This window comes from Coregonus clupeaformis, chromosome 24 (assembly GCF_020615455.1).
Source record: "Coregonus clupeaformis isolate EN_2021a chromosome 24, ASM2061545v1, whole genome shotgun sequence".
Taxonomy (NCBI): Eukaryota; Metazoa; Chordata; class Actinopteri; order Salmoniformes; family Salmonidae; genus Coregonus; species Coregonus clupeaformis.
In genome coordinates, this window is record NC_059215.1 from 36,639,612 (window position 1) to 36,783,790 (window position 144,179).

Sequence of the window (144,179 nt, forward strand, 5' to 3'; positions counted from 1 at the left end):
CGCGCCACCGAAAAGCTAGCTATTCAGCAGTGCATGTGGGGACACTTCAGGCTGATGAGTGAGTTTCACAAATCCCCATGTGCTACTGTATAAAATGTTGGCCTGTCATTTTAAACGAACAATGACTTAAAGGGTTTATAGAGCATTCATAAAGTCTTCATAAGCACTACATACATATTTCACAAATCACATAGAAGACCTAAGCAAAGTCATATGAGTGATATAAAAGGTCATTCTGGTGATTTGCCAAATATGACAGTGGCACAAGCCTTTTGTCACCCTTTTATACAGTACCTTGCAAAAGTAAAAAAAAAAAAAAGTATTCAGCCCCCTTGGCGTTTTTCCTATTTGTTGCATTACAACCTGTAATTTAAATTGATTTTTATTTGGATTTCATGTAATGGACATACACAAAATAGTCCAAATTGGTGAAGTGGGAAAAAAATTACTTCTTTCAAAATATTCTAACAAATAAATAACGGAAAAGTGCTGCGTGCATATGTATTCACCCCCTTTGATATGAAGCCCCTAAATAAGATCTGGTGCAATCAATTACCTTCAGAAGTCACATAATTAGTTTTAAAAAGTCCACCTGTGTGCAATCTAAGTGTCACATGATCTCAGTATACATATATATATATATATATACACACATATATATATATACACACATATATATATATATACACACATATACATATATATATATATATATATATATATATATATATATATATATATATACATATACACACACACACACCTGTTCTGAAAGGCCCCAGAGTCTGCAACACCACTAAGCAAGGGGCACCACCAAGCAAGCGGCACCCTGAAGACCAAGGAGCTCTCCAAACAGGTCAGGGACAAAGTTGTGGAGAAGTACAGATCGGGGTTAGGTTATAAAAAAATATCAGAAACTTTGAACATCCCACGGACCACCATTAAATCCATTATTAAAAAACTGAAAGAATATGGCACCACAACAAACCTGCCAAGAGAGGGCCGCCCACCAAAACCCACGGACCAGGCAAGGAGGGCATTAATCAGAGGCAACAAAGAGACCAAAGATAACCCTGAAGGAGCTGCAAAGCGGAGATTGGAGTATCTGTCCATAGGACCACTTTAAGCCGTACACTCCACAGAGCTGGGCTTTAAGGAAGAGTGGCCAGAAAAAAGCCATTGCTTAAAGAAAAAAATAAGCAAACACGTTTGGTGTTCGCCAAAAGCCATGTTGGAGACTCCCCAAACATATGGAAGAAGGTACTCTGGTCAGATGAGACTAAAATTGAGCTTTTTGGCCATCAAGGAAAACGCTATGTCTGGCGCAAACCCAAAACCTCTCATCACCCCGAGAACACCATCCCCACAGTGAAGCATGGTGATGGCAGCATCATGCTGTAGGAATGTTTTTCATCGGCAGGGACTGGGAAACTGGTCAGAATTGAAGGAATGATGATGGCGCTAAATACAGGGAAATTCTTGAGGGAAACCTGTTTCCGTCTTCCAGAGATTTGAGACTGGGACGGAGGTTCACCTTCCAGCAGGACAATGACCCTAAGCATACTGCTAAAGCAACACTCGAGTGGTTTAAGGGGAAACATTTAAATGTCTTGGAATGGCCTAGTCAAAGCCCAGACCTCAATCCAATTGAGAATCTGTGGTATGACCTAAATATTGTTGTACACCAGCGGAACCCATCCAACTTGGAAGGAGCTGGAGCAGTTTTGCCTTGAAGAATGGCCAAATATCCCAGTGGCTAGATGTGCCAAGCTTATAGAGACATACCCCAAGAGACTTGCAGCTGTAATTGCTGCAAAAGGTGGCTCTACAAAGTATTGACTTTGGGTGGGTGAATAGTTATGCACGCTCAAGTTCTGTTTTTTTGTCTTATTTCTTGTTTGTTTCACAATAAAAAATGTTTTTTCCATCTTCAAAGTGGTAGGCATGTTGTGTAAATCAAATGATACAAACCCCCACCCCAAAATCAATTTTCATTCTAGGTTGTAAGGCAACAAAATAGGTAAAATGCCAAGGGGGGTGAATTATTTCGCAAGCCACTGTAACTATAGACAATTGCTTATGAATGATTTCTGAAGCATCTATATAGGCCTTATGAAAGGTGAAGGCTTCATTATGCCTTAGTCATTTTTCATTTTAAGTGGGATCAATCATTATTATACTTTTTTTTTTTTTTACTTTACCTTTATTTAACTAAGCAAGTCAGTTAAGAACAAATTCTTATTTACAATGACGGCCTACATACATGAATGAATAATAACAAAATAATGAATAATTTATACTTTTCATTTTTATTCTCGGTGAATCATAGATTACACGAGTTTGTTAGCTCCCTCCATAATTGCCTGATGAGTGAGTATCAGTCTTTAAACTCTTAAAGGCTTGCTTTGGGATTAACTGTACCCTTCACGTTGATATTTCACAATTACCAGTCTCAACTAGCTATGAATCACTGCCTGGTAGCTACCTAGCCTATCCTTTAGTTTGTTGTTATAAGGTTGGACATGTTTCAGTTTGGTTATCATGGCTGGAGTGGCGCCAAAATCCCGACTGGAATGACTGTGGGTTGGGAAGAGACAATAGGAAGGAGGTGGGTTCCAGGTTGCTCTCATGAATGTCAAGTGTCCTGTTGTGTCCCAGCATCATTTTAAAAAACTTGAGTGCCCTTGAACAATGCAGGCTATGAGTCAGTAATGTCTATAGTTTCTGACATCAAAACTAAATAGCAGATTATTCTATGAACCATTAATAGAGTGCTCAAAGGCAATTTCCTAAATATTTTCCTGATTTTGCTGGAATTTCGTACACATATTACTGTCAAGTGGGGAAGCAGCTTTTAGCTTTTACAACCCAAAACTGGAATGCTGTACCACATCATATAAAAAGGAGGGAGGCAAAAACAGTATACATTTTTTTACAAGCAAGGTTAAGATTCAACCTCTTTAGTTTGGCATGTAATTAGTCTGGCTAGCTTTTGTCTTCATTTTTAACATCTTATTCCTATGTGTTTGTATTCATTTTTATTATTCTATGCTGCTTTTATAATTTATTATGTTTCATTGTTTTTATACACATTCTTTATTATATTAAAAAAGTTGTCACTGTATGAAATGCACTTTACAAATAAAGGATATTATTCAATAGCCATACAGTGCCTTGCAAAAGTATTCATCCCCCTTGGCGTTTTCCTATTTTGTTGCATTACAACCTGTAATTTAAATTGATTTTTATTTGGATTTCATGTAATGGACATACACAAAATAGTCCAAATTGGTGAAGTGAAATGAAAAAAATAACTTGTTTCAAAAAATTCTAACAAATAAAGAACGGAAAAGTGCTGCGTGCATATGTATTCACCCCCTTTGCTATGAAGCCTCTAAATAAGATCTGGTTACCAATTACCTTCAGAAGTCACATAATTTGTTAAATAAAGTCCACCTGTGTGCAATCTAAGTGTCACATGATCTCAAAAAAAAAAAAAAATATATATATATATATATATATATACACACACACACATACATATACACACACACACACAGTGGGGAGAACAAGTATTTCATACACTGCCGATTTTGCAGATTTTCCTACTTACAAAGCATGTAGAGGTCTGTAATTTTTGTCATAGGTACACTTCAACTGTGAGAGACAGAATCTAAAACAAAAATCCAGAAAATCACATTGTATGATTTTTAAGTAATTAATTTGCATTTTATTGCATGACATAAGTATTTGATACATCAGAAAAGCAGAACTTAATATTTGGTACAAAAACCTTTGTTTGCAATTACAGAGATCATACGTTTCCTGGAGGTCTTGACCAGCTTTGCACACACCGCAGCAGGGATTTTGGCCCACTCCTCCATACAGACCTTCTCCAGATCCTTCAGGTTTCGGGGGCTGTCGCTGGGCAATACGGACTTTCAGCTCCCTCCAAAGATTTTCTATTAGGTTCAGGTCTGGAGACTGGCTAGGCCACTCCAGGACCTTGAGATGCTTCTTACGGAGCCACTCCTTAGTTGCCCTGGCTGTGTGTTTGGTCATTGTCATGCTGGAAGACCCAGCCACGACCCATCTTCAATGCTCTTACTGAGGGAAGGAGGTTGTTGGCCAAGATCTTGCGATACATGGCCCCATCCATCCTCCCCTCAATACGGTGCAGTCGTCCTTTCCCCTTTGCAGAAAAGCATCCCCAAAGAATGATGTTTCCACCTCCATGCTTCACGGTTGGGATGGTGTTCTTGGGGTTGTACTCATCCTTTTTCTTCCTCCAAACACGGCGAGTGGAGTTTAGACCAAAAGCTCTATTTTTGTCTCATCAGACCACATGACCTTCTCCCATTCCTCCTCTGGATCATCCAGATGGTCATTGGCAAACTTCAGACGGGCCTGGACATGCGCTGGCTTGAGCAGGGGGGACCTTGCGTGCGCTGCAGGATTTTAATCCATGACGGCGTAGTGTGTTACTAATGGTTTTCTTTGAGACTGTGGTCCCAGCTCTCTTCAGGTCATTGACCAGGTCCTGCCGTGTAGTTCTGGGCTGATCCCTCACCTTCCTCATGATCATTGATGCCCCACGAGGTGAGATCTTGCATGGAGCCCCAGACCGAGGGTGATTGACCGTCATCTTGAACTTCTTCCATTTTCTAATAATTGCGCCAACAGTTGTTGCCTTCTCACCAAGCTGCTTGCCTATTGTCCTGTAGCTCATCCCAGCCTTGTGCAGGTCTACAATTTTATCCCTGATGTCCTTACACAGCTCTCTGGTCTTGGCCATTGTGGAGAGGTTGGAGTCTGTTTGATTGAGTGTGTGGACAGGTGTCTTTTATACAGGTAACGAGTTCAAACAGGTGCAGTTAATACAGGTAATGAGTGGAGAACAGGAGGGCGTCTTAAAGAAAAACTAACAGGTCTGTGAGAGCCGGAATTCTTACTGGTTGGTAGGTGATCAAATACTTATGTCATGCAATAAAATGCAAATTAATTACTTAAAAATCATACAAATGTGATTTTCTGGATTTTTGTTTTAGATTCCGTCTCTCACAGTTGAAGTGTACCTATGATAAAAATGACAGACCTCTACATGCTTTGTAAGTAGGAAAACCTGCAAAATCGGCAGTGTATCAAATACTTCTCCCCACTTATATATATATATATATACACATACACACACACACACACAGACACACCTGTTCTGAAAGGAGTCGGAACAGGTGTGTGGTGCTGCTTAGTGGTGTTGCAGACCCAGAGTCTGCAACACCACTAAGCAAGGGGGCACCACCAAGCAAGCAGCACCATGAAGACCAAGGAGCTCTCCAAACAGGTCAGGGACAAAGTTGTGGAGAAGTATAGATCAGGGTTAGGTTATAAAAAAATATCAGAAATGTTGAACATCCCACAGAGCACCATTAAATCCATTATTAAAAAACTGAAAAAATATGGCACCACAACAAACCTGCCAAGAGAGGGCCGCCCACCAAAACCCACGAACCAGGCAAGGAGGGCATTAATCAGAGAGGCAACAAAGAGACCAAAGATAACCCTGAAGGAGCTGCAAAGCTCCACAGCGGAGATTGGAGTATCTGTCCATAGGACCACTTTAAGCCGTACACTCCACAGAGCTGGGCTTTAAGGAAGAGTGGCCAGAAAAAAGCCATTGCTTAAAGAAAAAAAAAAAGCAAACACGTTTGGTGTTCGCCAAAAGCCATGTGGGAGACTCCCCAAACATATGAAAGAAGGTACTCTGGTCAGATGAGACTAAAATTGAGCTTTTTTGGCCATCAAGGAAAACGCTATGTCTGGCGCAAATCCCCAACACCTCTCATCACCCCGAGAACACCATCCCCACAGTGAAGCATGGTGGTGGCAGCATCATGCTGTGGGGATGTTTTTCCATCGGCAGGGACTGGGAAACTGGTCAGAATTGAAGGAATGATGATGGCGCTAAATACAGGGAAATTCTTGAGGGAAACCTGTTTCCGTCTTCCAGAGATTTGAGACTGGGACGGAGGTTCACCTTCCAGCAGGACAATGACCCTAAGCATACTGCTAAAGCAACACTCGAGTGGTTTAAGGGGAAACATTTAAATGTCTTGGAATGGCCTAGTCAAAGCCCAGACCTCAATCCAATTGAGAATCTGTGGTATGACCTAAATATTGTTGTACACCAGCGGAACCCATCCAACTTGAAGGAGCTGGAGCAGTTTTGCCTTGAAGAATGGCCAAATATCCCAGTGGCTAGATGTGCCAAGCTTATAGAGACATACCCCAAGAGACTTGCAGCTGTAATTGCTGCAAAAGGTGGCTCTACAAAGTATTGACTTTGGGTGGGTGAATAGTTATGCACGCTCAAGTTCTGTTTTTTTGTCTTATTTCTTGTTTGTTTCACAATAAAAAATGTTTTTTCCATCTTCAAAGTGGTAGGCATGTTGTGTAAATCAAATGATACAAACCCCCACCCCAAAATCAATTTTCATTCTAGGTTGTAAGGCAACAAAATAGGTAAAATGCCAAGGGGGGTGAATTATTTCGCAAGCCACTGTAACTATAGACAATTGCTTATGAATGATTTCTGAAGCATCTATATAGGCCTTATGAAAGGTGAAGGCTTCATTATGCCTTAGTCATTTTTCATTTTAAGTGGGATCAATCATTATTATACTTTTTTTTTTTTTTTTTACTTTACCTTTATTTAACTAAGCAAGTCAGTTAAGAACAAATTCTTATTTACAATGACGGCCTACATACATGAATGAATAATAACAAAATAATGAATAATTTATACTTTTCATTTTTATTCTCGGTGAATCATAGATTACACGAGTTTGTTAGCTCCCTCCATAATTGCCTGATGAGTGAGTATCAGTCTTTAAACTCTTAAAGGCTTGCTTTGGGATTAACTGTACCCTTCACGTTGATATTTCACAATTACCAGTCTCAACTAGCTATGAATCACTGCCTGGTAGCTACCTAGCCTATCCTTTAGTTTGTTGTTATAAGGTTGGACATGTTTCAGTTTGGTTATCATGGCTGGAGTGGCGCCAAAATCCCGACTGGAATGACTGTGGGTTGGGAAGAGACAATAGGAAGGAGGTGGGTTCCAGGTTGCTCTCATGAATGTCAAGTGTCCTGTTGTGTCCCAGCATCATTTTAAAAAACTTGAGTGCCCTTGAACAATGCAGGCTATGAGTCAGTAATGTCTATAGTTTCTGACATCAAAACTAAATAGCAGATTATTCTATGAACCATTAATAGAGTGCTCAAAGGCAATTTCCTAAATATTTTCCTGATTTTGCTGGAATTTCGTACACATATTACTGTCAAGTGGGGAAGCAGCTTTTAGCTTTTACAACCCAAAACTGGAATGCTGTACCACATCATATAAAAAGGAGGGAGGCAAAAACAGTATACATTTTTTTACAAGCAAGGTTAAGATTCAACCTCTTTAGTTTGGCATGTAATTAGTCTGGCTAGCTTTTGTCTTCATTTTTAACATCTTATTCCTATGTGTTTGTATTCATTTTTATTATTCTATGCTGCTTTTATAATTTATTATGTTTCATTGTTTTTATACACATTCTTTATATTAAAAAAAGTTGTCACTGTATGAAATGCACTTTACAAATAAAGGATATTATTCAATAGCCATACAGTGCCTTGCAAAAGTATTCATCCCCCTTGGCGTTTTCCTATTTTGTTGCATTACAACCTGTAATTTAAATTGATTTTTATTTGGATTTCATGTAATGGACATACACAAAATAGTCCAAATTGGTGAAGTGAAATGAAAAAAATAACTTGTTTCAAAAAATTCTAACAAATAAAGAACGGAAAAGTGCTGCGTGCATATGTATTCACCCCCTTTGCTATGAAGCCTCTAAATAAGATCTGGTTACCAATTACCTTCAGAAGTCACATAATTTGTTAAATAAAGTCCACCTGTGTGCAATCTAAGTGTCACATGATCTCATATATATATATATATATATATATATATACACACACACATACATATACACACACACACACAGTGGGGAGAACAAGTATTTCATACACTGCCGATTTTGCAGATTTTCCTACTTACAAAGCATGTAGAGGTCTGTAATTTTTGTCATAGGTACACTTCAACTGTGAGAGACAGAATCTAAAACAAAAATCCAGAAAATCACATTGTATGATTTTTAAGTAATTAATTTGCATTTTATTGCATGACATAAGTATTTGATACATCAGAAAAGCAGAACTTAATATTTGGTACAAAAACCTTTGTTTGCAATTACAGAGATCATACGTTTCCTGGAGGTCTTGACCAGCTTTGCACACACCGCAGCAGGGATTTTGGCCCACTCCTCCATACAGACCTTCTCCAGATCCTTCAGGTTTCGGGGCTGTCGCTGGGCAATACGGACTTTCAGCTCCCTCCAAAGATTTTCTATTAGGTTCAGGTCTGGAGACTGGCTAGGCCACTCCAGGACCTTGAGATGCTTCTTACGGAGCCACTCCTTAGTTGCCCTGGCTGTGTGTTTCGGGTCATTGTCATGCTGGAAGACCCAGCCACGACCCATCTTCAATGCTCTTACTGAGGGAAGGAGGTTGTTGGCCAAGATCTTGCGATACATGGCCCCATCCATCCTCCCCTCAATACGGTGCAGTCGTCCTTTCCCCTTTGCAGAAAAGCATCCCCAAAGAATGATGTTTCCACCTCCATGCTTCACGGTTGGGATGGTGTTCTTGGGGTTGTACTCATCCTTTTTCTTCCTCCAAACACGGCGAGTGGAGTTTAGACCAAAAGCTCTATTTTTGTCTCATCAGACCACATGACCTTCTCCCATTCCTCCTCTGGATCATCCAGATGGTCATTGGCAAACTTCAGACGGGCCTGGACATGCGCTGGCTTGAGCAGGGGGACCTTGCGTGCGCTGCAGGATTTTAATCCATGACGGCGTAGTGTGTTACTAATGGTTTTCTTTGAGACTGTGGTCCCAGCTCTCTTCAGGTCATTGACCAGGTCCTGCCGTGTAGTTCTGGGCTGATCCCTCACCTTCCTCATGATCATTGATGCCCCACGAGGTGAGATCTTGCATGGAGCCCCAGACCGAGGGTGATTGACCGTCATCTTGAACGTCTTCCATTTTCTAATAATTGCGCCAACAGTTGTTGCCTTCTCACCAAGCTGCTTGCCTATTGTCCTGTAGCTCATCCCAGCCTTGTGCAGGTCTACAATTTTATCCCTGATGTCCTTACACAGCTCTCTGGTCTTGGCCATTGTGGAGAGGTTGGAGTCTGTTTGATTGAGTGTGTGGACAGGTGTCTTTTATACAGGTAACGAGTTCAAACAGGTGCAGTTAATACAGGTAATGAGTGGAGAACAGGAGGGCGTCTTAAAGAAAAACTAACAGGTCTGTAAGAGCCGGAATTCTTACTGGTTGGTAGGTGATCAAATACTTATGTCATGCAATAAAATGCAAATTAATTACTTAAAAATCATACAAATGTGATTTTCTGGATTTTTGTTTTAGATTCCGTCTCTCACAGTTGAAGTGTACCTATGATAAAAATTACAGACCTCTACATGCTTTGTAAGTAGGAAAACCTGCAAAATCGGCAGTGTATCAAATACTTCTCCCCACTTATATATATATATATATACACATACACACACACACACACAGACACACCTGTTCTGAAAGGAGTCGGAACAGGTGTGTGGTGCTCGCTTAGTGGTGTTGCAGACCCAGAGTCTGCAACACCACTAAGCAAGGGGCACCACCAAGCAAGCAGCACCATGAAGACCAAGGAGCTCTCCAAACAGGTCAGGGACAAAGTTGTGGAGAAGTATAGATCAGGGTTAGGTTATAAAAAAATATCAGAAATGTTGAACATCCCACAGAGCACCATTAAATCCATTATTAAAAAACTGAAAAAATATGGCACCACAACAAACCTGCCAAGAGAGGGCCGCCCACCAAAACCCACGAACCAGGCAAGGAGGGCATTAATCAGAGAGGCAACAAAGAGACCAAAGATAACCCTGAAGGAGCTGCAAAGCTCCACAGCGGAGATTGGAGTATCTGTCCATAGGACCACTTTAAGCCGTACACTCCACAGAGCTGGGCTTTAAGGAAGAGTGGCCAGAAAAAAGCCATTGCTTAAAGAAAAAAAAAAGCAAACACGTTTGGTGTTCGCCAAAAGCCATGTGGGAGACTCCCCAAACATATGAAAGAAGGTACTCTGGTCAGATGAGACTAAAATTGAGCTTTTTGGCCATCAAGGAAAACGCTATGTCTGGCGCAAATCCCCAACACCTCTCATCACCCCGAGAACACCATCCCCACAGTGAAGCATGGTGGTGGCAGCATCATGCTGTGGGGATGTTTTTCCATCGGCAGGGACTGGGAAACTGGTCAGAATTGAAGGAATGATGATGGCGCTAAATACAGGGGAAATTCTTGAGGGAAACCTGTTTCCGTCTTCCAGAGATTTGAGACTGGGACGGAGGTTCACCTTCCAGCAGGACAATGACCCTAAGCATACTGCTAAAGCAACACTCGAGTGGTTTAAGGGGAAACATTTAAATGTCTTGGAATGGCCTAGTCAAAGCCCAGACCTCAATCCAATTGAGAATCTGTGGTATGACCTAAATATTGTTGTACACCAGCGGAACCCATCCAACTTGAAGGAGCTGGAGCAGTTTTGCCTTGAAGAATGGCCAAATATCCCAGTGGCTAGATGTGCCAAGCTTATAGAGACATACCCCAAGAGACTTGCAGCTGTAATTGCTGCAAAAGGTGGCTCTACAAAGTATTGACTTTGGGTGGGTGAATAGTTATGCACGCTCAAGTTCTGTTTTTTTGTCTTATTTCTTGTTTGTTTCACAATAAAAAATGTTTTTTTCCATCTTCAAAGTGGTAGGCATGTTGTGTAAATCAAATGATACAAACCCCCACCCCAAAATCAATTTTCATTCTAGGTTGTAAGGCAACAAAATAGGAAAAATGCCAAGGGGGGTGAATTATTTCGCAAGCCACTGTAACTATAGACAATTGCTTATGAATGATTTCTGAAGCATCTATATAGGCCTTATGAAAGGTGAAGGCTTCATTATGCCTTAGTCATTTTTCATTTTAAGTGGGATCAATCATTATTATACATGAATGAATGGAATAATAACAAATGAATAAATAATTCATACTTTTCATTTTTATAAAATAAATTAGGAAAAATGCCATGGGGGATGAATACTTTCGCAAGCCACTGTATGTACTTCTAGGCACATCTCTATCATATTGCAGCTTTTGTGTATCCTTTTTTGGCTGATATGTGTATGGCAAGTGTTTCTCTGTAGTCTGTAGCAGCACCAATAGGTATTTCTATCCAAAAAGATTTCTGGCACATTTTCACAGAAAGGGATTTGGCTTTCCTATCAGCAATTTGCCTCAAATCAAATGAACTCTAAATTGTCGTCATTGTCCTCAACTAAAATCCAACATTTAAAAGGATCCACTTGCCAGTGTGGTAGACTAGACAGCCAGCCAGCCTGAGTACGAGACAGCCCCAGCCCCCCCCCCCATCCTTTGTCATGTTAATGCCCCACTGGCACGGTTTATGAGTACTGGTTGATGTGTGAAGAGCCTGTTGTTAATGGCCGGGCCCTGTTGTCCCACACAAAGACGGCCTTTAACATTGACCCCAGAAGCCTCCCACCAAGCCCCCCAAAAACTCTTCCTGCTCCATAAGAGAGCCGAGCTTCATCTGAAAGGATTCTTTTGTACTGGGAGGGAAAGGGTCCAAGGCGAGTTTGGGCGTGGGGGTTGGGGAGGGTATTTTCTTTGCGCCTGTTTTAAAAACTGTCAGATTTTGTCCAACTTACTTATATTCCTCCCATTACCTGAGGAACTTTGTGAATGCCTTTGAGATTGCTTCTCAACCCTAATAGATAATGTTTTATAGGTTTGGATGTCTTGACAAATGAGAATACCAGCAGTAGTTAACAAAAAAGTAAAATAATTTATTATACCTGACACATTGATAAACCTCAATATTGTCCATATGTGGAATCTATTCTGTTTAGGCTATAAGAAAACTCAATGTCTTGTTACTCACATAAATTGTTGATGGGGGATACCAAATCATTGTTGAAAACCTGCCATTTCTAAGAACAACTACTGAACAAAACAGCTGCACCAAAAAGCACATTTATATTATCCATTTATAAAAAGGCAACAGATTCCATACAAAACATTGCATTTCCAATAATTGTTATTCATAGATATGCATTGAGAAAACATTTGAGTAAGCTACAGTATTCTATACATTTACTAGCGAGTTATCGAATTACACATGGGAAATGTATCGATTGGTTGTTGATTTTTTTGGTTGTTGTAAGGAGTAATGAGGCTTAAGTCTAGTTGATGTCCAAGAAAAACAGTCTTACATCTTACATTCGCAATGCGAAACTATTGGCAATGTCAGTTTGTATAGCTATACTATTCATAGGAGACTTCATAATTGTGTGCCAAACTCGGACAGACTGACTTCCACTCAACTTACAGAAGTAAACAGAATTTGGTTGTCTTTTGAGAGTAAACATGGGAGAAGAACACACTGATTCAAGTACAAAAAGAGGTTGTGTGGCTGTCCTAAAAAATAAACTTGCCCTGTAAGTTGAGTCACATTTCACCACACTGAGCTATGAGGATGGGAAGCTTGGGCTTGTTGTTTGGGCCGGTAGGAACATTCTGTGGGAAAGAGGAGTCCAGATAACGTTCAATATAACATTCTAAAATGGTACAGTCATTTCTACACTACGACATTTGTTGGAGACCAAATTAGGGTTGTGATTCTACGACCAGCAATTGACGTAGTGTATACAATGAATTCTGACGTATATCAATCAGATGGTTGTTGCAAACAGCTTAGGACCGGCGACAGATACTTCTCATGTCTAAACAGTGTGTACTCTGATGTGTAGAAGTGGTTTGAGGTTAAACTGAGATTTATTTTTCAACCAGATGTGTATGGGGATATGGTACGATTTGGGTGTGTTTTGTTCGCTTTATAGTACCCTGGCAGTTACAGTTTTTTTTTTTTACATTCTTGAGGCACGGTAGCAACAACATAGTCACTACCACTTCCTCAAAATAGTCCGAATTAATCTATGATAAATCATGAAATCTGTAATTTTGACGTTTTTGCAGAGGTCTTAGTCACACAATTTCATATCTAGCTAAGGTGTTTGGTGCAGTATTTCTCAAGTTAAAAACATTTGCATAAAAAAGTCACTGCACTGCTGACAGTTTCGAGTCAGCTGCTGCTAGCTGCACTCAGGACTGATTTCGGAGAACATGTCTACAACTTAAAATCAGCAGCAAGCTGTCAAACTATCGTAAATAAAGCACAAGCTGCTACACGCTGTGTATCAGTGCCCAAAATCACTAGCTAACTAGCAAAGTTACATCTCAGTGTTTGTCAATGAAGCTAGCTAGTAGTAGATAGCAGGCACATTGACCAGCAGGCCACATTAGCTAAATCAGTTTATCAAGTCACTGGCGAGTGGCAACGTGTGCTTCGGTGCCGTTTAGTTTTTACAACTTTCTCACTATCTATTACCAGAGTATGCGTCTGTCTGGCAGTGTTTCATAGCAAATCATGTGAGCGAAGCTGTTTCTCTGTGCATGACAATTCTCCCTAGGTGTTACAATCCCATGTTAGTGGGCATGTTAGTGGGCATGATTGTCATCCAAACCCAACCCTAATGTAAATCGTGACGACCTTGATTACACAAACTTCACAAAACTATGTTTTGGAGTATACTGACTATGACCAAAATGATCCTACTTACAATTTTTTGTCCATTTTGGCACTGGAATAAATTTTTCTGACTAATATCAATGCCACATAGGCCATTTTCAGATAAATTGGTGTTTGCGTTCAGTTGCCCTTTAAGCCTAGTCCTGGACTAAAAAGCAAACTCAATGGAGAATTCTTTGTAGTCCAGGACTAGGCTTAATCTGTGTCGAGAAAACAGCCCCAATGTTGTTAACATCTAACTAAGCGAATAATTCAGATGATAAATTAGCCTTGTTATTCTCTAGCACAGTCAAGGACTCAATAATCCAATACTATGTCATCCAAGGTTAAAACATGGCTCTGAAATCACGTTTCTAAATCTGGCTTAACTAAGAACAGTATTCCCTGCTTCTACTTCCATGAAATTCACCGGCCCTTAAAGTTTGATCATTGTTGTGAATCATCATTATATCTTGCCCTAGGCACATAAATTCCCAAAGCCTTATCAAATGAAGAGCTTCTTACCTCAATTTTTCTCATGACGAGCAAGCCGTCGACCACTTTCCCTGAAATGTTGAAATAAAATATGTCATGAGCCAAATACACAAACAGCTAATCTTATCCTTTGTAATCCACAATATAGTAATACTCACCGAAGACCACATGCTTTCCATCTAGCCAGTCACATTTCGTACAGGTAATGAAAAACTGACAGCCATTTGTGCCGGGGCCACTGTTTGCCTGCAGAGGACGGATTGGAGGGTTATTACTCGATGCTTCAGCTACAAATCGACCAATAACATCAGTTATAATCAATGTCTATTCATATCAATGTTTAATGTCCCCAATGGAGCACGTGTGTATGAACAGCAGTGTGTGTATACGTGTGATTTTTTTGTCTAAAATGTATGTACCATGGACAGGAGGCCAGGGGCAGAGTGCTTCATTCTAAAGTTTTCATCTGCAAATGGTCCTCTGTAGATGCTGCAGATACCTGTACCATCGCCCTACAGATGCACCACAGGGTCAAGGGAAACAAAGGACGACAAATTAGAAGTAGACCGTAATGCTAATTTAAAACAGAGTCCAGAGCCGCAGAGAGCGATATGCCCCCGGCCCGTTACATATTTTGCACCACATTTAATTGACTGTTATCGAGTAGCAGACATTTGCAGCTTCAAACTCTGAAGCACACTATTACAGTTGGGTTCATTAAAACGTTTACCTGCACTGCAATGCAGATGAAGAACATGCTGCAAATAAGTAGTTATAACTGCATTGTCAGGGGTAAAGTTCAGAAACAGCAACCCACGTATTTCATTACAGGCAACTGTTAGATGATTGCAAACAAACTTGATGCTGGGCGTCACCTTGTGAGAGTTTCACTGTCACATGATGTACCGTTGCTACAGCCCAGGCATTTCGAAAAGTAACTTCTGAACACACCCATCTGTAAGTGTGAGTTAATCGGTGATGTACTGTTCATTTTCATTTTTGATTTAGACCTAGCAAACCAAAGGTTGTAATGGCCGATCAGTGACATGTATCAACAAATTGACTGGAGTGAGAAAAAAAAACCGTGCTCCAGCCTCAGATTTGAGCATCTTTGAAGTAAGTCACAAAACTCAGCTGTAGTTCAGAAACATGTCCACTAGAGCGAGAAAGATGAAAAGGTTCAACTAGCCCCATGAATTGAGCTGACTCAACCAGCCCCTTGGGAGAGGACTGACCACGTGAGCAATGTCTACGACATGGGTAGATGGGGCAACGGTTTCACTGTAAACAAACACGTATTGACTATGGGTAAGTCATCAAGCAATTTATTGAAAGTGCATATTCTGGTTAAACAAATAACAAATTAAAGTGCAATCTCAATGCAAGGAATTACAAATAAATGGTAAATAAATATGTTATTACCGAAACAGAGTACACCTAACTAGAATCAGATGGATTTACAGAAGATCTAGTGCTAGATTATATGGGCCAAATATATGGTAAGTAAAAGTTGCTGACACCTGGGCATGAGCTAGGATGAAACATTGGTTACACTGAAATCTAATAAATCATAAAGTTCTTTGTAGTTTACAGTATGGAGAATAAACAAACGGTTTGGCTGGAATTCAAAAAGAACAAATCAGAAACAATAAAGAGCAGTGAATTGACTTACATTTACAAAGTCCCCGCCTTGGATCATGAAGTCCTTTATCACCCTAGTAGATGAGGCAATAAAAAAACCTTAAAACTGGCAATAGACTGAGGAGCTTTTTATCTAACAATCAAATTATACAAAAATATTCATATTATATCTTACCAAATCATAACATGAGAGAATGTGCTAGAATAGAAAAGCATTACCAACACAAAGACACTAAACACCCCATCAAGATATAGGTTTTATGGATTCAATATTTATTTCATATGCATGTTGTTGCTTGTAAGAAACAATGACTAGCCTATCACAATATCCATCATAGTGATTTGATGTCACATCAAAAATATATGTAAAGTAACATCATCCCACTCAACCATACCTGTGGAATGTGCAGCCTTTAAATCCGATAGGGACACCGTCCTTTCTGTAGGAGAGAGTTTGTACAGATAAATTAGCATGGTACTGGCTCCTTTGCTGTATTGATATACAAGTCACCAGAGTATACAGAAAGCCTCTAACGTTAAAGGAATAGGCTAGTCTACTACAACTAAAGCGCTAGATTTCCTGAAGAAGATGTGTTGAAGTTGGAGCTCATTTTACACCTCCCCAGTCAGCGCTAGGTAGTTAAAGATAGCGCATTCACATGAAAGTAATAAACATTAAGTTTCACGAACCAGACATATACCCTTATTGTTAACAGGGAAATATACAGTCGTTAGTGAGTCTACGCAGCCCTTGCACAGTCTACACATTTTGCTGCCTTAAAATTAAATCCCAAAAGAAAATAAATCTATTTTTTTTTTTCTACTGCAAATTTTCAAATTTAAAGAAAAATTATAGAAAATGCTGCTAAATAATACAAACTAAGATATCTTAATTGCGTATGTCTTCACACCCCAGAGTTAATACTAGGTGGAAGCACCTTTGGCAGCCATTACAGCTGTGAATCATTTTGACTAAGATTTCACCATCTTGGGATAACTCTGAGGACAACATTTTACCATTGTATTTGTAAAAATTGGTCAAACAGTACATTTGGTTGGGAATCATTGATGGACAACAATATTCAAACCTTGTCTCAGATTTTCAAGCAAATTTAAATAAGGACAGACTCGACCACTCAGAAACACTCAACACCTCTCGGAAAGCCATTCTGGTGTCTTAGGCATTCAAATGTCTTAATTGTCCTGCTGAAAAATAAAACTCTCAGGAACCAGGTTTTCATCCAACCATTTCATGTGGATGAATTACCTGTCGCATAAAAAAAGTAACGGCCGGGCTGATGCAAACAGGAAACGTTGGTACAATTTCATAAATGTCGACAGACAATTTGTTTGTTCGACATGGCGGCAACTTTGTGTCTGTAAAATTCATTACGCAAGAAATGGCGGTGGAAACGCCTTTATGCTAAAATATTGATATAATATGGAGTCACGTGATGATATGTTGTGTGGTCCTCCCACTACGACTTGGGAAAGCATGCAGTTTATTAGGCTACAGATTAAATCAATGATGATGATTTTTTTCTTTTCACTTTGACATAAAGGCCAGTAATGTGGCATGAATGCAATGTTGTTGATCATCTGTATTTTCAAGTATTGTGGTGGCAGCATCATGTTATGCGTATGCTTGTCACCAGCAGGGACTGGGGAGTTTGTCAGGATCAAAATAAATATGAAAGGAGCAAAGCCCTGATAAGTCTCAGTCTTCTGAATACCTAACCCTCAGATAGTTATTTTTCAGTGGGACAATTACACACATTTTTATGCCAAAGACACAACAGAATAGATTTCCAATAGGTGTTGAGTGTTACTGAATGGCCCAGTCTCAGTCCTGACTTAAATCTGCTTGAAAATCAGAGGCAAGGTTTGAAAATTGCTGTTCATCAATGACTCACAGCTGTAACGGCTGCCAAAGGAGATTCTACCAAGTATTAACTCTGGGGTTTGAAGACCTAATTAATAATAAATAACAAAGATGTCTTGATTATTTATTATTAATTAGGAAACATTTCTATAATGTCTTTCACTTTGAAAATGTGTAGTACATTGGTAGGAAAAATATATATAATTTAATAAACTTTTTGATAATTTTTACCCTATAGTAGGGGTACTCAACTTTCATGTACTATTTGAGAAGGTCCAGTCACACAAATTTCATAGATGGCAAAAGTCCAAATGGATATTCTCATTTAACAGCGTAGTAACAAACCCAACCTTGCAACCCCATACTGTTCAAATGTATCTTGTTGGCGTAGAATTTTAGCAGTTTTAAAGCTCATTTCTACACATTTTGCCATGTCTTATATGTGTTCATATAATACCCGAGTGACTCAACAAAATAAAATTGTGGGCCCCCTGGTGGTCGAGGGCCCAAGGCACGTAATCTGGCCATGCTAACTAGCCTACAATATTTAGATAGCTAGGTATGTTAGCCTAATTTACCTAACATGGGCTACTTGATCAATTTTTTATTGTTTAACATTTTTGTAGGGACCTGTGGTGGTCCCTATTGATCCCGGTCTGGGTCCGGATCCAGACAGCAGTCTGCCTGTTGAGCATGGCTGCCCTAGAGTAATATTACCATGTAGGATTTTCTTTAGGCTTATATGTGTGACAGTGTCATAGCAGATTACAAGATACATTTTCAAACACGTTTGAGTTTCAAAATAGATTGAGTGTACAAAACATTAAGAACACCTTCCTAATATTGAGTTACACCCCCTCTTTTGCCATCAGAACAGCCTCAATTCGTCGGGGCATGGACTCTACAAGGTGTCGAAAGCATTCCACACGGATGCTGGCCCATGTTGACTCCAATGTTTCCCACAGTTACATTTACATTTTAGTCATTTAGCAGACGCTCTTATCCAGAGCAACTTACAGTTAGTGAATACATATTTTTTTTATACTGGCCCCCCGTGGGAAACGAACCTACAACCCTGGCGTTGCAAACGCCATGCTCTATCAACTGAGCTACATCCCTGCCGGCCATTCCCTCCCCTACCCTGGACGACGCTGGGCCAATTGTGCGCCGCCCATGAGTCTCCCGGTCGCGGCCGGCTGCGACAGAGCCTGGATTCGAACCAGGATCTCTAGTGGCACAGTTAGCACTGCGATGCAGTGCCTTAGACCACTGCGCCACTCAGGAGTACAGTTGTGTCAAGTTTGCTGGATGTCCTTTAGGTGGTGGACTATTCTTGAAACTGTTTAGCATGAAAAACCCAGCAGCGTTGCAGTTCTTGACACACTTAAACCGGTGAGCCTGGCACCTACTACCATACCCCGTTCAAAGGCACATAAATATTTTGTCTTGCCCATTCACCCTCTGAATGGCACACATACACAATCCATGTCTCAATTGTCTCCAAGCTTAAAAATCATTCTTAATCTCCCCCCCTTCATCTACACTGATTGAAGGGGATTTAACAGGTGACATCAATAAGGGATCATAGCTTTCACCTGGAATTACGTGGTCAGTCTATGTCATGGGAAGCTGTTCTGTACACTCAGTGTATATTTCGAATAAAGTACTCGTCATTTCCATTTTTGTTATTTCAAATCACAGTAATATTTACTGCTGTGAATAGACAAGGGGTTGCAGAGCTGACACAAAGGAACTGGCCAGATTACTGTCTTCTAACTTGTTCTTAACAGCCTAAACAATAAGTGAAAAGGGACATTTACCACAATTAACACATGTACTGGGGAAAAACAACACTCTATACACCTGTTCCACTAAGTGGACACCATGGCCACTGAACAGGCTGCAGGTACATTCTTTTAATCTAATACTGAACTCTTTTCAAGGGTCAACTATGCTAGTTCTAGCTAGAGTTGGGTGTGGGGAAGGGAGTGGAAAGGGGTCTACAGCTCCAGTAGATGGTGCTATAAACACCTTAACCTGCTAGATACTTGTGTCAAGTGAACAATAAAATCTCTCCTGACAACAGTCTCACACAGTGAATGTGCTTGTAACTGTAGAAGTACATGGGTACAGTTGGGTGTTCACAGCGAGTAGATAAGCAAGTGGAACAGGGATCAATAGACAGCCACTCTAGTGTCCATAGAGATTCCCTTACCTGAATTCCCCTGTGCAGAACTGCCTGTAAAAGACAAAAGGGATTTATTTATTCTACAACATTATGCCATACTGAATGTGGCCTTGATGTGACAGTTTAGACTTGAAGGCATGATTTTGCACTAGAAAGTCATGAAATTTGTTTAGGTGGTGAATCTCTTGGTGTTTTATATTACCGGAAGTTCTCTGCCGTCTTGGGAACCACATCCGCAAAGAGTTCTACCTTCATTCTCCCAACTTCCTGGAAAACAGTAAGTCAAAAGGGCTGAGTACGGTAAACACTCCACATGCAAATATTGACAAGCGAGACCACAATGGTCATATAATGAAAGCATCACCTTGCTTGACCGGGTTTTGAAAGCCGTTTTTGCCCACATTCATATTTCCTGGTATGCTTAGCAATTAGTATGTCTAAGCTACATTCATTGTTTTGCACGAGGAATGGTTTTCTAGAAGCAGTGTAAAATGTATATGACAAAACATAGTCTCTATATCTTTTGACCAAAGAACTGGTTTCTTATATTCAACAATGTTTTGTAATCATCATATTCACATGGTATGTCAGCTTACTCAAATTAAATGACTAATAGGCTACTTAATGAACACCTGTTCCCACTGGATTAATTAAGCAGTATCAACTGTAGGGTTGTCATGATAACAGTAAGACGATACTCGATTTTCCATGGCAAAAAGGAAAATACGAAGCAGACTAAACTCTTTGAAAACCTGCTTTATGTCAAATATTGTGCTACAGGTTGGGAATTCAGCCCCTCTGAAAAGAGCCGTTTGTCTCCAAGGCATCGCTGGAGAGCTTCTGTGTTGTTAAACTAATTGGGAGGTGCAGGAGCACCCTCCACTCAGCCAACACGTCGCACACTTCCATTTTCACGGTAACTGCATCATAAGCGCCCAGTGGATCCTTTGCGCAGTGTAACCTGATAGACCATACATTGGCTTTTACACCCTAGTCTAGTGTTCCTTTCATCATTGTTAACTAACCATTTATTCAGGGTGCGACCGAAATCTAGACGTGGCCTTTGTTCCCCTTGGAGCCTGTACATTTCACTTCCCCTAGACCAAAACAAACCACGTGACTCCTTAATATCCTGAACATTTACAGAGATCAGCAAATAAACACTGGCTGGACTCTGGCTGCTCTAATGCAGGGGTTGGGTCACTGAGGTGGTAGAGAGTTCTTTATTGCGTTGAACAGATAGCAGAGTAGATGTGTCATCCCCCTTCTACACACCTTACATAGCCCTCAGCCTGCTATGCAAAACAGGCCATTACATTTCTAAAATGTCCAAGCAGCATATGCCAGCTAAGCTATTAGCAGCACGTATCATGAACATCACAAACATGTCATTTTAAAAAACAGTTACACTGCTCAGGCCATTCATTTACAGTACACATGCATTTGAGCTATATTCAACTCCAGACTACCAGATGATGGGGGGGCAACATGATAAAATTGAAATCTCTAGACCATAAGCTTCGACTCTATTTTACGAGAATCATTATTGATGGATGTCTCGGGTTTGAACAGTATTGGCCCCATATTGGCATCACAGCAAGAGAGCATGTTTGTAAGACACTGACTCTTCAACAACCAATAGTTTCTGCATGGCCTTAGTGGTGAATCCTCACCCCACCTAAAACTCAACCACAAAAGGCTATGCAAAACAGAGAAAAGGTAGCACCTGAGGAGGGAAGGGCAAGGTGGGTGGGTGAAACTGCCAGGTAGAATTACAGGCGTGTCAGGTTGGCTACAAGGCTAGTTTCACCCAGGAAACCCTGAGCAGGTAATAGACCCACCCACAATGAGGCAGAACATTTACGATATAATAAGGAAGGACTGTGCTTGCCAATCAATCCTAGCCTATGCTAAGAGTAAAGCACATACACCTGTTGATGCTGCCACTGGATCTCCAACTACACATACATGACCAGGATTACCCACAACGATTAAGAGGTAGGGCCTACATGCAAAGTGTTCAAAAGATCACAGTATTACGTGGATTGATAGCTTTTTCGATGTCATCGTAAAATAATTCTTAATGATTAGTTTTCAATAGCGCTGAGGGGTGGGGCTGGCTGAATGTAGCCTAATCTTGCTCAAATTCATAGATGGAGCTATGGATGCAAGGACAGACATTCCATGAGATCAGCATGATAGTTAAAACCTTATTTTGAAGCTTTTCATCTTTAAAGATTCCTGTTACTGTATGTGGAAATATCTGGGTTAAGCAATAGCATTGCACCAAAAGAAGGCACACATTTTCTCCTACATGTTGGCAAACTTGTTTTTTATAGCAAAAAAATTGTAAATTAATTTACTGCCATAACTGAAATGTTAGCCTTTGTCTAGCTTCAGCCTGTCACCAGTGAAATAAATACAGTACATAGTAGGCAACTGTATTTCTTAACACTTGAGGTTGGTGGACTCCACCCCAGTGGGAGTTGAAACTATTTTTGGCATCTCAGATTGTTCTCAGAATTCTCACATAGGAACTTCATTGGGAAGAAGGATGTTTAACATGTTTTTTTTTTAAACATATTTTTGTATCACAAACCATTTTTGAAAAAAGCATGATCAAATTGGCAATTTTAGGCCCTTTTTAGACCTATACATGCCACCTGTAAGACCCTATGATCCTTGAACAGACAACATATTGGTGTCATTATACTCCTTATAACATTCTCATAAATATGGAGTAGGCCTATATCAAGATTCTGAAATACACATTTTCACATTAATTTATTCAACATAAAATATTATAATATCTTAAAACTACCCTTTTTGATTTTGCTAATTTTAAGACATATTGTTTGTAACAATATACTCTTCAAACTAGGGCTGGGCAATATGGCCTAAAAATGATATTTATGCTTCTTCAAACTTATGGGCAATTCACAACATACAGTGCCTTCGGAAAGTATTCAGACCCCTTGACTTTTTCAACATTTTGTTAAGTTACAGCCTTATTCTAAAATTGATTAAATAGTTTTTTCCCCCCTCATCAATCTACACATAATACCCCATACTGACAAAGCAAAAACAGGTTTTTAGAAATGTTTGCTAGGAGACTGATACAATCAGTTTCACTTACGTTAAAGACAATCAATAAAATTTCAACTAATTATCTACTAACCCTAGCCCTAACCCTTATCCTAACCCTGAACTTAACCCTAACCCTTATTCTAAACCTAACCGTAACCCTAGCAAGCAGTTGCTTATCAACAGATAGTTTGTTGATAGTATGACCATCTGTAGAGCATCTTATTCTAAAATGGATTGTTGTTTTTCTCCCCCTCATCAATCTACACACAATACCCCATAAAAAAAAAAGGTTTTTAGAAATGTGTGCAAATGTAATTTTAAAAACGAAATATATCATTTACATAAGTATTCAAACCCTTTACTCAGTACTTTGTTGAAGCTCCTTTGGCAGTGATTACAGCCTCGAGTCTTCTTGGTATGACGCTACAAGCTTGGCACACCTGTATTTGGGGAGTTTCTCAGATTCTTCTCTGCAGATCCTCTCAAGCGCTGTCAGGTTGGATGGAGAGCGTCGCTGCACAGCTATTTTCAGGTCTCTCCAGAGATGTTCGATCGGGTTCAAGTCCGGGCTCTGGCTGGGCCACTCAAGGACATTCAGAGACTTGTACCAAAGCTACTCCTGCGTTGTCTTGGCTGTGTGCTGCTTAGGGTCGTTGTCCTGTTGGAAGGTGAACCTTCACCCCAGTCTGAGGTCCTGAACGCTCTGGAGCAGGTTTTCATCAAGGATCTCTCTGTACTTTGCTCCGTTCATCTTTCCCTCGATTCAGACTAGTCTCCCAGTCCCTGCCGCTGAAAAACATCCCCACAGCATGATGCTGCCACCACCATACTTCACCATAGGGATGGTGCCAGGTTTCCTCCAGACGTGACGCTTGGCATTCAGGCCAAAGAGTTCCTTCTTGGTTTCATCAGACCAGAGAGTCTTGTTTACGTGCCTTTTGGCAAAAAAAAATTGGTACCCTTCCCCCGATCTGTGTCTCGACACAATCCTGTCTCGGAGCTCTACGGACAACTCCTTCGACCTCATGGCTTGGTTTTTGCTCTGACATGCACTGTCAACTGTGGGACCTTATGTAGACAGGTGTGCGCCTTTCCAAATATTTTTATTTTATTTCATCTGTATTTAACCAGGTAAGCCAGTTGAGAACAAGTTCTCATTTACAACTGCGACCTGGTCAAGATAAAGCAAAGCAGTGCGATAAAAACAACAGAGTTACACATGGGATGAAACAAAACATACAGTCAAAAACACAATAGAAAATCTATGTACAGTGTGTGCAAATGTAGTAAGTTATGGAGGTAAGGCAATAAATAGGCCATAGTGCAAAATAATTACAATTTAGTATTAACAGTGGAGTGATAGATGTGCAGAAGATGATGTGCAAATAGAGATACTGGGGTGCAAATGAGCAAAATAAATAACAATGTAAATAACAATATGGGGATGAGGTAGTTGGGTGGGCTAATTACAGATGGGTGTGTACAGGTGCAGTGATCGGTAAGCTGCTCTGACAACTGATGCTTAAAGTTAGTCAGGGAGATAAGTGTCTCCAGCTTCAGAGATTTTTGCAGTTCGTTCCAGTCATTTGCAGCAGAGAACTGGAAGGAATGGCGGCCAAAGGAGGTGTTGGCTTTGGGGATGACTAGTGAGATATACCTGCTGGAACGCATACTACGGGTGGGTGTTGCTATGGTGACCAATGATCTAAAATAAGGCGGGGATTTGCCTAGAAGTGATTCATAGATGACCTGGAGCCAATCATGGTAAATTCAATTGAATTTACCACAGGTAGACTCCAATCAAGTTGTAGAAACATCAAGGACAATCAATGGAAACAGGATGCACCTGAGCTCAATTGAGTCTCACAGCAAAGGGTCTGAATACTTATGTAAATTAGGTATATTTATTAAAACAACCTGTTTTCGCTTTGTCATTATGGGTTATTGTGTGTAGATTTGAGGGGAAAAAATAATTTAATCCATTTTAGAATAAGGCTGTAACGTAACAAAATGTGGAAAAAGTCAAGGGGTCTGAATACTTTCTGAATGCACTGTAAGTATTTGGCTAAAATGCTGCTAGCGAAATCGCAATGGCCCGCGCAACAAACTGATCATACATTTTCCAGAATCAATGTTCATTGATACTCCCGTTTTAGTAGTGTCTGCTCTGCATTGGAATTAAGACATTAAAATGGTATCATTAGAAAGGTTAACTTCTCTATTACAGTAAAAGTAACCTCCCAAGTGGCGCAGTGGTCTAAGGCACTGCATCGCAGTGCTAGCTGTGCCACTAGAGATCCTGGTTCAAATCCAGGCTCTGTCGTAGCCGGCCGCGACCGGGAGACCCATGGGGCGGCGCACAATTGGCCCAGCGTCGTCCAGGGTAGGGGAGGGAATGGCCGGCAGGGATGTAGCTCAGTTGGTAGAGCATGGCGTTTGCAACGCCAGGGTTTTGGGTTCGATTCCCACGGGGGGCCAGTATGAAAAAAAATAAATAATAATAATGTATGCACTCACTAACTGTAAGTCGCTCTGGATAAGAGCGTCTGCTAAATGACTAAAAAATAAATGTAAAATGTAAAATAATGTCTCAATGTGTTTTGGTGTCCATATGACTGATTATTTTGGGCCAAACCTCAAATGCAAATAGCAACTTGAAACCCAGGCACCCAGTGTCTGGTTTGGTGCATAACGTCACAAGCTCTTCTGGGTGGCTACTGCGTAGCAACCTATCAGTGCCAAAAGCTCTGGTTTATGATCGCTAGAACGGCTCCAAAATGTTTTGACTGCCGTTTTGTGCTCCATTTTATTTTTATTATGATCAAGTTGAATCCCCAAGGCAATTGTTTTGCTTTAATTCAATAGTGATCCATTCTGACTACATTTTTCGTCACACAGGACCACGTGCTGACACAGACCAATAATGGGCCGGCAGGCTACGAGGAAGCTCGCGCCCTCATGCCATAGACATTAAGTTTGACTCTAAGGCAGGATGAAAATGACTATGTTGACCATGATCCTTTGCTAGTTATGGCCACTTTCACAATGATCAATAGCAATGTTTTGGTGCCATTCAGCCTAGGGGAGAATGACTGCCCCCTCGCATTGAAGATTTCAAGTTGAAGGCCCAACCGCAGTACTGCAGGCATTGTTTCCAGAAAGCAGGATCCCCCATTATAGTGAATGGGGAAATGATGATCTTCATGGTCAATATTCGTGGATATACAGTACCAGTCAAAAGTTTTAGAACACTTACTCATTCAAGGGTTTTTCTTTATTTTTTACTATTTTCTACATTGGATAATAATAGTGAAGACATCAAAACTATGAAATAACACATATGGAATCATGTAGTAACCAAAAAAAAGTGGTCAACAAATCAAAATATATTTTATATTTGAGATTCTTCAAAGTAACCACCCTTTGCCTTGATGACAGCTTTGCACACTCTTGGTATTCTCTCAACCAGCTTCATGAGGTAGTCACCTCATCATAGCACTTGATGGTTTTTGAAACTGCACTTGAAGAAACGTTCAAAGTTCTTCATTTTTTCCGGACTAACTTGACCGACCATCATGTCTTAAAGTAATGATGGACTGTTGTTTCTCTTTGCTTATTTGAGCTGTTCTTGCCATAATATGGACTTGGTCTATCTTCTGTATACCATCCCTACCTTTTCACAACACATCTGATTGGCTCAAACGCATTCAGAAGGAAATAAATTCCACAAATTAACTTTTAACAAGGCACACCTGTTAATTGAAATGCATTCCAGGTGACTACCTCATGAAGCTGGTTGAGAGAATGCCAAGAGTGTGCAAAGCTGTCATCAAGGCAAAGGGTGGCTACTTTGAAGAATCTAAAATCTAAAATATATTTTGATTTGTTGAACACTTTTTTGGTTACTACATGATTCCATATGTGCCATTTCATAGTTTTGATGTCTTCACAATTATTCTACAATGTAGAAAATAGTAAAAATAAAGAAAAACCCTTGAATGAGTAGGTGTGTCCAAACTTTTGACTGGTACTCTGAAATGACACTTCCTGATCATCAAATGCGCCACTGAGCATTCTCATAGGAAACAATGGGGTGACGTCGTAGATGGCGTCGTCCATTTAAAAAAAAAAAACAGTCTATGATTAAGCCCCTTTCAACAATATGGCTTCATGCGCCATCAGGAGTTTTCCATAGGAATACATGGATGACGTCAGCGCTATCACTATCTACTGGTTTTAATGTCTATGGTTGAAACCGCTTGTCAGAGAGGAAGAAGTGATCTCACATCTTTGTATAATATATATAATAATATAATATGCCATTTAGCAGACGCTTATATCCAAAGCGACTTACAGTCATGCGTGCATACATTTTTTTTTGTGTATGGGTGGTCCCGGGGATCGAACCCACTACCTTGGCGTTACAAGCGCCGTGCTCTGCCAGCTGAGCTACAGAGGACCACATTTGTGTGTGTAAATGAGAAGGTGCACAGTCACAGCAGAAGGAGCGAAAGAGACAAGCCCAAAAAGACATGAGAACAAGTGGACATAAACTAAACGCTCCTAAAAACGAAGAAAAATAATATTGATTCTTGCGATACAGGCATTTTGAATATCGCGTAAAAACATACATTCTCAAAATCCTTCCTCCCAATTAAGTTTCTATGTGAGAATTTCCAGAACAAACTGAGATACCAAAAATATTATCCGCTCCTACAGGTGCCCACATACATTAAAAGGGAGAGTTTAAGTTTCTTATTTTCGACTTCCCTAAGGTGTTGTTGTTTCTGTAGACAAGTCACGAGAGGCCAGGTAGTACTGATAACACTAGAAAAAGTCTAATTTCATGGTAGAAGCAGTTTGTAGATTTCTGCTAACTGCTCCACTCTCTCTTCAACAGCTTTTTCCTGAGCATGGTGACATCAACCGGAACATCACAGACCCAATAGGTGACTTCTGGGTTTGGGCTCAGTCTCAACGGCAAAAGCTTCAACATGCTGGCCATCATTGAGTCCTGGGAAGAGGAGGGGAGCTGCCTCGAGGACAACACCAGGCAGTTTCTGTTCATCTTGCTGTTAAAGGTGGGCATGGATTGTCTGGTCCTGTCCATCTGCCTGTGCCGGCTGCACACCTCCTTCATGGGCGTCTTTGGCCTCTCAGTCTTCCTGGTCGACGTGGCGTTGGCATGCGCCGTTGTGGCTGTTTGGTTACTAGGACCTGCCCACTCCCCAGTGTCCATGTGCTTCCTCTTGGCGCAGGCCTCGGCCGTGTTCAACGCGCTGCCTCTGCCCGTGCTGGGCCTGGGGCTGCTGGACTATGCCACAGAGTCACACTATGACTCCTGCCATGCCACCCCCGGCAGGGCCTTGTGCAACTGCACCCTGACGCTGCTGGTGTGGGTGCTGGCCGGTGTGTGCGCCTGCTGGTCAACCTTCACCAACCTCATAGAGGTCGAGTACGAGGGAGGGAAGCATGCTTTAGGGTGCGTGGTGCAGGAGTCTGTGTTTGTGGTACATTTCTCAGTGGGGATCTCCGTAGCCGTCTGCTGTGTGCTGCTGCTCCACTACAAACAGCTTTCCTCGTGGCTGAAGGAGGCCAACAAGCTTTCAGAACAGAGGGACGACGTCAACCCAACGCTGCACAGAGACTTGAGCTTCAGGTATGCCAAGTTAGGCCAGGCAGGGGCTGACAAGGACGAGGAGAAAGCACTGGCGATGGAGACCGAATGGCAGAGGCACCCCCTTTACCTCAGCCTGACTTTGGGCTTCAGCACAACGTGGGCCTCATACCTGGTCATGTGCGTCGCCTGTGAGCTCTTGGGCCTTGCGGTCCCCGCCTACATTGCCATCAACCTCCTGTGGTTGGAGTGTGCCAACAGCTTATTGGTGGGGCTGGTGTTCTGGCTCAAGAGCGACTGGCTGGGGCCGTACAGCAATCTCCCGGACGACATCTGCCAGTGGCAGGTTTACTGGCACTTAAGTAGAGGACCCGTTAGAGACTCTGAGAAACTTCCCAAGACTGTGTTCAGCCTGTCAGGCAAGGACAGAAACCCACTCCTGTATGTCTGAATCAGGCCAATCGAAAAGTGGGCTTGACTCATGATGCAAGACAGTCCTACTATATTACCTTTCCATTCCTCTGATAATGTTCGGTTCAGATATGACGACAAAGAAAGCAATTATGCTGTTACATACTTCTACTGATAGCTTTGTTAGTAGGCCTAGCCTATATGATTGTCAATAGTTATTGCCCTTGATATGCAACTGTATGAAGGGTGGTGCCATTAGTTTAGGCTAACCTACCTCATTGTTACTATAAACACTTTCACACACACGCAACGACATGGGCATAAAAAGGACCTGCAGCACTTTGTAGTAGTGTACTTTATATGTTTGATCAATAAACTCTCTGTATTGACTCTCACTCCTCGAGTTCCATGTTTCTCTATTACAGGTTTTTCAATATGCTTTAGAGAAACTAGGTGATTCTCATGAAACTAGTTTTAATTGTCTGTAGCAAATTGAGTAACAAAACCATGATGCATCTGCAAAAAACAAGTGTCTTATTTTAAATACATTTTAGATTTCTGCAATGAATTTTGTAAATTTACACCTCTAATTCTCATTACCGAAATGTGTCCGGATTAAATTCTCGGGTCATTTTATACAATTTTAACTTATTTGAATAAAAACAGAGTATGTTGCTGTAGTTTGTCCATAAATCATAACAATTCTATACTAGTTGAAGTTTACATTAAAACTATAGGTATTATGTAAAAACATTGTCTGTGGACACGTCTCTCATTAAAGTAACACTTTTTCAAGATCCTGTAAAAAATCCAGTTTTTAAATACATTTTTATTCACCCAAGATGCATCATCTAGAGTGGTCCTTAGACTTCATGTATTCGTATATGCCTTCAGAATTAGACCCTTATTCTCAAACACCCCCTTTACCCCACTTGACCTTCTCATTACCGAAACGCCTAAAAAGCTCAAAATTGGGAAAAAGTCAGAAGCATTACCTTACCAACATGGAGGCATGAATGAGCTTTAGTGATGTGGTCAATTCTTTGAGGACTCATAATGGCTGTTTCCTATTATTTGCAGATTGAGCTAACATGCTGACTAGACCAGCTACATTGCGTGCCCGAGCGTTGCAACACAAAAAAAAATGTATGAGTACATGTTATTCAAGAGCTCTAAACTAGAACATGGTTGTCTGTGACGCTGCAGCTTTCTGCAAGTCCCGCCTCTCCCATCACCTAATTGGTTCTCACGTCGAGCATACTTCAGGTAAACAAAAGCCAACGTGTGCTTGAAAGAATGACGAGAGATTAATCGTGGAAGTATAGAAGTACTTGAATTTAAAGGACAAGGCTTCAAAATTCTACCATTTGAGGTAAAGTAGAAATCCTCTGTAGCCAAGAGAGTTATGCGAGAGATTTTCCTTGGTTGTTTTTTAGTTGGTGAAATAATGGTGGAATGGTAGTTTTAAAGTGTAGAATAAACAAACAATACAAATGAAGATGTCAAAGATGAACATACTGTCACATTTTAATAAACAATCAGGTATAATTATTTTTTAACTAGAGACATACACTCAGTGCAATTAAGTAGGCATAGCTCCAATCATTCTGTCCTGGAAGACAATTCTGCCTGCCAGAGGTGAAATACTTGGTCAACTTTTCCCTGACAGAAACGGCCTCCTGACCTGCTCTGTTTGCCTGGATGGCTATGCATCATCCTTGACCCACTCTGTTGTAGCCACATCTCCACATCACAAGCATTTGTGAGGAAGTTATATAGTATGCACATTGCAACCACTAGGGTATCAACCTGGCAGTAGGTTGATCTTCTTGTAAAGGATCCTCCATCTTGTAAAGGATCCTCCATCTGGCCGCAAGGATCCCGAATGCCTTCTCCACTGTCATTCTAGCTCAACAGAGACAACAGTTGAATATTTGTTTCTCGTAGCTGATGTTGTGCCCGGCCTATGGCCTCATCAGGTAGGGCCAGGGCTTTACATTAAGATTTTTTCATTGTTAGCACGGGTGCTCCCAACTTACAAAAGTTAGGAGCACCACATGAAATTTAAGAGCACCAAAAATGAATCATGTTTAAATTGATTGAGATACAGCTTCTATGAATTCTAGCTACTTTCGAAGCACACGTTGTGCCCTAGAAACTAATACAGTGCATTCGGAAAGTATTCAGACCACTTGACTTTTTCCACATTTTGTTACGTTACAGCCTTATTCTAAAATTGAGTCAATTAAATTGTTTTCCTCATCAATCTACACACAGTACCCCATAATGACAAAGCGAAAACAGGTTTTTAGAAATGTTTGCAAATGTATACAAAATTAAAAAAACATACTTTATTTACATTAGTATTCAGACCCTTTGCTATGAGTCTCTAAATTGAGCTCAGGTGCATGTTGTTTCCATTGATCATCCTTGAGATGTTTCTACAACTTGGAGTCCACCGGTGGTAAATTCAATTGATTGGACATGATTTGGAAAGGCACACACCTGTCTATATAAGGTCCCATAGTTGACAGCGCATGTCCGAGCAAAAACGAAGCCATGAGGTCGAAGGAATTGTCGATAGAGCTCAGAGACAGGATTGTGTCAAGGTACAGATCTGGGGAAGGGTACCAAAAAATGTCTGTAGCATTGACGGTCTCCAAGAACACAGTGGCCTCCATCATTCTTAAATGGAAGAAGTTTGGAACCACCAAGACTCTTCCTAGAGCTGGCCGCCCGGCCAAACTGAGCAATCGGGGAAGAAGGGCCTTGGTCAGGGAGGTGAGCAAGAAACCGATGGTCACTCTGACAGAGCTCCTCTGTGGAGATGGTTTTCCTTCTGGAAGGTTATCCCATCTCTGCAGCACTCCACCATTAAGGCCTTCAGTATAAGGCACGACAGCTCGCTTGGAGTTTGCCAAAAGGCACCTAAAGACTCTCAGTCCATGAGAAACAAGATTCTCTGGAGATTTAACTTTTTGGCATGAATGCCAAGCGTCACGTCTGGAGGAAACCTGGCACCATCCCTATGGTGAAGCATGGTGGTGGCAGCATCATGCTGTGGGGATGTTTTTCAGCGGCAGGGACTGGGAGACTAGTCAGGATCGAGGGAAAGATGAACGGAGCAAAGTACAGCGAGATCCATGATAAAAACCTGCTCCAGAGCGCTCAGGACCTCAGACTGGGGCAAAGGTTCACCTTCCAAAAGGACAACGACCCTAAGCACACAGCCAAAACAACGCAGGAGTGGCTTCGGGACAAGTCTCTGAATGTCCTTGAGTGGCCCAGCCAGAGTCCGGACTTGAACCCGATAGAACATATCTGGAGAGACCTGAAAATAGCTGTGCAGCGACGCTCCCCATTCAACCATTTAGAGTTTGAGAGGAACTGCGGAGAAGAATGGGAAAACTCCCCAAATACAGGTGTGCCAAGCTTGTAGCGTCATACCCAAGAAGACGCGAGGCTGTAATCACTGCCAAAGGTGCTTCAACAAAGTACTGAGTAAAGGGTCTGAATACTTATGTAAATGTAAAAAAAAGTATACATTTGCAAACATTTAAAAAAAAAACAGTTTTTGCTTTGTCATTATGGGGTATTGTGTGTAGATTGATGAGGGAAAAAAAAGATTTAATTAATTTTAGAATGTCTGTAATGTAACAAAATGTGGAAAAAGTCAAGGGGTCTGAATACTTTCCGAATGCACTTTATGTAAAACTGTAAATACATTAGTTTATTATAAAAGCTAAACGTTGGTACGAATACCTGTCATTGAAATTACAAAAGTCATATGTGGAATATTAGGTTTCTACATTGTGTAAAAGCATTATTTTCCTATTGAGATTACATAGAACATTTTACACCGTCTGTTTAAAAACATCAGGTTTGTTATGAAAGAGATTATCCCTTGTACGTTATTTCTGTGACCCCAAATGTTTGAATATACTGGTAAAGTTACCAGGTTGTTCTCTAGTCAATGAGGTGACAACAAGAATGTTGCGCCGGTAATGTGGGTCATGTCTTTTGACCTGGTTGGGCTAGAAGCAAGCAGTTTTCGCTGTAGTAATGGTGCAACCATGACGCTAACGAATCTGCACCTGCTTGTTTCTCTAAGGCACTCGGAAACAACGGCACAGCGAAGCCTTATCATTACAACAATTATTATCTGGGAGATCTTTTTCCAAAGTCGCAAAGTACTCCCAAACAAAACTCCTGGTTGCACAGCTAAATATTTTGTAGCATATGCAACTAAATTGGTCACACTTTAGAGCCCTAGGTAGGGCTTCAGTGGGAAAGCAGCATCGCCCACCATTGCGTATGGTATCTTTCCCAACTCTTCACCCCCAGGCAGGAAGGCATCTTGGGGCACCTGCAGGGTTTTTGACCCCATTCCCCTTCCAATTGGGGAGTTGGCATAGACTCCACCATTTCTCCCAAAATCCCCCACTTGAATAGCTGTGAAGCAGTAGTTTGCATCCACAAGGGCAAGGAGCACCACACAAAAGGTTCCTTTATAATTAAAGAAACAGCTCCCTGAGTTTGGTGGTTTGGTGATCATAATATGTTTTCCTTAAATCAATCCCAAACAACTGGGAAAGTCCTATTTTTCCTTAAACTCTTGAGCAGTTTGTATCCAGGTTTCCTCAGTGGGTCATGGCAGATTGAGAGGAGGATGCTGGCGACATATGGCCTCAAAGGTCTCCATAATCGAATCAAAGACGATATGTGAAGGCCATGCTGCAAATAGAGCCTCCAGATGCCAAGTACCTGGTAACGACAAAATAAATGTTTTGTTATTGGTTAACAATCATGTCTATTTTACTCTTCACAGATGTTGAATTGTGCAAAACCTGATGGAAGTCCCTCCATGGTACTTTTGTAAGGCATCTACGTAAGACCCAACCCAACGGTTCTGGGGGAACTAATCATAAAGAGTGGAAATACATGAAAATATTATCATTCTTTTGATACCTTACATCCAGCCAAGAAGGTACGTTATAATACATTTTAATTGATTACACTGACATTTTATTGTGCAATGAATACTGAACCTCAAGGTCTGCAGTATTGCTAGCATTATTTCCTACCTGCTAAGTAACTACCTGATCGTTTAATGTCAACTGGCATCACATTTCTGAATTAGTGATTATATAGGCCTATAGATTATGAATCAGTCCCTTATTAGAGGAATTATGAAAACCTGCAGTGTTGCAGACTTTGTGGCCCAGATTTGAGAAATATGATTAATTGAACCTGAGCTTTCAAGTTTCCTTAAACTCATTTGATTAAATACAGTGGGGGAAAAAAGTATTTAGTCAGCCACCAATTGTGCAAGTTCTCCCACTTAAAAAGATGAGAGAGGCCTGTAATTTTCATCATAGGTACACGTCAACTATGACAGACAAATTGAGAAGAAAAAAATCCAGAAAATCACATTGTAGGATTTTTAATGAATTTATTTGCAAATTATGGTGGAAAATAAGTATTTGGTCACCTACAAACAAGCAAGATTTCTGGCTCTCACAGACCTGTAACTTCTTCTTTAAGAGGCTCCTCTGTCCTCCACTCGTTACCTGTATTAATGGCACCTGTTTGAACTTGTTATCAGTATAAAAGACACCTGTCCACAACCTCAAACAGTCACACTCCAAACTCCACTATGGCCAAGACCAAAGAGCTGTCAAAGGACACCAGAAACAAAATTGTAGACCTGCACCAGGCTGGGAAGACTGAATCTGCAATAGGTAAGCAGCTTGGTTTGAAGAAATCAACTGTGGGAGCAATTATTAGGAAATGGAAGACATACAAGACCACTGATAATCTCCCTCGATCTGGGGCTCCACGCAAGATCTCACCCCGTGGGGTCAAAATGATCACAAGAACGGTGAGCAAAAATCCCAGAACCACACGGGGGGACCTAGTGAATGACCTGCAGAGAGCTGGGACCAAAGTAACAAAGCCTACCATCAGTAACACACTACGCCGCCAGGGACTCAAATCCTGCAGTGCCAGACGTGTCCCCCTGCTTAAGCCAGTACATGTCCAGGCCCGTCTGAAGTTTGCTAGAGTGCATTTGAATGATCCAGAAGAGGATTGGGAGAATGTCATATGGTCAGATGAAACCCAAATAGAACTTTTTGGTAAAAACTCAACTCGTCGTGTTTGGAGGACAAAGAATGCTGAGTTGCATCCAAAGAACACCATACCTACTGTGAAGCATGGGGGTGGAAACATCATGCTTTGGGGCTGTTTTTCTGCAAAGGGACCAGGACGACTGATCTGTGTAAAGGAAAGAATGAATGGGGCCATGTATCGTGAGATTTTGAGTGAAAACCTCCTTCCATCAGCAAGGGCATTGAAGATGAAACGTGGCTGGGTCTTTCAGCATGACAATGATGAAAGACACCGCCCGGGCAACAAAGGAGTGGCTTCGTAAGAAGCATTTCAAGGTCCTGGAGTGGCCTAGCCAGTCTCCAGATCTCAACCCCATAGAAAATCTTTGGAGGGAGTTGAAAGTCCGTGTTGCCCAGCGACAGCCCCAAAACATCACTGCTCTAGAGGAGATCTGCATGGAGGAATGGGCCAAAATACCAGCAACAGTGTGTGAAAACCTTGAAGACTTACAGAAAACGTTTGACCTGTGTCATTGCCAACAAAGGGTATATAACAAAGTATTGAGAAACTTTTGTTATTGACCAAATACTTATTTTCCACCATAATTTGCAAATAAATTCATAGTTGACGTGTACCTATGATGAAAATTACAGGCCTCTCATCTTTTTAAGTGGGAGAACTTGCACAATTGGTGGCTGACTAAATACTTTTTTCCCCCACTGTATGTAAATTAAACTAACTTTTCATTTATATGTTGACCTTTTTCAGCTCAAGAGGCAACCTCAGTCTTGAAAATGCTGATTTTTGTAAATCACAACCTGTGTAGCCTGTGACACGGAGGTCATGACCCTGTGCTTCAGACGACTGAACAGTCAAGACCAACCACTACAGACAAGGCTCAAGGACTGGCAGCCAAGAAAAAGAAAACAGAAGGTGGATGAAGAGCTGCTTGCGTTTCTCAGGAAGCCAATCCCTTCTGCTGCTACCTCAGCCTTGTGCCAGAGCAGAAGAAAATAGGAAGAAACAAGGGACGTCTGAAAGTGCAACTAATATCATTGATTGTAAACTGGGATGACCAGCAGGTAACACCACCGCCACCACCACAATGGCTCTTCGGTGCTCCGCATTAAAGAGTTGGACTGCAGCCTATGATGTACAGCCAGCCCAGACATCCATACTCCTAAATCACCAGAACCTAGGTCTCCAACACGTATCTGGGATGAGGCAACACCACTGTCACGCGGTCCGCAAGTACTCCGAACGGAAGAGGTGGACTGCAGCCAATCATGTACGATGAGCCCAGGGATCAAAACTCGCCAGAACCTAGGTCTCCAACACATAGCTGGGATGACAGCTTCAGTACATTCTCTCAAGAGAGCTGGGACAAAGACACAGTCACATTGATAATACCCTCCTAAAAGGCAGATCCCAGTCCCGCGTATTCATAGGCTTATGTTCTGTTTTAGGAGGCCCTGTGAAACAGTTTTAAAAAGGGAAACCAAAAGTTTATGTATGCACTTTTTACACTGCTTTGTTGCATTTATATTTTTTTGTATTGTAGCTTGTATTGAACTGTTTTGCTATTCAGTGGATATTGTAATTGGGAGGGATATGCCTAATTTTTTTGTTTATATGTCTTGCTGTGGCTGTTAATGTCACCTACAACAGGTAGTTTTTGTTTACATACCTTCATGTGACTGTCACCTACAACAAGTGCACCATGCCTTGATGTGGCTGTTCATCAGTGGAGGCTGCTGAGGGGACGATGGCTCATAATAATGGCTGGAATGGAGTGAAATCAAACAGATGAAAACCATGTGTTTGATACCATTCCATTCACTCCATTCCGACCATTAACATGAGCCGTCCTCCCCTCAGCAGCCTCCACTGCTGTTCATGTCACCTTGAATAATTATTAAAAAAATACTCAAAGAACAGTGCGCCTTACTTACCTCAGAGTATAATGGGGGAAAAAATTCAGCACAGTGATCTTGCTGCTCCCTAGATGTAATGGAACATAGGCCTACATCTGTGGAGCATCCTGATCACCAGTGTGCTGGAGTTTCTTTACACTATAGTATACTGCTTTTCTCCATGCACCTTCTTACACAATACAACCTTTTCCAATAACTTACCTTAGAGTGAAAGCTAGTCTTTGTTTTGGCTCTATTGGGGTCCTGTAGTTAGTATTTTGCTTGATGAGGTCTGGGCCAACAAGAGTCTCCATCTCTTCTACACTCATCCGGAAGTATCGATGATGTCAGGCACTGTTCAGGAGCAGCTCTTGGACAAGGTGGTAGTATTCCCCATGCTCCCTTTTCAGCACATTTATGGGATGCACCCATAACCACCTCCTTCCCTGTCTGTGCCTCAATAATACAATGACCACCAACTTCTGTCTTGGCAGGTGGCGACTGTTGATCCATGCTGTTAAGAAAAGCATACATAAAGTATTGTGATTTTTTAAAACTTGTGTTTGGATGAGTACAATATTAGTTTCTTATTACGTGGTCTTTTTTTCAGTAAATGCTAATTTATGTCTCATACCAGACTGGTTTGGTTGTAAGGTGAAAGACAATGGTTTATTAAAGTACTCAGTTACAGCCTGTCATCATGTATACATATTATAGGCATATACAGTGAAGGAAAAAAGTATTTGATCCCCTGCTGATTTTGTACGTTTGCCCACTGACAAAGAAATGATCAGTCTATAATTTTAATGGTAGGTTTATTTGAACAGTGAGAGACAGAATAACAACAACAAAAAACAGAATTGATTTGCATTTTAATGAGGGAAATAAGTATTTGACCCCTCTGCAAAACATGACTTAGTACTTGGTGGCAAAACCCTTGTTGGCAATCACAGAGGTCAGACGTTTCTTGTAGTTGGCCACCAGGTTTGCCCACATCTCAGGAGGGATTTTGTCCCACTCCTCTTTGCAGATCTTCTCCAAGTCATTAAGGTTTCGAGGCTGACGTTTGGCAACTCGAACCTTCAGCTCCCTCCACATATTTTCTATGGGATTAAGGTCTGGAGACTGGCTAGGCCACTCCAGGACCTTAATATGCTTCTTCTTGAGCCACTCCTTTGTTGCCTTGGCCGTGTGTTTTGGGTCATTGTCATGCTGGAATACCCATCCACGACCCATTTTCAATGCCCTGGCTGAGGGAAGGAGGTTCTTACCCAAGATTTGACCGTACATGGCCCCGTCCATCGCCCCTTTGATGCGGTGAAGTTGTCCTGTGCCCTTAGCAGAAAAACACCCCCAAAGCATAATGTTTCCACCTCCATGTTTGATGGTGGGGATGGTGTTCTTGGGGTCATAGGCAGCATTCCTCCTCCTCCAAACACGGCGAGTTGAGTTGATGCCAAATAGCTCGATTTTGGTCTCATCTGACCACAACACTTTCACCCAGTTCTCCTCTGAATCATTCAGATGTTCATTGGCAGACTTCAGACAGGCCTGTATATGTGCTTTCTTGAGCAGGGGGACCTTGCGGGCGCTGCAGGATTTCAGTCCTTCACGGCGTAGTGTGTTACCAATTGTTTTCTTGGTGACTATAGTCCCAGCTGCCTTGAGATCATTGACAAGATCCTCCCGTGTAGTTCTGGGCTGTTTACTCACCGTTCTCATGATCATTGCAACTCCACGAGGTGAGATCTTGCGTGGAGCCCCAGGACGAGGGAGATTGACAGTTCTTTTGTGTTTCTTCCATTTGCGAATAATCGCACCAACTGTTGTCACCTTCTCCCCAAGCTGCTTGACGATGGTCTTGTAGCCCATTCCAGCCTTGTGTAGGTCTACAATCTTGTCCCTGACATCCTTGGAGAGCTCTTTGGTCTTGGCCATGGTGGAGAGTTTGGAATCTGATTGACTGATTGCTTCTGTGGACAGGTGTCTTTTATACAGGTAACAAGCTGAGATTAGGAGCACTCCCTTTAAGAGTGTGCTCCTAATCTCAGCTCGTTACCTGTATAAAAAGACACCTGGGAGCCAGAAATCTTTCTGATTGAGAGGGGGTCAAATACTTATTTCCCTCATTAAAATGCAAATCAATTTATAACATTTTTGACATGCGTTTTTCTGGATTTTGTTGTTGTTATTCTGTCTCTCATTGTTCAAATAAACCTACCATTAAAATTATAGACTGATCATTTCTTTGTCACTGGGCAAATGTACAACATCAGCAGGGGATCAAATACTTTTTCCCCTCACTGTAGGAGTCTGCCTGCCACACACAGATATTGTTGGAAGACTAGCTAGCTTTTAGCTAAAAGCCTAGATGTTTAAAACTAATAGCCTACAACTTGCATTTCATAAATTATACTCCTGTCCTAGCAATAATATCACTACCGTACAATATGCAATCATGTACTTACCCATGTTACCACTCCTCAAATCGCGGTGAAATCAGAAGAATCGGAATACATTTTCCACTGAAAAAATGCAACCAAGAAAAGGCGCTAACCACATCGTCCTACCCCCAAAGTAATATAATTGGCTCCGAGTTCATTTTGATATTTCAACCAGCTTGTCCCGATCGCTTCTGGTGCAGCTAGACAAAAGCAAAACGCGCAAGCCTTTGTACGTGCGTGGCCGGTTTAGCCAAGGTGTAAGGGTTTTGGTAATGAGAACCTTAATAATTTAGGTAATAAGCTAATTCTAATGTATATTCAACGGGTGTGATGTGCTGGTAACTTTATTTACTAGGACCACTCCTTACAACTATTGTATAGATTTTTGGGTAAAACAACAGTAATTTGATTTAGTATGGTTTGTCCCAATAAAATGGGGTGTATAAACCCCATGTAACTTACTTTAAGACAAAATCTGCAGTTTGTGTTTCAGCAAAGAGCAATCCAGCCACTTAAAGGAGGATATCCCCCATTTTGACACGTGTATCGGTTTTCACACATATTATCTCACATATTTAGATACTTTATAGGCATATTGTATTATCCCATTTGCCCATAGGATCCCATTCAATCCAGAAATGCATCTAAAATACCTTACAACCACACCTATCCACATCCTAATACACCAATGTCATCTGTAAAGACTTTGTCATGCATGTAATTACAGTTCTTATACTGAAATAAGGGATATTTTAGTAAATTTCATTAAGATCAATGATTTTAGTATTATGCAAATCATTTGGGATTAACAAATGACACTGATAATTTGTTGGATTACTGAATCTCTGATAGAGATTAGTACAGTTTTTAAATTGCAAACTATGCAAACACTCATTACCGAATCATGCAGTCTCATCTCCGAAACCTGCTCATCATTAGCGTACAAGACTCACGAAAAAGTAAAAGTATATAAATAAAAAATAAAAATAAAAATTATAAATGAATAATAAGATTAATGAAAAACATTTTAACAATTACATTTTCAATATATATTTTTTTCAGTGTTATGTTTAACTCCGGCCTTTTCATTAGGTAAGAAATGCTAAAAAAATATTACACTGATTTGTTTAACTTTTCTGGACTTCTGGAATCTCTGCGTTGGTAGTGGAAATTGTGGTACAATGAATAGTATCTGATCAATAAACATACAAATTATTATGAAATAGATAAGTACAGATCCTATTCTCAGTGATCAGAGGAAATTGTGAAAAATATCACTTGAGAATTGTTTTGTCAAATGTCAGTTTTGTGAGAATGACCCAACTAGAGTAAAGATGCCTTTCTTTTTAGAACAATGGTAGAGACTTTCTTGTAGGTCTGGTTTGTCAAAAAGGTAGGTCTGTTTCTTGTTTGACCTTTTCCAACTAACTGCCTCACACTGACTACACAGTTTGCAAATTCAATGATGCATTACAGCTAAGGCTACATCAACCTGAATCTTTCAATGAAGATCAGGCCTATTGTGTAGGAATAAGATGGAGTATCCTATATCCACAATGTGCCAAATGACTCATGCTTCCTTTGTTCACTCATATAGCTTCATCCAAGTATAATGACAGAAAGGTATTGTCTGTATAATGTACGGTTCACAGATCATTGTGTCTTACAGGGGGCATGTATAGGTCTAAAAACGGCCTAAAATGGCCACAATGATTTTCTCAAATATGGTTTATGTTACAAATGTAAAAAGCACATCAAGCTTCCTTCCTCCCAACTATACTGAACAAAAATATAAAACGCAACATGCAACAATTTCAACAATTTTACTGAGTTACAGTTCATATAAAGGAAATCAGTCAATTTAAATAAATTCTTTAGGCCCTAATCTATGGATTTCACAAGACAGGGCAGGGGCGCAGCCACTTGGGAACCAGGCCCAGCCAATCAGGATGAGTTTTTCCCTACAAAGGGGCTTTATTACAGACAGAAATACTCCTCAGTTTCATCAGCTGTTTATTTTGCTGGTCCCAGACGATCCCGCAGGTGAAGAAGCTGGATGTGGAGGTCCTGGGCTGGCATGGCAACACATGGTCTGCGGTTGTGAGGCCGGTTGGACGTACTGCCAAATTCTCTAAAACAACATTGGAGGCGGCTTATGGTAGAGAAATTAACATTAAATTATCTGGCAACAACTCTGGTGGACATTCCTGCAGTCAGCATGCCAATTGCATGCTCCCTCAAAACTTGAGACATCTGTGGCATTGTGTTGTGACAAAACTGCACATTTTTGAGTGGCCTTTTATTTTCCCCAGCACGAAGTGCACCTGTGTAATGATCATGCTGTTTAAATCAGCTTCTTGATATGCCACACCTGTCAGGTGGATGGATTATCTGGGCAAAGGAGAAATGCTCACTATCAGGGATGTAAACAAATTTGTCCACAAAATATGAGAGAAATAAGCTTTCTGTGTGTATGGAAAATTTCTGGTATCTTTTATTTCAGCTCATGAAACATGGGACCAACACTTTACATGTTGCGTTTATATTTTTGTTCAGTATAAGTTTCTATGTGAGAATTGCCAGAACAATCTGAGATACCAAAAATATTTTCAGGCTATGCAGGCATGGAATGGCCTATTCTGGTATGCAAAATCATTCTGTGATTACAATTGACCATGAGAAAAGACAGCTACTGTACAACAATGATTGAATTGAGCCCCAAGTGTAGGCCTACACTGTCCTACACACAATTAAAAAATAATCAGCTTTAAGTAATCAAATATGATGACACAGTCCAGCCCTTTCCTGCCAAGTACACATGTGTGTTTCATAAAGTGACAAACATCAAACTGCCCCAACAAAATTCACAATGAAGGTAACAGACTCCATCTGCTAGTCATGTCAAACGGGCAATGTCCTCATGAGTCATGACCAAACTTTCTTGTGTCAGATTACATTAAAATATGAAAGGCTGCCCATTATTTGGTGGAGAGAATAGTCAAATTCCAAATGAATTGGTCCTCTTACCAAAGGAAAGCTCTAATATGACCTATGGCAGGCAAATTCAAATCTGTACCTTGAAACCAGCCCAGTTCCACTGCTGATTTACATTCTTCCCCTCTAAACAAGGACTGATTTAGACCTAGGAGTAGACACCACAAAACTCTGCAGTGGGTGCAATCAAATATCAGGTAGAGCAGAAAACCAGCAATACTCAGTCTGGACCTCCAGGCTCGGATTTGAACACCACTGACCTATAGTCCTGGAGACCCATAGCCATGCTGACTAGGCTAGGAGATCCACAATGTTAGCTAATAAATCATTGGCTAGTCTGATCATTAAATCAAATCAAATCAAATTTTATTGGTCACATGCGCCGAATACAACAAGTGCAGACATTACAGTGAAATGCTTACTTACAGCCCTTAACCAACAGTGCGTTTATTTTAAACAAAAAAAGTAAGAATAAAACAACAACAAAAAAAAGTGTTGAGAAAAACAAAGAGCAGAAGTAAAATAAAGTGACAGTAGGGAGGCTATATATACAGGGGGGTAACGGTGCAGAGTCAATGTGCGGGGGCACCGGCTAGCTGTGTTCCAGATGAGCGATAGTCGTTGATACATAGCTAGTGTAAAGCATACCAGGCTAACCTGTGCTTGGCGATATCTACTAACCTGTGCTTGGCGATATCCTACTTTCTTCGTTCTCAATTCAGAAGAAAATTGTATCTTGTAAATGTGTGTCCAGTTGCAAGTGGTTCTCGAAAAACCAGAGAAAATTCAGAAAAATATTAAATCCACATTTTGCACTGAGTGTATAGTTCCCTCACCATTTTAGCTACCAGAGTGCATTTCACAACATCTTTGCAGGAAGTAGTCGTTTCTATGCGACGTGGCCGCGTTTAGAAGTAGATGGCAGCACATCACAGTGCGACCAAAACAAAGATAGATACCCATTCAAGAGGTATTTTTAATTCGATTCAAAACGTGAATTTAATATCTTTCTGAATATTCTCTGGTTTTTGGAGAACCACTAGCCCTTATTCATGACTCCAATTCCATTGCATTACATTGAGCCATTGGACATCCCCTTTAGCCTTGTGACAGAAATGCTCTGACGCTGCCCGACACTGCCCAAATGCTCTGTCTAAACGCAAATACGCCTGGCATGCGATACAACTTTGGAAACACTTGGAACTTAACTTTCATATAAGCAAGAATACATTTTTTTAAATATACACTACCGTTCAAACGTTTTGGGTCACTTAGAAATGTCCTTGTTTTTGAAAGAAAAGCAATTTTTTTGTCCATTAAAATATCAAATTGATCAGAAATACAGTGTAGACATTGTTAATGTTGTAAATGGCTATTGTATCTGGAAACAGCTGATTTTTAATGGAATATCTACATAAGCGTACAGAGGCCCATTATCAGCAACCATCAGTCCTGTGTTCCAATGGCACGTTGTGTTTGCTAATCCAAGTTTATAATTTAAAAAAAGGCTAATTGATCATTAGAAAACCCTTTTGCAATTATGTTAGCACAGCTGAAAACTGTTGTGCTGATTAAAGAAGCAATAAAACTGGCCTTGAGACTAGTTTTAGCATGGCTACCACTACGTTACCTGGGGCGGCAGGTAACGTAGTGGTTAAGAGCGTTGTGCCAGTAACCGAAAGGTCGCTGGTTCTAATCCCCGAGCCGACTAGGTGAAAAATCTGTCGATGTGCCCTTGAGCAAGGCACTTAACCCTAATTGCTCCTGTAAGTCGCTCTGGATAAGAGCGTCTGCTAAATGACCAATTTATTTATTATTTATTTATTTATTTAGTTGAGTATCTGGAGCATCAGCAATTGTGGGTTCGATTACAGAATCAAAATGGCCAGAAACCAAAAATGTTCTTCTGAAACGCGTCAGTCTATTCTTGTTCTGAGAAATGAAGGCTATTCCAAGCAAGAAATTGCCAAGAAACTGAAGATCTCGTACAACGCGGTGTACAACTCCCTTCACAGAACAGCGTAAACTGGCTCTAACCAGAATAGAAAGAGAAGTGGGAGGCCACGGTGCACAACTGAGCAAGAGGACAAATACATTAGAGTGTCTAGTTTGAGAAACAGACGCCTCACAGGTCCTCAACTGGCATCTTCATTACATAGCACCTGCAAATCACCAGTCTCAACGTCAACAGTGAAGAGACGACGTCGGGATGCTGACCTTCTAGGCAGATTTGCAAAGAAAAATCCATATCTCAGACTGGCCAATAAAAAGAAAAGATTAAGATGGGCAAAAGAACACAGACACTGGACAGAGGAAGATTGAAAAAAAAGTGTTATGGACAGGCGAATCGAAGTTTGAGGTGTTCGGATCACAAAGAAGAACATTTGTGAGACACAGACCAAATGAAAAGATGCTGGAGGAGTGCTTGATGCCATCTGTCAAGCATGGTGGAGGCAATGTGATGTTCTGGGGGTGCTTTGGTGGTGGTAAAGTGGGAGATTTGTACAGGGTAAAAGGGATCTTGAAGAAGGAAGGCAATCACTCCATTTTGCAACGCCATGCCATACCCTGTGGGCGGCGCTTGATTGGAGCCAATTTCCTCCTACAACAGGACAATGACCCAAAGCACAGCTCCAAACTATGCAATAACTATTTAGGGAAGAAGCAGTCAGCTGGTATTCTGTCTATAATGGAGTGGCCAGCACAGTCACCGTATCTCAACCCAATTGAGCAGTTGTGGGAGGAGCTTGACCCATCAAGCCAATCCCACTTGTGGGAGGTGCTTCAGGAAGCATGGGGTGAAATCTCTTCAGATTACCTCAACAAATTGACAACTAGGATGCCAAAGGTCTGCAAGGCTGTAATTGCTGCAAATGGAGGATTCTTTGACGAAAGCAAAGTTTGAAGGACACAATTATTATTTCTATTAAAAATCATTATTTCTAACCTTGTCAATGACTATATTTCCTATGCATTTTGCTATATTTCCTATTCAAACTCATTTCATCTATGTTTTCATGGAAAACAAGGACATTTCTAAGTGATACCAAACTTTTGAACGCAGTTTAGGAAAGTTGCACCTGGCTGTATTTTGAGAAACGCATGCAATCTAGACGGAAATTTAGAATTGAATGGTCCAATGGAAATGCGACTGCAAAGTGAGTGGATGTGTCATAGCGAGGCAGTGTGTGAAAACAGCCAGGTGCTACTTTGCTAAACTGCACACAGTAAGTGTATATTTTATATTTGAAAGATGATTTATTGCTTATATGATAGTTAAGTTCCAAAGGTTTCCAAAACCTTACCGCTAGCGAGGATTAATAACTTTTCTAAATGTTAAAACAGAGTGTCAGAACATCGCGACACTTCCTTGAATGCTTGCAAAACAGACCTTGATGGGGTTTGAGAAGTCAATGAGAGACATGACCTAAAACTAATTTTTTGGTCCAAAAATCTATCAGCCACTCAGAATCTTTATCAGACAGAATTTTTCCCCTGCCAAAATTACACCAACAAAACAGAAAAAAACAGATGAGGATGCTTTGTAATGTTTCTAAAACAATAAATGTATTACTAGTAAGAAGTCATGTAGTATATTGTTTAATGTGACCTGAGTCTTTTAACCAAAATATCACAGATGAGACAAACATTTTCACCTGCCCCTTTAATTGCGGAGGTTACCGTGGTAACGCGCCTCAAGTCATGTCTGTGACATTGAGTCTGACTATAATAATAATAATATAATATGCCATCTAGCAGACGCTTTTATCCAAAGCGACTTACAGTCATGTGCGCATACATTTTTACGTATGGGTGGTCCCGGGGATCGAACCCACTACCCTAGCGTTACAAGCGCCATGCTCTACCAATTGAGCTACAGAGGACCACTAGTAGCCACATTGTCTTCTCTTCCCTAGCAGTTGAAACTCGAACATTGAAAAACAAAACAATGAAAATAGCCAAGAAACACAAGGACAAAGTCTCAGTAGATTATCGTTTCAAGTAAATTAGACCAACTGTTATGCCTGTGCGTAGCGCTTCAACAACTGCGGCCCCTCATGATGAATTCAGCGTTTTTGTGACCCCAACCCCTGGGCTATAGGATTCGTAGTTGTTTGACCGTGCGATTAATTTACCAGCTATGAAACAAAATGGCAGAAATACTTTCAAAACAGATACTACAGCATTTATTTTGCTATAAATGAGATATTTGACTATTTTTATTCACAAATGCAAGTGACATGTTCGCACTGTGGCGCCCTGACCACCTGCCAATGTGGCTGGTGAAATACACATCTTACCAGCCAATGCCAAAATCTACCCGCATTTGGCGGGTGTTAATTTTATGCCCTGATGAGAGAAGTGAAAAATTATTTCTTAGTTGTAAATTCTCTAAATCTAAATGGCACATCCTAATAGTACAAGTGGAACAGCGCCGGGAAGATGGCTGCCGTTTTACAGCCCTCTAACCAATTGTACTATTGTGTGTGTTTTTCCGCGTTATTTGTAATTTATTTTGTACATAATGTTTCTGCCATCGTCTCTTATAACCAAAAAGAGCTTCTGGATATCAGGACAGCGATTACTCACCTCGCATTGGACGAAGATTTTTTCTTCAACGAGGCGGTCGCGAAGGATATCCTACAGACACCCGACAAGGCCCAGATCCCCGTCATTCGCGTGAGGAAGAGACGGAGATATCGCGGACGCAGATCCGGGTGCCTTGTAAGATCCGACGGCGAGCGAGTAAACTGCCTCTCCCATCAATCCTACTAGCCAACGTTCAATCTTTTGAGAATAAAATGGACGAGTTAAGATTACGGTTATCCTACCAACGGGACATTAAAAACTGTAATATCTTATGTTTCACGGAGTCGTGGCTGAACGACAACAATGATAACATTCAGCTAGCAGGCTATACGCTACATCGGCAGGACAGAACGTCTGACTCTGGTAAGACAAGGGCGGCGGTCTGTGTATATTTGTAAACAACAGCTGGTGCACAAAATCAAATACTAAGGAAGTCTCGAGGTTTTGCTCGCCTGAGGTAGAGTATCTTATGATAAGCTGTAGACCACACTATTTACCAAGAGAGTTTTCATCTATATTTTTCATAGCTGTCTATTTACCACCACAAACCAATGCTGGCATTAAGATTGCTCTGAATGAGTTGTACAAGGCCATTAATCAACAGGAAAACGCTCATCCAGATGCAGCGCTCCTAGTGGCCGGGGACTTTAATGCAGGGAAACTTAAATCCGTTCTACCTAATTTCTACCAGCATGTTAAATGTGCAACCAGAGGGAAAAAAAACTCTAGACCACCTTTACTCCACACACAGAGACGCATACAAAGCTCTCCCTCGCCCTCCATTTGGCAAATCTGACCATAACTCTATCCTCCTGATTCCTGCTTATAAGCAAAAACTGAAGCAGGAAGCACCAGTGATTCGGTTAATAAAAAAGTGGTCAGATGACGCAGATGCTAAGCTACAGGACTGTTTTGCTAGCACAGACTGGAACATGTTCCGGGATTCTTCAGACAGCATTGAGGAGTACACCACATCAGTCACTGGCTTCATCAATAAGTGCATCGATGATGTCGTCCCCACAGTGACCGTACGTACATACCCCAACCAGAAGCCATGGATTACAGGAAACATCCGCACTGAGCTAAAGGGGTAGAGCTGCCGCTTTCAAGGAACGGGACTCTAACCCGGACGCTTATAAGAAATCCCGCTATGACCTCCGACGAACCATCAAACAGGCAAAGAGTCAATACAGGTCTAAGATTGAATCATACTACACTGGCTCTGACGCTCGTCGGATGTGGCAGGGCTTGAAAACTATTACAGACTACAAAGGGAAGCACAGCCGCGAGCTGCCCAGTGACACAAGCCTACCAGACGAGCTAAACCACTTCTATGCTCGCTCGAGGCAAGCAACACTGAAGCATGCATGAGAGCACCAGCTGTTCCGGATGACTATGTGATCACGCTCTCCGTAGCCGATGTGAGTAAGACTTTTAAGCAGGTCAACATTCACAAGGCCGCAGGGCCAGACGGATTACCAGGACGTGTACTCCGAGCATGTGCTGACCAACTGGCAAGTGTCTTCACTGACATTTTCAACATGTCCCTGACTGAGTCTGTAATACCAACATGTTTCAAGCAGACCACCATAGTCCCCGTGCCCAAGAACTCTAAGATAACCTGCCTAAATGACTACCGACCCGTAGCACTGACGTCTGTAGCTGGTCATGGCTCACATCAACAGCATAATCCCAGAAACCCTAGACCCACTCCAATTTGCATACCGCCCCAACAGATCCACAGATGATGCAATCTCTATCGCACTCCATACTGCCCTTTCCCACCTGGACAAGAGGAACACCTACGTGAGAATGCTATTCATTGACTACAGCTCAGCATTCAACACCATAGTGCCCTCTAAGCTCATCACTAAGCTAAGGATCCTGGGACTAAACACCTCCCTCTGCAACTGGATCCTGGACTTCCTGACGGGCCGCCCCCAGGTGGTAAGGGTAGGTAACAACACATCTGCCACACTGATCCTCAACACGGGGGCCCCTCAGGGGTGCGTGCTCAGTCCCCTCCTGTACTCTGTTCACCCATGACTGCATGGCCAGGCACGACTCCAACACCATCATTAAGTTTGCCGACGACACAACAGTGGTAGGCCTGATCACCGACAACGATGAGACAGCCTATAGGGAGGAGGTCAGAGATCTGGCCGTGTGGTGCCAGGACAACAACCTCTCCCTCAACGTGACCAAGACAAAGGAGATGATTGTGGACTACAGGAAAAAAAGAGGACTGAGCACGCCCCCATTCTCATCGACGGGGCTGTAGTGGAACAGGTTGAGAGCTTCAAGTTCCTTGGTGTCCACATCACCAACGAACTATCATGGTCCAAACACACCAAGACAGTCGTGAAGAGGGCACGACAAAGCCTATTCCCCCTCAGGAGACTAAAAAGATTTGGCATGGGTCCTCAGATCCTCAAAAAATTCAACAGCTGCACCATCGAGAGCATCCTGACTGGTTGCATCACCGCCTGGTATGGCAACTGCTTGGCCTCTGACCGCAAGGCACTACAGAGGGTAGTGCGTACGGCCCAGTACATCACTGGGGCAAAGCTCTCTGCCATTCAGGACCTCTATACCAGGCGGTGTCAGAGGAAGGCCCTCAAAATTGTCAAAGACTCCAGCCACCCTAGTCATAGACTGTTCTCTCTGCTACCGCACGGCAAGCGGTACCGGAGTGCCAAGTCTAGGTCCAAAAGACTTCTCAACAGCTTCTACCCCCAAGCCATAAGACTCCTGAACAGCTAATCATGGCTACCCGGACTATTTGCACTGCCCCCCCACCCCATCCTTTTTACGCTGCTGCTACTCTGTTAAGTATTTATGCATAGTCACTTTAACTCTACCCACATGTACATATTACCTCAACTACCTCAACTAGCCGGTGCCCCCGCACATTGACTCTGCAACGGTACCCCCCTGTATATATAGCCTCCCTACTGTCACTTTATTTTACTGTATATATAGCCTCCCTACTGTCACTTTATTTTACTTCTGCTCTTTTTCTCTCAACACTTTTTTTGTTGTTGTTTTATTCTTACTTTTTTTGTTTAAAATAAATGCACTGTTGGTTAAGGGCTGTAAGTAAGCATTTCACTGTAATGTCTGCACCTGTTGTATTCGGCGCATGTGACCAATAAAATTTGATTTGATTTGAAATTCCAGTCAATGTCTTAAGTAGTTGAACATGTTATTACTCCAACCTTGTGAAAATGACAAACTGACACGTTAAAATTTTTGTAAAAAAACAACAACTTTATATCGAAGGAGTGCCTTTCAATTGACGGCCTGCATATGCACAGTTCGGTGCGAGACAACCGTTAGACCCAATGAAGTCTTTCTGCGCATGAGCTTAGCTAGCCAACGTCGCCATAGAGCTCGCCAGCTTGTAGTCCGAAAACCTGTAAATTAGGTAACTCCGGTTCGTTCAGCCATTCTTATGACGAAAATAAAATGAGGAAAGAATAGGGTTTGGGATAAATGCCGAAAATAAGGTCTGAGGTTAAGACAAGCTTAGATCTTACACGTTTTGTTTTATGAGATAATATCAGTCAATTAACATGACCTTTATGAATTATGAAGCCTTTGTGCTTTTTTAAATTATATAAATACTTCAAAATTCACAGAAAGTGACGTTAGCTGATGAAGATGATCCCATAGAACAAAAAGTATAAGATCTCCTAAACCTGTTTACCACAAACCTTATTTTTGGCGTTTATCCAAAAACGCCATTAATTTCCACATAAGCTTTGTCCAACCTACAAAAAGACGGAAATACTATTTATTTCTATGTCATTGCCTACAAGTGTGATTGGGGATTTCTATTGGAGAAGCACTTTCTGGCTATCTACATACTGTACTGTCAGATGGAACAATGAACCAGATATTTCACCGGAATAAATAAATAAATGTGAAGCATCCAGTTGGCCCTTCCACTCACTATATGGTGACGAGAGGAAGCCCAGTGGCCAGCAGTGGGAGCCAAGTGGCCGACATGCTGCTAATTTACTCAATGAAACATGATCTCAATACAGTTTTTTGTTTCCTAAACTAACATCTGTTACGAACAGAGTGGACAAAGTTTTGTAGACTTTACCCTTTGCCAAAGTTTCAACAAAAATGATTTTTAAGGAATTCAAGGGCGTATTGAGTTATTGCAAACATGCACTTCACAAAGTAGGCGTTCCCTAACGGAAATATGCAAATACTGCTAGAACGTGCCAATAGGAACTCGCGCTTGGCTCTGCCCACCTCCTTGCTTGTTTTGCCTACTATGATTCATTTTTTTATTTTTATTTCACCTTTATTTAACCAGGTAAACCAGTTGAGAACAAGTTCTCATTTACAACTGCGACCTGGCCAAGATAAAGCATAGCAGTGCGATAAAAACAAACACAGAGTTACATATGGGGTAAAACAAAACAAAGTCAAAAATACAACAGAAATACATATAATATACAGTGTGCAAATTTAGCAAGTTATGGAGGTAGGCAATAAAATAGGCTATAGTGCAAAATAATTACAATTAGTATTAACACTGGAATGATAGATGTGCAAGAGATGATGTGCAAATAGAGATACTGGGGTACAAATGAGCAAAATAGATAACAATATAGGGATGAGGTAGTTGGGCGGGCTAATTTCAGATGGGCTGTGTACAGGTGCAGTGATCGGTAAGGTGCTCTGACAACTGATGCTCTGACAACTGATGCTTAAAGTCATTTGCACCCATTGGAAACGACAGGTTAGTTGGGTTGGGTTAGTTATAAAAAAAATATTTGGTAGTGTCTTTGACGAAGGCAAAGACAGTACAGTAGTCCCGTGTAGCTCAGTTGGTAGAGCATTGGCGCTTGCAACGCCAGGGTTGTGGGTTCGATTCCCACGGGGGACCAGTATAAAAAATAATAATGTATGCCCTCACTAACTGTAAGTTGCTCTGGATAAGAGCGTCTGCTAAATGACTAAAATGTAAAATAGGCCAAAACTGCTTCTCCAATAGAAAGCCCCCATCACACTTGTAGGCGATGTCATGTTTCTCCACATTAATTTAGCTAGCCAACGTCGCCATGACATCGCCTGCAAGTGTGATGGGGGATTTCTATTGGAGATGCAGTTTTAGACTCAAATTAAAACGTGTCAGTTTGTCTCTTTCACGAGGTTGGGGTAATAACATGTTCAACTAATTAAGACATTGGCTCGAATCTACGTTGCGTCTTCAGATTGAGAAAATGAACTAAGGGAGAATTTTTCACTTCTCTCATTGACTCCTCACACCCCGGATTGGTCTTTCGCAAGCCGTTCACGGAAGTCTCGCGATTTAGAAACTCTGCGCCTTCGTCTTCGAGCAAGCTAATGTTTAACTAGCTACTACACATAAAATATTATCACGTAACGTTAGCTAGCTAACGTACAAAGTGCTATCTATTGCTTGAGACCACATGTCTCGATATTATATGGGATGTTGTTTTTGAGCCTCAATGTGATGGCTAGCTAGATTCGTCATAATTACATTTTTGGGTAAAGTTTGCTAGCTGGCAGGCTAGCCAACAACGTGCTAGCTGGCCATTTCGTAGCTATGAAAGCAATAAAACTGACGTTACTCACTTGTCCTCCAATGGTGACATCAAAGAACACAATCGGGTTGTTGGGATTAGAAGGCTGAACATTCATTGTTATTTATTTTCAAGCACAAGGAAAACAATACGTCAAACTATTCAGTGGTTAGCCGAAAGCATGTCATTAGCGAACTAATTCAAAAAGAATTGCGGCTCCTAAATCTACGGTAGCCGCGGGTGGACATTTACTACGGCTCACTTCCATGGACAAACATTACCGAATGCCCCCACTCAAGCAAAACATGACTTGTGTTATCGCGTCCTGATTAATAGAGTATATAAACTACCCATAACTCTTCTATTTGTTTATCACCAGAGTACATAAATGAAAAAGCACATTGTCAGAAATAAGTCATTGCTGAAGGTTTTATTTGTCTCAATAAAATATTACAAGCTCAAAATTCCACACAAAGCAAAGCATGCTCTACTTGAAAAAATTAACAGAACAAAAGAGTGACTGCAATTAATATTCTATGGCCATCCTAAAGGACCATCATAAGGGGTTTATGAGGAGCAAAAACAGCAGGAGCTGCCAGACTGCATAGCCAATCTCCTATGTGAAGTAATGAGGTTTCTTTACATTGATGCCATACTCGGACAGGGCAGGGGAGAGGTCCTCCATGGTCAATGTGTACTTCTTGTCCTGCTTTGGGAGAGAAGAGGTGGGAGGACAAAGTGAGAAACCAATCAAAAATAAATGTATACATATGCATGAATAATTCTGTGCAACTCATATAAACAGTTAATGTGTTAATTCACTGAGATGTATAGCCTATGTTATGTTTCAGTACCATCAGAAATGCACCAACCTTTGTCTTGTTCCTGGAGCTCCCCGAGGCAGTGCCCTTCATTTTACAATGCTGCAGGGCATCGTTAGCAATGTCTGAGATGAACTTCTGAGCTGCTAGGGAGACCAAACGGATTCTGAAAACGATGGGCATATATAATGTTTACGTTTGGCTCGTTAGCAATGTCTGAGATGAACTTCTGAGCTGCTAGGGAGACCAAAAGGATTCTGAAAACGATGGGCATATATAATGTTTATGTTTGGCGCTCAAGTGAGTTGATATTGAATTGGTATAAAGCTGAAAGAGATGGAGAGGACTCTTTGCAGGTAAAGAGGTAAACAATATGATGCATGCTTACATTCGCGGATCAGACGCCTCAAAGCCAGCCCGGTTGAGATAGTAGCCTGTCACTGCATCAGGGATCTGGCAAACAAATGGTAGAGGTTGGACTGAAGTCATTGTGATGTGTTTTGGTAAGGTATTCTGTACCCTAGCATCCCCACAGTTGATACCGGAGTCCATTTACATGCTAAATTAATCAGAGGCTTCTTATAACTACATAACCCAAATATGCAATATGTACAGTGCATTCGGAAAGTATTCAGACCCCTTGACTTTTTCCACATTCTGTTTAGTTACAGCCTTATTCTAAAATGGATAAAATTGTTTTTTTCCCCTAATCAGTCTACACACAATACCCCATAATGACAAAGCAAAAACCGTTTTTTTGAAATCTTAGCAAATGTATTAAAAATAAAAAACTGAAATATCACATTTACATACACTACCAGTCAAAGGTTTGGACACACCTACTCATTCAAGGGTTTTTCTTTATTTTTTACTATTTTTTACATTGTAGAATAATAGTAAAGATATCAAAACTATGAAATAACACATATGGAATCATGTAGTAACCAAAACAAGTGTTAAAACAAATCAAAATATATTTTATATTTGAGATTCTTCAAAGTAGCCACCCTTTGCCTTGATGACAGCTTTGCACACTCTTGGCCAGCTTCATGAGATAGTCACCTGGAATGCGTTTCAATTAACAGGTGTGCCTTGTTAAAAGTTAATTTGTGGAATTTCTTTCCTTCTTAATACGTTTGAGACAATCAGTTGTGTTGTGACAAGGTAGGGGGGGTATACAGAAGATGGCCCTATTTGGTAAAATACTAAGTCCATATTATGGCAAGAACAGCTCAAATAAGCAAAGAGAAACAACAGTCCATCATTATTTTAAGACATGAAGGTCAGTCAATCCAGAAAATGTCAAGAACTTTGGAAGTTTCTTCAAGTGCAGTCGCAAAAACCATCAAGCGCTATGATGAAACTGGCTCTCATGAGGCCCGCCACAGGAATGGAAGACCCAGAGTTACCTCTGCTGCAGATCAGTAGAGAGTTACCAGCCTCAGAAATTGCAGCCCAAATAAATGCTTAACAGAGTTCAAGTAACAGACACATCTCAACATCAACTGTTCAGAGGAGACTGTGTGAATCAGGCCTTCATGGTCAAATTGCTGCAAATAAACCACTACTAACGGAAACCAATAATAAGAAGAGACTTGCTTGGGCCAAGAAACACGAGCAATGGACATTAGACCCGTGGAAATTAGATTTTTGTTCTAACCGCCGTGTCTTTGTGAGACACTGTGTGGGTGAATGGATGATCTCCGCATGTGTATTTCCCACCGTAAAGCATGGAGGAGGAGCTGTTATGGTGTGGGGGTGCTTTGCTGGTGACACTGTCTGTGATTTATTTAGAATTCAAGGCACACTTAACCAGCATGGCTACCACAGCATTCTGCAGTGATACGCCATCCCATCTGGTTTGGGCTTAGTGGGACTATCATTAGTTTTTCAACAGGACAATGACCCAACCCACCTCCAGGCGGTGTAAGGGCTATTTGACCAAGAAGGAGAGTGATGGAGTGCTGCATCAGATGACCTGGCCTCCACAATCCCCCGACCTCAACCAAATTGAGATGGTTTGGGATGAGTCGGACCGCAGAGTGAAAGAAAAGCAGCCAACAAGTGCTCAGCATATGTGGGAACTCCTACAAGACTGTTGGAAAAGCATTCCAGGTGAAGCTAGTTGAGAGAATGCCATGAGTGTGCATTCTCAAAACCTATAAAATATCAAATATAAAATATTTTGATTTGTTTAACACTTGTTTTGGTTACTACATGATTCAATGTGTTATTTCATAGTTTTGATGTCTTCATTATTATTCTACAATGTAGAAAATAGTCAAAATAAAGAAAAACCCTAGAATGAGTAGCTGTGTCCAAACTTTTGACTGGTACTGTAAGTATTCAGACCCTTTACTCAGTACTTTGTTGAAGCACCTTTGGCAGCGATTACAGCCTCAAGTCTTCTTGGATATGACGCTACAAGCTTGGCACACCTGTATTTGGGGGGTTTCTCCCATTCTTCTCTGCAGATCCTCTCAAGCTCTGTCAGGTTGGATGGGGAGCGTCGCTGCACAGCTATTGTAAGGTCTCTCCAGAGATGTTAGATCGGGTTCAAGTCCGGGCTCTGGCCGGGCCACTCAAGGACATTCAGAGACTTGTCCCGAAGCCACTCCTGCGTTGTCTTGGCTGTGTGCTTAGGGTCGTTGTCCTGTTGGAAGGTGAACCTTCGCCCCAGTCTGAGGTCCTGAGCGCTCTGGAGCAGGTTTTCATCAAGGATCTCTCTGTACTTTGCTTTGTTCATATTTTCCTCGATCCTGACTAGTCTCCCAGTCCCTGCCGCTGAAAAACAAACCCACAACATGATGCTGCCACCACCAAGCTTCACCGTAGGGATGGTGCCAGGTTTCCTCCAGACGTGATGCTTGGCATTCAGCCCAAATAGTTTAATCTTGGTTTCATCAGACCAGAGAATCTTGTTTCTCATAGTCAGTCCTTTAGGTGCCTTTTGGCAAACTCAAAGCGGCTGTCATGTGCCTTTTACTGAGGAGTGGCTTCCGTCTGGCCACTCTACCATAAAGGCCTGATTGGTGGAGGGCTGCAGAGATGGTTGTCCTTCTGGAATGTTGTCCCATATCCACAAAGGAACTCTAGAGCTCTGTCAGAGTGACCATCTGGTTCTTGGTCACCTCCCTGACCAAGGCCCTTCTCCCCCTATTGCTCAGTTTGGCCGGGCGTCCAGCTCTAGGAAGAGTCTTGCTGGTTCCAAACTTCTTCCATTTAAGAATGATGGAGGCCACTGTATTCTTGGGGACTGTCAATGCTGCAGAAATGTTTTTCCCAGACCTTCCCCAGATCTGTGCCTCGACACAATCCTGTCTCGGAGCTCTACGGAAAATTCCTTCTACCTCATGGCTTGGTTTTTGCTCTGACATGCACTGTCAACTGTGGGACCTTATATAGACAGGTGTGTGCCTTTCCAAATCATGTCCAATCATTTGAATTCAGCACAGGTGGACTCCAATCAAGTTGTAGAAACATCTCAAGGATGATCAATGGAAACAGGATGCACATGAGCTCAATTTCGAGTCTCATAGCAAAGGGTCTGAATACTTATGTAAATAAGGAAAACCCTGTTTTCGCTTTGTCATTATGGGGTATTGTGTGTAGATTGAGGCCTTTAAAAAAATGTAATCCATTTTAGAATAAGGCTTTAACGCAACAAAATGTGTTAACGATAATAATGTGGTCCTCTGTAGCTCAGCTGGTAGAGCACGGCCCTTGTAACGCCAAGGTAGTGGGTTCGATCCCCGGGACCACCCATACACAAAAAATAATAATGTATGCACGCATGACTGTAAGTCGCTTTGGATAAAAGCGTCTGCTAAATGGCATATTATTATTATTATTAACGGTCAAGGGGTCTGAATACGTTCCGAATGCACTGTATATAAGTCAATCGACATCAGCCTAGGTATGTGAAAAAAGTTATCTACATGTCTTCTCGTGAACTAACGTTACGACTTTAAAAAGGGGTTTGACTCACTGTAGGAGTGTAGTCCTCCAACTGCATGAGAAAGTCAGCCAGTGGTGTGGTGGAGATTACAGGCTTCACGTCGCCGTTGGCAATGCCACTGGGCACATAGACCCCGTTGGACACGGATGTGTCAGATGATGGTGTGGCCATGGCAGCCGAGGTTGGGGCTGAAACAAAAAATAAATAATTACATGGTTTAATATTTTCCTAAATGTAGCTGAGATGTTGATAGCCAAGGTCCAGCTCTGGGCTAAGCTGTTGACTGTTTCACAAAGCAGCCAGCAATGAACGTGCTAGATCTAAGATGGTTTTCAAGTTCTGTATAGTGCTATATGGTGTGTGGGCTACTGTACTTGAATAATTTCAAAGGTTCTGAGTCACTTTTGACCTAGTTAGCTTAACTAGTAGATAGCAGACCATTCATCTGTTGTGTAACCGTCTCTAAAGCTGTTTATAACCTCAAAATGTGTGTAAATACTTACCATTACTTATGGCAACCGAGGGGATGCTGCTGACATTAGTTGCTGCATTGTTGTTAGTGATGCAATTACTGGATGTCGAGGAAATGGAAGAAGAGCCCCCTGGTATGACTGGCTGTGGAGTATCAACGTTCATAATTGTTGCTGGCTGCACCGCAGGTCGCTTGTTAAAATAGCCAAAGTCAAAATATTAAGTTAGCTAGCTAGCTATAGTGAAGGGGTTAAATTAACTGCCAAAAATACCCTTTTACGACAGTGTATGGGTAAATAGCGAAAAATAAAGATCATTCGTCCACTATGATCGTGTTAGCTTGCAAAAATGTATTTTCACGCCTTCCGTGTGCATCGATTTCAATGTCCGGCTTTCAAACATGTCTTGTCCTACTAATGGTTCCCCCCAGAAGAATGTGCGCAGATGATTCCAGGGTGGCTTAATCTTGGACTCACTGAAGAAGACCACCAGTGTTCAAGGTAGGTAGCCTACTGTAGCCTATATTGTATGCAAACGTTTGTATAAAAAAAACAATAGATTAAGATCTATCTGAATTTAGCGTTTTTTGTACACGGTCAAAGATAAACTCTCTCTGGCGTGAATTATGGTCGTTATGTTTTTGTTGTAGAAATATTGCAACCCCGTTTAACCTTTTGCCTACTAGTGCAGTTTTTTATATGATCATGTGACAGTCACTTTATCTTGTCAGGAAAGGGAAACAAATACATGCTTTGTTTAAAAGATCGTCAGTAGTTAACACAACCACAGTCATAATTATGGATAAAACCCGCCCATTTCTACAATTTATTTTCTTACAATCTTACACATACATGTTATTCAATAATTTCATCCAGACTGCTCGCGCGCGTCAACAAGCATCTGCGAAATAGGTATTTGACAATTGACGCGCTGGAAGTCCAGCCTCTTCCATCTCCTCATTGATTTTTAGGAGCATATACCCACGTGGGTGATTGGAAGCTGGGGGTCCACACTCCAGTCAAGTTGTTGGTGGTAATGCACCTTACAGTTGGTTGCCAACCGCCATATAAAGTCGATTACTAGAAACTAACTACATTTCCCCTTTTATCTGTGGATTAATTGTTGGAGTAGAGAACACACGATTTTGTGTGACTCAAAATGGGTCACAATTCTACAACAAAGACCCAGGAAAAAAAGACCTTGCGCATTTCAGGTAAAATAACAACCAAATGTTTATATCCCATGACAAATTAGCTAGCATAGCAATCTAGATAGGTTAATGTACATGAATGTTTGGACCTGTCTCCAAATTAATATAGTTGGTTCAGAGTTCGTTATGATATTTCAACCTGCATGTCCTGATTGCGTCTGCTGTGGATGGACAAAATCAACATATGCACGCGCGTGCCCAGTGTAGTCGTCATGTTAAAATCAGATTTGAAACCTTACCTTAACTTAACCACACTGCTAACCTTAAGACCAAAAAGCTCATTTTTGTTTGCATTAATTTTTACGATATGGCCAATTTTGACATTGTAGCTGTGTTAACTAGTGTCAACCTTGTTTAAACGAATACAGTACATTATTCGATGTAAAATGAAATAAAGTTCAACTAGTTCAACTAGGTTCAACTAGGAAAACAATAAATGGGTCATTCTTCAAATGTAACTTGGTAACAATGTTACAATAATATTTGTTTTATAATAATTTGTGGTCCTCTGTAGCTCAGCTGGTAGAGCACGGCGCTTGTAACGCCAAGGTAGTGGGTTCGATCCCCGGGACCACCCATACACAAAAATGTATGCACGCATGACTGTAAGTCGCTTTGGATAAAAGCATCTGCTAAATGGCGTATTATTATTATTAATTGTTTCACCATGATAATTACCTATTACACAAAGCTCAGTCAAACTTAAGAGGATGTTCAGTCAACGAAAACAATAGCATTAGACATCATATACATCAATAAATGAAACATGGCTGGTTTGAACTGATGTCTTTGTCATTTTGAAGCAGGGCCCAGAAAGTCAGGATGGCATCACCTGTGGATGTCATTGTGGTGGGGGCTGGGAACCGTGGGGAGACATACTCACACTTTGCCTCCCTTCAGCCTCAACGCATGCAAGTAAGGCTCCCCAACATCTCTCTACATCTGGTCTTGTCAATATTGACTGAAATAACTTAATGAGTAGACCTGATCTTAGAAAGATATAGGCTTTCATCCCTGCTATGCTAAATCATTCATCACTTCTTTCCATCATAATTTAAGTGTGTTACCGATTAGTAGCCATTCGGTCTTGACTAAGGTTTTACATAAAAGTAATGATGATGATAAGAATGTCAACAATGATAACTCAAATTTATTGTAGGTCGTTGGAGTGGCTGACCCCAGGAAATTTGCACGGGAGAAACTTCAGAAGCAACACAGAGTAGCAAATGACAACGTATTTGCTGGTACGAGTGAAAATTATGTAACTGTCGGTCCACAACCATTTTCTCCCTCTCCCTTTTGATAAACGCTGGATTGATTATTTGGTAGCACTTCATTTGAACTATACATCATAACAGCGTGATATTATCATATGCATGTCATAACAAATAAGCTCTTGTGGCATCTTATGTCACTGAATGTCAAGTACAAACCAGTATAATTTTGCGTGCATTGTAATCAGTTATGAAAAGTGTTATGACATATGTTACCTATATTCCTCTTTCCCAGATTGGCGTGGTATAGTACAAAGGGAGAAGTTTGCGGATGCTGTGTTCATTTGTACCCCAGACCGCCATCATAAGGTAATAGTAGTAGAGGATACTTGTTACTCAATTAATCAAATTTGGTATGTCACAGAATCTGAGCAACCATTTCAACATAACTATTTTAGGATGCTCAGTGTCTGATGAGGTTACTCAAAAAAAGTATTTTGCCCGTTGATGCTACAGTAGGCTAAGATTGAGAATCCATGATGGCTGTTCTGAGTGAGTATGTGTTCTTGTCTTCTTGTCAAGGACCCCACTGTGGCACTGGCAAAGAAAGGCTACCATATTCTTCTGGAGAAGCCCATGGCTGTGAGTGTTCTCCGTCCCCTGTAAAAACGATGTACAGTACAAGTCAAAAGTTTGGACACACCTACACATTCAAGGGTTTTTCTTTATTTGTACTATTTTCCACATTGTAGAATAATAGTGAAGACATCAAAACTATGAAATAACACATAAGGAATCATGTAGTAACCAAAAAAGTGTTAAACAAATCAAAATATATTTTATATTTGAGATTCTTCAAAGTAGCCACCCTTTGCCTTGATGACAACTTTGCACACTCTTGGCATTCTCTCAACCAGCTTCATGAGGTAGTCACCTGGAATGCATTTCAATTACCAGGTGTGCCTTGTTAAAAGTTAATTTGTGGAATTTCTTTCCTTAATGCGTTTGAGCCAATCAGTTGTGCATGTCTTAAAGTAATGATGGACTGTCGTTTCTCTTTGCTTATTTGAGCTGTTCTTGCCATAATATGGACTTGGTCTTTTACCAAATAGGGCTATCTTCTGTATACCACCCCTACCTTGTCAATCCAGAACATTTCAAGAACTTTGAAAGTTTCTTCAAGTGCAGTCGCAAAAACCATCAAATGCTATGATGAAACTGGCTCTCATGAGGACCACCACAGGAAAGGAAGACCCAGAGTTACCTCTGCTGCAGAGGATAAGTTCATTAGAGTTAACTGCACCTCAGATTGCAGCCTAAATAAATGCTTCACAGAGTTCAAGTAACAGACACATCTCAACATCAACTGTTCAGAGGAGACTGTGTGAATCAGCCCTTCATGGTCGAATTGTTGTAAAGAAATCACTACTAAAGGACACCAATAAGAAGAAGAAACTTGCTTGGGCCAAGAAACATGAGCAATGAACATTAAACCGGTGGAAATCTGTCCTTTGGTCTGGAGTCCAAATGTGAGATCTTTGGTTCCAACTGCCGTGTCTTTGTGAGACGCAGAGTAGGTGAACGGATGATCTCCGCATGTGTGGTTCCCACTGTGAAGCATGGAGGAGGAGGTGTGATGGTGTGGGGGTGCTTTGCCGGTGACACTGTCTGTGATTTATTTAGAATTCAAGGCACACTTAACCAGCATGGCTACCACAGCATTCTGCAGCGATACGCCATCCCATCTGGTTTGCGCTTAGTGGGACTATCATTTGTTTTTCAACAGGACAATGACCCAAAACATACCTAGAGGCTGTGTAAGGGCTATTTGACCAAGGAGAGTGATGGAGTGCTGCATCAGATGACCTGGCCTCCACAATCACCCTACTTCAACCCATTTGAGATGGTTTGGGATGAGTTGGACCTCTAAGTGAAGGAAAAGCAGCCAACAAGTGTTCAGCATATGTGGGAAGTCCTTCAAGACTGTTGGAAAAGCATTCCTCATGAAGCTGGTTGAGGGAATGCCAAGAGTGTGCAAAGCTGTCATCAAGGCAAAGGGTGGCTACTTTAAAGAATCTCAAATATAAAATATATTTTGATTTGTTGAACACCAATTTGCTTACTACATGATTCCATATGTGTTATTTCATAGTTTTGATGTCTTCACTATTATTCTACAATGTCGAAAATAGTAAAAATAAAGAAAAACCCTTGAATGAGTAGGTGTGTCCAAACTTTTGACTGGTACTGTATGTTGTTGTGATGTCTGATCAAGACCTGATCATTTCAGCTATCCTATACCAGCGCAGTGCAAGTAGTTTATACAATCAATCATATCTAGAGATATAGAAAGAGTGTGTGTCTGTGTCTGTCTGTGTTTGTGTGCATGCAGGCGTGTGTATGCGCAGTGTCAAATTGATATTTTTTCATATTAGGTAACAGCTGAGGACTGCACAGAGATTGTAAGAACTTGCATTCAAAGTGGTGTGATGCTAACAGTGTGCCATGTCCTCCGATATGACCCTGTCATCCACAAGATAAAAGTAAGTGTATTTCCATCTATTTTAAATATTACAGTATTTTTTTGCACAGATCTGTGCTTTTTGCGTGACGAAATTGTCACCCAGCATAATTAGAACAGTGGCTACTGTGATTTGTATTTAATGCCCAATCAGAGCTTGAGCGAAAATATGCCTAGCAACAAGGTACTCCTTGCGGGATAGAAGCAGTCAAATCAAGCTTGAGAAGGGCTGCCATATAGTGTGTTGCCAACGCTTTGGAATTGACCCCACAGGTGCTGATGGACAGTGGAGTGATTGGAGACCTGGTCCATATTCAACACCTAGAACCGGTAGGGATGAATTTACAATACCATGTCAATTTTACATCATTTACATAGAGCATAGCCAGACCTGGGTTCAAGTGCTATTACTATCAAGTACTAATACTATTTAATGTATCTGTGCTTGAGTGATCTTGCCGTGCACAATGGAACCAACAGAATAAGTAAATAAACTTAACTTGACTAGAATAGTTGCAAAACTGCAAAGCCCGCTCAACTAGGCTCTCCAGACAGACGATAGCAAACGCTTATACATTACCAGTCAAAAGTTTGGACACACCTACTCATTCCAGGGTTTTTCTTTATTTTTACTATTTTCTACATTGGAGAATAAAAGTGAAGACATCAAAACTATGAAATAACACATGTGGAATCATGTAGTAACCAAAAACGTGTTAAACAAATCAAAATATATTTTTTCTTTGAGATTCTTCAAATAGCCACCCTTTCTCTTGATGACAGCTTGCACACTGTTGGCATTCTCTCAACCAGCTTCATGAGGTAATCACCTGGACTGCATTTCAATTAACAGGTGTGCCTTGTTAAAAGTTAATTTGTGGAATTTCTTTCCTTCTTAATGCGTTTGAGCCTATCAGTTGTGCATGTCTTAAAGTAATGATGGACTGTTGTTTCTCTTTGCTCATTTGAGCTGTTCTTGCCATAATATGGACTTGGTCTTTTACCAAATAGGGCTATCTTCTGTATACCACCCCTACCTTGTAAATCCGGAACATTTCAAGAACTTTGAAAGGTTCTTCAAGCGCAGTCGCAAGAAACATCAAGCGCTATGATGAAACTGGCTCTCATGAGGACCGCCACAGGAAAGGAAGACCGAGAGTCACCTCTGCTGCAGAGGATAAGTTCATTAGAGTTACCAACCTCTGAAATTGCAGCCCAAATAAATGCTTCACAGAGTTCAAGTAACAGACACATCTCAACATCAACTGTTCAGAGGAGACTGTGTGAATCAGGCCTTCATGGTCTAATTACTGCAAAGAAACCACAACTAAAGGACACCAATAAGAAGAAGAGACTTGCTTGGGCCAAGAAACACAAACAATGGACATTAAACCGGTGGAAATCGCTCCTTTGGTCTGATGAGTCCAAATGTGAGATTTTTATTTCCAACCGCCGTGTCTTTGTGAGACGCAGAGTAGGTGAACGGATGATCTCCGCATGTGTGGTTCCCACCGTGAAGCATGGAGGATGAGGTGTGATGGTGTGGGGGTGCTTTGCTGGTGACACTGTCTGTGATTGATTTAGAATTCAAGGCACACTTAACCAGCATGGCTACCACAGCATTCTGCAGCGATACGCCATCCCATCTGGTTTGCACTTAGTGGGACTATCATTTGTTTTTCAACAGGACAATGACCCAACACATCTCCAGGCTGTGTAAGGGCTTTTTGACCAAGAAGGAGAGTGATGGAGTGCTGCATCAGATGACCTGGCCTCCACAATCACCTGAACTCAACCCAATTGAGATGGTTTGGGATGAGTTGGACTGCAGAGTGAAGGAAAAGCAGCCAACAAGTGCTCAGCATATGTGGGAACTCCTTCAAGACTGTTGGAAAAGCATTCTAGGTGAAGCTGGTTGGGAGAATGCCAAGAGTGCAAAGCTGTCATCAAGGCAAAGAGTGGCTACTTTGAAGAACCTCAAATATAAAATATATTTTGATTTGTTTAACACTGTTTTGGTTACTACATGATTCCATATGTGTTATTTCATAGTTTTGATGTCTTCACTATTATTCTACAATGTCGAAAATAGTAAAAATATAGAAAAACCATTGAATGAGTAGGTGTGTCCAAACTTTAGACTGGTACTGTATTTATGGACGATTTCAAATAGTATATGAACCCAGGTCTGCGTACAATATTATAGTGGCCTCCACTCCACTCTCAATGCAGCCTGCATGGGTTGAAGTATCTGCAAAGATTTCCATGGTTACTTTCTCCTGTTCTAGGTAGGCTTCTTTCACTTTGCCCACTCCTTTGTTCGAGGGAACTGGAGGAATGAGGCTGAGAGCTCTTTTTCACTTCTGGCCAAATCCTGCCATGACATTGACTTGATACATCACTGGGCTGGAGGACGAAGGTAAAGAGGCAATGTTTTTAGTTTTTTATAAATAAAATAACAAGTTAATCAACTAATTTCTTTGTTCGACTGACAGCCCTATTTAAAAATAGCTTGTTCTTCACAGGTGTTTGAAAGTGTCATCGTTTGGATCTCTCAGTCACTTCCGCAAAGAGAAAAAGGTGTGTGGTCTTCTCATACACAATGTATTCGGAAAGTATTCAGACCCCTTCACTTTTTCAAAATGTTTGTTACGTTACAGCCTTATTCTACAAAACAGGTTTTTTGAAGTTTTTACAAATGTATAAAACAAAAACAACTGATGTCACCTTTACATAAGTATTCAGACCCTTTACTCAGTACTTTGTTGAAGCACCTTTGGCAGCGATTACAGCCTCAAGTCTTCTTGGGTATGACGCTACAAGCTTGACACACTAGTATTTGGGGAGTTTCTCCCATTCTTCTCTGCAGATCCTCTCAAGCTCTGTCAGGTTGGATGGGGAGCGTCGCTGCACAGCTATTTTCAGGTCTCTCCAGAGATGTTTGATCGGGTTCAAGTCCGGGCTCTGGCTGGGTCACTCAAGGACATTCAGAGACTTGTCCCGAAGCCACTCCTGCGTTGTCTTGGCTGTGTGCTTAGGGTCGTTGTCCTTTTGGAATGTGAACCTTTGCCCCAGTCTGAGGTCCTGAGCGCTCTGGAGCAGGTTTTCATCAAGGATCTCTCTGTACTTTGCTCCGTTCATCTTTCCATCGATCCTGACTAATCTCCCAGTCCCTGCCGCTGAAAAACATCCCCACAGCATGATGCTGCCACCCCCATGCTTCACCGTAGGGATGGTATTGGCCAGGTGATGAGCGGTGCCTGGTTTCCTCCAGATGTGATGCTTGGGATTCAGGCCAAAGAATTCAATCTTGGATTCATCAGACCAGAGAATCTTGTTTCTCATGGTCTGAGAGTCTTTAGGTGCCTTTTGGCAAACTCAAAGTGGGCTCTCATGTGCCTTTTACTGAGGAGTGGCTTCCTTCTAGCCACTCTACCATAAATACTTGATTGGTGGACTGCTGCAGAGATGGTTGTCCTTCTGGAAGGTTCTTCCATCTCCACAGAGGAACTCTGGAGCGCTGTCAGAGTGACCATCAGTTTCTTGGTCAGCTCCCTTCTCCCCCGATTGCTCAGTTTGGCCGGGTGTCCAGCTCTAGGAAGAGTCTTGGTGGTTCCAAACTTCTTCCATTTAAGAATGATAGAGGCCCTTGTGTTCTTGGGGACCTTCAATGCTGCAGAATTTTTTTGCTACCCTTTCTCAGATCTGTGCCTCGACACAATCCTGTCTCGGAGCTCTACGGACAATTCCTTCGAACTCATGGCTTGGTTTTTGCTCTGTCAACTGTGGGACATTATATAGACAGGTGTGTGCCTTTCCAAATCATTTCCAATCAATTGAATTTACCACAGGTGGACTCCAATCAAGTTGTAGAAACATCTCAAGGATGATCAATGGAAACAGGATGCACCTGAGCTCAATTTCAAGTCTCGACCGGGAGACCCATGGGGCGGCGCACAATTGGCCCAGCATCGTCCAGGGTAGGGGAGGGAATGGCCGGCAGGGATGTAGCTCAGTTGGTAGAGCATGGCGTTTGCAACGCCAGGGTTGTGGGTTCGATTCCCACGGGGGGCCAGTATGAAAAAATAAAAAATAAAATAATGTATGCACTCACTAACTGTAAGTCGCTCTGGATAAGAGCGTCTACTAAATGACGTAAATGTAAATGTCATAGCAAAGGGTCTGAATACTTAGTAAAAATAAGGTTTTTTATTTTAAAAAATATTTATACATTTGCAAAAAAATCTACAAACCTGTTTTTGCTTTGTCATTATGGGTATTGTGTGTAGATTGATGAGGAAACAAATACTTTTATCCATTTTAGAATGAGGCTTAGCGTAAAAAAAATTGAATTCTTTCTGAATGCACTGTAATCAGAACGGAAGTGGTACAACTATGTTTGACTGTTTTGGACACTAAATAAACTCAAAATAGTTTTAAACAATGGGCTTGGCCTGCCATTGAACAATAATACAGACAACTATAGTTACATGCACATGAATGAACATGTTACTTTACTTTAACATATTAGCATCCACATTCCTGTACCATCTCAAATACTTTATATATCATTTCGTTTTTAATATACTGGAATCATTGATTTCACAACTATTTGGACTCTGACTAGGGAAAATTGGAGCAGTAAGGAAAACATTACAGCAACATCTGATACAACCTTTACATAGAGTCACTGTGTCCGAATAACAGTAAACCACAGGTGATACAGTGGGAGAACATATACTCTCCCATAAGACTGAGAACCGACTGTAACTAACTAACTCCTGGTGATTCTTTGTCTGGGAAAACATAGCTGACAAAGCATTGCATCACACTCCCACAACCACAGTTTCCTGCCTTACATCCACCTCTCCCGAAGTAGCTGATGTCCATGCTTTACATTTGATTCCCACTTTTGAGTTACCTTCTCATGATACTGTATTCATTCTGTGATATTATCACTGGTGTATTAATGTTTGTTTTTAGATAGTTGTTGATTCTGTCAAAGGTACTCAAGCCTCTTTGGCCCCTTTGGGACAAAAGGCCACAATGAGCTTCCATTTTGTCCTACATAGTATAATGTGGGTTTCCCAAAAGCTTTGTAGCACTAAGATCATCTTTCGTCCATTGCCTACAACGGATTTACTGTAGATGATGTGAGTGCCACGACGCTTTCGGGAAACCCACCCTAGAATAGTCAAAGGTGATTCAGTGCTAAATAGTTTTCCCTCCAGCCACCAGGTGCTGCAGACCGCTGCCTAGACTGCCCTGTAGAGGAAGCTTGCCCATATTCTGCACGCAAGATCTACCTGGACAGAGTCAAACAGGTTTTTCCATTCAAGTCAATTACATTTGATTTGTCCCATGAGGGGCAATTATTATTCAGGGAAAGCAGTGTAAATTAGATGGCACATAAAAAATGAACGTGTGTGTGTGACTGTGCGTGTAAATCTATATCTGTGTCAATCAATCAATCAAATGTAATTATAAAGCCCTTTTTACATCAGCAGTTATCACAAAGCACTTTACAGTAACCCAGCCTGTGTGTGTCTCTCAGGGCTGTGTGGGCTGGCCCGTGTCTGTGATATGCTCCAGCTCTCTCCCAGACATCGAGTCTGTGACCGAGGCTCTGAAATCAGGGCCGTACGGCCGCTGTGTCTACCAGTGTGACAACGACGTCTGCACCAACCAGGTAAGACTGACCACCATCTGGCTAGCCGCTAGCGCAGAGAAACCATGCTTAGAATAAGGGTTATCCTACATGTATACATTTACACTTATGATTTATTACTTATTTATGATTTATTACTAGGTATTTCACCTTTATTTTAACAGGCCATCTCCTTTAGGATAAGTGTCTCTTTCACAACAGAGACCGTTCCGAGTGTCAAAAGAGAGGTTACAGAATTGTACATTTAAGTCCTGCACACTTTTGTTGTATTTAAATTAAGTTTATGCTTCGGTCAGAAAAAATATTGGCTCAAGTCGACACAGCTCCTCTCTCTTTATCTCTCTTCTCTCACCTTGTTGTGCCTGTGTGTACAGGTGGTGAACATGGAGTTTGAAGGGGGTCTTACAGCTGCTTTTTCCATGGTGGCATTTACAGAGGAGATATGTAAGCGGAGAACCACCATCTATGGCAGCAAGGTACTGCAGCACTCCAGTCCAGACACAATCTTGAATAATCCAAGATCAAGTTGAATCATTATAAATAATTCATTGTTGATCATTAATATGCCACTTTTGTGATTGAAATCAATGTGATATGATCATAAGATAGGGATATGGATTGAATAGAAAGAGATAGATTATGAATATTGATTGGACACCCACAAACTGCAATAGTTTATTGACCTGAATTTCTGTGTCATGGTTTATACGTTTACGTTTACGTCATTTAGCAGACGCTCTTATCCAGAGCGACTTACAAATAGGTGCATTCACCTTATATCCAGTAGTACAACCACTTTACAATGTATTTTTTTTTTTTTTTTTGGGGGGGGGTGCCGTTCCCCTCACAGCTCCATAGGCAAGCACCATGGTCTTGTAACAGATGCGAGCTTCAACTGGAAGCCAGTGGAGTGTGCGGAGGAGCGGGGTGACGTGAGAGAACTTGGGAAGGTTGAACACCAGGCGGGCTGCGGCATTCTGGATGAGTTGTAGGGGTTTAATGGCACAGGCAGGGAGCCCAGCCAACAGCGAGTTGCAGTAATCCAGACGGGGAGATGACAAGTGCCTGGATTAGGACCTGTGCCGCTTCCTGTGTAAGGCAGGGTCGTACTCTCCGAATGTTGTAGAGCATGAACCTACAGGATCGGGTCACCGCCTTGATGTTAGCAGAGAACGACAGGGTGTTGTCCAGGGTCACGCCAAGGCTCTTCGCACTCTGGGAGGAGGACACAACGGAGTTGTCAACCGTGATGGCGAGATCATGGAACGGGCAGTCCTTCCCCGGGAGGAAGAGCAGCTCCATCTTGCCAAGGTTCAGCTTGAGGTGGTGATCCGTAATCCATACTGATATGTCTGCCAGAGATGCGATTCGCCACCTGGTTATCAGAAGGGGGAAAGGAGAAGATTAGTTGTGTATCGTCAGCGTAGCAATGATAGGAGAGGCCATGTGAGGATATGACAGAGCCAAGTGACTTGGTGTATAGCGAGAATAGGAGAGGGCCTAGAACTGAGCCCTGGGGGACACCAGTGGTGAACTTTGTTATCTCTCTCCTGAATATTTATCCTTATAAATAATCGTCTGTATTTGTAGTAGCAGTAAATCTAGAGCTGGATGTATTTGGCTACTGTCTGATCTTAGTACATAAAGATAACCTCCTGCAAATGCGGAAAATGTTCTGATCATGTAATTATTGTTTTGTTCCTATAGGGGGAGCTGTCGTATAACGGACATGAGATTCGAGTGTTTGACTTCCTCACAGGGAGGGCCACCAAGCACACGGCAGAGACTAGCGCCCCAGGGGCCTTTGGCATGGGCGGGCACGGCGGGGCGGACTACCAACTGGTGGAAGCCTTTATCTCTGCTGTGGCGGTGAGTGCTGGGAGCCTGTGTGAATGTCAACATTGAGGGCCGATAATATTTTTTTTAACTTGAGATCTGTGCTTTGACTTAGGCTTGTGTTAATTATACATTGATGTTGTGGAACTAAATATTATTTGAGTTATCTAGATCTTTGTTAGGATTTAATCAAACCCCCATTTACGCTGTTGCAGTACCTGGTTCAATAAAATCACAGAATGGTTTTGGGTGCTGTAAAATCTCTTAACTCTTAACTTAAGTCTTTACTTGAAGGGGTATACATAGGGCATTCATAACACCTTTACAAAACCAGTCATGACACCTTTTGCAGTATCACTCATAATAACCTTACATTATACTCATGTGGATGGAAAAAATGTGACTTGTGTTTGCGTGTGTCACGTACAGAGTGGAGATGCATCTTTTATTCGTTCGGGACCAGAGGAGACCCTGCTGAGCCACAAGCTGGTGTTTGAGGCTGAGCGGGCTCGACTGGAGAGCAAGGTGGTGTTCTGTGGGACTGACCAGGACTAGAGGGCTACGTGAAGTGGTGAAGTGCCATAATCATCATTTTGATCAAACATTAATGATTCAACACTAATGATTATGACAGAGCAGAATCAGGCAGCACATGAAAATGATGAAGTAGCTAGTTATTTAATTTTACTGTTTGTAATTTGTAGCTAGGCCTAGTGTTTTGATTGTTTGGTTCTCAAGGATTGTTTAATGTGCACATTCCATGAAAATCTTTTTCTTAACAAAATGTGATTATATATGTACTATTTGTCATGTCAGCAACTGTTTTGATGTGGAAAACTGATTTTCAAAAAATCCGATATTTTGATCATTTTATAAAAATGTTGATTGTGTGTTTGTTCTAATGTCTTGTACGAAAAAGTGCTTTTGAAATTACACACATGTAGACTAAGTAAAATCTATAAATACACCCCATACACTTACCAAAAATGTGGCATTTGCCGTATTGTACTTTGCTCTACATTACTCTTCTTTTGTATCGTCATTAACACAGTATACATGATACACATTTTTGCTCCAAGACGCTGCCAATCTGGAAAACCGAAAAAGACGTCTTTATGAACCTTTGCCATTAGTGGAGAGGCTGACACATTTATTCTGATTACAATTATTTATTTATTTACTTTAAACGCTTACACCACAGAATATTTTATTTGATTAACAAATAATGAATACTTCAATTAATTTAAACTCAATTTTGCAACTAATGGAGCATTATAAAATGATATGTCCCCTGTAGCTCAGTTGGTAGAGCATGGCGCTTGCACCGCCAGGGTTGTGGGTTCGTTTCCCACGGGGGGCCAGTATGAAAATGTATGCACTCACTAACTGTAAGTCGCTCTGGATAAGAGCATCTGCTAAATGACTAAAATGTAAATTTAATAAAAGTAAGAGATTATGAATGGCTGATGAAAGCTGGGCTGTGATGCTGCTTTCCACAGGAGTGGGCCTCCTGCTGTCCCCCAGTCTGCAGCTACCAGGGATGAGGTCACACTACCAGGGATAAAGTCACACTACCAGGGATGAGGTCAATAAACTATTGCAGTTTGTGTGTCCCAATCAAAATTCATAAAAGGATGATGAGTTCAGAGTCCCAGGGAGCCGCGGCGGATTCTGCTGGCCACAACGCTGAGTTTGGAGGCTGATTTTCGGACCTCTGGTTGGACGATCTTCGCCTTCCTCTGCATCTGTGGCAGAAAACAACCCAACGAAACAGTATTTTGTTATGTGTGCTGTAGGCAATTCAGAATGCCATCAATCCATAATGGCACCAAACTCAGAGCCCCCATAGTATTACAATAAAAATGATCAGGTATGGATGATATTTCTATACTTTAAACATCTATTGTGGACACTATTTTGCTACCGATTGAGGGTTAAACTAGAGCCAGGTTGGCCATCCCTGGCTATATGGCTGTGGTGGTCCACGTTGAGTGAAGGGAAGGCCTCACCCTCGTCATTACCAGCGGGAGCAGCTCGTCCTTGGAGAGGGGCTTCACCTTGTCTGTTAGCAGGGACTCCTCTGGGTCATTGGCATCCCTAAAATAGTAGTCTTACATTACCACCATAGAGTAAAACTATAAGTTATGGTTACCACACTTCCAAGTATTGCTTTCACTTACTATTTCCTTATGAATGTCAGAAAACTGAAAATGTAGGTTCCTACTACTAAAATAGCAAACTAGGCTCTTAAAATAGCACACTAGTTTGTCCTAGAATAGCAAACTAGTTTGTCCTCCGGCAAGGTTGTAAATACAGTTGGTTAAAAAGTTTCCCTACGCTGCAGCACAGGTTAAAAAGAAAACATGAGCTGCAAAGTGGATATAACTGCATCGTCGGGTATATTTCAGAAACAGAACCCCATGTATTTTATTACATAGGTTATTGTTACAGGATTGCAAACAAACTTGCCGCTGTCCCATTGACTGTTCATTGTCATCCCTTTCCGGCATTAGATGTAGCAGCTTCTATATTGAACACAAACACACACACATACCCAGAAATGGGAGGCTCAACCATTTTGTTTTGCCTAACCAGTGGTGGACTTTGTCCGAGGACGTGTCTGGCAACCATTCTAGGATTGTAATCTTTATCAAGGTCCTGGAGCGGAGACAGAGAACAAAATAAAATGGATGAAGGTCAACACTTCACTGAGGCTCTGTTCACTTCTAAAATCTATACTTCCACCCTCCCTCCACTGATATAGCCTATCCCTGATCTGACACAATTTGATAGTTAAAAGCAGTTAGATAGTAGTAGTAGGGTTCCACTACATTACAATAGCTTTCATCAATCCAGTCATTTCGGATCCGTTTTTACTCCAGAGAAGCAATGAAGGAGGGATGAATGCATTTTTATGACCTTGTGACATTGAAATTACCTTGGAGCTGAGGAAAGACTGCAAAGTCAGCAGCTCATTGGTCCTGCGCTCCACCAATCCCAGGTAAGTCATGATGGTAATGTCCCGGATCCCGGTCGAGGAGCCTAACTTGTCCTCGATCACTGACAGGTCACAGTCTATGTTGTGGCACACACTGTCTATTCCTGGTGCACGGAAACACACAGGAAGAAATTAGGCTTCTCAATCTGGTTGTCTAAAGAAGCAGAAGGAGACTGGCACCCTGTGAGTCTCTTCACTGCATTGAGAGACGAGACCCCCAGGAGGTGCACATTTTGTTACAGCCCAGCACTAACACACCTGATTCAACTAACACACTCTTGATTCAGTTGAATTTGAAGAAAATAGTTAGTAGTAATAGTTGTAGTAGTTACAGTAGTATTAGTACTAGAAGTAATAGTAAGTAGCTTATTAAGGCCTCCACAGGAAGGGAAGTCATAGTCGTAAGATTTAGCTAGTTCTGGGCTGGAACAAAACAAACCATTCTTTCCCATCCATACCTGTCTTGAGCTGGTTGAGGATCTTCCCCACTGAGGTGATGAGCTGCTGGTAGGCCCCCACCTGCTGCTCTGTGGCCTGCTGCTGCACATTGACCCCCTGCAGCATGGCCCTGTGCTCCTCATGCTGCCTGCGCTCCTCTCTGGAGAACACCTCCATCTCACAGCGGATCTGTGGCACACACAGCCTGGTCTCATAGACTAGACATAACATAGTAAATGTAAATCCGGGACACTCAAATTAGTAGTATATGTTACGTTTGGTATGGTTACATAAGACAGATGGTTACTTAAGTCAAAAACGAAAGTAGGGTGGTTGGTCGGGGTGGATGGGTAGGCACATCACGGACAATCTCATCACGGACAACTTTTGCTTTTTAGCTAATTAGCTAACCCTAACTTTAACCCTTTTAGCTAACCTTAACCCTTTAACCTAACTCCTAAATTTAACCCTAACCTCTAGCCTAGCTAACGTTAGCCAGCAAGCTAATGTTAGCCACCTAGCTAGAATTTGTAACATTTCATTAATTTTGCTAATTCGTAACATATTGTACGTTTTGCTAATCCGTAACATATTGTATGAATTGTAATTTTTAACATATCATACGAAATGGGTGATGGACATCCACAAATTAATACATACCATACGAAACTTAACATATCATACTAAATGGAATCCTCGGATTTACATACAGAATAATATGAAATGCTCTGAGACCAGGTTGAACACAAAGGTAGAAGAGGCACCTAATGGACACATGAAAGCACAATATAATACAATTAATAAATAATATGCCATTTAGCAGACGCTTTTATCCAAAGCGACTTACAGTCATGCGTGCATACATTATTTATTTTAATTTTTTTGTGTATGGGTGGTCCCGGGGATCGAACCCACTACCTTGGCGTTACAAGCGCCGTGCTCTACCAGCTGAGCTACAGAGGACCACAATAATACACACACGCACACACTCCTCCAGTTAGTTGGCTACATTTAACAAAGTGGCCAAATAGAAAGGAAGGTGCCCTGTAGTTTACTGTGTGCATTAAAGCACAACATCCAAAGAAATTACTTATTTCAAAGGTAAACATGCATGTAGTTTCAATTTCATACAGACCTGGTTGATTTCGTCCTTCAAGGTCTCGGCTTCGTTGTTCTGCTCGTTAACAAAGTTTAGCAAAGCAAAGTTCTGTTCTTCAACTGTAGGATGCACAAACACAAAATGTATTTATCACAGTTACAAATATAACAGAATAGATCTTAGATAGGCCTCTTGTGTCAACACAGACCTTGTTTAACCCTCAAACTACTGACTGGGATATACAGTGGGGAGAACAAGTATTTGATACACTGCCGATTTTGCAGGTTTTCCTACTTACAAAGCATGTAGAGGTCTGTAATTTTTAAGGGGGACCTTGCGTGCGCTGCAGGATTTTAATCCATGACGGCGTAGTGTGTTACTAATGGTTTTCTTTGAGACTGTGGTCCCAGCTCTCTTCAGGTCATTGACCAGGTCCTGCCGTGTAGTTCTGGGCTGATCCCTCACCTTCCTCATGATCATTGATGCCCCACGAGGTGAGATCTTGCATGGAGCCCCAGACCGAGGGTGATTGACCGTCATCTTGAAGTTCTTCCATTTTCTAATAATTGCGCCAACAGTTGTTGCCTTCTCACCAAGCTGCTTGCCTATTGTCCTGTAGCCCATCCCAGCCTTGTGCAGGTCTACAATTTTATTCCTGATGTCCTTACACAGCTCTCTGGTCTTGGCCATTGTGGAGAGGTTGGAGTCTGTTTGATTGAGTGTGTGGACAGGTGTCTTTTATACAGGTAACGAGTTCAAACAGGTGGCGTAGCAGTACGGTCGCTTTTATTTTTCGTCCTGTGTAAATATCCCGTTTCTTGTTTTTTTTGTCTATATTTCTAAATTTTTTACTTTCACTCTTTAACTAAATATACTCTCCTGCAACCCGCCTCACCCAACGTGGAAAGGATTCTATTATTTCTTTATAACTTTCATCAAGAACCGTAAGCTGAAACGTGTGTAGCCGCAATCTGAATTGGCTACCTGCTATTAGTTACCGTTAGCGTCTCCACCACTGTCCGTGGCCTACACTATCCACCAGCCAGCTCTAGCTAGCCTGGACAATTCGTCGGCCAGTCTGCACAGCGTGCTATCGACCCAGCGTGCTATCGACCCATAGCTTATTGGACTTTCTGCCGGAATCACTGGACCCTAGCGCCGGATCATCACAACCAGCTAGCTAGCTGCAACTAAATGGCTACGTGTTATTAGTCACTGTTAGCGTCTTCATCTTTGTCCGTGGCCTACACTATCCACCAGCCAGCTCTAGCTAGCCTGGACAATTCGTCGGCCAGTCTGCACAGCGTGCTATCGACCCAGCGTGCTATCGACCCATAGCTTATTGGACTTTCTGCCGGAATCACTGGACCCTAGCGCCGGATCATCACAACCAGCTAGCTAGCTGCAACCTGTTGCTGGCTGATACCATTGCCATATAGCAAGCACCAGTTAGCCTTGAGCTAGCCTGCTAGCTCCCTGCTAGCTGTGCTGAAGCACCAATTTGAACTGCTCTCGGACTCACATATTGCTGTTCACTGGACCTTATGATCACTCAGCTGCACAGCTGATGCCTGCTGGACTGTTCCTTTACACGGTACTCTGTCCTGTTTTTTCTGTTTAGTCTTAGCCCAAACGTTATCGCTATTTCCAGTTGTGTCTTAGCTCTCTCTAATAACACGTGACTGCTTTATGCCTCTCTCCTATGTCAATTATGCCTTGCCTATTGCTGTTTGGGTTGGTTCTTATTATACAATTTCAATGTAGAACCCCTAGTCCCTCTCAAACTGTCTCATATAGTTCCTTTGTTCCCCCCCCCATACACGCCGAGACCGGCTCAATCGATGCCTCCAATGATGCTATCTCTTTCATTGTTACCCAACACTTAGGATTACCTGAACTGTACTCATATCCTTCCATATCCTTTTCTGTACATAATGCCCTGAATCTTTTCTACAACGCCCGGAGAACTGCCCCCCTTTATTCTATGTACCCAACGCACTAGAAGACCAGTTCTTAAAGCCTTTAGTCGTATCCTTATTCTACTCCTCCTCTGTTCCTCTGGTGATGTAGAGGCTAACCCAGGCCCTGCAGCCCCCAGTATCACTCCTACTCCCCAGGAGCTATCATTTATTGACTTCTGTAACCGTAAAAGTCTTGGTTTTCTGCACATAAATATCAGAAGCCTCCTTCCTAAGTTTGAGTTATTCACTGCGTTAGCACACTCCGCCAACCCTGATGTTCTAGCAGTGTCTGAATCCTGGCTTAGGAAGGCCACCAAAAATTCTGAAATTTCCATCCCCAACTATAACATTTTCCGTCTAGATAGAACTGCCAAAGGGGGTGGAGTTGCAATCTACTGTAGAGATAGCCTGCAGAGCTCCATCATACTATCCAGGTCTGTGCCCAAACAGTTTGAGCTTTTAGTTCTAAAAATCCACCTTTCCAGAAATAAATCTCTCACTGTTGCCGCTTGCTACAGACCCCCTCAGCCCCCAGCTGTGCCCTGGACACCATATGTGAACTGATTGCCCCCCATCTATCCTCAGAGTTCGTACTGCTTGGTGACCTAAATTGGGATATGCTTAATACCCCAGCCATCCTACAATCCAAGCTAGATGCCCTCAACCTCACGCAAATTATCAACGAACCTACCAGGTACAACCCTAAATCCGTAAACATGGGTACCCTCATAGATATCATCCTGACTAACTTACCCTCTAAATACACCTCCGCTGTCTTCAACCAGGATCTCAGCGATCACTGCCTTATTGCCTGCGTCCGTAGCGGGTCCGCGGTCAAACGACCACCCCTCATCACTGTCAAACGCTCCCAAAAACACTTCAGCGAGCAGGCCTTCCTAATTGACCTGGCCCAGGTATCCTGGATGGATATAGATCTCATTCCGTCAGTAGAGGATGCCTGGTTGTTCTTTAAAAGTAATTTCCTCTCAATCTTAAATAGACATGCCCCATTCAAAAAATACAGAACTAAGAACAGATACAGCCCCTGGTTCTCCTCAGACTTGACTGCCCTTGACCAGCACAAAAACATCCTGTGGCGTACTGCATTAGCATCAAATAGCCCCCGTGATATGCAACTTTTCAGGGAAGTTAGGAACCAATATACACAAGCAGTTAGGAAAGCAAAGGCTAACTTTTTCAAACAGAAATTTGCATCCTGTAGCACTAACTCCAAAAAGTTTTGGGACACTGTAAAGTCCATGGAAAATAAGAGCACTTCCTCCCAGCTGCCCACTGCACTGAGGCTAGGAAACACTATCACCACCGATAAATCTACAATAATCGAGAATTTCAACAAGCATTTTGCTACGGCTGGCCATGCTTTCCACCTGGCTACCACTACCCCGGCCACCAGCTCTGCACCCTCCGCTGCAACTTGCCCATGCCCCCCCGCTTCTCCTTCACACAAATCCAGACAGCTGATGTTCTAAAAGAGCTGCAAAATCTGGACCCCTACAAATCATCTGGACTAGACAATCTGGACCCTTTCTTTCTAAAACTAGCCGCGAAATTGTCGCAACCCCTATTACTAGCCTGTTCAACCTCTCTTTCGTAACGTCTGAGATCCCCAGAGATTGGAAAGCTGCCGCGGTCATCCCCCTCTTCAAAGGGGGTGACACTCTAGATCCAAACTGTTACAGACCCATATCCATCCTGCCCTGCCTTTCAAAAGTTTTTGAAAGCCAAGTCAACAAACAGATCACCAACCATTTCGAATCCCACCGTACCTTCTCTGCTATGCAATCCGGTTTCCGAGCTGGTCATGGGTGCACTTCAGCCACGCTCAAGGTCCTAAATGATATTATAACCGCGATCGATAATAGACAGTACTGTGCAGCCGTTTTCATTGACCTGGCCAAGGCTTTCGACTCTGTCAACCACCGCATTCTTATTGGCAGACTAAATAGCCTTGGTTTCTCTAATGACTGCCTCGCCTGGTTCACCAACTACTTCTCAGATAGAGTTCAATGTGTCAAATCGGAGGGCCTGTTGTCTGGACCTATGGCAGTCTCTATGGGGGTGCCACAGGGTTCAATTCTTGGGCCAACTCTTTTCTCTGTGTATATCAATGACGTCGCTCTTGCTGCTGGTGACTCTCAGATCCACCTCTACGAGACGACACCATTTTGTATACATCTGGCCCTTCATTGGACACTGTGTTAACAAACCTCCAAAACGAGCTTCAATTCCATACAACACTCCTTCAGTAGCCTCCAACTGCTCTTAAACACTAGTAAAACAAAATGCATGCTCTTCAACCGAACGCTGCTTGCACCCGCCCACCGACTAGAATCACTACTCTAGACGGGTCTGACCTAGAGTACGTGGACAACTACAAATATCTAGGTGTCTGGTTAGACTGTAAACTCTCCTTCCAGACTCACATTAAGAATCTCCAATCCAAAGTTAAATCTAGAATCGGTTTCCTATTTCGCAACAAAGCCTCCTTCACTCATGCTGCCAAACATGCCCTTGTAAAACTGACTATCCTACCGATCCTTGACTTCGGCGATGTCATTTACAAAATAGCCTCCAACACTCTACTCAGCAAATTGGATGTTGTCTATCACAGTGCCATCCGTTTTGTCTCCAAAGCCCCATATAATACCCACCACTGTGACCTGTACGCTCTTGTTGGCTGGTCCTCACTACATATTCGTCGCCAAACCCACTGGCTCCAGGCCATCTATAAATCACTGCTAGGCAAATCCCCGCCTTATCTTAGCTCATTGGTCACCATAGCAACACCCACCCGTAGTCTGCGCTCCAGCGAGTATATCTCACTGGTCATCCCCAAAGCCAACACCTCCTTTGGCCGCAATTCCTTCCAGTTCTCTGCTGCCAATGACTGGAACAAACTGCAAAAATCTCTGAAGCTGGAGACGCTTATCTCCCTCACTAACTTTAGGCATCAGTTGTCAGAGCACCTTACCGATCACTGCACCTGTACACAGCCCATCTGAAATTAGCCCGCCCAACTACCTCATCCCTATATTGTTATTTATTTTGCTCATCTGTACCCCAGTATCTCTATTTGCACATCATCTCTTGCACATCATTCCAGTGTTAATACTAAATTGTAATTATTTTGCACTATAGCCTATTTTATTGCCTTACCTCCATAACTTGCTAAATTTGCACACTGTATATTAATTGTATTTCTGTTGTATTTTTTTGATTTTTGTTTTGTTTTACCCCATATGTAACTCTGTGTTGTTGTTTTTATCGCACTGCTATGCTTTATCTTGGCCAGGTCGCAGTTGTAAATGAGAACTTGTTCTCAACTGGTTTACCTGGTTAAATAAAGGTGAAATAAAAAAAAAAAAAAAAAAATACAGGTAATGAGTGGAGAACAGGAGGGCTTCTTAAAGAAAAACTAACAGGTCTGTGAGAGCCGGAATTCTTACTGGTTGGTAGGTGATCAAATACTTATGTCATGCAATAAAATGCTAATTAATTACTTAAAAATCATACAATGTGATTTTCTGGATTTTTGTTTTAGATTCCGTCTCTCACAGTTGAAGTGTACCTATGATAACAATTACAGACCTCTACATGCTTTGTAAGTAGGAAAACCTGCAAAATCGGCAGTGTATCAAATACTTGTTCTCCCCATTGTATCTTATTTTATCAGAGGGTGGAGTGATCTTGACCAGATAGACAGATCACATGCAAAGATGGAGCACCTTATGTACTCGCCTATGGTTATACTGGTTATAACTAGGTATGACCGTGTACAAAATCTAAATTAGTTATACGCTATAGATCTCCCGAGTGGCGCAGTGGTCTAAGGCGCTGCATCGCAGTGCTAGCTGTGCCACTAGAGATCCTGGTTCGAATCCAGGCTCTGTCGTAGCCGGCCGCGACCGGGAGACCCATAGGGCGGCGCACAATTGGCCCAGCGTCGTCCAGGGTAGGGGAGGGAATGGCCGGCAGGGATGTAGCTCAGTTGGTAGAGCATGGCGTTTGCAACGCCAGGGTTGTGGGTTTGATTCCCAAGGGGGGCCAGTATGAAAAATAAACTAACTGTAAGTCGCTCTGGATAAGAGCGTCTGCTAAATGACGTAAATGTAAATGTAATGTAAATGTAGTTTCAGTCAAAACAGCTCATAAAAGTCTTGTCAGTGGTATGAATACTTGGTAGAACTTTAATTACAGAAACCATCTACCTTCTGAATGTGCACAGTGCTGTATTACATTGAGCATCATTTAGCAGACACCAGTGGCGGTCAGTGCCGTTTATGATGAGGGAGGACCATTTTTTTTTCATGAGCATGGCCTTATTTCTATTACAGCATGTTGGTTGACTGTCATTCATATTCCATTCACCCAGCTCAATGTAACATCGATAGGTTTAGGCTCCTACATGATACTCAAATGTTACCTATACCCATCATGAGGTTGCTACAACCTAGCCTATTAATTAAAGTTTACAACGTAGGTGCACACAGGTGAAGAGAACAATTTGAGATGACAATGACACATGGACAGACAGTGACACATTTAATACCGCCTTGCACACTCTTGCCTGTATCTAGCTTATCTAGGGTGTAATCATTAGTCCAACAGATGCAAACGAGACAAATTCAGGTATTTTGATCCCTGTTTCATTTGGTCCGTTTAAGAAAAGTTCTTCAACAGAATCGGCTGAATGAATACACCCCTGATCACGCATAAGCACAGATCACTTTCATAGCAGTCCCTCTCACCTTTTCCCTTCATTTGTGGACTACAATGAACCACACATCAGCTGTATGTGACCAGGCTAAAAAAACTTTCCAAGCCAAACCATGTCATAACCTCTACACACAGCCTACATCGTTGTCCCCATATTAGCTAAAGTAACGTCCTAGTCAACATAGCTAATAGAACTAATGTGTTAGTAAACCCGCTACAATCATGCAGTAACATTACAGTGTATAGTCAGTAAACAGTTACACCTGCGGTCCCCGGTGGCAATAAAATTATAAAACCAAAAGCTTACATTGACTTGGAAAAGTTCCAGTGTTGTGTTGGATAGTCATAGCCAGCTAACTAACATAGCATCCCTCTGTTTGAGCCGGGTGTTTGAGTAACTAAACTAGCCAGCTGCATTTGCTAGCTAAGTAAGTGACTCTTTGAGTCAACTACTCACCAAATGTTATGCACTGCAGTGCTAGCTAGCTGTAGCTTATGCTTTCAGTACTAGATTCATTCTCTGATCCTTTGATTGGGTGGACAACATGTCAGTTCATGCTGCAAGAGCTCTGATAGGTTGGAGGACGTCCTCCGGAAGTTGTCATAATTACTGTGTAAGTCTATGGAAGGAGGTGAGAACCAAGATTCTTCTAGGTTTTGTATTAAAGTCAATGTACCAAGAGGAGGACGGAAGCTAGCTGTCCTCCGGCTACACCATGGTGCTACCCTACAGAGTGCTGTTGAGGCTACTGTAGACCTTCCTTGCCAAACAGTGTGTTTTAATCAATTATTTGGTGACGTGAATATATTTAGTAAAGTTTCATCTAAAACTTTTTCAATGTGTTACAATTTTTATTTGTATGAAATTCACTGAGGAGGATGGTCCTCCCCTTCCTCTTCTGAGGAGCCTCCACTGGCAGACGCTCTTATTCAGAACGACTTACAAGAGCAATTAGGGTGCCTTGCTCAAGGGCACATCGACAGATTTTTCAGCTATTCGGTTGCAGGGATTCGAACTAGAGACCTTTCGGTTACTAGCCCAACACTCTTAACCACTAGGAACATTTGAACTAAATACCAGAATTCTTATAATACCCTCCAATATTCTATATTTGCAACTTGTTATGGTATTTTGGTTGCTATAACATTTAGTTTGAAGTGAATTTGAGGCTTTGGGCATGCTCTTTTAAAGCATTCTGCCATAGGCCCTACCACTCCCATTGTTTCACAAGCAGCAATACTAATGTTGGCTGTGGGGTAAGTAAATAAAGAAAACTAAGCAATCTCTCCGGATCAATGGATGAATCACTTTTTGTCAATAACATTAAGTATAGGCTATTTCTAATTTTGTTTTTTACCACATAAATATGACAACATTAATATTTACTTTAAAATTAAAAAAACAAAATGATACTACAATCAAATGGTTGTAAATTAGCTTTTTAGTACTAATGTGGATTGTACTTTTGAAAAAAGCTGCACATTATCTAAGGGAAAAATGTATATCTACATTTGACATATCATGCTAATGAATTGTTTTGGTTATTTTTCATTTCAGATAACATTATTTACATGTCTAATGATGTTTTAAAATAATTAAGTTTATATTTAGCTATGATTGTTGCTTTTTCCAATAGTTTCTTCTTAAAAGTTCTTGGCAATAATCCATGTATGTAAAATACACTGCTCAAAAAAATAAAGGGAACACTTAAACAACACAATGTAACTCCAAGTCAATCACACTTCTGTGAAATCAAACTGTCCACACAGGAAGCAACACTGATTGACAATACATTTCACATGCTGTTGTGCAAATGGAATAGACAACAGGTGGAAATTATAGGCAATTAGCAAGACACCCCCAATAAAAGACTGGTTTTGCAGGTGGTGACCACAGACCACTTCTCAGTTCCTATGCTTCCTGGCTGATGTTTTGGTCACTTTTGAATGCTGGCGGTGCTTTCACTCTAGTGGTAGCATGAGACGGAGTCTACAACCCACACAAGTGGCTCAGGTAGTGCAGCTCATCCAGGATGGCACATCAATGCGAGCTGTGGCAAGAAGGTTTGCTGTGTCTGTCAGCGTAGTGTCCAGAGCATGGAGGCGCTACCAGGAGACAGGCCAGTACATCAGGAGACGTGGAGGAGGCCGTAGGAGGGCAACAACCCAGCAGCAGGACTGCTACCGCCGCCTTTGTGCAAGGAGGAGCAGGAAGAGCACTGCCAGAACACTGCAAAATGACCTCCAGCAGGCCACAAATGTGCATGTGTCTGCTCAAACGGTCAGAAACAGACTCCATGAGGGTGGTATGAGGGCCCGACGTCCACAGGTGGGGGTTGTGCTTACAGCCCAACACCGTGCAAGACGTTTGGCATTTGCCAGAGAACACCAAGATTGGCAAATTCGCCACTGGCGCCCTGTGCTCTTCACAGATGAAAGCAGGTTCACACTGAGCACATGACAGACGTGACAGAGTCTGGAGACGCCGTGGAGAACGTTCTGCTGCCTGCAACATCCTCCAGCATGACCGGTTTGGCGGTGGGTCAGTCATGGCGTGGGGTGGCATTTCTTTGGGGGGCCGCACAGCCCTCCATGTGCTCGCCAGAGGTAGCCTGACTGCCATTAGGTACCGAGATGAGATCCTCAGACCCCTTGTGAGACCATATGCTGGTGCGGTTGGCCTGGGTTCCTCCTAATGCAAGACAATGCTAGACCTCATGTGGCTGGAGTGTGTCAGCAGTTCCTGCAAGAGGAAGGCATTGATGCTATGGACTGGCCCGCCCGTTCCCCAGACCTGAATCCAATTGAGCACATCTGGGACATCATGTCTCGCTCCATCCACCAACGCCACGTTGCACCACAGACTGTCCAGGAGTTGGCGGATGCTTTAGTCCAGGTCTGGGAGGAGATCCCTCAGGAGACCATCCGTCACCTCATCAGGAGCATGCCCAGGCGTTGTAGGGGAGGTCATACAGGCACGTGGAGGCCACACACACTACTGAGCCTCATTTTGACTTGTTTTAAGGACATTACATCAAAGTTGGATCAGCCTGTAGTGTGGTTTTCCACTTTAATTTTGAGGGTGACTCCAAATCCAGACCTCCATGGGTTGATACATTTGATTTCCATTGATAGTTTTTGTGTGATTTTGTTGTCAGCACATTCAACTATGTAAAGAAAAAAGTATTTCATAAGATTATTTCATTCATTCAGATCTAGGATGTGTTATTTTAGTGTTCCCTTTATTTTTTTGAGCAGTGTATGTCGGTAGTGTGACACTCTGGCTCTAGGACTTTTGTATGTGAGCTAGAGTGTATGTTGTTTTGTTGGGGATTTGGGTGTTTTTCTATGTTGGTAGTTCTGTCGGGTGTATTTCTATGTTTGCAGGTCTGTGGGTTGTTTTTCTAGGTGTTGTATGTTGTAGTCAATGACTCCCAATCGGAGGTAACGAGTGTCAGCTGTCGGCTCGTTATCTCTGATTGGGAGCCATATTTAAACTGTCAGTTTTCACCTTTGTTTTGTGGGTTATTGTTCCAAGTTCAGTGTATTGTTACGTTAGGACTTCACTGTCGTCTTTTGTTGTTTTTACGTGGTTGCTTTATAATTAAAGTCATCATGTTCACTCCACGCGCTGCGTATTGGTCCGCTCCTTCCGACGATCGTGACAGGTAGTTTGAGAGTTAAGGAGCATACTCTTGAGGGCCTAAACTATGAGGCCTGCATATTTCCTTATCATATTTCCATAATAAAGTAAATGTAAGTGATTCTTTTGGAAGTTAAGAGGTGCCCCTTTGCTGAGGTGTCATGGCTTTGTGACTCACTCTGAATGAAGGTCCCCACTAGCTTGTGCAGGTCCTCCTCCCCTGTGACACAGTGGATCTTGTGGAAGGTCTCCTGCAGGGAATCGAGAGTCCCAAAAGCCCCTCCCTGAGTGTACAGTCCCAGTCTCCTGCGCTGCCTCTCCTCCACTAAAGACAGAGGTTAGAGGTCAGAGTCAGACAGATATACAGTACCAGTCAAAGGTTTGGACACACCTACTCATTCTAGGGTTTTTCTTTATTTTTACTATTTTCTACATTGTAGAATAATAGTGAAGACATCAAAACTATGAAATAACACATATGGAATCATGTAGTAACCAAAAAAGTGATAAACAAATCAAAATATATTTATTATTTGAGATTCTTCAAATAGCCACCCTTTGCCTTGATGACAGCTTTGCACACTCTTGGCATTCTCTCAACCAGCTTCACCTGGAATGCTTTTCCAACAGTCTTGAAGGAGTTACCACATATGCTGAGCACTTGTTGGCTGCTTTTCCTTTACTCTGCGGTCCGACTCATCCCAAACCATCTCAATTGGGTTGAATTTGGGGGATTGTGGAGGCCAGGTCATCTGATGCAGCACTCCATCACTCTCCTTCTTGGTAAAATAGCCCTTACACAGCCTGGAGTTGTGTTGAGTCATTGTCCTGTTGAAAAACAAATGATAGTCCCACTAAGCGCAAACCAGATGGGATGGCGTATGGCTGCAGAATGCTTCAGGAGCCATGCTGGTTAAGCGTGCCTTGAATTCTAAATAAATCACAGACAGTGTCACCAGCAAAGCACCCCCACACCATAACACCTCCTCCTCCATGCTTTAAGGTGGGAAATACACATGCAGAGATCATCCGTTCACCCACACCGCGTCTCACAAAGCCACGGTGGTTGGAACCAGAAATCTCACATTTGGACTCATCAGACCAAAGGACAGATTTCCACCAGTCTAATGTCCATTGCTCGTGTTTCTCGGCCCAAGCATGTCTCTTCTTCTTATTGGTGTCCTTTAGTAGTGGTTTCTTTGCAGCAATTCGACCATGAAGGCCTGATTCACACAGTCTCCACTGAACAGTTGATGTTGAGATGTGTCTGTTACTTGAACTCTGTGAAGCATTTATTTGGGCTGCAATTTCTGAGGCTGGTAACTCTAATGAACATATCATCTGCAGCAGAGGTAACTCTGGGTCTTCCATTCCTGTGGCAGTCTTCATGAGAGCCAGTTTCATAATAACGCTTGATGGTTATTTGCGACTGCACTTGAAGAAACGTTCAAAGTTCTTGAAACGTTCCATATTGACTGACGTTCATGTCTTCAAGTAATGATGGACTGTTGTTTCTCTTTGCTTATTTGAGCTGTTCTTGACATAATATGGACTTGGTATTTTACCAAATAGGGCTATCTTCTGTATACCCTCCCTACCTTGTCACAACACAACTGATTGGCTCAAACGCATTACGAAGGAAATACATTTCACAAATTAACTTTTAAGAAGGCACACCTGTTAATTGAAATGCATTCCAGGTGACTATCTCATGAAGCTGGTTGAGAGAATGCCAAGAGTGTGCAAAGCTGTCATCAAGGCAAAGGGTGGCTATTTTAAGAATCTCAAACATTAAATATATTTTGATAAAATAATTGGGCTGCTGAAAAGCCATGGTGCTGCGTATTTGATTTAGTCATTTGTCATTGTGTGAATTAAAGCATACAGATATAATGCTCTGTCACTTGTCATCAGCATGTATAAGCCTTTATAATGTCTTATAACAAGGCCTATAATAAGTATCTCATCTATGACCCTGTCTGCAGCTCAGGTCCTGGCCCTCCTCCTGGCTGCTGCACTCATTGCCCTTGATGCTCATGAAGATCTTGAGGCGGTGGTCGTGGGAGATGACCCGCTGCAGCTCGCTCACCTCCGTGCCATACTGGGTCAAGTCCTTCACCTTTTTCTCCTTCAGCAGCATCCGTTTGCACCAAGCCTCCACTCTGGAGGGTCATATTCATTAGGGCACACCATCACAAAACATTTGCATGAAAAAAAAAGAATACGTTCAGGTAGTCCCTCCCTGTTTTAGTCTGTTTTCTACAATGCAGACCAAATAACCTTTTTCTACTCAAAAACACATCAACACAAAAAAGCTGTATGTATTACCTGGCCTTAAAGGCAGCAGTGGACTGAGCCATCATGTCTCGGATGTCCTTGCGAATCTCCTGCAGCTCCTGAAGGACAGACAGGAATACAACAGTGCTCAGTGAATTGGGTGCATCCCAATTCATTACCCATTCTAGTAATTTGATTTATATGGTGCTGTGAGCTCTACCCTCTCCATCCTGCAGTAGAGGGGGAGGAACTGCTTCCTCTCCACGTGCAGGATCTTCAGCTCCTCTCTCAGCTGCCCGTTCTTGGCCAACAGCTTGTTGAAGCGAACACGACCCTGGTGCAAAGACATGGGTGGCATGTCAACACCATGACAATTCCATAAGGAGTTGGCAAGAGAGCAGAAACACACGGGCACTCAGGCTACTGCTAACCCTGTCCAGTTTGTTCTCCAGGATGAGGCTGTCCTTCTGTGTCTGGTTGGCCTCCGACTTCTGACTGAGGCATGTGGTGCTCCCTCCTCTCCTCTGGCCAGCCAGCTTACTCTCCCAAGTCAAAATCTACCACAGAAGAAGCAGATAACAGCAGATAAGCAAATAAATCACTAGGTATTTGAGCAAGAATAAAACATTGTCAATCGGAGGTGATTAAAATAAAATACATTAGAAAAAGATATAGGCCTGTGTAAAGGACTTCATGCTGTTTGCTTAGCGCTTCCGCCTGATTCAGCTTATACAGAGACTCAAATTTAGGAACTCTGCGCTATTGAAAAAGGCCTTATTCAACAGCGGTAGGGGCGACACTTCAAGCTGAGGAATGAGTTTCACAGGTCCCCATCTGCTACATTCACCCCCCAAACTCACTCCACAGCAACCCCAGCGGTTGAGCTGAGTGCAGCTGCAGATCCAGGTCACAGCACCATTGTAAAGGATGTCACGCTTCTTGCTTAGTGAATACTGCTTCCCCTCTGATTCAGCTCTCAAACTCACAACCTCCCAAACACGTGACCGCCCTCCTGAAGAGTTCCAACCCATCGTGCTATTGAAAAAAGCCTTCTTCAACAGCGCAAGGGGCGACACTTCAGGCTGAGGAATGAGTTTCACAGATTCCCATCTGCTACACCTGCAGGTTTGGGGGTAAAGTCAGTTTCTAGCATGGGTAAGATGAGGTTAAACTATCATGAATTCCTGATTATCTGGACAATTCACATCTATGATGTTTGTAACAAACCAATCATCAATACAAACACCTCCTGTCTCAGATAAGTCATTTTCCCTTGTTCAGAGTCGAGTTGCTCCTCCACCCTGTCGCGGTACACCAGCATGCTGCTCAGATTTTGCGTGGCGTCTGCGTCATCCCAGCGTCGGAATGGACTCTCTGAGACACGCAGGCTACGGAGAAGTTCCTCGCGTTCACCATGGAGCCTTTGGATCTCCCTCCTGGTTGGGTAACAGACATGCACCGTTTCAGTGTCAGAGGAAGAAGCCATGTGCTTGTGTCATACTGGACTCAGTGCTCTTACTAGAGGCAGAGTTAGCACTGATATGGCGGTACACTGTACTACACTTAATCATACTGTTTTAAAAACCTTTTGTTAGCAATTAGGCCAGTTCAGTTGGCAGTGGCTGGGCTGGCCACGTTGCTCCAACTAAACTCCTTTTTATTACATTTTACATTTACATTTTAGTCATTTAGCAGACGCTCTTATCCAGAGTGACTTACAGTTAGTGCGTTCATCTTAAGATAGCTAGGTGAGAAAACCACATATCTCAGTCATAGTAAGTACATTTTTCCTCAAAGTAGCCATCAGCAAAGTCAGTGCTAATAGGAAAAAAGTCAAGTGCGAGTGTTACTTCACGAAAAGCAATGGTTTAATTTATTTTAAACAAATTGGGGGGGGTATGTAAAGACGCACTCCAGCTATTTTTGAACTTTTCCTTTTGAAAAACAATATCCCACGTATAAATACAGTAATGTACACACACCTAAGGGTAAAATAGTATGTTTTGAGCAAATAATGTTTTTTTAGACACAACTGCAAACTTCAAGGAGTTGGTCTTATGGTGCTCTCTGATGTCATCGGCCTCCCCCTCTTGCTTGTGGGAACAATAGAGGAGCAATAGAGAACAAAACAAAAATCCTAATTTCATGAGGATACCTGGACCACCTATTAAGAGCCTTTTGTTAAGTAAATCTGGTGAAAAGGAGACTGGAGTAGGACTTTAAGATACTCTTTGAAGAGGTAGGTTCTCAGACGTTTTCGGGAGATGGGCAGGGACTCCGCTGTCCTAACATCAGCGGGAAGCTCGTTCCACCATTGGGGTGCCAGGACAGACAAGAGCTTTGACTGGGTTGAGCGGGAGCTGGGGGGAGCCAAGTGACCAGAGGAGGCAGAACGGAGTACACAGGTCCCACACTAAGTTGTCATGGGCATACAGTATAGTTTGAATGTCCAGGTAAACATAGCAAAAGACAACTTGAGAGGTACACTGAATCTTAATGAGTGATCTTCACTGTTTTCAGTCTTTAAGAGGAAAATATCCTCACAGCTGTCTGCGAATGAGATCCTGTGATTCTACGCTGTACGCCTGCCTGTCTCCTTCCATGATGCGAAACTGTCTCTGGAGTTTGCTCAACTCTGTCTCAGCTGCAACACACAACATTGAAAACTGGTAAGTGTATCCTAATGTGTTATGGGATAAAAATGGGTAGGGTATCAGGTAAAAGGACATGTCTTAGTCATGCAACATATGCTATTGAATGCTTGTAGGTAGGTGAACTGTGAAAACGCATACCTAAGAGATCAATATCGATCTCACTGCTGTCAGAATTGACACTACAAGCTGATCTTCTGCGACGCATGGTGGTGATTGTTCTGGAGGAGAGAAATTCAGATTACATCATGTGATATGATAAAGGGGACCATGTCTATGTTCCCTCAGCCCTATGTTCCCTCAGCCCTTTGTTCCCTATGTTTCCTCAGCCCTATGTTCCCTCAGCCCTATGTTCCCTCAGCCCTATGTTCTCTCAGCCCTTTGTTCCTTGGGCCCTATGTTACCTCAGCCCTATGTTTCCTCAGCCTTATGTTCTAAACCAGGGGTCGAGGGGGCGGGGGGCGACGGAAAAAAGTGAGTGATACCAAATATTTGACATAGCTTATATTTTTTACACCCTTGATGTACATATGTCTTTTGGTGAGTTGATCCACTGTTGCATGATGGAACAGAAATACGTATTTCAATTACTTTTGAATATTTTGTCATTTATATTTCACTGGCCTGAACTACAATGCAATGTATTTTGTAATACCTTTCTATACCATTTTTATAGCGGCTCACCAATTTGTGCCACCCTATCACCCCAAATGTACTGCATTGGTGTCAGAAGTGTGATGGCACTATGGTGTGATAAAAGCGTCTGCTAAATGAACAAAATGTTACATGAAAATGAACATCTGCAAAGCACACTGGGAATTATTCTAATGATCTCCATCCCCAAACAAGGCCAAATTTGATTACAATACAAATTATTTGGACAATTAAGCGTTTGTGCCAATTTTGATTGAAATTGGTTCAGTGGGTACTGAGGGAACATAGGGCTGAGGGAACATAGGTTGAGGGAACATAGGTTGAGGGAACATAGGGGTGAGGGAACATAAGGCTGAGGGAACATAAGGCTGAAGGAACATAGGGTGGACCCCTGATAAAATTAGCTATTGTCGTAGTAAATATATTATGTTATAGCTTGGTCTGGCTAAAATTTTGTGCATGACCCATCTTGTGTTGGGCCTTCGGATTTAATACAATGGACAAAGACTTCTATCTTGTCGGCCTTGTCAGCAGGTGGCTAAGAACAACACCCACGCCATAGGTCTCTCAGTCCTTCCAACTCACGAGTTCTCCCATGACACACACAAACACAAACACACACACACACACACACATTATTACTGATAACACACGCACACACAAAATCCCCTCTTTCGGCTGAACATTTTCCCAAAACACACACACACACACACACACATTATTACACACACACACATTATTACTGATAACACACACACACACAAAATCCCTTCTTTTTAGGCTGAACATCTGAAGACAGACAACCCGACTCAGAGCCAATGCAATGGAAGTGACCTCGCCCAACTCATCAGGACCAATCAGAAGATCAGAACTCCTAGAATCAACCTACTTTATTTTATTGTATAAAATGTCAGCACACAATGTTTAGGGCGCTCTCAGATATCTCCCTACGAGATTGACGGACGGGTCCGTGCACGCTATTTACAGATATCTTTACCTCTGAATAAACTGCCTTATATTATACAATTATCCACCGTGTCCGAAAGTCTCTACTTGGTCTCCGTTCTCCAGTAAACTTGTTTTATCAACAGAACTTGGTAGCAGAGGGTGGTTTTCTAACTCTGAATTCGGTCCATAAAAGTTGATAGAGACAGGAGACAAGTAAGAGACGGATCTGAAAGGACGGGTGACCAGATCCGCAGGAGCAGCCGGGAATCCAGCTCGCCTCAGGAAACTGATCTAGACGGCCGTCAATACAAAGGTAAGCAGAACCTGTTAAAACAAAATCTGCATATTGTATTATAGGATAAACCCAAATTATGATCAGTAGTACTGGGCGTGAGTATGGATTACTGATAAATTTATAACATATCTATTATGACTCAAAAGGCACATATGTGAAGATATCTGAATTCTTTAGGTTTTTACTGTTGAAATGTGACTCTCTAGAGAGGAGTCTAGTTACAGTGGTTCACAAGAGAAGGACCGACTTTTTATTTTCTGTTGAAATGTGATTCTCTAGTGAGGAGTCTATTTACAGAGGTTTGGTTCACTAGAAATGGACCCTTTTATTTTTACTGTTGAAATGTGACTCTCTAGGGGAGGAGTCTAGTTACAGAGGTTGAGGTTCACGAGAGACGGACCCTTTTATTTTTTGCTGTTGATATCTGAAATCTTAGGTTTTTACTGTTGAAATGTGACTCTAAGAGAAGAAGTCTAGTTACAGTGGTTTTATTTCCTGTTGAAATGCGGCTTTCTAGTGAGAAGCCTATTACAGTTTTTGGTTCACAAGCGATGGACCCTTTTATTTGATCCACAAGAGAAGGATCTGGTGACTTGATAAAAAGATTCAGATAGTCGGGTTGAGTTAATTCCGTGAGAATCCAAGTCCAGAAAAGGTTCTCCGACTAGACGCCAGTTGAATGGTTTAAACGACTGGGAGTCTCCTTGAGGAGAATCAAAAAATATATAATAAAAAATACAAGTTCAGATAGTCGGGCAATTTGGTTGACGTGGCACTCAACTATATGTACTGTGAGGAACTTAAACTGAATTCGTGTGTTGATGCTGATATGTAATGAAAAATGTAATTGTTGAAATGATAACCTGAATGTTGTGTAAGATTGGCCGTTTCATGAGACTAACTAGTTGATAACTTTTAAGAGGACCACCGAGTCCTATTTTGCCTGTTATGTAGCCAGCTGCGCTAAAAGCTGACTTGAACTTTTTCCCTCTTGCGGTGTTGGTATTTCAATAATTCCTAGAATTAGATTGATAATTGTTTTGGAAGCGCTCGAGTTTGCTAATATATTCTTCCAAAAGGGCGATTCTGATACCTTTTGGGAAAATATATAATAATTCGAATAATTGAAAAACAATAATAACTTTTGCTAAATAATTCCTAAAATTAAATTGATAATTATTTTGGGAGCGCTTGAGTTTGTTAATATATTGTTCCAAAAGGGCGATTCTGATACCTTTTGGGAAAATATATAATAACTCGAATACCTGAAAAACAATAATAACTTTTGCAAAATAATTCCCAAAATTAAATTGATAATTATTTTGGGAGCGCTCGAGTTTGCTAATATATTGTTCCAAAAGGGCGATTCTGATACCTTTTGGGAAAATATATAATAACTCGAATACCTGAAAAACAATAATAACTTTTGCTAAATAAATCCCTAGAATTAGATTGATAATTATTTTAGGAGCGCTTGGGTTTGTTAATGTATTCTTCCAAAAGGGCGATTCTGATACCTTTTGGGAAAGTATATAATAGCTCGAGTACCTGAAAGACAATAATAACTTTTGCAAAATAATTCATGGGATTAAATTGATGATTGTTTTGGGAGCGCTCGGGTTTGTTAATATATTGTTCCAAAAAGGGCGGTTCTGATAGGCCTACCTTTGGGAAAATATATAATAATTCGAATAATTGAAAAACAATAATACCTTTTGCAAAATAATTCCTAATAATAAAGCATTGAACATTTTTTGTGTACGAGGGTGGGACATCAGAGATAAATCTCAGTCAGCGCCAAGAATACATTGCTGGATTCGGCCAGTGACGGGCTAAGAGCACCAAGATAGTCTAATAAACTGTATAACCATGGCAACCACTACCGTCCCAAAACTCAAATTTAATGAATATCTAGATCAAAGAATACAGGATAGAGCGGGAGGGAAAGAACAGTATAAGACAGTAAAGAAAGTGTGGGAGGGAGTGAGACTCAAATGGACACAGGCAGGTTACTTTAGCGGGGGTGCCCCGTCTAAAGGGCAACTCACCTTTATGAAGAAAGGACTAGAGGTGGCAGTTGAGAAAGCCGAGGAAGAGCTGAGAATAGGGACATGGGCAATAGTGGAGAGCAGGAGGGTGCAACCAAAGAAAACAGATACGATGTGTGTGGCCACTGAAGCAGCTTCCCCAGAGGCCAGTGCCAGCACCACTCCTGGCCCCACCTCACTATACAGCCTAACAGGCACCATGACTTTTGGCCCACAACCACGACCATGGCCTCAGCAGGGCACCCCATTAGGTCCTCCAAAAGGAGGGAACTACCTGTGTTACAATTGTGGAGGAGCTGGACATTTTAGGCGTGATTGTAAGGAATACCCACAATTTAACCATCAACCCCAATGGAGGGGAAGAGGCAGAGGTACACCACAATGGAGAGGTAGAGGAAGGGGAGGACCCCCACAATACCAGACTCAATGGAGACGGCCAAGGCCACAAGGTAATGGGGGGGCCTGTTACAATTGTCATCAATATGGCCACTCTGTCAGATGGTGTCCATTACCACCTAGTCCGCAACAGCAACACTGGCTGGCAAACAGGGGTAGAGGTTGTGCCTTCAGATCAAGAGGAGGCCCAAGACCGATGTACCAGCCACATGCTGCCCTACCAGCATATAACCACCCACAACAAGACCCAAACCAACAGCCTAACCAGCAGCCAGCTCCTACCTTCCAGGGCATGTCAGACGAATATCCTCCCTGGCCCTGAAGCTGCCCACCACCACAGAACGGGAATGGGGGTCAGCATTTTCCACTCCACACTGAACCAACTGTCATGTGTGAAGTGGAGGGAGTTACCCACCAATTTTTGGTAGATACAGGATGTACGTACTCTGCCATAAGATCTCGTCAACCACTCTCTTCGGAATCAATACAGGTGGTGGGGGTATCAGGAACACCCGAAGCACAAAACAAGACCATACCATTGCTCTTCCAATGGGGCCCTTCCAATTTGAAGCATCAATTCCTATATTGTCCCAACTGTCCAATCAACCTATTAGGAAGGGACCTATTGTGCAAACTGAAATGTTCAATCTACCTTACCGAAAAGGGTGTGGAGGTTTCCATTGATCCCATTACCTCCACACCAGTTCATCCAGTTAGGGTGCTGATGCTACCCATCATCCCAACCCCAGTGCTCTCCCTGACCCAAGAAATATACTGGTTGAAGTGCATCGAATCCGGCCAAGGAACCCCTGAGGTTCAATTCAAGTTCAACCAGCTGAGACAACTCATTTACACATTTCACCCATACAAGACTCCTCAAGCTGAAATCCACTGTACACTTAATGTGACTGATAATGATGTCAACCCATATACCGATGACTGGGATGAAAACATGATGCACCTGACACCAACAATCAGATGTTGTACCATAGTGTGTGGACAGGAAGGAGTGGCTGCTCCGGTTATCCTACCTTCCCATTTGAAATCCTGGTACCTACTGGGCGAAGAATCTGCTCCCCATGTTACACTGGCAGTTGGAAACGGTTTTGAAGCAAGGAGCCTTGGGCCTATGATCAGAAGAGCATCCAAACTCCAGTGGGAACCCACCCAAACTCCAGGAATAACCAAAGCCACCACTGAGAACATGTGGAGGTTTATGACAGTTGACACAGAGGAACATTGCCTTCCTGAACGTTTGACTCTCCCAAGACACCATGGTAAACCTTACACAGACCACCCCTCATCACAAGCACTGCTTTCCACCATTGATGAAGGCATATGGACACACACCCCATTTGATGTTGGACAACTACAGGTGGCACCAGTCACCATCACGTTACTCAACCCTGAACAAATTCCTATCTACCGAACACAGTACCGTCTGAAACCTGAACAGACCATGGGGATCAAACCAACCATAGATGGGTTGTTGGGAGCTCGTGTCATATATCGCACTGTGTCTCCATGGAACACACCAATCTTACCAGTCTTGAAAACAGGAGGTGAAACATACCGGATGGTACAAGACTTCCGAGCAGTGAACGACGTCACTGCACCCATTGACCTACCTGTCCCTGACCCTCACATTACACTGAGTAATCTCTCACCAAAACACCAATACTTCACCGTTGTGGATCTGGCTAATGCCTTCTTCAGCATTCCACTGGACGAGGCTTCACAGCCTCTCTTTGCCTTCACATATGAACATCAACAGTATACGTATTCGGTTCTTCCACAGGGTTACAGGTGTTCTCCCGGAATCTTCAATCATATCCTAAAGACACACCTGGCTGAATTGAAAATCCCTGAAGGAGTGATACTCATCCAATATGTAGATGACCTTTTGCTGGGGGGCTCCCACATCTGATCTCTGTCTACAAATGACAAAAACCCTACTTGACTTCTTGGCTGTCAAAGGCTACAAGGTCAAAATGAGCAAAGTCCAGTCCTGTCGCAGAACTGTCCTTTTCCTTGGCAGAGAAATCTCAGGAGAAGGTGCTGGTCTCTCGAAATCCCACCGAGATTCCATACTCCATCATCCACGTCCCACCACAGTGTCAGGCATGTTGTCCTTCCTGGGGTTGACAGGGTACAGCCGTACCCACATCCCTGACTACACATCCAGGACTGAACCACTGAGAGAAATAGTGAGAGAAGCAGGACCAAGAAACTTACACTCCTCACTTACCTGGACACCTGAAGCATCAACAGCGTTTGCTCTCCTAAAAACCGATCTCTCGGTGGCAGCAGCTCTGACAGCACCCGACTACAAAAACAAATTTCATCTTGATGTTTCTGAAAAGGAGGGGTTCACTTCTTCCATCCTTTTTCAGAAACAAGAGGGGGAGAGAAGAGTACTGATGTATCATTCCTCTAAGTTGGACCATATTGAAGCAGGTCAGACAACATGTTCCAGGTACGTGGCTGCAGTGGCAAAAGCTATTGAAAAAAACGCCCACCTGGTAATGTGCCACAAATTGGAAATCCATACACACCATGGGGTTGCAGCATATCTGATGAGCAAGGAATTCACGTTCAGCGCTGAAAGAAAGAACAAAATCCAGAATAAATGCACCCAATCACACATTACTTTTGTCAACACCGACAAAAACATGGCAGACGCACTCAATGCAGAAGAAGGGTTGGCACACTCCTGCGAAGAGAGAGCGGCACAGGAACTGAAACTGCGACCAGACTTGGGAAACGAACCCCTTACCAATCCTGATCTATGGTTGTACACCGATGGATGCTGCTATAGAGGAGAAGAAGGGAACATAGCAGCATATGCAGTGGTACAGCAGCTTCCAGACGGGTCACACGTGACCCTGGAATCAGACATCATCCCACAACCTGCCTCAGCCCAACTAGCCGAGATCATTGGTTTGACTCAAGCCCTGGAAAAGGCTGAAGGAAAGACTGTGAACATCTACACTGACTCAGCATATGCTCATGGAGCAGTCCATACAGATGGACCACAATGGGTCAGACGTAACTTCACCACAACAGGAAACCTTCCGATCAAACACAAGGCACAAATGGAGAGACTGATAAAAGCAGTCTCACTACCTGAGCAGGTGGCCATCATGAAGTGCAAAGGACATCAGCAACTCAAGAACAAAGTCAGCGAGGGAAATGACGCAGCTGACAAAGCAGCCAAGAAAGCTGGGGGCTACACTCCAAGACAGATGGTGCTGCAGACTCAACCAGCTAGAACAGAACTCACAGACCAACACATAAAGGAACTACAATTCACAGCGGGCCCGTATGAGCACTCGGTATGGGGACAGATGGGAGCCACCAAAGGACCTGATGAACTTTGGAGATGCCATGACGGCAGGTTGGTGGCCCCAGCTAATCTCTGTCCCGAGCTGATACGTGAGGCTCATGGGCCCACCCATGAAGGGAAACTCAAAACTTTACAGAAGGTTTCCCATATTTGGTGGCACCCACACATTAAGGACATGACAGACTTGTTTTGTGATGAGTGCAGCATTTGTGGCAGCCACAACCCAAAGAAACCTTTCCAAACACCCATGGGTTCATACCCAGTACCTAATGCATGTTTTCAGGACATTAGCATAGATTACACTGACATGGGGGCTGATAATGTAACTAATGGGAAAAGGTACTTATTGGTAATGGTAGATCGATTCTCCAAATGGGTTGAGGCAATACCAACAGCACGTGAGGATGCTAGGTCGGTCATTAAGTGGCTGCAGACTGAACTCATACCAAGGTATGGGGTTCCAAGACAAATTCGATCCGACAACGGGTCCCATTTCAGTAACCAACACCTGAGACAGGTGGAGGAGAGGTTCGGCATTGTGCACAAGTTTGGGTCTGTGTACCGGCCGCAATCTCAGGGCCTCGTGGAACGCGCCAATCAAACTTTGAAGGCTAAGATAGCCAAGGTATGTGCAGGTTCAAAGTTGACGTGGGTTGAAGCTCTGCCCCTGGCGTTGATGGCCATGAGAGCCTCTCCAGGAGCAGGCACCCATCTCTCTCCACATGAGATTATGACTGGTAGAGTCATGCCTGGTCCACCAAGGGAGGGAGGTCATATGCCCGCCCTTGATGTACAACAAATTGTAATGTCTGAATATGTGAGAAAACTAACGGAACTCTCTGCAGCTCTCTCCAAACAGATTCACAAGGTCCAAGAGGGGAGCTGACGGGAGATCCGGCGCTGCTGAAGGTAAAAGTTGGCGACTGGGTAAGGATCAAGGTTCACAAGAGAAAGTGGCAAGATCCCAGGTGGACTGGACCGTGCCGAAGTGAAGGAGGTTACTTCACACTCAGTCCAGGTCAAGGGTAAATCAGGCGCACCTTGGCACCACTTGACACATTGTACACCAGCACCAACTCCTTCCAGAACCCTGACTGAAGTCAGAAGTGATTTAATCACATTAAATTCGGATCAAATTCTTGACACCAACACTATCTGAATATGTGGAGGAGACTCCCATCTTCAGATACTGGAGGGGAAAGACAGAGGAGGGACAGACCACCATGGGAGAGACTGGGGTGCTCTGCTCCACTCCTTGTTTTGCTGATTGTAACTATTGGGGTTACTCTAGGAATCATACTCTGGTCAGTACAGCACATGACACAGACACCCATTACACCCACTAGTAAACCTAACGACACATTCAATGCCACAACCATACGTCCGACCAACCTGCACTCCGACACATTGAGCCCAGATCAGAATGTAAGCCACAGCCACCACGTAAATAAACGACAAGTTGTCTCTAACACCCTTTCCTGTAGGCCCAGACAATTGTATAGAAGCACCACATTATGTATACCCTTTAATGTTACCACTACTGCGACAGTGCCGTGGGTAGACTTCAGAAAACTGACCTACTACCGTGACTGGGACTGGTATATGACAGTGGGGGACACCCATAGCGATTGGACTTGGACAAACTTGGTATGTGAGACTAATTATGACTGGTCCAGTTGCACCTCTACTACATTAGGAAAACAATGGAGGAAACTCTTGACTTTGACAAAAAGCTCTAAAGGACTCAAATTTACTATCTATCCTGGTATTGCATTAGGCTGCCAGGACTTTAGACTTGCTCCTTATGTAAGCTGTACCACTGCACCAGTCTATTGGAAGGTTCGAATTTGTCATATTAATAACACAAAAGCACAGGCTATTAATGAAAATGGTAATAAGAATAATTCTATTATTTTACTTACCACTCCACCTACTTTGGATGATGTAATCCTGACCGCTACAGGTGTCTCCGGCCTTTCTAACAACTGGCTCTTGTTGACTGAGGAAGCGGCAAAGGTGACTCATCAGAGTTGTGTGGTTTGTATGGAGGCACGGCCATTGCTTCGCATTATCCCTGCCGCCATTACGCCAGAATGCTTCCTGTCTGTCATGAAACATGACAACCCTTCCGCCAATTGTACACTATGGGACGTAGTTCATCCCTTGGTTACTAAAGCAACTAAGAAACCAATTTTTTCCTATCAGGTGGCTAGAGCTAACTTTACCTGTGTTAATCTCACGAAAGGTCTACCATTGTTGGGTATGGTACCTGTTGGATGGTGTCGGTTTATCTATACGCCTAATGCTGAGTTTAAACCTGTTTCCAGGGCTGATGTCTGGTGGTGGTGTGGAGGCGTTCATCTGTTTGATGGACTGCCTGGAAATGCCACAGGCACCTGTGCACTAGTCTCTCTTTTGCTACCAATTTCTGTGTATCCAACAGGTGTTCAGGAGCTGGTGACCCATGTGTCTGACTTAATTCCTACCAGGACCAGGCGCGCTGTGGGCCCTACTCATGGGGACCCAACCTACATTGATGCAATTGGGGTCCCTAGGGGGTACCAGATGAGTATAAATTGATTGACCAAGTAGCCGCAGGTTTTGAATCTTCATTTTGCTGGTGGTGCACAATTAATAAAAATGTTGACAGAATCAATTATGTCCATTTTAATGTTCAAAAATTAGGCAATTGGACACAACAAGGTTTTGAGGCGGTGCATGGCCAGTTGGCTGCGACCTCTCTCATGGCTTTCCAAAATCGTATTGCTGTCGACATGCTCCTGGCTGAAAAAGGAGGAGTATGTGCTATGTTTGGTGAACAATGTTGTACCTTTATTCCCAACAATACAGCCACAGATGGCAGCTTGACTGTCGCCCTGGAAGGGTTACGAACTCTTAATGGCAAAATGAAGAGCCACTCAGGGGTGGATACTTCAATGTGGGACTCTTGGATGGATGCGTTTGGTAAATATAAAACGCTTGTTTCTTCTATACTTGTATCCATCTCTGTTTTTGCTGCAATTCTAGTGCTTTGTGGATGCTGTTGCATTCCATGCATACGGACGCTGACAACCAGGATTATAACCACCGCTATTGATCCACATCCTGCAGATAACGGTCAGATGTTTCCTTTGCTTGCTATTGACGATGCTGACCAAGGATATCTGGATGATGAATAGCATCTAAGCTTTTGTCACGTCTCTTGTGAGACGTGAAGAGGGGGAATGTAAAACTTTATCTTCTGATAAAGTTTTCCCTATTTTGCCAAATTGCAGCATTTAAGCTTTATGTCACGTCTCTTGTGAGACGTGAAGAGGGGGAATGTAAAACTTTATCTTCTGATAAAGTTTTCCCTATTTTGCCAATTACACTGTTAGCTTGTGTCACGTCTTAAGTTTTCCTTCTTTACTGTTACTTGGTCACGTCTCTGGGGAGACGTGAAGAGAGGGATTTGTCGTAGTAAATATATTATGTTATAGCTTGGTCTGGCTAAAATTTTGTGCATGACCCATCTTGTGTTGGGCCTTCGGATTTAATACAATGGACAAAGACTTCTATCTTGTCGGCCTTGTCAGCAGGTGGCTAAGAACAACACCCACGCCATAGGTCTCTCAGTCCTTCCAACTCACGAGTTCTCCCATGACACACACAAACACAAACACACACACACGCACACACAAAATCCCCTCTTTCGGCTGAACATTTTCCCAAAAACACACACACACACACACACATTATTACACACACACACATTATTACTGATAACACACGCACACACAAAATCCCTTCCTTTTAGGCTGAACATCTGAAGACAGACAACCCGACTCAGAGCCAATGCAATGGAAGTGACCTCGCCCAACTCATCAGGACCAATCAGAAGATCAGAACTCCTAGAATCAACCTACTTTATTTTATTGTATAAAATGTCAGCACACAATGTTTAGGGCGCTCTCAGATATCTCCCTACGAGATTGACGGACGGGTCCGTGCACGCTATTTACAGATATCTTTACCTCTGAATAAACTGCCTTATATTATACAATTATCCACCGTGTCCGAAAGTCTCTACTTGGTCTCCGTTCTCCAGTAAACTTGTTTTATCAACACTATGCCTAACATCACTAATTGCGATATGCTTACCTGATATGCATTTAGATACAAAATATACATATATTTAGCTAGATCAGAAGAAATATGAAGGAACAGCCTTTGGCCAATGACCACTACTATCGGCCATAATGACAACTATTTGCAAACTGCCTGGCTGGTTGGCTGCAGCTAACACTGGTCAACTTACATTAACGTTGGCTAACAAAAATGTGACTATATCACTTTCTTACTGTTATCAGGATCTTGAAGCTTCCTTTTTGACAACCTCTACTAGCCTTGTAGTTTGTACTTGGCTATCTGATGATATTTGCGTAAACAACATGCAACACATTTGCCTATGACTGGCTAGCTGGCTTTCTATGCAGTCAATTACCGATTGTAACCGTTGACGACGCTGGCTACTTGAGCAGTGAGCACGCGACACACGAAACAAAATAGCTAGTGACAAAATATGTAGCTAGCTGGCTAGTTACAATACTGATAAGTTACATTAACATTATAGATTTGTATCGTTCGTTTTAGGTGGTTTAGATGTGAGTTTGTAAATAATGTATGCAGCCATGACATTGACAAACAAACAATGGGGCATAGACCAATGACAGTATGTATACACTGAGTGTACAAAACATTAAGAACACCATCCTAATATTGAGTTGAAGAACACCAATATTGAGTTGCACCCCCTTTTGCCCTCAGAACAGCCTCATGTCGTTGGGGGGCATGGAATCTACAACGTGTCTAAAGTGTTCCACAGGGATGTTGACGCCAATGCTTCCTGTAGCAATATTGATGTTACTCATATTGATGTTACACAGGAAACGGAAACCAGTTGGGACTTACTGTATGAATGTGCGGGTTGACAACATGCCTAGTAAAGTTTGCTTAACTATATATCTTTGTCTGTCGTGACTACAACGCAAAGCATATTGAAACATGGTGCCAGCGGTACTCAAAATAACCTGGATCTCATCGATGTAAAGGAAGAATACATCCCAGGCGGCAGTTTGAAAAAGTGCCGAGTTTAAAGGCTAGTCATCGCGCCGAACGTTAACGTTAGCTAGCTATCGTATCCAATAGCAAGCTGGCTATTGGATACAAGCAGATTCGTGAGTAGCTAACGTTCCATTCTACGAATATATCGCAATGGAAAATGCACTGAAACCTCCGGGGAAAATAGACTTTGATGATTGTAATTTAGTACTGACCTGGAAAAGATGGAAAGGGGAATTCAATTTGTACATGGCTCTTACAATGAGAGAAAAACCTGAGGATTACAAAGTGAAGCTACTGTATTATCTCATTGGGGGAAAGGCAGAGCTTTGTGAGACTATGTGTGGGCAGGACAAAAGACAATCTCTCTGTTGAGGAAGTAATTGCAACACTAGATGCATTTTGTGATCCCAAGAAAAATGAAACAATTGAGAGATACTTTTTTCATGGGAAGTCAGGGCCAAGATGAGAGTTTAGACAAATATCTCACTGAATTGAGGACTAGTGGCCACCTGCAACTTTGGAGTAATCACTGACTCTTATCAGGGACAGGATTGTGTGTGGCACATGTGACCCACACTTAAGAGAGCGCTTACTCAGAGAGACTGATCTCAGTTTAGAGAAATGCGAAATGCATACAGATTGGCAGAGCTGCAGAACTGTCCAGACAGAGAGCTAGTCATAAATGTGCAGGGCCCTGTAGCAGTGCATGCAGTCACACAGAAAGATAGACAGAGAGGGAGAGGAGACGCTACAGAGGGACAGAGCATTATACAATGCAGATACTGTGGACGGACACATGAGAGAAAAAATGAAAAATACCCTGCATATGGACAAAAATTTAAATCCTGTGGAAAAAACAATCACTTCTCTACGGTTTACAAAAGTGCAGGGACCAGCAAGAGAAACAGAGTCCTGGCAATGGAAAATGTGTTATCTGACTCAGAGAGCGGTGAGGATGTTCTCTGCATCACACTAGGGCCAAAGTCAGAGAGCATCAACATGGTGCAGGAGAAAACCACAGACCACAATGCAGCTCTCTTTGCAACCATACTGGTCAACAAAAAGTCAGTCAGATTTCAGCTAGATTGTGGTGCTAGTTGTAATGTTATCCCTGCAAACCTCATAAAAGCCAGTCACCTAGAGCCCTGCAGTCAGGTATTGGTGATGTATAACAAGAGTACTCTGACGCAACTGGGGAAGTGCACACTTAAAGTGACCAATCCACGCAATAAGAAAATCTACCGAGTTGAGTTCATCGTAGTCAACAAGAATGTGCACAGGCCCATTCTAGGCAGTAAGGCTATCCAGGCAATGGAGTTGATTACTGTGCAGCATCACAACATCCTGGCCATCGAGTAAACAACAGGATCCTGGACTAAAGAGCAAATTAAACAAGAGTACTCTGATGTATTCCAGGGAGATGGATGCTTACCCGGCAAACTGAAGCTGGAAGTGGATGAGCGGGTGGAGCCTGTCCAGCTGCCAAAGAGAAGAGTGCCAGTAGCACTATATAAACCACTCAAAGAGGAGCTCAGTGGTCTAGAGCAAAGAAGGATGATAAAAGCACAGATTGGATTAGCAGCCTGATCGTAGTGAAGAAACCATCTGGAAAACTAAGAGTGTGCATTGATCCGAAACCTCTCAACAAGGCACTCAAGAGGAGCCATTACCCACTTCCCACTATTGAAGACGTGCTGCCAGATCTGAACAGAGCACGCTTTTTCTCTGTTTGTGATGTAAAAAATTGATTTTGGCATGTGGAACTGGAGGAGGAATCTCACCACGTTCTCTACTCCCATGGGACGTACAGGTAGCTGCGCATGCCAATGGGAATCAGTCCAGCCCTAGAGATCTTTCAGAGGAAGTTGAACCAGGCAATGGAAGGTCTTCCAGGAGTCAAAATCATTGCAGATGACATCCTGATTGTGGGAGAGGGAGACAACGATGAAGCGGCGACTCTAGACCACGACAAAAACCTCAAAATGCTCCTGGACAGATGCAGGAAGCTCAATATCTAGCTGAATCCGGAGAAGCTGCCGCTTAGGCTGAAGGAAGTGCCCTACATTGGCCACCTGCTAACATCAGAGGGGTTGAAAGTGGACCATATTGAAAGTGGACAAAACATAGTCTCCAGGATACCCGCAAAGTAATGGGAAAGTGGAATCGGCAGTGAAAACAAAGAGAGCAGGTGCTGACCCATACATGGCCATGCTGGATCACAGAAATACCCCGTCACAAGGAACAGCAGCCCTGCAATGGTGCTCATGGGAAGACGTACAAAGACACTACTTATAATGAGTGAAAATCTTCTGAGATCAGGGATGGCAAACTGTCAGCTGGAGAAGTTCAAAGAAAGACAGCAGAAACAGGCAAAGTACTACGACACCTCTGCTAAGGATCTCACAGAGCTGCAACGAGATGACAGGGTGAGAGTTCAGCCACTCACAGGACAGAAACACTGGTGGCAGAGGGCCACAGTAGTCAGACCAGTGGAGCAAACGTCCTATGAGGTGAAGACAGAACAGGGACAAGTCTTCAGGAGGAACAGGCGACACCTGAGGAAGAGCAGAGAAATAGAGGAGGATTTCCCCACTGTTGAGGAGCCTGGCACAGAGCCAGTAGACAGAGCACCAGCTGACACCAAGCAGGATGCTGAACACAACCTAGAGGTGGACGCTCCACCTCAACAAGAAGATCCAAACATCTCAGGTCAAGCACCTCCTGATGTAATCAACACTCCCCACACAAGGTCTGGTATGGCCATCCGAAGACCTATACACCTGAAAGACTTTGTGGGAAGGTAAAAATAATAAGAATTAATGGACAGTCAGAGACAGTAAACAAACATTCAGTTCACATTCCAGTTTATTGCAGACATGGACTACAAGCCAAAGTTAGGTGGAGTCTGGCTTTGTTGTAAAAAAAAAAAAAAAGAAAAAGAGAACATGTAGCAATATTGATGTCACTCATATTGATGTTACACAGGAAACGGAAACCAGTTGGGACTTACTGCATGAATGTGCGGGTTGACAACATGCCTAGTAAAGTTTGCTTAACTATATATCTTTGTCTGTCATGACTACAACGCAAAGCATATTGAAACACTTCCCACAGTTCGAGTTAGGTGGATGTCCTTTGGTTGGTGGATCATTCTTGATACACACGGGAAACTGTTGAGCGTGAAAAACCCAGCGGCGTTGCAGTTCTTGACACAAACCGGTGCGCCTGGCACCTACTAACTTACCCCGTTCAAAGGCACTTCAATCTTTTGTCTTGCCCATTCATTCACCCTCTGAATGGCACACACACAATCTATGTCTCAAGGCTTAAAAATAATTATTTAACCTGTCTTCTCCCCTTCATCTACACTGAATGAAGTTGATTTAACAAGTGACATCAATAAGGGATCATAACTTTCACCTGGATTGACCTGGTCAGTCTGTCGTGGAAAGAGCAGGTGTTCTTAATGTTTTGTACACTCAGTGTATATGAAGGCTTAGACCACCTTGCATTTTTTGCAGTTTCAGTGACTGCCACTGGGTGTCAGAGTTGTTCAACCTCTGTTTACGCTTGTTGTCAAATCAAATCAAATCAAATTTTATTGGTCACATGCGCCAAATACAACAGGTGCAGACATTACAGTGAAATGCTTACTTACAGCCCTTAACCAACAGTGCATTTATTTTAAACAAAAAAAAGTAAGAATAAAACAACAACAAAAAAAAGTGTTGAGAAAAAAAGAGCAGATGCGCCTTTGATATTTGTCTGTGTAGGCCTACTCGATGTGTGCATTCATTCATGTGGGCATAGTATTAGAGTAAGCTATAGTCTAGTAGAGAGGAACAGATATTAGGCCTGGCCTATGGATAGTTATGCTACAGCTGTATTAGACAACCTCTGTAATGTGTGTGTGTGTGTGTGTGTGTGTGTGTGTGTGTGTGTGCACGCTCCCGCCCACCCCAACTGACAACCAGTGAATTGATGTGCAAAAAGCATGACAGTACATATTCCCCCAATGTCAGAGCCTACATGGCTAACAATGTATGATGCTTGATATAGATTTATTAAGTTAATTAATAATAATTTAATTTGCCATTTAGCAGACGCTTTTATCCAAAGCGACTTACAGTCATGCGTGCATACATTTTTTTGTGTATGGGTGGTCCCGGGGATCGAACCCACTACCCTGGTGTTACAAGCGCCGTGCTGTACCAGCTGAGCTACAGAGGACCACATATCTATTAGATATAGATTTATTGTCAATGACTGATTGTAAATGTTGATCAAGCTAGGCTACTTGAGCAGTGAGCACGCGACACCATACCTGCCCCGTGTAGCTCAGTTGGTAGAGCATGGCGCTTGCAACGCCAGGGTTGTGGGTTCGATTCCCACGGGGGCCAGTATGATTTTTTTTTAGATGTATGCACTCACTAACTGTAAGTGTCTCTGGATAAGAGCGTCTGCTAAATGATTAAAATGTAATGTAACATAGTAAATCTGGGACACTCAAATTAGTATGATATGTTACATTTGGTATGGTTACATATGACAGAAGGTTACTTAAGGCAAAAACGAAAGATGGATGGGCGTATAACATGAATGTCTAGCCTCTCATCACGGACAATTTTAGCAACTACTTACTACTTTTTTAAGCTACTTTGCAACTACTTAGCATGTTAGCTAACCCTTCCCCTACTTCTGCTTCTTGAAGGTTTTATGGCAGACTACACCTATTGGTAAGGGGTATATATACAGTTGAAGTCGGAAGTTTACATACACTTAGGTTGGAGTCATTAAAACTCATTTTTCAACCACTCCACAAATTTCTTGTTAACAAACTATGGTTTTGTAAAGTCGGAAAGGACATCTACTTTGTGCATGACACAAGTAATTTTTCCAACAATTGTTTACAGATTATTTCACTTATAATTCACTGTATCACAATTCCAGTGGGTCAGAATTTTACATACACTAAGTTGACTGTGCCTTTAAACAGCTTTATAAGCTTCTGATAGGCTAATTGACATAATTTGACTCAACTGGAGGTGTACCTGTGGATGTATTTCAAGGCCTACCTTCAAACTCAGTGCCTCTTTGCTTGACATCATGGGAAAATCAAAAGAAATCAACCAAGACATCAGAAAAATGTTTTTAGACCTCCACAAGTCTGGTTCATCCTTGGGAGCAATTTCCAAACGCCTGAAGGTACCACGTTCATCTGTACAAACAGTAGTACGCAAGTTTAAACACCATGGGACCACGCAGCCTTCATACCGCTCAGGAAGGAGACGCGTTCTGTCTCCTAGAGATGAACGTACTTTGGTGCGAAAAGTGCAAATCAATCCCAGAACAACAGCAAAGGACCTTGTGAAGATGCTGGAGGTAACAGGTACAAAAGTATCTATATCCACAGTAAAACAAGTCCTATATCGACATAACCTGAAAGGCCGCTCAGCAAGGAAGAAGCCACTGCTCCAAAACCGCCATAAAAAAGCCAGACTACGGTTTGCAACTGCACATGGGGACAAAGATCGTACTTTTTGGAGAAATGTCCTCTGGTCTGATGAAACAAAAATAAACTGTTTGGCCATAATGACCATCGTTATGTTTGGAGGAAAAGGGGTAGGCTTTTTATAACATTTTTGACATGCGTTTTTATGGATTTTGTTGTTGTTATTCTGTCTCTCACTGTTCAAATAAACCTACCATTAAAATTATAGACTGATAATTTCTTTGTCAGTGGGCAAATGTACAAAATCAGCAGGGGATCAAATACTTTTTTCCCTCACTGTAAAGTTTTTCCTCATGCACAGGTTTATGTTCCCATCATACACATTTCGGATGAGCTTCCATGGGAAATGCAGGAGGTACTGAACCAACTGAATAAGCATATCCAGAATTTTTTTACGGAACTGTTGGATCTGAGCTTAGATTCCACACGGCTCATTACGATCCAGTGCATTGGAGACCAGATACAGCTGTAAAGAGTTTGAACTACTAGCTAGACCAATTAAACGGGGAAGACAGTACTAGTGTCACTCCCCAACACTCCAATGTCCTTAACCTATCAGTTACTTTTAGGCTTACAGCGGCAGAACAGTAACTTCTGGAGAAGGGCCTCATGTTTATCCTTACACCCGTTAAGATCGCATGGAGCTCAGGAGGGATCTTAATACTTATCAAAGGAAATTAAAACTACTTGATCTTTTTCTCCCCTACCCTGGGCCAATTGTGCGCCGCCCCATGGGTCTCCCAGTCGCGGCCGGCTACGACAGAGCCTGGATTCAAACCAGGATCTCTAGTGGCACAGCAAGCACTGTGATGCAGTGCCATAGACCACTGTGCCACTCATTTTAACTATAATACTGATAATCAAAGATGACCATTTATTAGTCCATCCCACTGGGAACCCAAGCTGCAGTCAGTGTCTCATACGATGTAGACCTTAATTCAAAAGGACTCAATTTATTTTAGTACATTTAGGTTTCATTTTGCATGGACAGATAATCTTACAAAACAGGATCATGCAGCTTTAAAGTCATTAAGCAAGAATTCTAACATAGTTATAAAACCAGCAGAAAAACTCAGTACCTCATAGAGGCTAAAAGACAATTGAGTAATTCAAAACATTATAGACCACTGACTCACTCACTGCTGCAGGAGACCCAGAAACAAATGAGACAGATCATAGGGGAACTTTATGAGAAACTACATTAATGACAAACAAATGTTTTACTTAATTGGACCAGACACCCCACGACCAAGACAACTTTATTTACTGCCTAAAATCCATAAAACTCCTGAGACTTGGACAATCCCCTCTGAGGTTCCATGCTGTTGGCTGATTGGATCTGATTGTGGCTCTGAATCGTATAGAATAGCTGAGTACTTAGGTCATTTGATCAATCCTCTGTCATGGAAACATCCAAGCTTTATTAAAGACGTATGAATTTGTGACAAAACTAAGATTTGTGTGCCCCAAGAAACTGTTTTTCTCAATTGATATTGACTGCTTGTATACCAACATTGACACCAACTTGGGTCTTTGAAAAATTAAAAACATTTTTATAGATATCCGGTCACATATCGACCCGATGAGGCCTTATTACAATTACTAGAACTTAGCCTAACAAGAAATTACTTTGAATATGTTCAGTTTCAGTGACTGCCACTGGATGTCAGAATTGTTCAACCTCTCTGTATATGTATGTAGTCTGTGAAGCACCTTTGATATTTGTCTGTGTAGGCCTATTCGGTGTGTGCATTCATGTGGGAATAGTATTAGAGTAAGCTATAGTCTATTAGAGAGAAACAGATATTAGGCCTGGCCTATAGATAGTTATGCTACAGCTGTATCGTATTAGACAACCACTGTAACGTGTGTATGTGTGACATAATTTATATGAGACAAGGAACATGTCCTTGCGGTCTGCCCACATTATTCCCAGCCCTATGGAACGACATGGCTTGTGTGACTTTGTCCAGGGCACAGGTTATCACTGCAGTGCAAATAGCAAACATTGGAGGATCAACATGTATATCTCAATTCCAGCTCTTGAATACACGTTTCTTCGACCATCATTGGGAAATATAAGTAAATATAGGAAATATAGGTATGTATAGGTCACCAATGAGAGGTAGGCCTACATGTCTTAAGGTTTAGCCAATGAAAAGCGTGAACCACTTAATGGCACTGTTAGATGATAAATGTTACATACCGTAAAGTCTGTGAACTCTAACGAAGAGGACACACATTTCAATGTCCTAATTGGGAGCAGGTGTGCGTAATGAAGATTGCCAGGGCCGGTGGTTAGTAGACCGAATACGTCGAGCGCTGGAGCGGGGGTAGGCGTGACAGTGTGTGTGTGCACAGAACACGCTACCGCCCACCCCAACTGCCAACCAGTGAATTGATATGCAAAGAGAGGGACAGTACACATTCCCCAATGGCAGAGCCTTCATGGCTAACGATGTGTATGATGCTTGATATAGATTTATTGGAGGATCATAATATGACTCGTCAACCATATGTTACAACTATGAATTCGCATCACCATTGTTTCTCCACTAACATCATCAATCATTTAACAGGGCATTAAGTATGCATGTTAATGGGAAAACATTAATATTCTTAAGAACCTATGAGTACATTGATACCACCATCAATAACAAACTGCAAATGCATCCAACAATTTTGTAGTCATAAGCTTGATGTAGTCATTTTGTGCTAGGAATATGGAACCAAATACTAAACTTTTGACAACTTTAATACACTATAAGTGAATTTGTCCAAATACTTATGACTTCCTCAAATGGGGGGACTATATACATAAAGTGCTTTCATTTCTAAACGGTAAAACAGATATGTATGAAAATACCCTCAAATAAAAGGTGACATTTAATCTCAAATCCAAAATGCTAGAGGAAAGAGCCAAATTTAAAATAGTAGCTTCACTGTCCAAATACACATGGAGGGGAGTGTGTACAGTAAGGTACTTCCATTGTACAATTAGTTGTAGCTACATAATTGTACCCTTGCAGTTTGTACTTTAAAAGAGGCAATAGTGTACCTTAGAGTGGCAAGATGGTACTTTTCTTACATAAAGTCCACAGGTACGAAGGCGTACCTTTAGAAAATATACACATTTGCCTTTTTAGGGTAACACCACAGTGACAAAGCCATTTGTTCCTTTTAAATAAGTAGCAAAAAATGTACTAAAAAGGCAAATTTGTATATTTTCTAAAGGTACGCCTTCGTACCTGTGGACTTTATGTAAGAAAAGTACCATCTTGCCACTGATTATTTGCTCATGCCATGACCTACTGTCGTTGTCTACAGTGGTGGGAATGTTGATGTGAGTGATCATGTTCTTGCAACACTTCTAGTGTGAGTAATCCTGGCTACGTCACAATGTCCACATTACCAGTAGAACCACATTTCATTTCTTGTAGCAATTGACACAATTACTACATGGCTGTGGCAATATACAGTACCAGTCAAAAGTTTGGACACATCTACTCATTCAAGGGTTTTTCTTTATTTTTACTATTTTTACATTGTAGAATAATAGTGAAGACATCAAAACTATGAAATATCACATATGGAATCATATAGTAACCAAAGAAGTGTTAAACAAATCAAAATATATTTTATATTTGAGATTCTTCAAAGTAGCCACCCTTTGCCTTGATGACAGCTTTGCACACTCTTGGTATTCTCTCAACCAGCTTCATGAGGTAGTCACCTGGAATGCATTTCAATTAACAGGTGTACCTTGTTAAAAGTTAATTTGTGGAATTTCTTTCCTTCTTAATGCGTTTGAGTTGTGTTGTGACAAGGTAGGGGTGGTATACAGAAGATAGCCCTATTTGGTAAAATACCAAGTCCATATTATGGCAAGAACAGCTCAAAATAAGCAAAGAGAAACGACAGTCCATCATTACTTTAAGACATGAAGGTCAGTCAATCCAGAAAATTTCAAGAACTTTGAAAGTTTCTTCAAGTGCAGTCGCAAAAACCATCAAGTGCTATGATGAAACTGGCTCTCATGAGGACCGCCACAGGAAAGGAAGACCCAGAGTCTTAGAGTTCAAGACCCAAAGTTCATTAGAGTTACCAGCCTCAGAAATTGCAGCCCAAATAAATGCTTCACAGAGTTCAAGTAACAGACACATCTCAACATCAACTGTTCAGAGGAGACTGCGTGAATCAGGCTTTCATGGTCGAATTGCTGCAAAGAAACCACTACTAAAGGACACCAATAAGAAGAAGAGACTTGCTTGGGCCAAGAAACACGAACAATGGACATTAGACCGGTGGAAATCGCTCCTTTGGTCTGATGAGTCCAAAATGTGAGATTTTTGGTTCCAACCGCCGTGTCTTTGTTAGACGCAGAGTATGTGAACGGATTATCTCTGCATGTGTGGTTCCCACCATGAAGCATGGAGGAGGAGGTGTGATGGGGTGGGGGTGCTTTGCTGGTGACACTGCCAGTGATTTATTTAGAATTCAAGGCACACTTAACCAGCATAGCTACCACAGCATTCTGCAGCGATACGCCATCCCGTCTGGTTTGCGCTTAGTGGGACTATGATTTGTTTTTCAACAGGACAGGGTGTGTCCAAACATTTGACTGGTACTGTATGTTGGTGAGTATGGTGTAAACAGATCAAATCCCTAAAGAGGGATAGAATTGGAGGAAATATATTATCCTGGCTCAAGTCAGGGGAGGGGCTTCATTAGGTCAAAATAGTATTTGATTTCATTCAAATATTATAGATGCGTTTGATTTAGCTTTTCCAGCAAAATAGAGCCAATTGAATAGTCCAAAAGTGCCAAATCTGTCAACCTGTCACACCAGGCAAGCTAAATCAAGTACACCTATTGACCCAGGTCTGGTATGTGTGACGGCTGCACTGCACAATAAAAAAAAACATTTATACACGTAACACTCACTTTACACTATACACATGGCGATACACTTAACACATAATATATAAATAGCAACGTGACATATAACTTCATTGCAGAAATTCTAAAATACAATCTTGATATTTGTTAACAGCGTTTCTTGAATGCATGCTTCATAGTTTTACGTTGTAACAGTCACTGTTTTAATTGAACTTAATCATCTAACTTTATAATTTAACCATTGTCATTATCAACAAACAGTCAAAGTTATCTATAATGTCTTTACCTCCATGTCTCTTCAGAGTTACCAGTGTTATGATTCTGATGGTGTGTCGAGACGGATGGTTTGTACGGTTGTGGCTATCAGTACAGCTCTAGAATTGTAGCTAAACCTAACCCTAACACTTTTCCTAACCTGCTACGTTAATTATCCTAACCTGCTACGTTCATTCCCCTAACCTGCTGCGTTAGTTCTCATAACCTGCTACTTAAAGTTACCTGTGTCTGTAGTAGGTTAGGCTTAGCTAAAATGCTACAGTTGTCAACAAACCATCAGTCTCGACAAATCATCAGTATCACCACACCGGCACCATGTCTGCGCAGCATGGATGCCGGTTGTGTTCTGGTAAAGGAATGCTGAAGTATGAATACTGAAGTATGGTTCTGGAGCAGTGTTGGGAAATGCCACCTCTCTATTCACCGCGGGGGAATTCATTTCCCTTGAGGAGTTTAAAATAGCAAAGTAGTTTGATACATTGATGTTGTGTACTAATGCTAAAATAATGTAAATAATGTTTGTATTTCAAATCTGATCAGTGCATTTAAACTTTATATTATGTTAGTCTGTATTTAAAATTGATGTTTGCAGACTTCTCCCTTCAATCTGAGAATGGAACTGGCCACTCCCATATTCTCTCTGTGTAGTCCCCTCTTGTGAGTTAAACGTTACGTTCTGTTCCTGCACCTTATCCTCAGTTATTTTTGAAGTTGAGGCTTTTAGGACGGTCTCTTTTTTTATATTTATTTATATATGTTTTTCTATTTTTAAAGCATTTTAAAGCACTTTGCTCTAGTTATAATTTGTACTTTGCAAATTTGTTTTGCACCCTATCTCAGTGTTTCTCGTTCCCTAACATTATGTAGGCTACGTATATGGTATAGTAACTACTAGAGAGCCCATTTGCGAGAAATGTCATTACAACATTGTAAGGCTATGTGCAGTCCAATTTTGCAGCCTCAAACATTTTTCCTCACTAAAAAAATATTGCAAACTTCGACATTATACAAGCATTATTGCCTTTAATAAAAACCAGGTGCTAACAAATTTGGCAGACAGAGGGAAAGGTCTATGGTGAGGCAAAGGGATGGCACTGTGTAATGTAGGATACGTGCTTGTATGCATGTGGGAGGACTTGGAGACACTAAGGGCTCAGTGGTTGCCTGGTTGACTCATTTAAAATACTGCTGCTGACTCAGTTGGCTGCTGTGCCTCCACACTAACTATGTATCAGGGTGTGTGTGTGCGTGTGTGTGCGTGCGTGTGCACGTGCGTGTGTGTGTCCATTTTAATGTGTTTATGTGGATACATACCAGCACTTAGGATGGTTACAATTCACAGATTCATCTCTATCCTCTCTTTATGGTATAATATTGCCATTTAATATTTTCTGCAAAGCTCATAATTCAATGATCCACTTTGTCATGTACTGTGCCAATGAACTCTATTGAACTTCAATTGCCAGGAATGGATACACACTGTACACTCATACCATCTGCTATTCATTGATTTTGCTTGCTGCCAAAGGAAAGATATATCCAACTATATCATTCTCCCTCTGTAAGGGATTGAACTAAACGAAAGAGAGAGAGCAGAAAGAAGGTAGAAAGGGATGAGGGGAGCTGTAAAAGTGTAAAACATGGTTCTGTCCTGTTCTGTGACTCAACAGGAAGTGGATTGTGAGGTGGATGGAAAGAGAGGAGGGTGGGAGTGAGTAGGTGGGAGAAGGAAAGGAGGGAGGAGGGGCTGCGGCTGAATTTTGTAATGCCTCTGAATTCCCAAAGAAGTTCCTGCCAGACAGAGAGGCCAGAGGACCTCGGAGGAAATCTGTGGGCCAAAAATACATAGACGTCCCTGTCACTGCTCTCCTAACTCTATCAGATGAATACACACAAAATAAATTCACAAATACTCATACACAAACACACACACGCACACAAACACGCACACACACGACCACCACCACGACCACCACCACCAGGAGGTGGTTACACACGCTGTCTACTCACTGTCACCCTTATCCACCCCTGAGGGAAAAGAAAACAAGCAAATATAAAAAATTTAATAGAATGATGAATATAAGCATTTGACATTTGACAATGTACTTTCTGTATACAGGTAAATGATGTAGAACTTAACATTAACATTAATGTATTTTCCAAGATGGCGTAGCAGTGCGGTCGTGTTCTCTTGTGTGTCCATGTAAATAGCCTGTTTTTTGTATTATTTTGTATTTTACGTATATATTTCCCTATCACACTTTTCATCCATCTACTAAATATACTTTCCTGCAACCCGCCTCACTCAATGTAGAACGGATTCTATTCTTTACTCACCTTTATCTAGAATCTCCAGTTGAAACTAGCCAGCCAGCTAACTAGCTAACTAGCTACTTGCTATTAGCCACCGTTAGCGGTTTTCACCCAGAACATCGGATTTTCTGCCGGAATAACTGAATCACTGGACCTTAACACCGGATCGCAACTAGCTAGCCGCAACCGAATGGATGTCGAATGGATGTTGCTGTAGGCTAATCACCACTGCCCCCGAAGCAAGCATCAGTTAGCCTTGAGCTAGCCTCGAGCAGGCCCATATCCCGGCTATCTACCTCTCTGTCTACCGGACGGGAGTAGCCAGCTAACCAGCTAACTAGCTACTTGCTATTAGCCACCGTTAGCGGTTTTTCACCATTGTCTGTGGCCTGCACTACCTACCAGACAGCTCTAGCCTGGACTATTATCGGCCAGTCTGCATTTTCTGCCGGAATCACTGAATCACTGGACCTTTAACACTGGATAATCGCAACTAGCTAGCTGCAACCAAATTAACGTTGTTGTTGGCTAATCAGCCTTGAGCTAGCCTTGAGCTAGCCTTGAGTCAGGCACATCTCCCGGCTATCTACCTCTCTGTCAACCGGACGGGACCTCCTAGAGTCGACAAGGAGCCCCGCCGATCCATCACGACTGGTCTGCCGACGTAATCGTCTGTGGTTTCAACAGGCTTCCCGTTGCGACGACCACAAAGATCCATCTGCTAGCCCCGGGCCCGCTAGCACACGTAAACGACAGCCGTGCTTCCTGATCGCTGTGCTGTAGTACCAATTCGAACTGCTCTCGGACTCACATATTGCTGTTCACTGGACCTTATGATCTCTCAGCTGCACAGCTGATGCCTGCTGGACTGTTCCTTTACACGGTACCCTGTCCTGTTTATCTGTTTAACCTCAGCCCAAACTTTATCGCCATTACCAGTTGTTGTCTTAGCTCTCTCTAATAACACCTGTGATTGCTTTATGCCTCTCTCCCATGTCAATATGCCTTGCCTATTGCTGTTCCAGTTAGTTCTTATTATACAATTTCACTGTAGAACCCCAAGTCCCTCTCAAACTGCCTCAAATAGTTATTTTGTTCCACCCCCCATACACGCCGAGACCGGCTCATTCGGTGCCTCCAGTGATGCTATCTCTTTCATTGTTACCCAACGCTTAGGTTTACTTCCACTGTACTCATATCCTTCCATATCCTTGTCTGTACATAATGCCCTGAATCTATTCTACAACGCCCGGAAATCTGCCCCCTTTATTCTCTGTACCCAACGCACTAGAAGACCAGTTCTTAAAGCCTTTAGCTGTATCCTTATTCTAGTCCTCCTCTGTTCCTCTGGTGATGTAGAGGCTAACCCAGGCCCTGCAGCCCCCATTATCACTCCTACTCCCCAGGAGCTATCATTTGTTGACTTCTGTAACCGTAAAAGCCTTAGTTTTCTGCATGTTAACATCAGAAGCCTCCTTCCTAAGTTTGAGTTATTCACTGCTTTAGCACACTCCGCCAACCCTGATGTTCTAGCAGTGTCTGAATCCTGGCTTAGGAAGGCCACTAAAAATTCTGAAATGTCCATCCCCAACTACAACATTTTCCGTCTAGATAGAACTGCCAAAGGGGGTGGAGTTGCAATCTACTGTAGAGATAGCCTGCAGAGCTCTATCATACTATCCAGGTCTGTGCCCAAACAGTTTGAGCTTCTACTTCTAAAAATCCACCTTTCCAGAAATAAGTCTCTCACTGTTGCCGCTTGCTACAGCCCCCCTCAGCCCCCAGCTGTGCCCTGGAAACCATAGGTGAATTGATTGCCCCCGATTTATCCTCAGAGTTCGTACTGCTTGGTGACCTAAATTGGGATATGCCTAACACCCCGGCCATCCTACAATCCAAACTAGATGCCCTCAATCTCACACAAATTATCAACGAACCTACCAGGTACAACCCTAAATCCGTAAACATGGGTACCCTCATTGATATCATCCTGACTAACTTACCTTCTAAATACACCTCCGCTGTCTTCAACCAGGATCTCAGCGATCACTGCCTTATTGCATGCGTCCGTAACGGGTCCGCGGTCAAACGACCACCCCTCATCACTGTCAAACGCTCCCTAAAACACTTTAGCGAGCAGGCCTTCCTAATTGACCTGGCCCAGGTATCATGGATGGATATCGATCTCATTCCGTCAGTAGAGGATGCATGGTTGTTCTTTAAAAGTAATTTCCTCTCAATCTTAAATAAACATGCCCCATTCAAAAAATACAGAACTAAGAACAGATAGAGCCCCTGGTTCTCCTCAGACTTGACTGCTCTTGACCAGCACAAAAACAACCTGTGGTGTACTGCATTAGCATTGAATATCCCCCGCGATATGCAACTTTTCAGGGAAGTTAGGAACCAATATACACAAGCAGTTAGGAAAGAAAAGGCTAGCTTTTTCAAACAGAAATATGCATCCTGTAGCACTAACTCCAAAAAGTTTTGGGACACTGTAAAGTCCATGGAGAATAAGAGCACCTCCTCCCAGCTGCCCACTGCACTGAGGCTAGGAAACACTATCACCACCGATAAATCTACAATAATCGAGAATTTCAACAAGCATTTTGCTACGGCTGGCCATGCTTTCCACCTGGCTAACACTACCCCGGCCACCAGCTCTGCACCCTCTGCTGCAACTTGCCCATGCCCCCCTCCCCCGCTTCTGCTTCACACAAATTCAGACAGCTGATGTTCTGAAAGAGCTGCAAAATCTGGACCCCTACAAATCATCTGGGCTAGACAATCTGAACCCTTTCTTTCTAAAACTAGCCGCGGAAATTGTCGCAACCCCTATTACTAGCCTGTTCAACCTCTCTTTCGTAACGTCTGAGATCCCCAGAGATTGGAAAGCTGCCACGGTCATCCCCCTCTTCAAAGGGGGTGACACTCTAGATCCAAACTGTTACAGACCTATATCCATCCTGCCCTGCCTTTCGAAAGTTTTTGAAAGCCAAGTTAACAAACAGATCACCGACCATTTCGAATCCCACCATACCTTCTCCGCTATGCAATCCGGTTTCCGAGCTGGTCATGGGTGCACCTCAGCCACACTCAAGGTCCTAAATGATATTATAACCGCGATCGATAATAGACAGTACTGTGCAGCCGTCTTCATCTACCTGGCCAAGGCTTTCGACTCTGTCAACCACCGCATTCTTATTGGCAGACTAAATAGCCTTGGTTTCTCAAATGACTGCCTCGCCTGGTTCACCAACTACTTCTCAGATAGAGTTCAATGTGTCAAATCGGAGGCCCTGTTGTCTGGACCTATGGCAGTCTCTATGGGGGTGCCACAGGGTTCATTTCTTGGGCCGACTCTTTTCTCCGTGTATATCAATGATGTCGCTCTTGCTGCTTGGTGACTCTCAGATCCACCTCTACGCAGACGACACCATTTTGTATACATCTGGCCCTTCATTGGACACTGTGTTATCAAACCTCCAAACGAGCTTCAATGCCATACAACACTCCTTCAGTAGCCTCCAACTGCTCTTAAACACTAGTAAAACTATATGCATGCTCTTCAGTCGAACGCTGCTGGCACCCGCCCACCCGACTAGAATCACTACTCTCGACGGGTCTGACCTAGAGTATGTGGGCAACTACAAATACCTAGGTGTCTGGTTAGACTGTAAACTCTCCTTCCAGACTCACATTAAGCATCTCCAATCCAAAGTTAAATCTAGAATCGGCTTCCTATTTCGCAACAAAGCCTCCTTCACTCATGCTGCCAAACATGCCCTCGTAAAACTGACTATCCTACCGATCCTTGACTTCGGCGATGTCATTTACAAAATAGCCTCCAACACTCTACTCAGCAAATTGGATGTAGTCTATCACAGTGCCATCCGTTTTGTCACCAAAGCCCCATATACTACCCACCACTGTGACCTGTACGCTCTTGTTGGCTGGTCTTCACTACATACAGTGAGGGAAAAAAGTATTTGATCCCCTGCTGATTTTGTACGTTTGCCCACTGACAAAGAAATTATCAGTCTATAATTGTAATGGTAGGTTTATTTGAACAGTGAAAGACAGAATAACAACAAAAAAATCCAGAAAAACAAATGTCAAAATTTTTATAAATTGATTAGCATTTTAATGAGGGAAATAAGTATTTGACCCCCTCTCAATCAGATAGATTTCTGGCTCCCAGGTGTCTTTTATACAGGTAACGAGCTGAGATTAGGAGCACACTCTTAAAGGGAGTGCTCCTAATCTCAGTTTGTTACCTGTATAAAAGACACCTGTCCACAGAAGCAATCAATCAATCAGATTCCAAACTCTCCACCATGGCCAAGACCAAAGAGCTCTCCAAGGATGTCAGGGACAAGATTGTAGACCTACACAAGGCTGGAGTGGGCTACAACACCATCGCCAAGCAGCTTGGTGAGAAGGTGACAACAGTTGGTGCGATTATTTGCAAATGGAAGAAACACAAAAGAACTGTCAATCTCCCTCGGCCTGGGGCTCCTTGCAAGATCTCACCTCGTGGAGTTGCAATGATCATGAGAACGGTGAGGGATCAGCCCAGAACTACACGGGAGGATCTTGTCAATGATCTCAAGGCATCTGGGACCATAGTCACCAAGAAAACAATTGGTTACACACTACGCTGTGAAGGACTGAAATCCTGCAGCGCTCGCAAGGTCCCCCTGCTCAAGAAAGCACATATACAGGGCCGTCTGAAATTTGCCAATGAACACCTGAATGATTCAGAGGAGAACTGGGTGAAAGTGTTGTGGTCAGATGAGACCAAAATCGAGCTCTTTGGCATCAACTCAACTCGCCGTGTTTGGAGGAGGAGGAATGCTGCCTATGACCCCAAGAACACCATCCCCACCGTCAAACATGGAGGTGAAAACATTATGCTTTGGGGGTGTTTTTCTGCTAAGGGGACAGGACAACTTCACCGCATCAAAGGGACGATGGACGGGGCCATGTACTGTCAAATCTTGGGTAAGAACCTCCTTCCCTCAGCCAGGGCATTGAAAATGGGTCGTCGATGGCTATTCCAGCATGACAATGACCCAAAACACACGGCCAAGGCAACAAAGTAGTGGCTCAAGAAGAAGTACATTAAGGTCCTGGAGTGGCCTAGCCAGTCTCGAGATCTTAATCCTATAGAAAATCTGTGGAGGGAGCTGAAGGTTCAAGTTGCCAAACGTCAGTCTCGAAACCTTAATGACTTGGAGAAGATGTGCAAAGAAGAGTGGGACAAAATCCCTCCTGAGATGTGTGCAAACCTGGTGGCCAACTACAAGAAACGTCTGACCTCTGTGATTGCCAACAAGGGTTTTGCCACCAAGTACTAAGTCATGTTTTGCAGAGGGGTCAAATACTTATTTCCCTCATTAAAATGCAAATCAATTTATAACATTTTTGACATGCGTTTTTCTGGATTTTTTTGTTGTTATTCTGTCTCTCACTGTTCAAATAAACCTACCATTAAAATTATAGACTGATTATGTATTTGTCAGTGGGCAAACGTACAAAATCAGCAGGGGATCAAATACTTTTTTCCCTCACTGTATTCGTCGCCAAACCCACTGGTTCCAGGCCATCTATAAATCACTGCTATGCAAATCCCTGCCTTATCTTAGCTCATTGGTCACCATAGCAACACCCACCCGTAGTATGCGCTCCAGCAGGTATATCTCACTGGTCATCCCCAAAGCCAACACCTCCTTTGGCCGCCATTCCTTCCAGTTCTCTGCTGCCAATGACTGGAACGAATTGCAAAAATCTCTGAAGCTGAGACTCTTATCTCCCTCACTAACTTTAAGCATCAGTTGTCAGAGCACCTTACCGATCACTGCACCTGTACACAGCCCATCTGAAATTAGCCCACCCAACTACCTCATCCCCATATTGTTATTTATTTTGCTCATTTGCACCCCAGTATCTCTATTTGCACATCATCTCTTGCACATCTATCATTCCAGTGTTAATACTAATTGTAATTATTTTGCACTATGGCCTATTTATTGCCTTACCTCCATAACTTGCTACATTTGAACACACTATATATATATTTTATGTTGTATTTTTGACTTTATGTTTTGTTTTACCCCATATGTAACTCTGTGTTGTTGTTTTTATCGCACTGCTTTGCTTTATCTTGGCCAGGTCGCAGTTGTAAATGAGAACTTGTTCTCAACTGGCTTACCTGGTAAAATAAAGGTAAAATAAATTTAAAAAATGTGCTCATCATATTTTCAGTGTTGGTGTGGAAATAAGTTTTTACTTTCCAACCCACTTATCATAGGCCTACATATCTCTCTTGAATTAGTCCCAAATAGGCCTATCTATGTCTTCCTGTCTTCCCACTCTCCCTCTCTTTCTCTTCTTAATTGGGAGTACTTCATTAGTAGTAGCCCCATTAAAAACATTGTGGACCATACAAGAATGCCAGTGTGCTGGAGTTTCTTTTTCCCAGTCATTCACTGGTAAATTAATGCACTGGCCTTTCTCTCACAATGGGCTGCGGAAGGCCTCCTGCTGGGCCTGCAAACCTTCTGCCCTGGCCAAGGCCTGGGACCACGGGTAGGGAAGCTGCCCAGGCCTCCAGTGCTGTATCCTGGGCAAACAGCAAAGAATCACCCCTTTCATTTAGGAGATCCTACTTAAACTTGCATTTCACAGTTGGCCGTCACCATGAAATAATTTGTGTTGTGTTAAAATCACTTTAATCCATGCCCACTTCCTTGCCCAGTTGTTTAGTCACTGACTCACTTTGTTTCACCCTCTCTCAGCATCCTGTGAAAGTGTGTGTCTGTGTGTGTGTTTGTTTATGTAGCCTAGTGCTAATCCTTTCATTTCCAATCTCCTGCTGGCAATTGAAACAATTATCCTTGATTAAAAAACATACTCCGTTCTATTGGAATCCCAGGATTACGATACGGACTGAATATTCTATACTTTTTATAGCAACCACGGAATCCAGAGGTGAATTCATTACATCTTGTTTCTGTTGCTAAACATTTGTAACAGACAAAATATTTTCATGTTGTACTCACGTTAGTTGACAACTCAACCAAATGTGCCCAGTGGGTTTTCCCATCTTCATTCAAGTTGCCTCAATATGATAGAGTGCAGTGTTCTGAACGGGTCATCCGGTTGAATTGACCAATGCATATACACAACACAGACACAGAATATAGGTACACTTGTGTCATCAACTATAAAGACTCAATATTGTTACAGCCCTTTGGTACAGGTGTAACAACCCTACTCCACATCTGTGGGCTAGCCGAGCTGTTCTCCCACCTCCTAGTTGACTCGCAGAAGAAAAACAAACATCATCCATCCTCTGCCCATCCTCCTCTTCCTCCCCGTGGTTGATGTCTCAGCCCGCCCCCCTGCTGCGACAGCTGTTCTCTTCCTGGTCTGGGTCAAGGTCAAAGGTCATGGTATAGCCCACGCAGACATCTAAGGAGTCCACTTCCTTTTCATGTTGGACCAAAGCAGATATGCCAAGCTTTCATTCAGCCAGGCTTATTTCATGAATAGTTTAGTTGGATAGGGACAGATACATTCACATTGACACATTGATAAACAAGCATTTGATTGTTCAAGCCTCTGTTATTGAAATCACACTGTTAATTAGTGCATGTGTGTTTATTTTGACATTGTGTGTATCTGTGTATTTTGACATTGTGTATGTGTGTGTGTGTTACCATGGGGTGACAGTGGCAAACCACTCCCTCCAGCTGATCCCTTGATCAATGGCTGGTTCGCCACATGTAAAAAGGTGCTCACTGATTGGATATGATTCAAATGTACCCATTCTTCTTTAGTACAACAACAGGAAGTACAAGTTATCATACTGGCCAGTCAGGTTCCACTGCTTAAACAAGATTGGGCTCTATGATATTGCCCTGGTATACATATTATTATTTGAGTCATATCACAGGTGTGACATGGCTGTGATTAGTTGGGTCTCCCTAGAAATACACCAGTCAGACACTGAAGTGTGTAGAATGTCAGTTTAAACAAAATGCACAATGAATAGATACGATACAGGAAATATAGCTATGAATTGGCATAAGACAAAATAATTTCCATAATTCATGAGATATTTCATCAGCATAATCAATTCGATATAAAAAAAAAAAAAAAAGCGGCACTATTGGATGTTAGCTACAACGATTAGGAAATGGAAGTGGTGATAGTGTTGGTGAGAGGAGAGGAAGACTGATAAGCCAAAACTATTTAGCAGAGTAGCTCTCTGGTGCGGTAAAGTCATTACCACACCACGCTAGGCCTTTGTATCCCTACAGCAGCCCACCCTCCAGAGCCCACAGAACGGAAGAACAAGTTACAGTCACCTGGCTAATCTGGCTAGCATCCTCCCCAGAGCGTAACCTGAGGATGTAGCCTACGGGCAGACATCAGTAAACACATAAAGGAGAACTCAATAAGGAACATCTGAGAGAGAAGGCAGTGACTTGTGAGTAGAGGGAAAGACCATCAGGATATTCAGTTTACAGTACACAGAGGAATAGAGCAGTTATTCATTTCAAATGACTGGGTTGCCATATTGGTAGCACTCCTGGAATGATTTGGTCTCAAGCTTACTTTACTTCAAATAAACATACAGTGGGGAGAACAAGTATTTGATACACTGCCGATTTTGCAAGTTTTCCTACTTACAAAGCATGTAGAGGTCTGTAATGTTTATCATAGGTACACTTCAACTGTGAGAGACGGAATCTAAAACGAAAATCCAGAAAATCACATTGTATGATTTTTAAGTAATTAATTTGCATTTTATTGCATGACATAAGTATTTGATACATCAGAAAAGCATAACTTAATATTTGGTACAGAAACCTTTGTTTGCAATTACAGAGATCATACGTTTCCTGTAGGTCTTGACCAGGTTTGCACACACTGCTGCAGGGATTTTGGCCCACTCCTCCATACAGACCTTCTCCAGATCCTTCAGGTTTTGGGGCTGTCGCTGGGCAATACGGACTTTCAGCTCCCTCCAAAGATTTTCTATTGGGTTCAGGTCTGGAGACTGGCTAGGCCACTCCAGGACGTTGAGATGCTTCTTACGGAGCCACTCCTTAGTTGCCCTGGCTGTGTGTTTCGGATCGTTGTCATGCTGGAAGACCCAGCCACGACCCATCTTCAATGGTTTTACTGAGGGAAGGAGGTTGTTGGCCAAGATCTCACGATAAATGGCCCCATCCATCCTCCCCTCAATACGGTGCAGTCGTCCTGTCCCCTTTGCAGAAAAGCATCCCCAAAGAATGATGTTTCCACCTCCATTCTTCACGGTTGGGATGGTGTTCTTGGGGTTGTACTCATCCTTCTTCTTCCTCCAAACGCGCGAGTGGAGTTTAGACCAAAAAGCTCTATTTTTGTCTCATCAGACCACATGACCTTCTCCCATTCCTCCTCTGGATCATCCAGATGGTCATTGGCAAACTTCAGACGGGCCTGGACATGCGCTGGCTTGAGCAGGGGGACCTTGCGTGCGCTGCAGGATTTCATTCCATGACGGCGTAGTGTGTTACTAATGGTTTTCTTTGAGACTGTGATCCCAGCTCTCTTCAGGTCATTGACCAGGTCCTGCCGTGTAGTTCTGGGCTGATCCCTCACCTTCCTCATGATCATTGATGCCCCACGAGGTGAGATCTTGCATGGAGCCCCAGACCGAGGGGTGATTGACCGTCATCTTGAACTTCTTCCATTTTCTAATAATTGCACCAACAGTTGTTGCCTTCTCACCAAGCTGCTTGCCTATTGTCCTGTAGCCCATCCCAGCCTTGTGCAGGTCTACAATTTTATCCCTGATGTCCTTACACAGCTCTCTGGTCTTGGCCATTGTGGAGAGGTTGGAGTCTGTTTGATTGAGTGTGTGGACAGGTGTCTTTTATACAGGTAACGAGTTCAAACAGGTGCAGTTAATACAGGTAATGAGTGGAGAACAGGAGGGCTTCTTAAAGAAAAACTAACAGGTCTGTGAGAGCCGGAATTCTTAATGGTTGGTAGGTGATCAAATACTTATGTCATGCAATAAAATGCAAATTAATTACTTAAAAATCATATAATGTGATTTTCTGGATTTTTGTTTTAGATTCTGTCTCTCACAGTTGAAGTGTACCTATGATAAAAATTACAGACCTCTACATGCTTTGTAAGGTGGAAAACCTGCAAAATCGGCAGTGTATCAAATACTTGTTCTCCCCACTGTATATATAACACACACAGAGCAGGGTTCTGGGACCTTAAGCCTAGTCCTGGGCTGGACCCCTCAAAAAAATATCTATCTAGTTTTTCCATCAAAAATGATATTTAATCCAGGGCTACATTTAATCTATGTGTAAGGAAAACTGGACCATAAAGGGAAACTGACATATATAGACCTCAATTTTGTCTATATGACTCATCTTGTGTTCAAGAGGAGGCTTTATGAGAGAAAAAGCAGTACATTATAAACACATACCAGGAAAGTGATAATACAAACAGTGGAATAAATTGATAAGTGAGTAAGTAAGAATGTGATATGGACATTAGTCATGGCCCTCATCACACAGTTTAGTCACAACCTTCATGGGACATTTCCTGGATTCTGATTGTGACATCGCCCATTGAGAATGAGGCAGATGACTTCAAGTGGTCATAAAATAGTGAAATGCCCATTGTATACTATACTGTACACAATACCATTTTGATATCGCAAAGGAGAGGTATGAGTGTAGTGGAGTTGGAATGCAAGACTGTGTGGACATTGTTTGCTTAGGAGCATACAGTTATGACCATAAACTCCTATCTGTTTCATCCTATCTTAATCCTATAAAGGTTAATTGTCATGTTTCCCACAACCTGAATGCAGGAGTGACCTACTTTATACTGGTGAATGAATGTAACTTTTAGGTTTTCAGTTTTATTATCATTTTTAAACATATTAAAATAATTGAAGAGTTTCTTTCCAAAACGCTATATATATATATATATTTTTTTTTTTTTTCTTCAGAAATGTTACTAAATTAGTTGTTATTGTTTAAAGAACTTATGAAAGCGATTGGTGTGTTTTTTCACTATCTAATCATAGCATGGGGTTGTTGAATGACAGACATGTATTTCTTTTAAATATATCAGTTGATGGTTTCATTTCAGAGAAACAAATAATCCAGTTTTTTTGCTAAATGCTATACTGTATATCCACCTCACTCTCAGAGAAATAAGTAGTACTGCTAGGTTTTACACAGTCGAATGAAACAAATAACTACATTTTTTATAAAGAACTGTACAAATGATACATTTGTGACATCTATCTATCTATATATATATATATATATATATATATATATATATATATATATATATATATATATATATATATATATATATATATATATATATTATGAATCAATACAGTAATATGAGATCTATATGTAAAACCTTTACATTTGACATTTTAGTAATTTAGCAGATGCTCTTATCCAGAGCGACTTACAGTTAGTGCATTCATCATAAGATAGCTAGGTGAGACAATCACATACCACAGTCAAATATACAGGATACGAAAATTCCATTCCAGCTCAACAATGGATATATAGCATTTTGCTAAAAAAACTGATTTTAATACACACCTAAAATCTATGAATTGAAAATCTGAGAACAGTAATATTTCACACACACATGAAGATATCCATAAGCAATCATTTCTGGTGAAGAAACACAAATGTGAAAAATTGGTGGATATAGCGTCTTGGAAATAAACGTAATTACTGCATTAGAACTTTACTTTTACAATCAGATTCAATGACATGATTTAAACATCACTTATAATTCAATTTAAAGTTTATGTAATTGTTATGTCATGTTTGTTCATAGGTGGTTTCTCTATAAGGAAACTCCTCTTGACATGATGTAATGAGGCCAAGCCTACACAATGTATTTACCAGAGTGGATGTGTACAGTTGAACACCTTTAATCAAGACAGCTGGGATATTTCACCTCCTACACATGTGTCAGCATGGATAACTGCCAGCCAGTAAGATAATGAACATTCAACATTCATACAATGTACAGATACTTGATTTCATGTTGAACTTTATTGCCACAAAACAACAAAAACATCTCTTTGACTTCAAACAGTTCTGACCAACTATTTGAAGTCAAAGAGCTTGAAGATTTCTTCACGGCAATCTATCCATCATAAGACTTTGATGGAGATGGAGCTGAGGAAGTTGCAAATGGGGGATCTGCATGGCACAAACAGATGTGAGGGACAGAGGTCTCAAAGCAGGAAGTGACTCGCCCTCCCCCTGTGGGAGTTCAGTTGGGCCCACCCCATACTGTAGCTACAACCCACAGAGCTCGCAGTGGAATGGCCCATTGTTAGAAACTGCAGTAGGGGGGAACAGGGGGAGAGGACCAAGCCATATATCATGCATGTCTGATTATGTCCTCTCACTAAGTGGACCTCAAGATCCATGAGATGATTAAAGACTTAGGCTAGAATTCAATCAAAACTGCATGGAAAAATGTTCTGCAAGAAATTGTTGATTAAAATCAAAGTAACTTCATATTACTTCCAACAATTGATATTTGCCAATAGTTAACTTGATATAATCTTACATTTTAATGGTACATGACATGAAAACAGGCATTTTTCCAGAGTGCAGTTTGACATCAGCGCCGGTTTGATTGATTGAATCCAGCCAAGCCTTAGAGAATAGTTATGTTGTGTTTAGGCAGGGAATAATGTGAGTGCTCTATCCAGTGGGCAAAAACGGTTGCAATATGTCATTATGACATATTTTTATGGTCAGGTTGTGTAATGGTTGGATAAGAAAGTTCTGTTATTAACTTCCGGTGACATCTATCTTTATCTGGTTGTTATATGGTTATTTGACTGGATAACAACCAAAATATAACGTCTTTCCAATGACATCTGTATTTTGTAATGAAAAAGACAAGATACATGGTTGTAACAGAGATTAGTTGGTTGTAATCTGTTATACGATGTCTTCTCAACCACAAAACCAGTTTACAACCCCCAAAAATATTTTTTTCTGGTTGCTAAAAATACATGAACAAAACTTCCAAATGTCATCCGCTGGGTAATAACCAGAGTACTGGTTGTTTTATTAGGATAATAATCATGTTCTTCCACTGCTTGAATAATCCCAGCAGAAAGCTTGGCAGAAAGAAACCCAATTGATGTGGAGGTCGCAAAGATGTTGTTATGAGACTGCAGATGTAAGCTGTTCAGTTACTCCCTAAATAAATACTGTGAGACATTAGTGTGAAGAACTGACACAGATAGACATGACATGTCTATTTCACACTTAAAACTGTCAAACCTCCAGATGATTCTGCTGTTAAGCTGTTGTGCTGCTGGGGCACTTCCAGTGGAACTGTATAGAGTCACTGCGTTCCTCTGCAGTCTGGCTGCAGGTGCTGTCAGACATGGCCTTATATGGAAGTTCCTGTCTCTATGACGTCAACACATCAAACTCCTGGCCAAAAGGAAGGGTGAAGGGTTAGATGGGTGGTGTGTGTGTTTGGTTTGGTAGAACAAAGTTCATGGATATTATATTGGTCACAACAACACTATTTCATTGGCTTCACTTAAATGGCCTCATATTGTTGCCGTAGCCTTTTGCTGTGCTGCTGCTATGTAAGCAGTATGTTTAGGACGTGGTGATGAAAACACAGATAATGACAAGTTAGTTCAGACAGAGGTTTCCAACCTGCTCACATGGCCCTTCCACTGTGTCTTTATGGATCACACACATTGTACTGTACTTGTCATGTAAACACTTACTCACAAACACTCGCCCAAAGCCACCCACACACTCGCCAGTGGACTTCCACCCACACACACTCTTGGGTCCCCACTCACTCCCACATTGTTATCTGACGTGCAATAGAACTTCACTTCATCAATGTCCATACTGTATTTGTGATGATGATGATTTCTGATGGAAGTACTTTAATCAAGGGGTCTCTTCACAGTACCCTAATCCAGAATGAATTCAAGGCATAGAGTAAGGATCATCAGCTAGATTCAGCCGCAGGACCATTTTTTCTAGAGCGGAGAGTCAGGGGGCCGGAACTTGAATACAAATAATTTGTAGTCCGCAAGAAGCCCAAACAGATATAATATTTGACTAAAACAATCATTTCAAATTATCACATATGCGTGGGAATACTTTGGAACATATTTCCAAAATTAAAATCACTTAGAGCTGATTTGCTGGTGTTCTTATGGTCATTTATGTCCAGAAAATTTGGGGGGCCAAATAAAATCACCCATGGGCCAAATTCGGCCTACGGGCGCCAGTTAGGGAACCCTGATATAGCGCTATGATCACATGGAACTCCCTTCCATCTCAAATTACCCAAGCAAACAGCAAAATTAGCTTTAAAAAACTAATAAAACAACACCTCACAACAAAACACCTCCCCCCATCTGACCTAGTTAACCTAGTTAAGGCATATGTATAGGTACAGTGCCTTCAGAAAGTATTCATACCCCTTGACATATTCCACATTTTATTGTATTACAGCCTGAATTCAAAATGGATTAAATTGATGTTTTTTTTCCTCACCCATCTACACACAATACCCCATGATGACAAAGTGAAAACATGTTTTTAGACAATTTAGCCAATTTATTTAAAATTAAGCAGCACCCTCAGCACCCCTACATCCCGATTGCCGCCATTGGCGTTGGCTAATGGGGATCCCAATCAAATCTAAATCTAGACCTCATGCGGTGGTAAACAAAGTTGGTAAATGGTGATAGTGTCTACAGTCATCAACACCTTCTCCCCCACTGACAGAAATAAATGTTAATATAAATTGGTATAATCGAAAACTACTTATTCAACTGTAGCCTAATTACGCTGGAACTGTTTAACACATGTCAGTGTTATTATCATGTCATGTCCAGTAGACCAGTATTTACTGTAGTGTCCTCAGAAAATAATCGGACCTCTCCTGTTGGGTTTAAATGTTTGGTTCAAGAATCCCCGTCCTCCTTTGCTATGATGGTGCCAGAAGTGTCGAATTGGTGTCAGAAGTCGGACAGGTAGTTGGTAGCCTGTCTTTACACCTCGGAACAGTGCTGTATTGGAGATACATCAAATCAAATCACTATTTATTTTAAGTGCATCTAACAGTGCCGTATTGGAGAAACATGAAAGAGAGAGGGTAGCTACAAGTGCCTGGAAATAAGAACTGGTCACTTTAAGAGCAAGGCGCGGGTGGAGCAAATGTTCAAGCGTTGACCCATGCTTATAAAAAGATAGAGAAAACCGGGTTGCTGTGAGCAAATGAATTTCACGAGCGAATGTTGTAGAAAAAAAGATATAGCACATGCAAGTTTTGTTGTCGTCAGCAGTCGGCCAATAACTGGATAGACCTGTTACAAATCGATGGAGCTACTATATCGGAAAACCTCTACCACACAGTAGCCTACTTTGATGGTAAGTAGCCTACTAAGTTAATTTACAATTACTGTATAGTAACAAAATATTACAATCAAATAGGCTGTTATAACCTAGTAGGCTACTATGCTAAAGCCTGATGCGACTGAAATGAAAGTATTGTGTCAATAACAGACACTAGCCTATTTATGAATGAGAAGATTATTAGACCAACAGCTAAAGATTATTACACCAACAGGCTTTTTATTTTTTGTGTTTTGAAGTTGTATCTTAATACTATTGTCGGAAATAAGCGATTAAGCATTTCATTGTAGCCTACTGTGTAGCTTACCATGTGAATCCTGTGCATATGACAAATAGACTTGACTTGAACACGGTAATGGAATAATGTAGAGGGCCTCTATTTGGGAAATGATTCGCACCTGAGTCACGGGTCAGCTGGGAGAGTCTGCTGGACAGGGTGTGTTATTCTGTTCGCACGGAGTGCTCGCGCTTCTTTGCCTGTTGCACAGGTAGAGCGGGTATAGTTGCCAGGGTTGGAAACATTTGACGGTGACAAAATAGATTTGATTTAATCACAATATACGTTTGACAGAAATGCATAATAAGAATGTTGCAGTTGACCTGTAATCGGCTATGATAATAATATGCCTATTATAATAAGCTAGGCCAGGCAACATATAATATTATAGTGCCATATTCTGGTCATGTTTAAATATATATTTTTTGTCTTTCATACCTTGATTTTTCTTTGCTTTGCCCAATATCTTTTGTCACTTTATAAACAAATCACAATATTGTAGGCCTAATTGCAATATGTGCTCTATAAAAAGAGAAAATAGTAGGACTAGTCTGATCAAATTGAGATAGGTGGTGTTATTTGTATTCAAGCCTAAAACTAAGGACTATCAGAAGTGAGTTACTCCATCTTAAAATATAGTTTATATTGGTGTAATATTGCAGAAGTTACCACCGTTCTTCACTTTTCTCTTTGCTGCCACCCTTAATTTGGGCAATAGTCCACAAATGGCTGAACACCAGATAAGTGTGATATGTGATGGATAGCATCTTTTACACCTGTTTCAAGGGGTAAGAGTGAAAGGCCTGTCAATGGTGTAATGTCTACAACCCCAATGCACCCCCTTACGCTACAGCCCCTGATAAACGATAAACACATATCTCTTCTAACTGGGATTAGTGCTAACCGTGATTTAGGCTAGTTTCCCCTTCCTCAAAGGGATCTCTAGATGCCAATGGCGGGTCATAATCTCACCAGGAGCAGGAATATCTCTCTCACACACCTCAGCCATCCCTGGATGTCTCCATGGCATGTCTCTGGCCTGACCTCATGGGAGAGTTCACTGGGATTCGCAGGCCTCTCTCCGCACAGCCAAAACACAAAGGGCCATTCATGGTCCAGAGTGGCCCCATTCATGACCACTGAGTTATTTGCTGGTAGAATTCCTTATTGTTTGGTTTCTTGCATCTCTGAGCTCTCTCTTGACGTAAATTATGCAGAAGGTTGTTTCTTGTACTTGTAGAAGGTACATAAATATGATGTCTTGTCTAGAAAGCGTTCCATGGATGGTATATACATACGCTTCCCACACCACGCGTTAACCAATGGAGGCGGAATGTGAAATGGAGCAAAGAGATTCTGTTCAATGCTTGTTTTTCTTTTATGAATGATACCTTGGTATTATCGCATTCTTATCAAGGCCTTGTTGTGGACTTGTCTTTTTTAAGTCAGGAATGGTATTAGAACTAACCAGACTTAAAAATTACAGACAAATTACAAAGAGGACAATAGGACATGATTAGCACACAGGACACTATAACAAATCCGGAACATGATAACCAAAAAGCACAGTGGACAATGTACAGAGCATGACAATAACTCAAACATTACAAACAAATAGACAAATACAATTTCAACAAGACAAACTAACGAGGCATTAAACAGTCTATTGTTTCTAACAGTTTTAAAACAAAATATTTTGTTTAAAATGTCTGTTTTTGTGATCGATATATCGTAGCAATGTGAAACTTTTCACCATTACAATTATAGTTCAAATCCCCTTTTGTCACCCTGATACTTGTTTACATAAAGAGCAGCTTTTCGCAAGACCATGACCTGTTGGTGGCGCCAGGAAAGGGCCCAGGTTGTTGTGTAGCTTGTGGGGACACTTTGTCCTGTCTTCATCCCCAGTGGACTTGTCATTATCGATACTGTTGTTGTCAGTTGTCAGTGTGGAGTCCTTTGAAACTTGGAATTGAGCCTTTTTTCCTGGGTACTATGAGTGTAGGTGCGTGTGTACGCATGTATGTAAATGTGTGTGTAACTTTGCGCACATTCAGCTGCACACATACACGCGCACACACACACACACACACACACACACACACACACACACACACACACACACACACACACACACAGTAAAGCGTGTGTGTGAGTGTTGGCGCACTGTCACACTGGGAGTGTTTGTCATTCCAGCGTCACAGGAGCTTGTTCCACAATGGCCTCTGTTGAAAGGGCTCTGTTGAGGCCCCTTGGTGTGGGCCTACGCTGCAGCACTGCAAGAAGAATTAGTACAGAGAGCAGAGCACAGCCTCACAGGCCTGGGAGGGGAAGAGGGAGTGGAGAGAGTGCTTAGGCCTGCCCACTGTTGACCCAGAGGTTGTGCAATGCAACCCCATGCCTCAGTCAAACTCAGTCATACTCTTTGAGCTGGATCTACAAAGGGGAGACACACATGACAGGCTTAGCTCAGTAAAGCAAAGCAAGCAAGGCAAAGCAACCGCTGGTACAAGGAGTGGAGTGGTCAGGTTATGGTTAAAGGGGTAAGAGGTTATGATTTAATTTTACGGGTCATTTACTTGGTGTTTTCAGAGAAATTACGTTGTCAAATGGAAAGTACATGGTTTAATAATTACTTTGTTGTTGACTGGATTTATTATAACAAGGCCCACTATGTATTTAGTACCAGGTAGTTTACCTGTTGTGTACAAGGCAAAAATACCAGGCAAACAGAAGCTGAAACAGGCCTGTAAAATAAAATGGTTGCAAAATGGTTAGCAACATGGTTGATGAACACTTGAATGTTTGCTAATTTCTTCTCACTCTCTTTCTCTCTCCCGCTCTCTTTTCCTCTCTCTCTCTGTTTCTCTCCCTCTCTCGTGCCCTTTCTGTCTCTCGTTCGTTCTCTCTCTCTCTCGCTCTCTTTTTCTGGTATGCCAGCACCTAACAATGAGACAGGATGACTACTACTGGTTGGCTGGACTGCAGTAAGCAGATGGACAGTGTCTCTGTGAGGACTGGGTGCTCTATGGATCTACATATACATGTCCATTAGGAGCAGCCTGCCTTCCCCCAGTCTCTGTCACAGCATGGCCCGAAACAAGGCTTACTGGGGACAGCCACATGGCACGAACAGGTGAGTGGGTAACACTTTACATTAAGGTACACTTTAAGGGATTATTAGTAGTTGATAAACATTTAATTATTAGTGAACATGTAGTATAGAAGTACTTGATAATCAGTTGTAACTCAACCAGGCTCTGTCGTAGCCGGCCGCGACCGGGAGACCCATGGGGCGGCGCACAATTGGCCCAGCGTCGTCCAGGGTAGGGGAGGGAATGGCTGGCAGGGATGTAGCTCAGTTGGTAGAGCATGGCGTTTGCAACGGCAGGGTTGTGGGTTCGATTCCCACGGGGGTCCAGTATGAATATATATTTTTTAATAATAATAATAATAACAGTAAGTCGCTCTGGATAAGAGCATCTGCTAAAAAAAATTGTTTTAATAAAAAAATAAAAAATAAAACTCAAACATATAATTATTTCAAATTGTGTAATCGATATAGTTATGTTGGTGCTGGTCAAATATTGACATACATAGTATGGTTATTTCAACCCACTTTATCAAAGTAATAAAACAATGTGGCTATTTGGTTGAATTAGCAAAAAGTGAGAATGGGTTTAGTGCAATCATGTGACTGAAGGAAGAATCCTAACTAGCGCACAACTTGAACTCTCACAAAAATCCTTCATTGACTTCTCTTTGAGTTCATTTGAATTACAAGCGGTTGTCTGAAGTTAGAATTCGGACTCAAGCTTAATGCATACATAATGCATGACATTACAGCCACAATGACAAGTGTAGGACCAGTCTACATACTGTATCTACTATCTACATGGCCAAGTGTTGAATTCAAGCATTCTTCTGTGTGTCATTGTGTTTCAGCCTGTGCTTTAGCCTGGATGCTGACGACACGATGGAACACAACTTGAGAGAGCAGCACCAACACCATTCAGTGTCCCAGTGCTTTGACAGTGAGTGAGATACTTTTGCGGCAGACATTTGCAATATTTTTGCACCAGCTAAAACAATTCAATTCAACCAGTCTTAGGCTACATTTACACAGGCATCCCAATTCTGATATTTTCCCACTAATTAGTCTTTTGACCAATCAGATAAGCTATTTTGCCAATAATTGGGCAAAAGATCAGAATTGGGCTGCTTGTGTAAAGGCATGTTTCTCCAGTGTCTACTTCCTACTGTGGACATGCCATGTGTCTTATTTTGAAAACGTGAACCTTCCCCTTTTGGCAGTGCCTACCTAGGATTGTTTCTGATCCAAAGCTGTTCTGTAGTGTTCTTCGACCAATGGAATTGTTTATTTTATTTGCTACTGCGTTAATACTGGAATGTAGACTTGATTGAGCCTAGAGTTGAATTGAGTCTTATCAGACCTAGATTGAAATAATATTTTGTTTTCTTGAGCTTTGCCAAGCATAATGGCAACAATGGAATAGTCCCAAAAGTGGAAATGTAGGAGGGGTTTGGTTCCATTATGCCAGGTCAGCTAAAAGCTAAATCAAGTGCACCTAAAGTATTTGAAAGAAAATAAATACTACTTGGACCTAGGTCTGCTGTAGTCTACACTGGGCTCATGGATGGGAGAGAGGGAGGGCTGGGGGAGAGAGAAAGGAAGGAGGCTATCTCTCGCTGTCTGGTCACTGGCTGTCCCTGAGCTCTGCGGCGGAATCAGAATCGGATGTTTTCATTGGAGGATGTTGTTCAGGAAGCTCCAGAAGGTTATGGGAAGCTTCTTAAAGATTGCCACTTGCGTCGCTGATAAATTATTCGTCAACTAATCTGGGTGTTGTTGTGGCTGATGTTTTACAGAGAGCAGAGCAGAGGTGGTGGGGACAGGGTTGGCTCTTTGCTTCCTCTCAGAAAGTGGTTTGTCTGTGGAGGACACTCCTTCCTTGTGATGGAAATTGATGCTCTTTATATCATTTATATATAGTGTGGTTGTGTATTGTACACTATTATTGTTGAATACATTTGGTTCAAATCTGTTGTTTTGTGGGAGGAGATAAGAATGAAGATAATACAATCCTGAAGGCTAAAATGTTTCTGTTTTCCATTTTCAATAAATGAATGTTTCTCCTTTGCTTATGTTAACCATTCTCTTTTTATTTGACTGAAAATTGTGAGTATTAAAAAAATGATCACATTCATGCTGTATATCAAATATGACCCTTTCATTCATGTTATGTTTTGAATGTTCTCTCTATTTGCCGTCTTTACAGACAAGATGCCCCTGACCCACCATCCACTGTGCTCTAGCAGCCAACCCTTGACCTCTCACTGCACCATGCCCCGCCCTCCTGAGGGGGACCAGGTGGTCCCCTCCTTCCAGAGACTATCAGTTTACGAGCAGGGTCCGTCCTGCGGCCCCAAGCCCCTGCCCCCTCTCCCTGACCCGGAGGATAACTCCTCGGACGAGGTGGTAGACAGCGAGGTGGAATTCTTCATCGACGAGAGGAGGCGCCTACTCCCCCAGCGCTGCTCCACCAAGGCCCTGGCCCTCCACTATGGAGCCACCGGACGACGCAGCTTCAGGGGCTGTGGCCAGGTCAACTATGCCTACCTTGAGGGGCCCCCCGGGGCTAGCGGCTCGGCTAACGGTGGAGCCCACAGTGGAACCCAGGTGCAGCAGGCCCAGTTTGGGGGACAGAGAGGGCCAGGGTCCGTGGTGGTAGTGGCGAGGGACATCTCTAGCAAGCAACCCGATCGGCCCCAACGGTCCAAGCTGCGGCGCTCCCACTCGGGCCCCGCAAGCTCCTTCAAGCCCTCCGGCCTGCGCCAGTCGTGCCACCTTCACCACCACCACGGCACCAGGGGCCACCCCCAGCTGGACAAGCCTGAAGTTCCTCCCCGCATCCCCATCCCCCCGCGCCCCTCCAAGACTGCCGACTGCCACCGTTGGTCCATCGCCGAGGACCAAGACAAGGAAAAGCCTCCCAAAGTCCCTCCCAGGGAACCGATAGCACCCCCTTGTGGCTCCTGTTGCACCTCTAGTCCCAAGAGCCTCCCTATATATGTGAACGGGGTCATGCCCCCTACGCAGAGTTTCGCCCCCAACCCCAAATATGTCAGCAAGGGCCCCCAGAGGCCACAACAGCAGCCTAGGGAGGGCGCCACTGGGCCCTTGGTGGGCCCACGCTCCCCCTGTATCGTGCCCATCATGGAGGATGGGAGGAAAGCCAGTGCCACGCACTATTTCCTCCTACCCCGGCGGCCATCCTACATGGACAGGTTAGAAAGGTTCTTGAGGGAGGAGGAGGCAGACTGTGAGGTGTCCAGCAACGCTCCCAACTCAGAGTGGGGTTGCCAGAACAGGCAGAAAGCCCCTCTCAAGTTGTTATAGAGCTTCAGCATTGCGGGAAGCTTGAAGACTGACCCCCCACACACTAATGTGCATCTGTAATGGCACTCTATTCCCTATATAGTGGGAATAGGGTGCCATTTCGGACTAACCCTTAGTCATTACGTCTAGGGTCCTACCACTAAAACCTTTGCCATCTCACTTGATGCAACAAACAGCCTTTTCACAAAGATAAATCATAGCTGCCTGGAGGCTTCAAGTGTCAGATCTGTCACTGCATTCAAACAGAAAACAGTGTAATGGATTGGTATAAGGTGGTCTTGTTGTGCTCTGTGAGTAGTGTTTTGTTAAATGGTATGCGTTGACTGAAGACATGCAAGTGAAACATTTGTTGTTCATTATTTTGCTGTTGAAAGACCAATCTGTTGAGGGATTCATTTGAAGGTATCAGTTTACTAGACATGTTTAGTGTTAAACTAATAGATCTAGGCCTAGTTGGTCCTACTGGTCAAAATGATGTGTCAACTAATGTAAAATGTTCTACTTAATATGGGGAAAGGTCTATTTATAATATTCCAAGTCTAGGGAGTATGTACCCACTAATTAGCAGTTCACAAAAAAGATGTATAGAAATCGTCTCTTTTCAGCCAGAGTCGTATTAACTAGTCACCAAATGGAAGAAAACCGACTGAAACAGGGAGGGACTACCTGAACTTGTCCAATAAGAAACATCCATTTTCATTTTGTGTTGGTAAACGCTTTGCTAGGGTGTGCACTGATGAATACAACCCAGTATGACCAGAGTTGGACGTCACAAAGATTTCCCCCCTAGGAGGTAGCCTATTGGATTGCCTGGCACAGATTTTTACAGTGGATGGCCTTGACTCAGACATTTTACATTTACATTTTAGTCATTTAGCAGATGCTCTTATCCAGAGCGACTTATAGATACATTTTAAGATAGCTAGGTGGGACAACCACATATCACAGTAAGTAAATGTTTCCTCAATAAAGTAGCTATCACAAAGTCAGAGCTAGTAAGAGGGGGGTGTTAGTTCACAAAATGCTTTTTTTGTGGGTTGAGGAAGGGGGGTGCGAGGACACTAGACTGTTGTTTTATTGGCCTTTGGTGTACATCAAAGTTACCCCACAATCTATGTGATTACATTAAAAGGACCAATGCAGCTGTTTTTATATCAATATCAAATAATTTCTGGGTAACAATTAAGTATCTTACTATGATAGATTTCCATTAAAATGGGCAAAAATAGCTTCTTAGCAAAAAACTATTTCTCAAGCAAGAATTTAGCTAGGACTGTCTGGGAGTGGTCTGAGTGGGGAGTGAAAACGAGCTGTTATTGGCAGAGAGGTTTGTTACTCTTTCGGAAAGCTGAAACCCCCTGGGCACAGACGTCTAGTTTTGATTTACATTTTGTTGAGTTGTCAACTAATGTGAATTCAACGTGAAATCAACAAAAAGTGTCACCATGTCATTGGATTTAGGTTAAAAGTTGGGTGAAAAAAAGAGGAAATTCCTTTACGTTGATGACTTTAATAATCCAATACGTTTTTCACGTTGATTCAACGTCATCACATATTTAAAAAATATACAACTTTGATTCAACAAGTTTTTGCCCAGTGGGAACTCCCGCCCATGCAAACCTGCTGATTAGAAGCTCCTGTGTAGGTTACATTTTCAACCAGCAACTATCAGGAAATAACACTGATCACATTTTTTACAGCGTTAGTTTCATCAGCTGTTGTACAATATGATATAAAACACAGGAAAAACACTGGGCCTTTAACAATAAATGGAGATTGGGTCACTCCTCTATTTTGAACAGCTGGTCTGTTCTATAAATAAGTCTCTCTTTCTCTCACTCTCATAATTGTATTTCTTTACTTTTTTTCATTTAACATTATTTATATTATCATAATTTGGCCAAGTTTAACTCTTGATTTCACCTCACAGTATTTTTTTTGTAAATATATTTGAAAAGTGCCACATTGAAGGGATATAGAATGAGGGTGTGATATTAGTTGTATAGGTTACACTTCCCTATACAGTGATTTCCCGCCCGATGATAACCAGGTAAATACTATGGATCTAAATCTGTACTTAAATTGTTATGAGTTGGTAGGGCTACTTAATATGATCAATGCAATTAATATGGAATATCATTAATTATATTATTCTTTAAGGACTGTATGTATGGTGACTTTGTAATTTGTAAGATTGTGTATTGCAGCATGCATTTATTTTAAGGGATAGAGCATTTAGATTGATAACCATTTAGATTAGCCAATCTCATGACTTAATTACCAAACTATATTATTTCAAATGGATATGGGGTATTTACCTAGTTATTTTTTGGCTATGAAGGCGCTGTAAATGGGAGTTTTACCTTTCATTCTGAAGTTCAGAAGACTGTTTACATGATATGATATTTGTTACATCAACAGACGTTGAAGTTTTTTTTAATGAAGGTTTGTCCCATAAGCAGACATGGTTAGATTCTCCTTTAAAAAGTGTTGTCATTTCATGGGTATTATCTCTACAGTATTTAAAAGTGCTTGTGTTGGACAGAAATGTTGAGTAATGTATTCTTAATCTATTTAAATAAATAAAATAACTTATTTATGAAATGTTTTTTGCGTGTTTCATTTTCAGGCTATCATATGGTATTCAATACAATAATGCTTTATGGTAAATTAGTCAACTAACCCATTAAAATCATCATAACATGCACAGTGGTTAACCCCATTCATACACAGATGGTTATTACAAACACATTTTGCTAACATTTGTACTATAGTAATGGTTAAACTTACTAGTGTTGAACATTGCTAAACAACTGGATTGTCACAGGACACTCTTTTCAATCTATACTTTTTATTAGTTTCAGTATGAGCTGAAACAGGAAAGAGAATATGTTATCACGGCCAGTGGTGGAAAAAGTACTAAATTGTCATACTTGAGTAAAAGTAAAGATACCTTAATAAAATATTATAATAATATGCCATTTAGCAGACGCTTTTATCCAAAGCGACTTACAGTCATGTGTGCATAAATTTTTACGTGTGGGTGGTCCTGGGGATCGAACCCACTACCCTGGCGTTACAAGCACCATGCTCTACCAATTGAGCTACAGAGGACCACAAGTAAAAGTGAAAGTCACCTAGTAAAATACTACTTGAGTAAAAGTCTAAAAGTATTTGGTTTTAAATATACTTAAGTATCAAAGTAAATGTAATTGCTAAAATATACTTAAGTATCAAAAGTAAAAATATAAATAATTTCAAATTGCTTTTATTAACCAGATGGCACAATTTATTTTTAATTTTTAATTTATGGATAGCCAGGGGCACACTCCAACACTCAGACATAATTTACAAATGAAGCATTTGTGTTTAGTGAGTCCGCCAGATCAGAGGCAGTAGGGATGACCAGGGATGTTCTCTTGATAAGTGCGTGAATGTGAAAAATCTTCTGTCCTGCTAAGCATTCAAAATGTAAAGAGTACTTTTGGGTGTCAGGGAAAATGTATGGAGTAAAAAGTACATTATTTTCATTAGGAATGTAGTCAAGTAAAAGTAGTCAAAAATATAAATAGTAAAGTACAGATATCCCAAAAAACGACTTAAGTAGTACTTTAAAGTACATTTACCTAAGTACTTTACACCACTGATCACGGCACTAAGCGAAACAGAGACACCATTGTCCAGAAAAGAGACACAGAGTTAAATGTTTGTGTTGATGTATCAACAGGACTAGTTCTCATAGGGCTATCATTGTTTAGTGGAAGACCACATCTCCTATCGTTGTTGTTATTACTAGCTGTAGCCTAATCTGGCTAAGTCAAGTGATAGTGAATATTATGAAAGTGTGTTTTGTAAGAGAGCAACACTTCCTTTCGGCACTAAGGCAACTAGCCATACAAAATGATATCAGCTTTCAAAAAACAAATAAAGCAACACGTCATGGCACAATGCCTCTCCCAAGTGACCTACTTGTTGTGTGTACTGACATGTATGTGCGACTGATAGATGCACACACACGCACACTACATGTTCATGTTTTTAAATGTATGTAAACTGTAAAGTATTTTGTCTGTAATGTCTTTTTCGTTATGTGTCTGACCCCAGTAAGACTAGCTGTCGCCATGGGGCTAATGGGGATCCAAATTTTTTTTTATACAGTTTAAATATATGCTGCAGTAGGTTACACACAATATGTAATATGGGTAATCCATACTACAATCCATTCCAACCTATAGGTTCTACTGTTTTTTCAAGAGTTACTACAACTTCTAAACGTGTGTGCAGTTCAACAACATGAGACATAACAAAACCATATTACACTAACTGCACTTGATCCCTGCTATTTAACAGGCTACTGGCTACAGTTCACTTATAGGAAAAAGCAGGGTTGAGGGGTCAATTTGTTTTCAATTCTGTCCACATCAAGCTTCCAAGCCTAATGTGGTCGATTTGGACTGTATAGGTCTTAGGCACCATCTAGTGGACAATAGTTTGCAGTGACAACCATAGAAAAACAATCTCGTTAGATCTAGAATCTAATCTAGATAGATTATATTTCAATGGTGACAATGCTGTGAAGCTACTGAAGTGGCGCATGTACACTGACGTCTCTGGTTGCCCCCTAGTGTGCATTTGTGATATGGCAAGTAAAGTGACTTTGGAACAACCATTGAAAACCTTTATTGTGTTCCATACACCAAACTCAGAGCAAACCAATCTTGAAACAAGCTAAAGACATTGAGTAAAAAGACAGCAAATAAGGAGAAATGTACCCTCTGGGGCGGCTGAACTTTCTGATTTAGCCTCTGTTTCAATTCTCCTTAGTAGGAAATGCGACTGAGAATGAGATTTGGGTTTTGGAGGCGTGCTTTGATGTGGGTGTCTCTTGTGTGTGTGTTGGAATGTGGGAAACGTTTGTACTTTCACCCTGCCAAAACAGTACACAGTTAGTCACTCACCCTTCTAGATAACTTGAAACAGTCTAACCAGGTCTTGTATCTGGAAGAAGCCTAGAAAAGCTAGCAAGCTAGCCAACTTCTTTCACCATTTAGCTTCAGCCAGCTGCTGTGCGACCTTGGCAAAATTGGATTTGTGGGGGTAGTTTTGTGGGGGTAGTTAGGGACCGTCAAAAAGTTACACAATATAAATGGGAAAATATTTTCATGTTGCATACCTTTTAGTTGTCTTATTAAATGCTTCCAATATTTGTATATGAATTTCTACAATTTATAGTTGATTTTAGGTTTTTAAGTAATTGAAATGTGGAGCTATTGACATTTGAAAATATTGTCCCATGTACATTGTGTAAATTACTGATGGTCCCTAACTAGCCCCATAGGGATATCAAATGTCAAACCAAATTGACTATGGGCATTATGATCAGATCACGTGCAGCTGGGCTCCAAAGTGATGATTGCTTGGGTTCTGCCAGCTGTGGGCAGGATGGAAATAAACCCAACCCAAGGAAAACTGTTACGGGACACAGATCGACGAGTGCCCGTAGTCATTTGGAGGTGGTCGAGAAGTTAGAACAAGCTGTATCTTTGTTTGTTTGTTTTTTGGCGGATTTGGCACAACTGTACTGTGACTGGGGTCAGCATGGCGGATAGTTCAGATGGTAGCATTAGGGCAATTGACAATGATAATGATAATGATGATAAAACCAGTGATGATCAGCTATTTACCCCTTTTGTAAACAGGAGGAACAGGAGTAAGAGAAATCGCAATGAGGGTGATGGAGGGATGTATACTGCTGGGGAAACAATGAGTAGTGTTGAGAGTAGACCTGTGAAGTGCAGGACCTCTCTAGACAAAGAGGTTGGAGTATAAAGTTATAAAGTTATGGTAGTGTTCCCAGAACCAGCAAGTAAGTACTTCCATCCGTTGCATTTGACAAAGGCAATTAGGGAAGAGATTGGGGGTGATTAAGGATGCCAAACCGATGGGTTATG

General features: G+C 42.0%; 6 protein-coding genes across 16 annotated transcripts; 3 read left to right on the forward strand and 3 right to left on the reverse strand.

Moving 5' to 3' along the window:
- Positions 1-12,004: 12,004 nt before the first annotated feature.
- ppih (peptidylprolyl isomerase H (cyclophilin H)) lies at positions 12,005-52,996 on the reverse strand. Its single transcript, XM_041846054.2, has 9 exons — positions 52,799-52,996; positions 20,215-20,279; positions 20,040-20,063; positions 16,338-16,382; positions 15,974-16,016; positions 14,721-14,813; positions 14,460-14,547; positions 14,332-14,372; positions 12,005-12,755 (listed from the first exon to the last, which is right to left on the reverse strand). Exons 1-9 carry the CDS (start codon positions 52,862-52,864, stop codon positions 12,687-12,689), a joined length of 534 nt encoding a protein of 177 aa, XP_041701988.1. The 5' UTR covers positions 52,865-52,996; the 3' UTR covers positions 12,005-12,686.
- Positions 21,895-29,522, forward strand: LOC121538221. Its single transcript, XM_041846051.1, has 2 exons — positions 21,895-22,010; positions 28,000-29,522. Exon 2 carries the CDS (start codon positions 28,094-28,096, stop codon positions 29,165-29,167), a length of 1,074 nt encoding a protein of 357 aa, XP_041701985.1. The 5' UTR covers positions 21,895-22,010; positions 28,000-28,093; the 3' UTR covers positions 29,168-29,522.
- A 161-nt stretch (positions 52,997-53,157) lies between the features above and the next one.
- Positions 53,158-58,380, reverse strand: taf10 (TAF10 RNA polymerase II, TATA box binding protein (TBP)-associated factor). 2 transcript variants are annotated; one of them, XM_041846053.1, is made up of 5 exons: positions 58,029-58,380; positions 57,556-57,713; positions 53,956-54,020; positions 53,619-53,733; positions 53,158-53,452 (listed from the first exon to the last, which is right to left on the reverse strand). In XM_041846053.1, the coding sequence occupies exons 1-5, from the start codon at positions 58,159-58,161 to the stop codon at positions 53,363-53,365; spliced, it is 561 nt and encodes a 186-aa protein (XP_041701987.1). In that variant the 5' UTR covers positions 58,162-58,380; the 3' UTR covers positions 53,158-53,362. The 2 variants fall into 2 exon arrangements, with proteins under 2 accessions (XP_041701987.1, XP_041701986.1); XM_041846052.1 differs by having other exon boundaries at positions 53,158-53,455.
- Positions 58,381-58,426: 46 nt separating this feature from the next.
- Positions 58,427-71,335, forward strand: zgc:154075 (uncharacterized protein LOC556929 homolog). Of its 4 annotated transcripts, none has more exons than XM_045207174.1 (14): positions 58,427-58,496; positions 60,010-60,121; positions 60,366-60,450; positions 60,716-60,789; positions 61,003-61,062; positions 62,856-62,963; positions 63,215-63,271; positions 65,230-65,360; positions 65,467-65,521; positions 68,173-68,265; positions 68,496-68,630; positions 68,984-69,085; positions 70,317-70,478; positions 70,875-71,335. In XM_045207174.1, the coding sequence occupies exons 1-14, from the start codon at positions 58,441-58,443 to the stop codon at positions 70,998-71,000; spliced, it is 1,356 nt and encodes a 451-aa protein (XP_045063109.1). In that variant the 5' UTR covers positions 58,427-58,440; the 3' UTR covers positions 71,001-71,335. The 4 variants fall into 4 exon arrangements, with proteins under 4 accessions (XP_045063109.1, XP_041701984.1, XP_045063110.1 ...); XM_041846050.1 differs by having other exon boundaries at positions 60,013-60,121; XM_045207175.1 differs by lacking the exon at positions 58,427-58,496 and adding an exon at positions 59,115-59,209.
- A 474-nt stretch (positions 71,336-71,809) lies between these two features.
- Positions 71,810-102,981, reverse strand: LOC121538218 (outer dynein arm-docking complex subunit 1). 6 transcript variants are annotated; one of them, XM_041846044.2, is made up of 15 exons: positions 102,887-102,981; positions 90,391-90,470; positions 90,143-90,242; positions 88,845-89,034; positions 88,030-88,155; positions 87,819-87,932; positions 87,650-87,717; positions 87,296-87,483; positions 85,500-85,646; positions 75,017-75,099; positions 73,902-74,070; positions 73,384-73,547; positions 73,000-73,103; positions 72,455-72,542; positions 71,810-72,190 (listed from the first exon to the last, which is right to left on the reverse strand). In XM_041846044.2, exons 1-15 carry the CDS (start codon positions 102,979-102,981, stop codon positions 72,089-72,091), a joined length of 1,818 nt encoding a protein of 605 aa, XP_041701978.1. In that variant the 3' UTR covers positions 71,810-72,088. The 6 variants fall into 6 exon arrangements, 5 of the variants coding, with proteins under 5 accessions (XP_041701978.1, XP_041701980.1, XP_041701982.1 ...); XM_041846046.2 differs by lacking the exon at positions 102,887-102,981 and adding an exon at positions 102,277-102,853; XR_005995183.2 differs by having other exon boundaries at positions 72,099-72,190; positions 73,038-73,103.
- A 28,382-nt stretch (positions 102,982-131,363) lies between these two features.
- Positions 131,364-138,662, forward strand: LOC121538217 (ERBB receptor feedback inhibitor 1-like). Of its 2 annotated transcripts, none has more exons than XM_045207177.1 (4): positions 131,364-131,545; positions 134,748-134,943; positions 135,753-135,841; positions 137,108-138,662. In XM_045207177.1, exons 2-4 carry the CDS (start codon positions 134,852-134,854, stop codon positions 138,226-138,228), a joined length of 1,302 nt encoding a protein of 433 aa, XP_045063112.1. In that variant the 5' UTR covers positions 131,364-131,545; positions 134,748-134,851; the 3' UTR covers positions 138,229-138,662. The 2 variants fall into 2 exon arrangements, with proteins under 2 accessions (XP_045063112.1, XP_045063113.1); XM_045207178.1 differs by lacking the exon at positions 131,364-131,545 and adding an exon at positions 131,584-134,350.
- Positions 138,663-144,179: the final 5,517 nt, after the last annotated feature.

Bases quoted from the DNA above. Each gene is read 5' to 3' on its own strand.
- taf10 (XM_041846052.1), bottom strand. From the start codon at position 58,161: ATGAACGTTGATACTCCACAGCCAGTCATACCAGGGGGCTCTTCTTCC. The intron at 54,021-57,555 runs GTGAGTCAAACC...TTTGTTTGCCAG, and splicing joins TGGAGGACTACACTCCTACA to ATCCCTGATGCAGTGACAGG. The intron at 53,456-53,618 runs GTTGGTGCATTT...TCTCTCCCAAAG, and splicing joins GCTCCAGGAACAAGACAAAG to CAGGACAAGAAGTACACATT.
- LOC121538221 (XM_041846051.1), top strand. From the start codon at position 28,094: ATGCTGGCCATCATTGAGTCCTGGGAAGAGGAGGGGAGCTGCCTCGAG.
- ppih (XM_041846054.2), bottom strand. From the start codon at position 52,864: ATGAATGTTCAGCCTTCTAATCCCAACAACCCGATTGTGTTCTTTGAT. The intron at 16,383-20,039 runs GTAAGGGAATCT...TCTCTCCTACAG, and splicing joins TTCTGCACAGGGGAATTCAG to AAAGGACGGTGTCCCTATCG. The intron at 14,814-15,973 runs GTAAGTCAATTC...GTGCATCTGTAG, and splicing joins AAGGCGGGGACTTTGTAAAT to GGCGATGGTACAGGTATCTG.
- LOC121538217 (XM_045207177.1), top strand. From the start codon at position 134,852: ATGTCCATTAGGAGCAGCCTGCCTTCCCCCAGTCTCTGTCACAGCATG. The intron at 134,944-135,752 runs GTGAGTGGGTAA...ATTGTGTTTCAG, and splicing joins CAGCCACATGGCACGAACAG to CCTGTGCTTTAGCCTGGATG. The intron at 135,842-137,107 runs GTGAGTGAGATA...CCGTCTTTACAG, and splicing joins AGTGTCCCAGTGCTTTGACA to ACAAGATGCCCCTGACCCAC.
- LOC121538218 (XM_041846044.2), bottom strand. From the start codon at position 102,981: ATGTTTCAATATGCTTTGCGTTGTAGTCACGACAGACAAAGATATATA. The intron at 88,156-88,844 runs GTGTTTGTATTG...CTTCTGTGGTAG, and splicing joins TGACTTATCTGAGACAGGAG to ATTTTGACTTGGGAGAGTAA. The intron at 73,548-73,901 runs GTATGGATGGGA...TCCGTGCACCAG, and splicing joins CCTCAACCAGCTCAAGACAG to GAATAGACAGTGTGTGCCAC.
- zgc:154075 (XM_045207174.1), top strand. From the start codon at position 58,441: ATGATTCCAGGGTGGCTTAATCTTGGACTCACTGAAGAAGACCACCAG. The intron at 58,497-60,009 runs GTAGGTAGCCTA...GTCATTTTGAAG, and splicing joins GAAGACCACCAGTGTTCAAG to CAGGGCCCAGAAAGTCAGGA. The intron at 69,086-70,316 runs GTACTGCAGCAC...TTGTTCCTATAG, and splicing joins CCACCATCTATGGCAGCAAG to GGGGAGCTGTCGTATAACGG.